At 42.0% G+C, this 132,474-nt stretch overlaps 1 protein-coding gene across 1 annotated transcript; it reads left to right on the forward strand.

Moving 5' to 3' along the window:
* The first annotated feature begins 13,578 nt into the window (after positions 1-13,578).
* LOC123457507 (vomeronasal type-2 receptor 116-like) lies at positions 13,579-118,283 on the forward strand. Its single transcript, XM_045141386.1, is given in 10 exon segments — positions 13,579-13,630; positions 19,617-19,747; positions 101,462-101,535; positions 105,611-105,748; positions 111,646-111,934; positions 112,611-113,417; positions 114,563-114,790; positions 115,692-115,815; positions 116,194-116,196; positions 117,370-118,283. Coding segments are annotated over 10 exon segments (2,760 nt in total).
* Positions 118,284-132,474: the final 14,191 nt, after the last annotated feature.

Here is a 132,474-nt window from a genome sequence, read left to right on the forward strand (position 1 = left end):
ATGTTCTCTTCTTCAAGTGAACCCAGCCATCCAGGGCACATGGTTGGGGAAGGCTCCCAGCGAGGACAGGCAAACACTGTGGCTCCGTGTGGAGGCTTAGCCCTTCCCCTGCTCTGCTAGCACACTTCACATGCCAGCGGGAGACAGGGCGGCACAGCCAGGAGTCTGATGTTCCCAAGCTGTGAGGGGGGCAGTGGGCAAGGTCACTAGCTAGGTCCTGCACAGACAGTCTGGGGCCCTGGCCAAATAGGGCATGATCCTGTCAGTCAGAGGTTGAGAACAGGCACATCAAAGAGATCGCAGACACCTTCACTCTCATCCAGGTGGTAGATGTAATTGTAGTCTCCTGGGGGAGAGGGGAGAAAGTCAGAGTAATGGGGCAAACACTCATGTGAAGTCAAAGATTTCTGACAGCTCCTCTGGGAGTTCCAGAACGCACATGGGGTCAGCCTCGATAGACTCAAAGGAGATAGAAGGATTGTGTCCAGATGAACTGCTCTTGCTGCTACTGCTGTTGCTGCTACTGCTGCTGCCTCTGCTGCTGCTGCTGCTACTGTCTAACAGGGCAGAAGACTGCAGCAGCTGGTTTTCCAGTGCTGTCAGGCTCAGCAGGAGGGAGCTGAGCTCACCATTGTCCATGCTTCCAGTTGCAGGGTCACTGCTCACTGCAATCTCAGCTGCTGGGCTGGCCACCCCTAGGACTTCAGTGTTGCCAGGAACGGGGGTAGGAGTGATTAGCTGAGGACTGCTTGGACAGGAGGCTTCTTGGGGCTGGGGTAGTGTGAGCTTGGGCAGGCTTGGAGGGGTAGAAACAGCAGGTGGAGTCTGGAGTAGATCCTCAGGGGGTGGGACAGGCACACCACAGGTGGTGAACTCCAAGCCTCCTTGTTCACCAGCAGTACCACGATGGGGCCACACACACTCTTCAGGTAAACCCGGTATTTCTTCTGCCCACTGAGACCCTCTGGGATGGGCACCTCTAGGCTGGTGCCCGATGTGGCCCAGATGGCCAGGAAGGTTTCTCCAGCAAAGCATCTGCAGATGTCCTCATGTCTCCCATAGGCCAAGCAGCTGTTCAGCACGTCCTCTGTGACATTGCGGATGCTTTGCTGCACCCACAGCTTGTGCTGATCAAGTTCTTGTTCCCACTCCTACAGCACGTGTGAGTGGGCAGGTGCACTGATGTAGAGGGCAGGAGAAGTCTGAAGTATGGTGTCCTCATCACTCACGGGCATTCTATCCCCGAGAGTCTCTCAAACGACCTATATCTCGCCCATTTTTGTTAGATAGACTGACTGTCCAGGGACCCCCACCCATCCTCCTGTCTGCACCCAGTCAGCGCTGGGGTTATAGGCACACTGTTTACAAGGGAACTCAGGATTTGAACTCCGGTCATCATGCTTGTGCTGCAAGTGCTCCAGTGAGTGAGAAATCTCATAGCCTCTCTCTTTTTTTTCTCTTTGAATTTCTTTCTCTCTCTCTCTCTCTTTTTTTTTTTTTTTGCTTTAAAATTTTTATTTATTTTTTGAGACAGAGACAGAGAGAGAGAGAGAGAGAATAGGCACACTAGGTATGCTGATTTGATTCAGGTGTTCCCCATAAACTTAGGTGTTCTGAATGCTAAGTTCCCAGCTGATGGATATTTGGGAATTAGTGCCTCCTGAATGGAGTGTATTGTTGGGGCTGGATTTATGGATGTTATAGCCAGTTGCTCCATACCAGTACTTGACACACCCTCCTGTTGCTATGGTTCACCTTATGTTGGGCAGGGGGTGGTGTCCACCCTCTGCTCATGCCATCACTTTCTTCTGCCATCATGGAGCTTCCCCTTGAGCCAGTAAGCCATAATAAATCTCTTTTTTTCCCCAGAAGCTGCTCTTGTTTGGGTGATTTCTAACAGCAATGTGAACCTGGCTGCAACGGTAAAGTGGTACCAAGGAGTGGGATTGCTGCTAGACACCTGACTGTGTGGCTTTGGCCTTTTGGAGCTGATTTTCAAGAGGAATGTGAGAGGATTTGAAACCTTGGCCTAAGACATGCCTTGCAGTGCTGTAAGTGCAGCTTGAAGGACTATTCTGCTATGCGCTGAAAGACCTGAATGCAGTAAGAACTATGGACTGTGAGTGCTGGCTTATGTGGGTGAGAAAGAGTTTTGCTTCGGCTGGGCTAGCAGTTTGTGTGAGAAGCTTGCCCATGTCCTGAGAAGTTGTGCAGGGTTGCATTGTGTAAAAATGAACTGTTGTGATGAGAGGGACATAGCACAGAAAGAAAAACCTTTGGGTGAACTGTTGTCCATTCATCTGCAACTGAGAGTTTACGACCTTTGAGTCTAGGCTAGTTGAGCTCTGTTGGGGCAACAGGTAGAATGCGGATTCCTTTGAAGGGGCCTGAGTGGTCAAGGAGTGCCCTGTTCTTCAAAGTCTGCTTTATTCCCCCCTGGATTAAGAAATTGTCACTGTACCTGGTATTGTGGAGTATAAGAAATGCAGGAAAGAAGTGGTCAGTGAGTTTGCAGAGAAGGAGACAGATAGGGAGAGAGACATGTAGAGAAGGAGTTAGATAGGTAGAAACACAGGCAGAGAAGGAAACAGATAGGGAGGGAGAGGCAGAGAAAGAGACAGATAGGGAGAGAGGGAGAGGCAGAAAAAGAGACAGTTAGGGAGAGAGAGAGGGGCAGAGAAGGAGACAGAGGGGGAGAGAGATAGAGGCAGAGAAGGAGACAGAGGGGGAGAGAGACAGAGGCAGAGAAGGTGACAGAGGGGGAGAGAAACATAGGCAGAGAGACAGAAGCAGAGAAGGAGACAGATGGGGGAGAGAGAGAGAGGCAGAGTAGGAAGCAGTTAGGGAGAGAGAGAGGCAGAGTAGGAGGCAGACAAGGAGACAGAGGGGGAGAGGGAGAGGCAGAGAAGGAGACAAAGGGGGAGAGAGAGATGTGGAGTAGGAGACTGATGGAGAGAGAGAGGCAGACAAGAAGACAGAGGTGGAGAGAGAGAGGCAGACAAGGAGACAGAGGGGGAGAGAGAGGGGCAGAGGAGACAGATGGGGAGAGAGAGAGGAAGAGACATAGGTAGGGAGAAAGGGAGAGGCTGAGAAGGAGGCAGGTAGGGAGAGAGACAGGCAGAGTAGAAGAGACAGGTAGGCAGAGAGAGAAAGAGGCAGAGGAGACAGACAAGAAGAGAGAGAGACATAAAAGGAGACAGGTAGGGAGAGAGAGGCACAGAAGGAGACTGGTAGGGAGAGATAGAGGAAGAAAAGGGGAGGCAGGTAGGGAGAGTGAGAGGCAGAGAAGTAGAGACAGGGAGGGTGAGAGAGGGGGGCAGGGAAGGAGACACAGAGAGAGAGTGTGGCAGACAGGGGAGACAGGAAGGAAGAAAGACAGAGAAGCAGACAGGTAGGGAGAGAGAGAGGCAGAGTAGGAGACAGTTAACGACAGAGGGAGGCCGAATAGGAGATAGATAGGGAGAGACAGAGAGGCGGAAATGAAGATAGAGTGTGAGAAAACAGAGATGGAGACAGATATGGAGAGTCAGAGAAGTAGATAAATAGGGAAAGATAGGGAAAGAAGGAGAGAGAACGGGAAAGATAGGGAACGAAGGAGAGAGAACGGGAATATAGGTAACGAAGGAGAGACAACAGGAAAGATAGGGAACGAAGGAGAGAGAAAGTGAAAGACAAGGACAGAAGGAGAGAGAATGTGAAAGATAGGGAATGAAGGAGAGAGAAAGTGAATGACAGGGAAAGAAGGAGAGAGAAAGTGAAAGATGGGGACAGAAAAAGAGAGAGAGAAGGTTATACATAGGGAGAGAGGGAAAGAGAAGGATATGGATGGGTAGAGAGAGGCAGACAAGCATATAGATAGGAAAAGAGAGACAGACAAGGTGATAAACAAGGAGGGACAGAGAGGCAAAGAAGGAGATTGATAGGGAGAGAGAGGCACAGAAGGAGTCAGTTTTGGAAGGAGAGAGACAGAGAAGGAGAGAGGTAGGGAGAGAGAGAGAGAGAGGCAGAGAAGGAGACAGGTAGGCAGAAAAAGAGAGGCAGAGAAGGTGACAGGTAAGGAGAGACAGAGGGAGAGAAGGAGACAGATAAGGAGAGACAGAGAGACAGAATAGGAGACAGATAGGGGTAGAGGGAGAGGCCGAATAGGAGATAGATAGGGGGAGAGAGAGAGAGAGAGAGAGGCCGAGTAGGAGATAGATAGGGAGAGGGAGAGAGAGAGAGGCCGAGTAGGATATAGATTGGGGGAGAGAGAGAGAGAGGCTGAGTAGGAGATACATAGGGGGAGAGAGAGAGGCTGAATAGGAGATAGATAGGGAGAGGGAGAGAGAGAGAGAGAAATGCCGAGTAGGAGATAGATAGGCAGAGGGAGAGGCAGAGAAGGAAACAGACAGGGAGACGGAGAGGTAGAGAAGGAGAGAAAGAATCAGAGGTGACAGACAGGGAGAGAGGGAGGCAGAGAAGGAGACATTAGGGGAGAATTGAGGGAGAGACTGACAGACAGACAGGGAGAGAGAGAGGAGCAGAGAAGGAGAGACAGGTAGGGAGAGAGAGAGGCAGAGAAGGAGACAGACACGTAGAGAGAGAGGCTGAGAAGGAGGCAGGTAAGGAGAGAGACAGGCAGAGGCGATAGACAGGGAGAGAGAACAGCAGAGAAGGAGACAGAAGGGGAGAAATGAGGGAGAGAATGACAGACAGACAGGGAGAGAGAGAGGCAGGGAAAGAGAGACAGGTAGGGAGAGAGGGAGGCAGAGAAGGAGAGAGAGGTAGGGAGAGAGGGAGGCAGAGAAGGAGAGACAGGTAGGGAGAGGGAACGGCAGAGAAGGAGAGACAGGTAGGGAGAGAGAGCGGCAGAGAAGGAGAGACAGGTAGGGGAGAGAGAGCGGCAGAGAAGGAGAGACAGGTAGGGAGAGAGGGAGGCAGAGAAGGAGAGAGAGGTAGGGAGAGAGGGAGGCAGAGAAGGAGAGACAGGTAGGGAGAGAGAACGGCAGAGAAGGAGAGACAGGTAGGGAGAGAGAGCGGCAGAGAAGGAGAGACAGGTAGGGGAGAGAGAGGCAGAGAAGGAGGCAGGTAAGGAGAGAGAGAGGCAGAGGAGGAGATAGACAGGGAGAGAGTGTGGCAGAGAAGAAGAGACAGGTAGGGAGTGAGAGAAGCAGAGAAGGAGACAGGTAAGGAGAAAGAGATGCTGAGAAGTAGGTGGGTAGGCCAAGAGATAGGCAGAGAAGGAGACAGACAGGGAGAGAGAGAGAGGCAGGGAAGGAGACAGTTAGGGAGAGAGAGAGGCAGAAAAGGAGAGAGATAGGGAGAGAGTGGCACAGAGAATTAGACAGACAGGGAGAAAGGGAGGCAGACAGGGAGAGAGAGGCAGAGAAGCAGACAGGTTGGGAGAGTGAGAGGCAGAGAAGCAGCCAGGTTGGGACAGCGAGAGACAGAGAAGCAACCAGGTTGGGAGAGCGAGAGACAGAGAAGCAGCCAGGTTGGGAGAGTGAGAGGCAGGGAAGCAGACAGGTAGGGACAGAGAGAGGCAGAGAAGGAGATAGATAGGGACAGAGAAAGGCAGAGAAGGATACAGGTAGGGACAGACATAGATAGAGTAGGCAAAGTTAGGGAGAGAGAGGCAGAGAAGGAGACACCTAGGGGAGAGAGAGGCAGAATAGGAGACCAATAGGTAGAGAGAGAGAGAAGCAGTAATGAATACAGATAGAAGCAGCGTAGGAGACAGATAGGGTGAGAGAAAGAGGCAGAATAGGAGATAAATAAGGAGAGGGAGAGAGAGGCAGAGAAGGAGACAGGTAGGGTGTCGCTTCTCAGTCTGACCAGCAGAAAGGAACGACGCCACACAACGTTCTCTTCAGGAACCTTAACAGCATGCAAAGAAAGAAAAAAATGAACCCCGAGCTCTTCCCAGTCCGTCCTTAAATCCCTCGCCTGCACCACTCAGAGTCTGCCGCGTAAGTCTCTTCAATAGGCTCACGTCAGTAAAACGTCAGATGGTCTGATCTTGCATAGGAACGAGTCTGTGCAGTGTGCACCGCAGACATGGCTATTCAGGGGTGTATAAGGAAGTCAGGTGCAAATCATACGACTTGGCAGCCATCCCAGGTGCCATCTTGGAATGGCTGCCACACCCGCTCCCTACAATTCCCCCCTTTTTTTATTGTTTATGGCAGAGAGAATGCCTGTCTTAGGTTGCCCCCTGCGACAGTGCTCCTTACCCGTCATGGGGAGTCAAACAGCATTGGTTTAATCCCTGTCTTAGGTTGGTAGCGTGTCCAGGGAGTCTTACCCATCTTTGACTACTTCTCTAGCATGCCAAGCCACACTTGAGGAGATTGTCCTATCTCCATCACTGCTAATGCTTGTATAAGCAAGACTTGATTGCTTTGTTGACGAACTCTCATATTATATATGCACCAGAATGCTAGGCAACTGATGAGGAGCAGGCATAGGGCTACCCCCCCCCTCCCCGCTGTCCAGCCCATTCCTTCAGATGAGGCATTGCTTGAAGAATCCAATTGGTTAATCCCAAAGCGAGAGAGGCATCCACTCTGGTTGAATTTATGTGGACAATGGACTGTCGCAGTTCCATCAGCTTGGTATCCAGCTCTCGAGACCAATTACCTGTAAGATAGCTAGAAAGCTCTCGGGAAAGATTACCAGCAGCACTTGCATTATGGAAAGGAACAGAGGTTACACACAATCCTGGATAATGCCATTGGCACCCTAGCTGCGCTAATTCCATCAAAACATCCACTTGTTCCTGGACTAAATCTACTCTTTGATTAAGCAAAAGGATACCTGCTTTTAATTGGCTATTTACATTACCTTGCACATCTAAGGCCTCTGCTACTCCTGCTGACGGATTATTCAAGGTAGTCGCAGTCTGTACTGTAGTGGTTAACGCCACTGTGGCAGCTGTGGCAGCAGTAGCTGACACAGCAATGGCTGTAATGATGGCTGCAGTAATGCCAAAATCTCTTCTAGATCTAAACAAGGTCACAGCAGAAGGAGCCTCCACAGGCCAGGGAATATACCGAGGCATGCGGGCAGCAACAGCCAATTGATGCTCAGAAGCATTCCAGCACATCATATAAAAACAGGTATCATTACTACATTGTAAAACACTATCATTATGACTACCATTATATACTATAAAAACAGAAGGAGGCCACACACACACTGGCGTAGGCCGAAAGGAAATATTCTGTCCAGGGCTCAGCTCTTGTACGGAGGCCTCAAAAGTTCCATTCCAACTAAAACAAGCATTTCCTATACCTCCGCCCGCAATCATAGCCATGGGCGATAAGTCAGTACAGCTCCCATTTACACCGCACAAAAGCCAATCAAAGGGATTGCTATATATGGTCTGTGTTGGGTTTTGATAGGTCCAATTATAGCCTGCAAATGTATAATTATACATTGTTCCTATGTAGGGAGAAAAGGAAAAGGCATTTTTCACTGCCCAGCCAATCTTGTGAGATTGACACCCTGTCCATGGAAGTATATCAGTTCTACTGCCTCTGCAAAAGGGAGCCCACCTGGGCTGTGCAGGAATACTTGTATTGCCCTTGGCAACAAAAGCAGGCCCAACTCCACGCATCCAAGTTGCAGTTGCATTTGCCTGAGTGGGGTTTTTAAAGGGTGAATCAAACCAAACTCCAGTTTGATTATACAATTGAACACATGAGCTATCATGAGAAATATTAGTCACTAATTGAAAACACAAAACCCCCTTAAACTGCAATGTCAGAGGATCTTGCACTGGAGCAACCTCTCCATCTCAAGGTAAATAAGGCAACTGTAAGGAAGTATTGCTAACAAAAAATCTAGGAAAACTTGTGCAGAATGTATCAAAGGAATAAGCTTAGGAAACACTGACAATATACCCCATCGTCATTCATCACTCTTTATCATGGGAAGTATTCACATCAGCAGGAGCACTTTCATGGCTAGCATGATCACAATCTTCAGACTGCACAACTCTGGTAAGTTGCTCTGGAACCCAAATTGGCTGTCGTTGATCCTGGGGAAACACACAAACAGAACCTCTCGCCCAGACCAACATGGGATCTGGGCCATTTCAGCAGCCTGTCAACACATCTTTCCACATTACTTTGCCTTTATTGGAGGAATCAGGATCAGCATGACGATCCGCAGCAGAGCGCCCTGCTTATCTTTGGTCAAAAAATTTAGGGTAAAAAGGGCAATAGCTAATCTTTCCCTTGGCGTACGGCCCGAGGCAATTCCCCCTCTTTGTTTAAAAAGACATTCTTTCAGGGTGCGATGAGCTTGCTCAATAATTCCTTGTCCTTGGGGATTGTAAGGCAATCCATGATTAAGATGAACTCCCATCATTTTACAAAAGGATATAAAAGAGGCAGAAGTATATGCAGGCCTGTTATCAGTTTTTAATTCTTTAGGCATGCCCCAAGCACTCCAAGCTTCAAAACAATGTGCAAGAACATGTCGTGCCTTCTCTCCTGAATGCAGGGAGGCGAACATAGCACCTGAAGCAGTATCTATAGAAACATGAATATATTTTAACTTCCCAAATTCAGACAAATGGGTTACATCCATTTGCCACACATGTAGAGGGCGCAAACCTCAAGGATCGACCCCTACACTTACTTGTGGTAAAAATGGAGCACAGGACTGGCATGATTTAACGATGTCTCTCACTTCTGCATAAGAAATACCAAAGCGTGAAGACAGGCTCTTAGAATTTACATGAAACTGTGTATGAAAATTTCGGGCCAAATCAACAGAAGAAGAGGCTAAGAAAACCATACAGGCCTTGGAAGCTTTATCCACTGCATCATTTCCTTCAGCCAAAGGTCCTGGCAATGCAGTATGAGCATGAATATGTTGTACAAAAAAGGGTGACATCCTATTCCAAATTAGTATTTGTAGTTTGGCGAGCAACTCTCCAATAATAGATTTCAAATATAATCTTTCCTACTATTTCCAGAGATTTAAGAATATTTACAACATATTGACTATCAGATATTAAATTGAAGGAATTATGAAATTTTTCAAAAACAGGAATTACTATTTGCAGTTCAATAACTTGAGGTGAGGCTGGAGGGAACTCTACTACAACTGGCTGAGATCCATTAACCATATATGCTCCACATCCTGTTTTTGAACCATCAGTAAAAATGACAGGACACTCTGCCAATGGATCCACACGAGTAACACGAGGAAAAACCACAGGATGCATACTAACAAATTGTAAAATAGGATCTTTTGGGAAATGATTATCTATAAGACCATTAAAAGAATATCTTAAAACTGCCCAATCATCCACAGTTGCTGACAACACTTCAACCTGAGCTGAAGTATAAGGAATAAACAAAATTTCTGGTTGAGTTCCAAAATATTGGATACATTGTTGTATACCCATCATGGCCAGCTGGGCTACAGCTGTTAGGTAATGAGTAAGTGTTTTTGCTGGTGAAATCTTAGGATGCACCCAAAATAGGGGGGCCCCCTGCCATAACACTCCTGTAGGCTGACATTCAGTTTGTAAAATGCACAATACAATGGCCTTAGCTTCATCTCTATGCCTAAGGGCAGCCTTTTGTATACTCTTTTCCACTAACTGCAAAGCTGCTCGAGCTGCATCAGTAAGTTGTCTTGGGGAATTTAAATCTGAATCACCTGGCAGGATATCATATAATGGTTGCAGTTGTTTATTGGTCAGAGAAAGATAAGGCCTAACCCATTGAATATCCCCTAATAATTTTTGAAAATCATTCAAGGTGCACAGTCCATCTGTACAAATTTGAACCTTCTAAGGAGTTACTTGTTTTGGTGTTATTCTAGTTCCTAAATAATTTACTACAGAATCCTTTTGCACCTTTTCTGGGGCTACAACCAAATGTTTCCTTTTCAATTCTAAAATAACAAAACTATAAGTTTCATCAAGCATTACTTCTGTGGGAGCAGCAATAAGAATATCATCCATGTAATGGTAACATTTAGCCTTGGGGAATTTTTCTCTAATGTCTTTTAAAGCATCATCAACATATAGCTGACACATGGGAGGGCTATTTGCCATTCCCTGTGGCAAAACAATCCATTCATATCTTTTATCAGGTTCTGCATGATTCAAAGAAGGAACCGTAAAGGCAAATCTTACTGTATCCTTTTGATGCAATGGAATGGAAAAGAAACAATCTTTAATATCCAAGACTATTACAGGTCATTGCCTAGGCAATGCAGAAGGTAATGGTAATCCTCTCTGCACTGGTCCCATGACTATCATTTGTTTATTAATTTCTCTTAAATCATGTAAGAGCCTCCATTTTCCTGGCTTTTTCTTTATGACAAAAATTGGAGTATTCCAGGGTGATGTGGATGGCTGCAAATGTCCTAATAATAGTTGCTCTTGCACCAGGCCTTGCACTGCTTGTCATTTCTCTGAGGGGAGTGGCCACCGAGGAACCCACACAGGGTCCTCAGATCTCCATGCTATGGGCAAAGCTTCCTCAGTGGCCCCTAGGAAAAACCCACTCCAGCTCGGTTCCGTTTTTCATGAATGGGCACAGGAGATGTTCTCCATTGTAATCTTCGTCCCAGTCCCTTTCCTGGAATATAGCCCATACTAGACATGATGTTGCATGACTGCAAGCTATACTCTCCTTCATTGGTCAGCACAAATCCCATTTCTTGCATAAGATCTCTTCCCCACAGGGAAACAGGAACTCCTAGGACATAGGGCTGGAAAGTCCCGGAATGTCCCTCAATATCTTTCCAATGCAGAAGGCGGGAACTCATCTCAGGTTCCTGAGCATATCCTAGTCTCCTTAGCAGCTGAACTGATCTCTGCTTGGGCCAGCCAGAAGGCCAATCTTTGGTATTGATAATACTGCGGTCAGCGCCAGTATCTAAAAGGCCAGAAATAGACTTGCCCTCAATAATCAGCTCCAGCAAAGGGCGTGTATCAAGATTCAAGGAGCAGAATATGGCAGAGGTTCCTGTAGAACCAAACCCATTTGCTCCTCGCTCAACATCCCTTGCCAGAAATTGATCATGGCAACTGGGTAAAATCAATAGCTGATCTATTTTATCTCCAGGGGAAATGGCAGATACCCCTCTAGGGGAGGACACCATAACTTTTACCACTCCAGTATAATCCAGATCAATCACTCCAGGATGGATTATCATACCTTGCATAGTAACAGAGCTCGTCCCCAAAACCAAGCCCACTGTCTTAGGTGGTACTGGGCCATGAAAATCTGTCCCTATCAATTGAGGGCCCATTCGAGGTGTTAATATGAGTCTGGAGGTGGAACAGAGGTCAAGTCCTGCACTTCCTTTAGTTGCTCTCTGTGGCGATTCCACTGCATTGGAGGCCTCAGACTTGGCCAATTCTCGGCCACTGCCCCATATATTTGAGGGCCCTGGGGTCGGGGGCCCCATGTCAAGTTTTTTGGCCTGGCTCCACCATAACCAGCGCTCAACAGCTGTCCATTAATGTCTTTCACTGACCTTCATTCATTTGCCCAATGGTTTCCTTTTCCACATCTAGGGCAAAGCCCAGGCACTTTTGGCTTAGGACCCCCTGAAATCTGTAATTTAGGACACTGTCCTTTCAAATGTCTGGGTTGCCCACATTTAAAACAATTGTTATTCTTGGGTCCACTTTTACCTTGGGTCAATTGCATGACTGCTGCAGCCAAACCAGCATTTGAAAGGGATCCTCCCAATTCTCTACATATTTTCATCCACACTTCTAATCCCGTACTCTTATATGGATTAATAGCCTGCCTACACTCCTTAGTACACTGCTCAAAAATGAATTGTTTCAGCAGTGACATGGCTGTATCTGGGTCGCCAAATATCTTGCCTCCAGCCTCTACCATCCTGGCTACAAAGTCGGCAAAAGACTCTGTTGGCCCTTGGAAAATTTTAGTGAAGTTCCCACCTACTTCTCCTCTATTTGGAAGAGATTTCCAGGCTCTAGTCCCTATCTTGTTGATCTGTCCATACACCTGTAGAGGGTAATTATTCTGGAGGTTAGGAAACCAACCCTGCCACATTAACATATCCTGGTCCCAGGCAGCTTGGCCATTCGCATTATTCACAGCTGCTTGCTCTGCTGCCAGCTCCATATAAAAGACTTTCCAATCTAAGTATTGAGCAGGAGACAGACAGGCTCTAGTAAGATTTTGCCAATCACTGGGAGTCATGCAATATCGATGGAGAGATTCTAATTGGGCTACCACATAGGCAGCAGTAATGACATAGGTTCGAACCCCTTCAGCTAACCTTTGAATAATTTTCCAATGAAGTGGCTCATGATAGCGGTTACCTTGGGCATCCTGAAATACAGGAAAACACTGAGCTCATAGCTCCCTCCAAACCTCGGGGTGCAAACTCCGTCCCAAAACTCCATTAGGAACGTACGGAGGTGGACGCGGCAGTCCTGGCACTGAAGGTTCTACTTTTAGTTTCACTCTTCCTAAACGTTCAGCTATGCTTTCATGCTCGTCTTCAGAGACCTCCTCATCGGCAGAACTCTCAGCAGCCTCAGATCTCTGCTACCGCTCCTCTCTTAACTACTCCAACGCCTCTGTGCCCTTTTCTAGTTCCACTCCACAGCCCTCCTTATCCTCTATACAATTCCTAACTAGCTCCCAAACTGGCAGCACCCCGGTCAGCAGTATGCCCTGCTCTTCAGCAAACTTTAAATCCCTCACTAGCTTCTCCCAACTGGGTGCCGTAAGACGTCCTGATACTGAAAACCAGAGCGCAACTTCATCAACCACCCGTAAAAATTTCTCAACAGTAGCTTTCTTAAGGCCAACTCCTTTCACTTTTAAAAGACTTTGGAGGGCCTGACTGATTGAACTGGCAGAAGATGTATTTCCCATAGTGCTTGTGCAACTTGTCCCTCAATTGGGAACCTTATTGTCTCTTGCCGAGAACATGCCCACGTCCCACTTACCAGCTAGCTGCCCTGACTGCGATGAGTTCTGAACGTCCCCATACAGGCTACCACTTGTCGCTTCTCAGTCCAACCAGCAGAAAGGAACGATGCCGCACAACGTTCTTCTCAAAGCAGTTTATTCAGGAACCTTAACCACATGCCAAGAAAGAAAAAAAATGGACTTCCGGTTAAGATGGCGGCGTAGGTACCACGCCAAAGCAGCCTGGGGGGGGGGTAAAAAAACAAAGCAAAATATACACTTTTACTAAAAAGTGAGGTGTATAGGAAATTGAAGCAGCAGCGGAGAAGTAGGAGAGATCCAGAGCATCCAGAGCCTGCACAGGCAGACAAAAGCGGCTGCAGCAGCTCCGCCAACCGTGGTGGTGGCGGCGCACTAGAAAGCTGCCAAGCTTGGCTCCAGCTGCAAGAAAAGCCAGGTGTGGGAGCATCCCCTCACACCGGCGCTCTCCGCAACTCAGGAAACGCGAAGGGAGAGCGGCAGTGAGCAACGGAGGAGCAGACCATGAGGTACAAGAACACATGGAACAGCGAGAGAACCGGAGCAGCTGTGGCTCCCTCCTCTCCCCCACTGCCTGAGCCCAGTTCCGGCAAACAGAGCAGTGGTCCCAGGACCCGACCACACCAACATGACCCAAGCAGGAGCAGAGTTCGGCAGCAACATCAGCGGCTACAGCACCGGTAACAGGGGCCCAAGCAGCAGCACACCGAGGAGCGGCAGAAGCTTCAGCTGCTGACAGACCCAGTGGGGAGCTGATCTGCAGGGCCACAGTTGCCAGGCTTGGCTTGCCCCGCAGGAAAAGCCAGTGCCCAGCTCCAGAAATCACAACAGCAGCCCGAAGACCGAGGCAGCAACTTGACTGAGACCAAACTCATCCAAGATAACTGGGTTTGCACCAGGGAAGGGTCTCATTTGATCACAAGCTGACTTGGATCCCTCAACAGACCAGAAATCTTAACCTCTATGTTGATAGAGGATCTGGTTGTTATAATAACTACTCTGGCATACATACTTGGGGCTGTTTTTGACTGAATGGGTACAGTGTTTAGTTAACTTTTAGAATCTACCTGTATTTTATTCCACTCAGCCTACTTGAATACCCTCATAGCAGGGAAACTCAACCCCTAGGATCACCTTTGTAGATACTCTCAGAGTCTTAAGAGCCACATCTAACACCTCAAGCTCCTACCCTGAAAATATATAACATCAAACCAATTGATACAGCTAAGAATACCCAGCTAGCTAGAAAATCCAAGCATTAACTTAATCCAAGATGCAAAAATATATACATTATAACACAAGAAACACTAAAAAGCAAGATGATATAAATCCACCTAAAAGTATTAATGCATCAGAAATGACCTCCAGTGAGAAAGAGTTAGAGGAAATGCCTGAGAAAGATTTAAAAAGAATGATTGTAAATATGTTCAAAGAAGTCAGAGAACAAATCAAAGGAGTCAAAGAGGAACTTAAAGAGGAAATCAAAGGAATCAAAGAAGATGGAGGACACCAATTTCATGAAATACAGAAGGCAATACAAGACATAAATAAGGAAATAGAAATAATAAAGAAAAACCAGTCAGAATTACTAGCAATGAAGAACACAGTTAATGAACTAAAAAACTCTGTAGAAAATCTCACCAGTAGAATGGATGAAGGAGAGGATAGAATATCTAAGCTAGAAGACAGGTGGCAGATCTAATACTGGCCAACAAAGAGAAAGACAAACTTACAGAAAAGTATGAGTGGGAATTTCAAGATACTCGGGACACTATGAAAAGATCAAATATTAGAATTCAGGGCATAGTAGAAGAAGAATTCCACTCCAAAGGCATAGTAGGTGTCTTCAACAAAATCATAGAAGAAAATTTCCCCCAAATTGGGAAAGAGGTGCCAATACAGATACAGGAAGCCTTTAGAACACCAGCCAGACAAAACATGGAAAGAACCTCTCCTCACCATATTATAATCAAACTTCCAAATACACACACCAAAGAGAAAATATTGAAAGCAGTTAGAAAAATCAAGTTACCTACAAAAGTAAGCCCATCAGGATTACAGCAGATTATTCAACACAAACTTTTAAAGCCAGAAGGGCTTGGAGTGATATATTCCAAGTTCTGAAAGATAACAACTTTCAACTAAGGTTACTTTATCCTGCAAAGTTATCCATTCAATAGACGGAGAAATAAGGACATTCCATGACAAAAGCAGGTTAAAGGAGTATTTGAAGACAAAACCAGCTCTACAGAAAATACTTGATAGAAACCTCCATGCTGAAGAAAAGGAAAAGCACACATATAAGGAACCTAGAAAAAACAAGCAATACTCAAATACTTGTTAAAAGAGCACAGGTAGAACCGGAACCACAAAAAAAAAAAAAAAGGCAAATATAAATAAACACCTTTCAATAATATCTCTTAATATCAATGGTTTCAATGCCCCAACAAAAAGACATAGGTTTGCAGACTGGGTTAAAAACCAGGATCCTACAATTTGTTGTATCCAAGAAACTCACTTTTCTACAAAGGACAGATATTATCTTAGTTTGAAAGGTTGGAAGATGTGTTTCAAGCAAATGGGCCTAGAAAAAAAGCAGGGGTTGCTATCCTAATATCTGACAAGGTACACTTCAGTCCAATGTTAGTCAAGAAAGATAAGGAAGGTCACCTTATATTGATTAAGGGCACACTCCAACAGGAGGACATTACAATCCTAAACATATATGCACCTAACATGGGTGCTCCCAAATTCATCAAACAAACACTATTAGAACTATGGTCACAGATAACACCAAACACAGTGGTGGTGGGTGACATTAACACCCCACTCTCATCAATTGACAGATCATCCTGGGAAAAAATAAACAGAGAGGTATCTGGACTAAATGAGGTCATAGAAAGAATGGACTTAACAGATATATACAGGACATTTCATCCAAAGGCTGCAGAATATACATTTTTTTCAGCAGCACATGGAACATTCTCTAAAATAGACCATATATTAGGACACAAAACAAATCTTAACAAATTCAGGAAAATTGAAATAATTCCTTGCATCCTATCTGATCACAATGAAATTAAACTACAAATCAGGAGCAAGAAAGGCTATAGAACATACACAAAATCATGGAAAGTAAACAACACACTACTAAATGATGAATGGGTCAATGAAGAAATCAAGAAGGAAATCAAAAAATTCATAAAGTCAAATGATAATGAGAACACAACATATCAAAATCTCTGGGACATAATGAAGGCAGTTCTAAGAGGTAAATTTATAGCCTTAAGTGCCTATATTAAGAAATTAGAAAGGTCATAGGTAAACGACCTAACGCTTCACCTTAAAGACTTGGAAAAAGAACAAGGCAAACCAAAAATCAGTAGACGGGAAGAAATAATAAAGACTAGGGCAGAAATTAATGAAATAGAAACAAAAATGCAATCCAAAGAATTAATGAAACAAAGAGTTGGTTCTTTGAAAGGATAAACAAGATTGATAAACCCTTAGCAAATCTGACCAAAAGAAAGAGAGAAAAGACACAAATTAATAAAATCAGAGATGAACAAGGTAACATCACAACAGATTCCAGAGAAATTCAAAAAATCATAGGGACATACTATACAAGCATATAATCCATAAAGTATGAAAATCTGAAAGAAATGGGTAATTTCCTTGATTTATATGACCTACCGAAATTAAATCAAAATGAGATTAATCACTTAAATAGACCTATAACAAACATGGAGATCCGAACAGTTCTCAATAATCTCCCAAGTAAAAAAAACCCAGGCCCAGATGGATTCACTGCTGAATTTTACCAGACCTTTAAGGAAGAGTTAACACTATTATTTCTTAAGCTTTTGCAGGAAATAGAAAAAGAAGGAATTCTACCAAACTCCTTCTATGAGGCCAGCATCACACTGATACCAAAACCAGGCAAAGATAGAACAAAAAAAGAAAATTACAGACCAATCTCTCTCATGAACATAGATGCAAAAATTCTCAATAAAATATTGGCAAACAGAATACAAGAGTATATCAAAAAGATCATTCACCCTGACCAAGTAGGCTTTATCCCAGAGATCCAGGGATGGTTCAATATACACAAATCTATAAATGTAATACATTATATAAACGGGTTGAAGGACAAAATTCACTTGATCATCTCATCGGACGCAGAGAAAGCATTTGACAAAATCCAACATCCCTTCATGATAAAAGTCCTACAGAGACTGGGAATAGAAGGAACATATCTCAATATAATAAAAGCTATTTATGACAAGCTCACAGCCAACATATTACTAAACGGGGAAAAACTGGAAGCTTTTCCACTAAAATGAGGAACAAGACAAGGGTGTCCACTGTCCCCACTTTTGTTTAATATAGTTCTGGAAGTCTTAGCCATAGCAATAAGGCAAGAGACACACATAAAAGGGATACAAATTGGAAAGGAAGAAATCAAGTTATCATTATTTGCATATGACATGATTCTATACATAAAGAACCCTAAAAACTCTACTAGCAAACTGTTAGAGCTGATCAAATCCTACAGCCATGTAGCAGGATACAAAATAAATACACAGAAATCAGTAGCCTTCATAGATGCTAACAACAAACACACAGAGGATGAAATCAGAGAATCACTCCCATTCACAATTGCATAAAAAAAAAATAAAGTACCTTGAAATAAACCTAACCAAGGAAGTAAAGAATCTCTACAATGAGAACTTTAAAGCACTCAAGCGAGAATTTGCAGAAGACACTAGAAAGTGGAAAAACATCTCCTGTTCCTGGATTGGAAAAATCAGTATTGTGAAAATGACAGTATTACCAAAAGCAATCTACACATTTAATGCAATCCCTATCTAAAGTCCAAAAGCATTCTTCATGGAAATAGAAAAAACAATCCAAAAATTCATTTGGAATCACAAAAAACCTCGAATATCTAAAATATTACTGAGCAACAAAAATAAGGCTGGTGGTATCACCATACCTGATTTTAACCTGTACTACAGAGCCATAGTAACAAAAAGAGCGTGGTACTGGCACAAAAACAGACATGTAGATTAGTGGAGCAGAATAGAGGACCCAGATGTAAGCCCAAGTAGCTATAGCCACCTGATATTCGATTAAAATGCCAAAAATACTGATTGGAGAAAAGGCAGCCTCTTCAGCAAATGGTGTTGGGAAAACTGGATATATATCAGCAGAAGGATGAAAGTAGATTCTTCTCTCTCACCATGCACAAGAGTTAAGTCCAAATGGATTAAAGACCTTAACATCAGACCTGAAACTCTAAAACTGCTAGAGGAAAAAGTAGGGGAAACCCTTCAACATATTGGTCTTGGCAAAGACTTTCTGAATACAACCCCCATTGCTCAGGCAATAAAACCATAGATTAATCACTGGGACCTCTTGAAATTACAAAGATTTTGCACTGCAAAGGACACAGTGAAAAAAACAAAAAGGCAACCTACAGAATGGGAAAAAAATCTTCGCCAGCTATATATCTGATAGAGGATTAATATCTAGGATATACAAAGAACTCAAAAAGTTAAATAAAGGGAACCAAACAAGCCAATCAAAAAATGGGCTACGGAGCTAAATTGAGCATTCTCAAAGGAAGGAATATGAATGGCATATAAGCATCTAAAAATATGTTCTTCTTCACCAGTCATAAGGGAAATGCAGATTAAAACTACATTGAGATTCCATATCACTCCTGTCAGATTGGCCACAATCATGAAAACAAATGATCATAATTGTTGGTGGGGATGTGGAAAAAGAAGAAACCTTCTACACTGCTGGTGGGAATGCAATCTGGCCCAGCCATTGTGAAAATCAGTGTGGAGGTTCCTAAAACAGCTAAAGATTGATCTACCATATGATCCAGCTATAGCGCTCCTAGGCATATATCCTAAGGACTCACCTCATTTCCTTAGAAATAGTGCTCAACCATGTTTTTTGCTGCTCAATTTATAATGGCTGGGAAATGGAACCAGCCTAGATGTCCCTCAACTGATGAGTGGATAATGAAGATGTGGCATATTTATACAATGGAGTTCTACTCAGCAGTAAAGAAAAATGAAGTTATGAAATTTGCAGAAAAATGGATGGACCTGGAAGGGACTATACTAAGTGAGGTAACCCAGGCCCAGAAAGCCAAGCACCACATGTTCTCTCTCATGTGTGGATACTAGCTACAGGTGACTTGGCTTCTGTGTGAGAATGAAAATACTTAGTAGCAGAGGCCAGTAAGTTAAAAAGGAGACATAAACTGAAGAGAAAGGAAGGGAGGAGGGTACTTACTAGGTTGATATTGTATATATGTAAATACAATGATTGTGGTGGGGAGGTAATATGATAGAGAATGGAATTTCAAAGTGGAAAGTGTGGGGGGTTGAGAGGGAGGGAATTGCCATGGGATTTTTTTAATAATCATGGAAAATGCTAATAAAAAACTTTAAAAAAATAAATAATAATAATAAATAAATAAATAATAAATAAGTAAAAAAAAAATTAAAAAAAGAAAGAAAAAAAATGAACCCCGAGCCCTTCCCAGTCCGTCCTTAAATCCCTAGCCTGCACCACTCAGAGTCTGCCACATAAGTCTCTTCAATAGGTTCACATCAGTAAAACGTCAGATGGTCTGATCTTGCATAGGAACGAGTCTGTCCAGTGCGCACCGCAGACATGGCTATTCAGGGGTGTATAAAGAAGTCAGGTGCAAATCATACGACTTGGCAGCTGTCCCGGGCGCCATCTTGGAATGGCTGCCACACCCACTCCCTACAGTAGGGAGAGAGAGGGAGAGGCAGAGAAGCAGCCAGGTTGGGAGAGCAAGAGGCAGAGAAAGAGACAGGTAGGGAGAGTGAGAGGCAGAGAAGGAGACAGGTAGGGACAGAAGGAGGCAGAGAAGGATACAGGTAGGGACAGAGATAGATAGAGTAGACAAAGTTAGGGAGAGAGAGGCAGAGAAGGAGACACTTAGGGGAGAGAGAGGCAGAATAGGAGACTGATAGGTAGAGAGAGAGAGAAGCAGTAATGAAGACAGATAGGGAGACAGAGAGAAGCAGCGTAGGAGACAGATAGGGTGAGAGAAAGAGGCAGAATAGGAGATAAATAAGGAGAGAGAGAGAGAGAGAGGCAGAGAAAGAGACAGGTAGGGAGAGAGAGAGGCAGAGAAGGAGACAGGTAGGGAGAGAGAGAGGCAGGCAGAGGAGGAGACAGACAGGGAGAGAGAGAGGCAGGCAGAGAAGGAGACAGACAGGGAGAGAGAGAGAGGCAGAGAAGGAGACAGGTAGGGAGAGAGAGAGGCAGGCAGAGAAGGAGACAGACAGGGAGAGAGAGAGGCAGAGAAGGAGACAGGTAGGGTGAGGGAGAGGCAGGAAATGAGACACAAAGGAAAACAGCGAGGCAGAGAAGGATGCAGGTAGGGAGAGAGAGAGATCAAGAGAAGGAGGCAGGCAGGGAAAGAGAGAGCAAGAAAAGGAGGTAAGCAGTGAGAGAGGGAGGCAGTGAAGGAGACAGATTGTGTGACAGCAAGGTAGAGAATAATGGAGACAGTGAGAGAGAGAGGTAGACAAGAAGACAGGTAGGGGGAGAGGTAGAGAAGGAGACAGAGAGGGAGAGAAAGAGAGAGAGAGAGAGAGAGAGAGAGAGAGAGAGAGAGAGAGAGAGAGAGAGAGAGGTAGAGGTAGAGAAAAGGACAGACAGGGAGAGAGAGGTGGGGGTAGAGAAGGAGCCAGGGAGGGAGAGAGAGAGGCAGAGAAGGAGAGACAGGTAGTGAGAGAGAGAGAAGAGAAGGAGACAGGTAAGGAGAGAGAGAGAGGCAGAGAACGAGACAAGTAAGGAGAGAGACAATCAGAAAAGGAGACAGACAGGGCGAGTGAGGGGCAGAGAAGGAGGCAGGTAGGGAGAGAGAGGGGCAGAGAAGGAGAGACAATAAAGTAGACAGAGAGGCAGAGAAGGAGAAAGGTAAGGATAGAAAGAGGCAGAGAAGGAGACAGACAGGGAGAGAGAGGACAGAGGAGAGACAGGTAGGGAGAGAGAGGTGCAAAGAATCAGAGAGGTAGGGAGAGAGAGAGGCAGAAAGGGAGTCAGGTAGGGAGAGAGAGGCAGAGTAGGAGATAGAGAGATAGAGGGAGGCAGAGTAGGAGATAGAGAGATAGAGAGAGAAAGGCAGAGAAGGAAACAGGTAGCGAGAGAGAGGGGCAGAGAAGAAGATATGTAGGGGGAGAGAGAGAGAGGCATTGAAGGAGACAGATAGAGAGAGGCAGAGAAGGAGATAGTTAGGGAAAGAAAGATAAAGTTTAAGATAGGAAAGAGAGAGAAAGTTAGGGACAGAAAGAGAGAGAAGGTTATACATAGGGAGAAGGAGAAAGAGGAGGATATGGATAGGGAGAGGGAGGCAGACAAGAATATAGATACGAAGCGAGACAGAGAAGGTGATAAATAGGGTAGGAGAGAGAAGCAGAGAAGGAGACAGGTAAGGAGAGAGACAGTCAGAAGAGGAGGCAGACAGGGAGAGAGAGAGAGACAGAGAAGGAGATACAGGGAGAGAGAGAGGTGCAGAGAAGGAGACAGACAGGGAAAGACAGGGGCAGAGAGGAAAGACTGGTAGGGATAGAGAGAGGCAGAGAAGGAGGCAGGTAGGGAGAGAGAGAGGCTGAGAAGGAGGCATGTAATAAGAGAGAGGTGCAGAAAAGGAGACACACAGGGAGAGAGTGTGGTAGAGAAGGAGAGACAATAAGGCAGACAGAGAGGCAGAGAAGGAGAGAGGTAGGGAGAGAGAGAGAGAGAGAGAGACGGAGGCAGGTAAGGAGAGAGAGAGAGGCAGAGAAGGAAACAGACAGAGAGAGGGGCAGAGAAGGAGACAGACAGGGAGAGAAAGAGGCAGACAAGGAGACACACAGGGAAAGAGTGTGGCAGAGAAGGGGTGACAGGTAAGGAGAGAGAGGCAGAGTAGGGAGAGACAGAGGCAGAGAAGGAGACATGTAGGGAGAGGGAGAGGCAGAGAAGGGGATAGGTAGGGAGAGAGACAGCAGAGAATCAGACAGGTAGGGAGAGAAAGAGGCAGAGAAGGAGTCGGGTAGGGAGATAGAGGCAGAGAAGGAGTCAGGTAGGGAGAGGGAGAGGCAGAGAAAGAGACAGGTAGGGGAAGAGAGAGAGGCAGAGAAGGAGACAGGTAGTGGGAGAGAGAGAGGCAGAAAAGGGGACAGGTAGGGAGAGTCAGAGAAGGAGTTAGTTAGGGAAAGAAAGAATGAGAAAGTTTAACATAGGGAAAGAAAGAGAGAGAAAATGAAAAATTGGGAAAGAAAGAGAGAAAGTGAAAGATTGGGACAGAGAGAGAGAGAGAAGGTTATACATAGGGAGAAGGAGAAAGATAAGGATATGGATAGGGAGAGGGAGGCAGACAAGAATATAGATACGAAGAGAGACAGAGAAGGTGATAAATAGGGTAGGAGAGAGAGGCAGAGAAGGAGATTGATAGGAAGAGAGAGAGGCAGAGAAGCAGACACACAGGGAGAGAGTGAGGCAGAGAAGGAGAAACAGGTAGGTAGAGAGAGAGGCAGAGAAGGTGGAAGGTACTGTGAGAGAGAGAGAGAGGCTGTGAAGGAGACAGGTAGGGAGGCATAGAGGCAGAGAAGGAGACAGACAGGGAGAGAAAGAGGCAGAGAAGGAGACAGAAAGGAAGAGATAGAGGCAGAGAAGGAGACAGACAGGGTGAGAGAGAGCAGAGGAGGAGACAGATAAGGAGAGAGAGGGGCAGAGAAGGAAACTGGTAAGGAGAGAGAGAGAAGCAGAGAAGGAAACAGGTAAGGATAGACAGAGGCAGAGAAGGAGACAGGTAAGGAGAGAGACAGTCAGAAAAAGAGACAGACAGGGAGAGAGAGGGACAGAGAAGGAGGCCGACAGGGAGAGACAGGAGCAGAAAGGAGACAAACAGGGCAAGAGGGGGCAGAGAACGGGAGACAGGTAGTGATAGAAAGGCAGAGAAGGAGGCAGGTAAGGAGAGGGAGATGCAGAGAAGGAGACACACTGGGAGAGAGTGTGGCAGAGAAGGAGAGACAATAAGGTAGACAGAGAGGCAGAGAATGAGAGAGGTAGGGAGAGAGAGAGGCGGAGATGGAGGCAGGTAAGGAGAGAGAGAGAGAGGTAGAGAAGGAGATAGACAGGGAGAGCGAGAGGCAAAGAAGGAGACAAACAGGGAGAGAGTGTGGCAGAGAAAGAGAGACATGTAGGGAGAGAGAGAGCAGAGAAGGGTGCAGGTTGGGAGAGAGAGAGAGGCAGAGAAGGAGACAGGTATGGAGAGAGAGAGTCAGAGAAGGGGACAGGTAGGGAGAGGGAGAGGCAGAGAATCAGACAGGTAGGGAGAGAGAGTGGGGCAGAGATGGAGGCATGTAGGAGGAGAGAGATGCAGAGAAGGTGACAGGGAGAGAGAAGACAAAAAAGGACGCAGATTGGAAGAGAGAGAGGCATAGAACAAGGCAGGTAGGTAGAGAGAAATGCAGAGAAGGAGACAGACAGGGAGAGAAAGAGGCAGAGAAGTAGACAGGTAGGGAGAGAGAGAGGCAGAGAAGGAGGCAGGTAAGGAGAGAGGAAGGCACAGAAGGAGACAGACAGGGAGAGAGAGGCACAGAGAAGTAGATAGACAGGGAGAGTCAGGGCAGAGAAAGAGACAGACAGGGAGAGAGTGTGGCAGAGAAGGAGGGACAGGTAGGGAGAGAAAGAGGCAGAGAATGTGACATGTAGGGAGAGAGAGGCAGAGAAGGAGGCAGGTAGGAATAGAGTGATGCAGAATATGAGACAGATAGAGAGAGAGGTCAAATAGTAAATAGATAGGGAGGGAGATATGAAGATAGATAGGAAGAGAGAGCTAGGCAGAGTAGGAGATACATAGTTAAAGAGAGAAGCAGGGAAGGAGACAGGTAGGGAGAGAGAGAGGCAGAGAAAGAGAGATAGGTAGGTAGAGAGAGAGGCAGAGGAGGAGTCAGGTAGGGAGATAGAGGCAGAGAAGGAGTCAGGTAGGGAGATAGAGGCAGAGGAGACAGGTAGGGAGAGAGACAGGCAGAGAATCAGACAGGTAGGGAGAGACAGAGGCAGAGAAGGAGTCAGGTAGGGAGATAGAGGCAGAGAAGGAGTCAGGTAGGGAGAGGGAGAGGCAGAAAAAGAGACAGGTAGGGGAAGAGAGAGAGGCAGAGAAGGAGACAGGTAGTGGGAGAGAGAGAGGCAGAGAAGGAGACAGGTAGGGAGAGAAAGAATGAGAACATTTAAGATAGGGAAAGAAAGAGAGAGAAAATGAAAGATTGGGACAGAAAGAGAGAAAGAGTAGGATATAGATAGGGAGCGAGAGAGAGGCAGAGTAGGGACAGTTAGGTAGAGCGAGAGGCCAAATAGGAGACAGATGGGGGGGGAGAGAGAAAGAGAGAAAGAGAGAGAGAGAGAGAGAGGCAGAAATGAAAATAAATAGGCAGAGAGTGAGAGTCAGAGTAGGAGTTAGAGAGAGAGACAGAGAGAGGGGCAGAGTAGGTGATAGATAGGGAGAGGGGGAGAGTCAGAGATGGAGACAGAAAGGGAGAGAGAGAACGTGAAATATAGGGGAAAAAAGAGAGAGAACATGAAAGGGAAAGAAAGAGAGAGAACATGAAAGATAGGGAAAGAAAGAGAGAGAAAGTGAAAATAGGGCAGACAGAGAGAGAGAGAAGGTTATATATAAGGAGAGAGAGAAAGAGATGGATATGGATAGGAAGAGAGATGCAGACAAGAATAAAGATAGGAAGAGAGAGACAGAGAAGGTGATAAAGTGGAAGGGAGAGAGAGGCAGAGAAGGAGACAGGTAGGGAGAGAGAGAGAGAGGCAGAGAAGGAGGCAGGTAGGGAGAGAGAGAGAGAGGCAGAGAAGGAGGCAGGTAGGGAGAGAGAGAGAGGTAGAGAAGGTGACATACAGGCTGAGAGAGAGGCAGAGAAGGAGAGACAGACAGGGAGAGAGAGGCAGAGGAGAGAGAGACAGGGAGGGAGAGGCAGAGAAGGAGAGACAGACAGGGAGAGAGAGGGTGAGGCAGAAAGAGACAGGTAGGGAGAGATAAAGAGGTTGAGAAGGAGACAGTCAGGTACAGAGAGTGGCAGTGAAGGAGAGAGGCAGGGAGAGAGAGGGACAGACAAGGAGACAGGCAGATGGAGAGAGTGGCAGAGAAGGAGAAAGACAGGGAGAGAGAATGGAAGAGAAGGGAGACCCGTAGGGAGACAGAGAGGCAGAGAAGGAGGCAGGTAGGGAGAGAGATGCTGAGGAGGAGGCAGGTAAGCAGAGAGAGAGAGGCAGAAAAGGAGACAGACAGGGAGAGTGAGATGCAAAGAAGGAGACAAACAGGGAGAGACAGGCACAGAGAAGGAGACAGACAGGGAGTGAGAGAGGCAGAGAGGATACATATACTGAGAGACAGGCAGAGAAGGAGATAATTAGGGAAAGAAAGAGAGAGAAAGTGAAAGATAGGGACAGAAAGAGAGAGAGAAAAAAAGTTATACATAGGGAGAGAGAAAGAGAAGGATATAGATAGGGAGAGAAAGCAGACAAGAATATAGATAGGAAGAGAGAGACAGAAGGTGAGAAATAGGGAGGGAGAGAGAGAGAGACAGAGGAGATTGGTAGTGAAGAGAGGCAAAGGAGGTGACAGACAGGGAGAGAGAGAGAGGCAGTGAAGGAGACACACAGGAAGAGAGTGTGGCAGAGAAGGAGAGACAGGTAGGGAGAGAGAGAGGTAGAGAAAGAGGCAGATACTGAGAGAGGGAGGCTGAGGGGGAGGCAGGAAGTGAGAGGGAGAGGCCGAGAAGGAGACAGGTAAGGAGAGATAGACAGGCTGAGAAGGAGACAGGTAGGGAGAGAGAGAGAGTGGAAGAGAAGGAGACAGGCAGGGAGAGAGAGAGTGGCAGAGAAGGAGACAGGCAGGGAGGGAGGGGGCAGAGCAGGAGACACACAGGGAGAGTGTGGCTGAGTAGGAGAGACAGGGGGAGAGAGAGAGAGGCAGGGAAGGAGGCAAACAGGGAGAGAGAGAGGCAGAGAAGGAGACAGGTAGAGGGGGGGCAGAGAAAGAGACAGGTAGAGAGAGAGAGAGAGAGGTAGAATGGAGACAGACAGGCAGAAATGAAGATAGATTGGGAGAGAGGGAGAGAGGCAGAGTGGGAGATAGATAGGGAGAGAGAGAGGCAGAATTGGAGAATGTTATGGAGAGAGAGAGGCCAAGTAGGAGATAGATAGGGAGAGAGAGAGAGGCAGAGAGGAGATAGTTAGGGAGAGAAAGAGAGATAAAGTGAAAGGTAGGGAGAGAAAGAGAGATAAAGTGAAAGGTAGGGACAGAAAGAGAAAGTGAAAGGTAGGGAAAGTAAGAGAGAGAAAGTGAAAGATAGGGACAGAAAGAGAGAGAGAGAAGGTTATATATAGGGAGAGAGAAAGAGAAGGATATGGATAGGGAGAGAAAAGCAGACAAGAATATAGATAGGAAGAGAGAGACAGAAGGTGAGAAATAGGGAGGGAGATAGGCAGAGAAGGAGATTGGTAGTGAAGGGAGGCAAAGAAAGTGACAGACAGGGAGACAGAGAGAGGCAGAGGAGACAGACAGTGAGGGAGAGAGAGAGAGGCAGAGAATGAGGCAGGTAGTGAGAGAGAGGCTGAGAAGGAGACAGGTAGTGAGAGAGAGGCAGAGAAAGAGGCAGGTAGTGAGAGAGAGGCTGAGAAGGAGACAGGTATGGAGAGAGAGAAGCAAAGGAGGAGATGGATAAGGAGAGAGAAAGAGGCAGAGTAGGAGATAGAGGGGGAGAGAGAGAGAAAGGCAGAGTCAGAGATAGAGGGGGAGAGAGAGAGAGAGAGAAGGGCAGAGTAGAAGATAGAGAGGGAGAGAGAGAGAGAGAGGCAGAGGAGGAGACAGAGAGGGAGAGAGAGAGAGAGAGAGAGGCAGAGAAGGAGATAGAGAGGGAAAGAAAGAGAGAGAAAGTTAAAGATGGGACAGAAAGAGAGAGATGATTATACATAGGGAGAGAGAAAGAGAAGGATATGAATAGGGAGAGAGAGGTAGACAAGTACATAGATATGAAGAGAGAAGTGCATGTACATGTGCATATGTCTTCAATATAGCCTCAAGCTGTTACATGAGGTCTGGGGATCTAAACACTAGTTAGTATTCTTGCCTGTATAACCAAGCACCACTCAGTAATCTGCAACCCTTCACCTTTTTTCTTTTAAATCCTGTCTCTCACTAAATCTAAAGCTCACTAATTAAGTTATACTAGCTAGCCAGCAAGCTCTACTTACTAGCCCATCTCCACATCACTGGGACCACAGGTGTTTTGCATTACACCAGGTGTCACTTGGGTCCTCATGCTTATGTGACAAGCAGTTTACTCACTGGGCCATCTCATTAGTGAAGCCATGTTTTTATTACACACACACACACACACTTCATCTATCACTTCACTTCTCTTCCCTCAAAGTGCTACCAGAGTGAAATCCATTTTGGGGTTTTTCACTGAGGTTTTCAACAAAACTAATGATTGCCACACCTGCAATCTAACCTTTCAAATTGAGTTAGCATGAACTGGCTTGCAATTGCAGCAAAACTACCAACCTCCAGGAAACTCAGGCTGCCACCAGCAGAGCACAACAGCCAAGATTCAATAATGAAACCCTAAAACAGCTAACAGCTTTCTTTTTCCACAATTTTGAGAGAGTGTTGCTTCATCATACATAAATGGCAAATATGCATGTTGAAAACTAAGAAAACAAATATGATAGGAAGCATTTTTTAAATTTAATATATTAGTTTTCTTTTCAGTAAATACAGGCAGTTTGGTACCATTATTTAGGCCCATCTGTGATCTACCCCTTCCCATTAGACCCTCCTTGTTAACAAAAATGGGTCGTGCATTGTGGCGTTAGCCCCCAGTTATTGGTATGATAAATGTCTCTGCAAATCATGACCCAACATGTGACTCTGACATTCTTTCCGCCCCCTCTTCTGCAAAATTTCCCTGAGCCATGTTGGGTTCATTTTTGGTCTGCTTCAGTGAGGTGTTGGGGGCCTCTGAGGCTCTGGCTCTCTGATTTGGTAGGAGTTGATTTTTCTCTGTGTTGATCTCCTTCCCCTTTGTGCTGGTATCCTGTTCACAGGAAAACATCACCCTTGCTTATTTCGCCAGTTGTCCTTAGTTTCAGTTGGGCCCCTTTTGAAGTATGCTGGGGCAGCTCTCTTCTTAGGATCTGCATCTATCTTTTTTTTTTTCCTTGTTGTCTGAGTTGCAGCTAGGCGGTCACCATCTTGACCGAAAGTCGACAGGAAGCATTTTATGCATCATTTAAAATTGTGTATAGGGCTGGAGAGATGGCTTAGCGGTTAAGCGCCTGCCTGTGAAGCCAAAGGACCCCGGTTCGAGGCTCGGTTCCCCAGGTCCCACGTTAGCCAGATGCACAAGGGGGCGCACGTGTCTGGAGTTCGTTTGCAGAGGCTGGAAGCCCTGGCGCGCCCATTCTCTCTCTCTCCCTCTATCTGTCTTTCTCTCTGTGTCTGTCGCTCTCAAATAAATAAATTAAAAAAATTTTAAGAAAAATTGTATTTAAACAGTTAGTTCCCTGGCTGTAAATTTAAGGAAGGAGAAATTATGTGGCTATGCTTTTGGAAATGTCAGCTACAAAATTCATAGAAATTAATATATACATATCAAGCACAATTTATCTTTTCTTTCATTAAATAAAACAGCAATTCACCAGGTCCAAATGAGAGTGAGACATTTACATTATTAAAGGGAAAAAGGATACTGTGTTACCAGAAATATTTGTAGCACATTAGATATGTTTGCTTCAAATGGACAGGGACAAATTAAAAATAGCATGTATATCTGATGACATATTGATAGTTTTTCCTCCATGTTTAATCTACTCTGCGTTTTTCAGAGTTTAACCCTTCCCTTCAGATGGAAAAAAAAAAAAAAAAAGTAACATCTTCTCTCACAATCCAACTTGGAAGGAATGTAGTGGAAATAAACCAAGGAGAATGGGCAGTAAGGAATCTTCATATACTTGGGCAAGATTGGAAAAGAAGTACGGACCGCTATCCTCATTTTTTTGCATGTGTAGTTTGTGTGGTGTCACAGTGTATGTTTATGCGGTGTATGCATATGCGTGTGTAGATGTGTGTGCCTACATGCACACGTATAGGCCAGAGGAGAATGATGGCTGTCCTTCCACTATCACTCACCTGTATTATTCCCTGGAGACAGATTGTCTCTGAAAGTGGAGCTGCAGTTTTTTCATGAGCCCCAGCAATTCTCTGGTCGCTGTTCCCCACAGGATTGGAGACGTAGACATGCGGCCATGCCCAGTTATTTATTTGGTCCTGAGGATTCTGACTCAGGTGGTCTTGGGATTTCTCCAGCTCTCATGTTTGTGGCAAGCACCTTTGCCCACTGAGCCTTTTCAACAGCCCATCATTTGCTTTTCTTTGTTGACTGCACAGGAACCCAACATTACTTTCATTTCTGAGAAGTCTGGAAAAGAGGCAATTTATAGTTACCTGCACTCAATTATGATCCCAGGATGTCTAGATGCCATGTGCCAAATGGAAGTTGAAAACCAATTAAAGAGAAGCACAGAGAGTACTTATTATTAAAAAAAACAACTTCTCAGATCACAGTGTGGGTTGGTTATGTGATTTAGTAAATGCAGAAATAGATTAAAAGGCAAAAAGAAGAAAATCAGCTTAGGGAGACTGCGCAGCCATTAAAGGCACTTGCTTATAAGGGGATATGTGTTCATCTAGTTCTCTGTGGTTGGCATTTGGTTTTGAAGAAACAAAGCAATTTGATCAATTTTATTTTTTTGAGAAAATAAAAACATATTTTGAAAGGTAAATGTTTTATACAAAGAATTTCATGCCTATACGAGAGAATGATAGAAACAGAACACTTCTATGTCTAGGACTGAGTTTTAACAACCCTCAAAATTTTATCATATATTAAAATTATAACATTTTTAAAAGGATTAAATGTGATTAAAGCCCACATGATTCTCTTTATAATCACATTCCATTCATTTTCTCTCTAAAGACAAATGGTTTTTTGAATGGTTTCATAAACCCATAAATGTTTTTGTAATATATTAGAACTGTAATTTAAAAACGTGTTCACAAACTCCATAACAGTGCTTCTTTGTTCTGTGTGTGCGGTGTGCGTGGTGTGCGTGGTGTTACAGATGGGTGGAAGGGCTGAAGAGTCAATTGAAGATTCGCCTGGACCACCCCAAAGACTCCAGAGCCATGTTGTGACCATGTGAGGAGAAGCACATTACGAGAGGGAACACCAAAAGCAGAGAACAGGGGAGAAGGAGTACTCCAGACGTCTCCCCTCCCTGCACCCTCTAACCACCTGCTAGGACTTCCTTGTGGCCAGCCTTTGCTGGAATTCTGTGTTAGTACAGGATCTTGGGGAATGCAGTTTGTAGGTATGAGCAGAGGAAGGCTGGGGTATGAATGAAATGCCCTCAGAAAATATTTGGAGATAGTCACACAGACAAGAAAGAAACAATGGGGGATGGAAAGGTGGCTTAGTGATTAAGATAATGTAAGGCTTAAAGACTTAAGTTCGACTCCCCAGAAACCATGTAACCCAGATACACATGGTGGTGAGTACATCTGGAGTTCATTTGTAGTGGCTAGAGGCCCTGGCACACCCATTCCCCCTCCTCTTATAAATAAAGATAAAAATATTAGTAAAAAGAAACAATGCTTGTCTGTAGCAAGTGGATTTATGATGGTAGAATTAGGTAATGAGGCAGGTTCCCGGGGCAAAATCCTGGTGACTGCTGTGGTCCCAACATTTGTGCCCCCTAATTCATATGTTCAATACTGATCTCCAAAATTGTAGTATTAAGAGATGAAATCCTCAGGGCTAGAGAGCTAACTGTATTTGCTTTACAAGGATGAGGACCTGAGCTTGGTGCCCAGAGCATGTGGAAATGCTTGGTGTGGTGGCACACCCTTGTCTTCTCGGCAGTAGGGAAGTAGTAACTGGATTCCTGGGGCCTCACTGGCCAGCTAGTCCAGCTAAGTTGTTGAGCTCCAGGCCATTAAGCTCATTTTAAATTGTCTATTTTCAAACATCAGATGGTTTGAAGTCCTTTAGCCCCTTTACTACAGTGCTTGGTTCGGGGAAATTCAAACCAGGGTCCTTTGGCTTTGCAAGCAAGTACTTTAACTGCTAAGCCATCTCTCCAGCCTCTAAAGTATTTTTTGTTTTGTTTTGTTTTGGGTTTTTATTTTTATTTTGTTTTTTTGAGGTAGGTTATCTCTCTAGCCCAGGCTTACCTGGAATTCAATATGTAGTTTCAGGGTGGCCTTGACCTCTCTTCAATCCTCCTACTTCTGCCTCCTGAGTGCTGGAATTAAAGGCATGTGCCACCAAACCCAGCTGTTTCTGCATTTTAAAAGCTTGTAACTTTAATTCCCTCCTTTCAAAGACTATGTTCCTGTTTTTAAGACTCTTAGTATATAAGTATATAAATATAAAAATATACAAATACATATACATATGCATATATATTACGGGCTGGAGTGAGGGCTCAGCAGGTAAAGGTGCTTGATCAAAAAGCCTAATGGCCTGGTTTCATTTCCTCAGTATCCACATACAGCCTGAAGTACACATTGGCATATGCATCTGGAATTCATTTGCAGTGGCAAGAGACCCTGGCATGCCCATTCCCTTCCTGACCCTCTCCAGCTCTCTCTGCTTGCAAATAAGTATTTAAGTATATACATAGTGCACCACCTGGTGGTATATAATGAATATATTTGCTCTACTTAAACAAAAACCTGATGTTTTACTCATCTTTAACTGATGTGGCCCAACTATAATAGAATAAGAAGAATCTGCTAGTATTGTATGTTTCTGTGAAAATACCTGTTTAATTCTCACTTCTTTGAGAGTAGAGTGTTACTGGAAGTGTTTGTTTGTTTTTTTGTTTGTTTGTTTGTTTAAGGCAGAATCTCACTCTAGCCCAGCCTGACCTGAAACTGGCTATGTAGCTCAGGCTAGTCTTGAACACACATTGATCTTCCTCCGTCACTCCTCTTAAGTGCTGGGACTAAAATTGTGCACCACCATGCCAGGCAAGTATTTTTTCTTCATTGTGATTGAATCTCATCCACAAGTCTGAGAGGGAAATTGACTGATATTCTTAAGTAAATGTATATTAATAAGAACCAACATTTTCCCTCTAAGCTCTGAATGTGGTGCTGTAAATGAGCTCATTTTAAATTGTCTATTTTCAAACATCAGATGGTATGAAGTCCTTTAGCCCCTTACTGCAATGCTTGGACAAGTATTTTGGAATAATCTGAGAAGTAGGAAGAAATTATTCTTCAGGAACTTTGAGTTTAGAACTATTTGAAATTCTTCCTTCAAATAAAAGGGGGAAATAGATTGAGGAAGAGAGAGCCATTTGATTCCATAACTTTACTTACCTTGAATCTTCAGCCTTAATTTGGATGATCCTTTCTGCCCTCTGCTGCGCTGAACATGACCTGTCTATGGTGTCCGCGTGAGCAACTTCATTTGTAAATTGACACAATATCACACAGTACTATAATTTTGCTAGACTAGATATTCTCAAACTTTGACAAGGAGGAAATGGAGGAAGATCATTGTGTTGAACTTAAAGTGCCTTCCATTCTTATTAGTAAGACAAAATGAAAACATTGCAGAACACCCTGTCACGTGAGGAGTGCAGCGCCCAGCACTCTATCCCAACAAGAAGTTAGAAACTGAGGAAATCATTATGTTTCTTATGATCTGTCAAAGCAGCAAGATCACAGGAAAACAGTTGGCCATTAGTTAAGACAGGCAGGCTATGAAAGCACAGCTGGCCTAAGCAAGGGCCCCAGCAGAAGCCTCCTTAAAAATGAACCCATGCCAGGGAAAACTGAAGCATGTGTGCTGTGTGGATTTCGTTAGGTGGCTCTGTCTCCTCACAGTGCATGTCAGCACTGTAGTTCTAGAGCCCAGGCCTTGTCTCCTCAAAGAGAATGGCATCATAGTGGTCATATTGAGAGCACAGGCCATGATCACTAAAGTGGATAGCAGCACAATAGTGTGACTGTGAGCCTATGCCTTGTCTCCTCAAAGTGGATGGCCTCACAGTGGTTGTATTGACAGGCCTGACCTTGTCTCCTCAAACAGCATTGATTTACCATGTTACTAGAGATAACCGAGTCCTTGTCTTCTCACAGTGAATAGCATGACAGTGTTTCCATTGAGGACCAAGGCCGTGTCTCCTCACAGTGGGCGACATCACAATGGTTGTCGTGAGAGCCAGGGCTGTATCTTCTCAAAGTGGATCATATCTCAGTGGTTTTGGTGAGAACCTAGGTCTTGTTTCCTCACAGTGAATGGCATCACAGTAGTTCTAGTTAGAGACTAGGCTGTGTCTCCATATAGTGGATGACATCACAGTACTTGTATTATTAAAGTCCGAGCCCTGTCTCCTTACAGTATACTGCTTTACACTGGCATTAGTGAGAGCCCAACCAGTGTGTCCTCACAGTGATGGAATGACAGTGGACCAAATGAGAACCCTGGTGATGTCTCCTCAGAGTGCATGACATCACAATGGCTCTTTTGAAGGCCCAGACCATGTTTCCCACAGTGGATTGTGTAACATTTGTTCTAGTGACAGGCCCTGCCCTGTCTCTTCACAGTGCATGGCATCACAGTGATTCTATGAAGGCCAGGCCATGTCTCCTAACAGTCGATAGCATCACAACGGTTCTACTGTGAGTCTAGGCCTTGTCTTCTCACAATGGAGGGCCTCACAGGGCTTCTACTGACAGGCCGTCCCCTATCTCCTCACTCTGCATTGCATTGCAGTGGTACTGGAGATCACCCAGTCCATGTCTCCTCACAGTGAATGGCATGACAGTAGTCCTAGTGAGGACCGAGGACATGTCTCCCCACATTGTAGGACATCACAATGGTTGCAGCGAGAGCCTGGTAGGTATTTTCTCAAAGTGGATTTCATCACAGTGGTTTTAATGAGAATCCAGGCCATGACTCTACATAGTGAAAGGCGTCACAGCAATTCTAGGCCATGTCTCCTGATAGTGGATGATATCACAGTCAGTCTAGTGAGAGACCATCCCTTGTTGCCTACATTGCACTGCTTTACAGTGGTATTAGTGAGAACCCAGTCAGAGTCTCCTCACGGTGATGGCATGGCATTGGACCTTGTGAGAACCCAGATGATGTCTCCACAGAGTGCATGACATCAAAATGGCCATGTTGAGAGCCCAGGCCGTCTCCTCACAGTGGATTGCATCACAGTGGTTCTAATGACAGGTCATGGCCTGTCTCGTCACAGTGCATGTCATCACAATATTTCTAGTGCGAGCCCAGGCCGTGTTTCCTCACGGTGGATGGTATCACCATGGCTCTATGGAGACCCCAGGTGGTGTGTTCTCACAGTGGACCACATCGCAGTAGTTTTAGAGACAGACAGGGCCCTGTCACCACACAGTGCATTGCTTCACAGTGGTATTAGGGAGAGCCCAGTCTGTGTATCCTCACAGTGATGGCATGACATTGGATCTAGTGAGGATGCAGGCAGTGCCTCCTCAGAGTGCATGACATCGCAATGGCTCTATTGAGAGCTCAGTCCTTGTCTCCTCACGGTGCACTGCTTTACAGTGGTATTAGTGGGAGCCCAGTCAGTTTATCCTCACAGTGATGGCATGACAGTAGTTCTAGCGATATTAGGCCTTGTGTCCTCACATTAGATGACCTCACCTAGTTCTAGTGAGAGACCCGGCATTGTCTCCTCATAATTCATGGCATCACAGTGGTGCTTTCGAGATCCTAGGTCATGTCTCCTCACAGTGCACTGCTTTAAGGTGGTAATAGTGATAGCTCAGTGTCTCTTCAGTACATAGCTTCGTTCTAGTGAGATCCCAGGCCATGCCTCCTCACAGTGAATGGCAACGCAGTAGTTGTAGCGAAAGGCCTGGCCCTGTTTCCTCACAGTGCATGGGATCACAGTGGTTCTAGTGAGAGCCCAGACACTGTCTCCTCACAGTGGATAGCATGACAGTTGTTATAGGACAGGCCAGGCCCTGTATACTCACAGTGTATGGCACCACAGTAGTTCTTTTGAGAGCCAAGGCCGTGTGTACTCACAGTGGAAGGCATCACAGTAATTCTAGTGACAAGCCTTAACATGTGTCCTCACAGTGCATGGCACCACATTGCTTTTCCTGAGAAGCAAGGCTGTTTTCTCACAGTCGATGGCATCACAGTGGTTCAAATGACAGGCCTGAACCTGTCTCCTCAAAGTGAATGGAATCACATTGGTTATAGTGAGAGCCCAGGCCATGTTTCCTTACAGTGGAAGGCATCACAGTGGCTCTAGTTCAATACCAGACAGTGTCTCCTTAGAGTGGATGGCTTCACAGTGCCTCTATTGAACCCAGGTGATCTGTCCTCACAGAGGTTGACATCAAAGCAGTTCTAGTGTGAGATATGGCACTATCACCTCACAGTGCATTGCTTAACAGTGGTATTAGTGAGAACACAGTCAGCATATCCTCACAGTGATGGCATAACAGTGGACCTAGTGAGGATGCAACCAATGTCTACTCAGAGTACATGACATCACCCTGTCTCCTCACAGTCTATTGCATCACAATGGTTCTAGTGAGAGCCCAGGCGATGTCTGCTAACAGTGAATAGCATCATAGTGGTTCTACTGTGAGCCTAGCCCTTGTCTCCTCAAAGTGGATCGTATCACAGTGGTTCTATTGACAGGCCCAACCCTGTCTCCTCACACTGAATTGCATCACAGTAGTACTAGAGATACCCAGTCCATGTCTCCTCACAGTGAATGGCATGACATCAGTTCTAGTGAGGACCGAGGCCATATCTCCTCACACTGGATGACATCATAGTGGTTGCAGTGGAGTGTGGGAGTTATCTTCTCAAAGTGGATTGCATCACCAAGGTTTTTTTTTTTTGGGGGGGGGGGACCCAGGCAGTGTCTCCTCACAGGGAATGGGATCACAGTAATTCTAGTGAGAGACAAGCCAAGTCCCCTCATAGTGGATGACATCACAGTTCAAGTGACAGGCCTGAACCTGTCTCCTCAAAGTGCATGGAAACACATTGGTTATAGTGAGAGCCCAGTCCATGATTCCTCACAGTGGAAGGCATCACAGTGGCTCTAGTTCAATACCAGACAGTGTCTCCTTAGAGTGGATGGCATCACAGTACCTCTATTGAACCCAGGTGATCTGTCCTCACAGAGATTGACATCAAAGCAGTTCTAGTGTGAGATATGGCACTATCACCTCACAGTGCATTGCTTAATAGTGGTATTAGTGAGAACACAGTCAGCATATCCTCACAGTGATGGCATAACAGTGGACCTAGTGAGGATGCAGCCAATGTCTACTCAGAGTATGTAATATCACCCTGTCTCCTCACAGTCTATTGAATCACAATGGTTCTAGGGAGAGCCCAGGTGATGTCTGCTACCCATGATTAGCATCATAGAGGTTCTACTGTGAGCCTAGCCCTTGTCTCCTCAAAGTGGATCATATCACAGTGGTTCTATTGACAGGCCCAGCCCTGTCTCCTCACACTGAATTGCATCACAGTAGTACTAGAGATAACCCAGTCCATGTCTCCTCACAGTGAATGGCATGAGAGTAGTTCTAGTGAGGAATGAGACCATATCTCCTCACAGTGGATAGTATCACAGTGGTTGCAGTGAGAGCCTGGGCTGTATCTCCACAAAGTGAATGACATCACAGTGTTTTGTTTGAGATCCCAAGCCATGTCTCCTTATAGTGAATGGGAGCACAGTAGTTTTAGTGAGAGATTAAGCCATGTCTCCTCACAGGGGATGACATAACAGTAGTTCCAGTGAGAGACTGGGTTCTGTCTCCTCTCAGTTCACTGACTTACACTGCTATTAGTGAAAGACTAGTCAGTGTTCCCTCACAGTGATGGCATGACAGCAGATCTAATGAAAACCCAGGTGATGTCTCCTCACATTACATGACATTACAATGGCTCTATCAATAGTGCAGGCTATGTGACCTCACGGTGGATGGCATCACAATAGTTCTAGTAACAACCCCCACACCCTACTCACAGTGCATGGCTTCACAGTGGTTTTAGTAAGAGCTCAGGACATGTCTCCTCACAGTGAATTGCAACACAGTGGTTGTAGTGATATGCCTGGTCCTGTTTCCTCACATGGCATGGGGTCACAGTTGTTGAAGTGAGAGCCCAGGCAGTGTTTCCTCACAGGGATGGCATCACAGTGATTATAGGGACAGATCCAGCAATGTGTCCTCACAGTGCACAGCATCACAGTGATTCTTTGGAGAGCACAATCCATGTATCCTCACATTGGATGGCATCCGTGACTCTAGTGAGATCACAGGCCATGTCTCCTCACAGTGACTGGCATCACAGTGATTCTAGTGACAGGCCCGAACCTGTCTCCTCATAGTGCATGGCATCACATTGTTTTATTGAGAGCCCAGGCTGTGTTTCCTCATAGTGGATGGTATCAGAGTAGTTCTAGTGAGAGACTAGGTGGTGTCTCCTCATAGGATATGACATCACAGTAGTTCTAATGAGAGGCTGGCCCCTGTCTCCTCACAGTGCCCTGATTTACAGTGGTATCAGTGAGAGCCCAACCAGTGTCTTCACACAGTGATGGCATGACAGTGATCTAGTGAGAACCAAGGTGATGTCTCCTCAGAGTACATGACATCATCATGGCTCTATTGAAATCCCAGGGCATGTGTCCTCACAGGGGATTGCATCACAATGGTTCTAGTGACAGGCCTGACCCTGTCTCCTCACAGTGCATGGCATCTCTGAGGTTCTAGTGACCGTCTCAGCCCTGTCTCCACACAGAGAATTGCATTACAGTGTTTCTAATGAGAGCACAGGCTGTGTGTCATCCCAGAACATGCCATCACAGTGGTTCTAGTTACAGGCCGGACCCTGTATCCTCATTGTGCATGACATCACAGTGGTTCTTTTGATAGCCCAGGCCATGTCTTCTCACCATGGATATCATCACATGCCTCCCCTGACAGCCCAGGCTGTGTATCCCCACAGAGGTTCTAGTGAGAGCTCAGGCCATGTCTCCTAACAGTGGATTGCATCACAGTGGTTTACTGTGAGCCTGTCTTGTCAGGCCTTGTCTACTCACAGCGGATGGCATCATAGTTGTTTTATTGACAAGACTGGTTCTGTCTATTTACAGTGTAAGGCATCACAGTGGTTCTTTGGAGAGCACAGACCTTTTCTCCTCACAGAGGATAGCATCACAGTACCTCTACTGAGCCCACACACCGTGCCTCCGCAAAGTGGATGGCATCACAGTGGTTGTAATGAGAGACTAAGCCATGTCTACTAACAGTGCATAGCATCTCAGTGTTTTTAATGTGAGCATAGTCTTTGTCTTCTCACAGTGGATGGCATGATAGTAGTTCTAGTGAAAGCACTGGCCATGTCTTCTCACAGTGAATGGCAACACAGTGGTTGTAGCGATAGGCACGGCCCTGTACCCTCCCAGTGCATAGAACTACAGAGGTTCCTCTGAGAGCACAGGCAGTGTCTACTAAGTGGCTGGCATCACAGTGGTAATAGCAAAAGACCAGGCCCTGTATCCTCACAGCACATGGCATCACTGTGGTCCTTTGAGAACCTAGGCCAAGTCTTCTCACAGTGGATGGCATCCCACTGATTGTAATGACAGGCCTGACACTATCTCCTCAAACTACAGGGCATCACATTGCTTCTAGTGAGAGCCTAGTCTGTATATCCTCACAGTGAATGGCATCACAATGGTTCTAGTGACAGACCTGACCCTGTGTCCTCAGAGCGCATGGCATCACAGTGGTTATAGTGCCAGCCCAGGGCATGTCACCTCACAGTGAATGGTATCACAGTGCTTATAGTGATAGGCCTGGCCCTGTCTCCTCACAGTGCATGGGATCACAGTGGTTATTGTGAGAGCCCAGGCAATGACACCTCACAGTATCTAGCACTACAGTGGTTATAGCAACAGGCCCGACCCTTTATCCTCACAGTGCAGGGCATCACACCGTTTGTTTTGAGAGTCCAGGCCATGTCTCCTCACAGTAGATAGCATCACAGTGGCTCTAGTGAGATTACAGGCTGTGTCTCCTCATAGTGAATGGCATCACAGTGGATCTACTGAGAGCCCAGGCTGTGTCTCCTCACAGTGAATGGCAGCACAGTGGTTGTAGTGACAGGCCTGGCAATGTTTGTTTCTTCCCTGTGCATGGGATCACAGTGGTTCTTGATAGAGTCCAGGCAGTGTCTCCACACCGTGGATAGCATCACAGTGGTAACAGCAATAGACAGAACCCTGTATCCTCACTGTGCATGGCATCACTGTGGTTCCTTTGAAAGCTCAGGCCATGTCTCATCACAGTGGATGGCATCACAGTGGTTCTAGTGACAGGCTTGAACCTGTCTCCTCATAGTACAAGGGCATCACATTGGTTTTAGTGAGAGCCCAGCCTGATTTTTCTCACAGTGGATGGCATCACAGTGGCTCTAGTGTGAACCCATGATGTGTCTTCTCATAGTAGATGGCAACACAGAAGTGCTGTTGAGAGAACATGTGGTGTGTCCTCACAGAGGATAACCTTGCAGCAGTTCTACTGAGAAACGGGGCCCTGTCTCCTCACAGTGTATTACTTCACAGTGGTATTAGTGAGTGCCCAGTCAGTGTACCCTGACAGTGATGGCATGACAGTGAATCTAGTGAGGGTGCAGGCAGTGTCTCCTCAGAGTGCATGACAACACAATGGCTCTATTGAGAGTCCAGTCCTTGCCTCCTCACAGTCAATGGCATCCCAGTTGTTCTACTGACAGGCCCTGCCCTGTCTCCTTAGAGTGCAGGGCATCATAGTGTTTGTAGTGTGATGCCAGGCCGTGTCTCCTCACAGTGCATGGCATGAGAGTGTTTCTAATGGGAGCTCATGCTGTCTCCTCACAGTAAACGACATCACAGTAGTTCTAGTGAAAGGCCCAGTCCACTCTCCTCACAGTGCATGACATCACAGTGGTTCCTTTGAGAACCCAGACCATGTCTCCTCATAGTGGATGGCATAACTGTGGCTCTAGTGAAAGCCCAGGCCATGTCTCCTAACAGTGGGTTGCATCACAGTGGTTCTAGTGAGAGCCCAGGCTTTGTCTCATAACAATGGATAGCATCACACTGGTTCTATTGACAGGCCCAACCCTATCTCCTCACACTGCATTGCATCACAGTGGTATTAGAGATCACCCAGTCCATGTCTCCTCACAGTGAATGGCATGTCAGTAGTCCTAGTGAGGACTGAGGCCATATCTCCTTAAAATGGACGACATCACAGTAGTTCCAGTGAGAGACCAGGCCCTGTCTCCTCATAGTGCACTGTTTCACAGTGATATTAGTGAGAGCCCACTCAGTGTCTCCTCACAGTGATGGCATGACACTGGATGAGAATCCAGGCCATGTCTCCTCACAGTGAATTGCATCACAGTAGTTTGAGAGAGAGACTAGGTAGTGTCTCCACAGAGTGGATGGTTCTAGTGAGAGCCCAGGTCATGTCTCCTCACAGCATATGGCATCATAGTGGTTCTAGTTACAGACCCGACCCTGTCTCCTCACATTGCATGGCATCACAGTGGGTATAGTGAGAGCCCGGGCTATGTCTCATCTCAGAGAATGGTATCACAGTGGTTATAGTGACCAGCCTGACCATGTCTCCTCACAGTGAGGCATGACAGTGATTGTAGTGAGGGTGCAGCAGTCTCCTCAGAATGCATGACAACACAATGGTTCTGTTGAGAGCCCAGGCCTTGTCTCCTCACAGTTGATGGCATCACAGTGGTTCTACTGACAGGCCCGGCCCTGTCTCCTTACAGTGCATGACATCACAGTGTTTCTAGTGATAGCCCAGGCTGTGTCTCCTCAGAATGAATGGCATAACAATATTTCTAGTGTCAGTGAAGGCCTTTTCTCCTTACAGTGGATGGCATGAAAGTGTTTCTAGAGGGAGCCCAGGCTGTGTCTCTTAACAGTAAATGGCATCACAGTAGTTCTAGTGACCAACCCAGTCCTCTCTCCTTACAGTGTATGACAACAAAGTGGTTCCTTTGAGAGGCCAGGCCATATCTCCTCACAGAGGATGGGACCCCAGTGACTCTAGTGAGATCCCAGGCCATGTTCCTAATGATGGGAGCAGCCCTTTCTCTTCACAGTGCATGGCATCAGAATCTTTCTAGTGAGAGACCAGGCTGTGTCTCCTTACAGTAAGTGGTACCACAGTGGTTATAGTGACAGGCCCTGTCCTGTCTCCTCACAGTGCATAACATAACAGTGGTTCTTTTGAGAGCCCAGCCATGTGTCCTCACAGAGGATAACAACAAGTAGCTCTAGTGAGAGCCCAGGTTGTGTCTCTTCACAGTGAATTGCAACACAGTGGTTGTAGTGACAGGCTCAGCTCTGTTTCCTCACAGTGCATAGGATCACAGTGGTTCTAGTCAGGGCCCAGGCAGTGTCTCTTCACAGTGGATGGCATCACAGTATAGGGACAGGACCCGTCCTGTATCCTGACAGCGCATGGAATCACATTCATATTCTTGAGAGCCCAGGCCATGTCTCCTCACAGTGAATGGCTTCACAATCATAGTACAGATAACCCAGTCCATGTCTCCTTGCAGTGAATGGGATGTCAGTCGTTCTACACAGTGGCTCTAGTGAAAGCCTGGTCTGTATCCCCTCAAAGTTGATCACATCACAGTGGTTTTAGTGAGAATCCAGGCTATGTCTCCTCCCAGTGAATAGCATCACAGTAGTTCTGGTGAGAGAGTAGGACGTGTCTCCACACAGTGGATGATATCACAGATGTTCTAGTGATAGATGTAGCCCTGTCTCCTCACAGTTAATGGCATCACAGTGTTTCTAGAGAAATCCCAGGCTGTATCTCCTCACAGTAAATAGCATCACAGTGGGTCTAGTGACAGGATCAGCACTGTATCCTCACAGTGCATGACATCGCAGTGGTTTTTCAGATCCCAAGACATGTCTCCTCACAGTGGATGGCATCACAGTAGCTCTAGTGACAGCACAGGCCATGTCCTCTCAGAGTGAATAGCATTACAGTGGCTCTTGGTAGAGCCCAGGCCATGTTTCCTAATAGTGGATTGCATCACAGTGGTTTTCCTGTGAGCCTAGACATTATCTCCTCACAGTAGATGGCATCATAGTGGTTCTATATAAAGCCCTGTCCCTGTTCACTGAAAGTGTAGGGCATCACAGTGGTTCTATTGACAGGTCCGACCCTGTCTCCTCACACTACATTGCAACACAGAGGTGCTAGAGATAACCCAGTTTATGACTCCTCACTAAGAATGGCATGCAGGTGTTTATAGTGAGGATCAAACCCATGTCTCCTCACAGTGGATGACATCACAGTGGTTGCAGTGAGAGCCCAGGATGCATCTCCTCAAAATATATCACCTCACAGTGGTTTTAGTGAGAACCCAGGCTGTGTCTCCTTATGTTGGATGACATCACATTAGTTCTAGTGTGAGGCCTGTTGCTGTCCACTCACAGTGCACAGCATTACAGTGGTATTAGTGAGAGCCAAGTCAGTGTCGCATCACAGTGATGTCATGACACTGGATCTAATGAGAACCCAGGGGATGTTTCCTCAGCTGCATGACATCATAATGGCTCTGTTGAGAGTCTATTCCATGTTTCCTCCCACAGGATTGCATCACAATGGTTCTAGTGACAGGTCCTGCCCTGTCTCCTCACAGTGCATGGCATCACAGTGGTTCTAGGGAGAGCCCAGGCCATATCTCCTAACAGTAGATTGTAACACAGTGGTTCTAATGTGAGCCAAAACCATGTCTCCTCACAGTTGTTGGCATCACAATGGTTCTAGTGAAGTCCAGGCGGTGTCTCCTAATAGTGGATTGCATCACAGTGGTTCTTCTATGAATCTAGGCTGTGTCTCCTCACAGTGAATGGCATCAGTGTTTCTACTGAGAGGCCAGACTGTACCTCCTAACAGTGGATTGCATCACAAAGGTTCTAATGTTAGCCTAGGCCTTGTCTCTTCATACTGGATGTCATGACAGTGGTTCTATTGATAGACCCAGCCTTGACTACTCACAGTGTAAGACATCACAGTGGGCATTTTGAGAGCCAAAACCATGTCTCCTCACAGTGGATGGCATCACAGTGCCTCTACTGAGTGCCCAGACTGTGTCTCCTCAAGGTGGCTGGTATCACAGTGGTTGTAGTGAGAGCCCAGGCTGTGTCTCCTCACAGTGAATAGTGTGACAGTGGTTAGAATGAGAGCCCAGTAAGTGTATCCTAAAAGTGGATTGTGTCACAATGGTTTTACTGTGAGCCTAGGTGCGGCGAACCCCCTGACCAACAGGAGAAGAACGACCAGCAAACGAAGATCCTTCTTGATCACACTTTATTGTAGAGCCTCTTGGTTAACAGGAAAGCTGATGGCGAGGGGCGAGGGGCACAGGAGTGTAGCTGCTTTTATAGGGCAGAATACTACGGGGTGCCTGCTGATTGGCTGCCATAGGCTCACCCGCCCACAGGAGCAACGGGATAGGCTTGGGACAAGGTGCGTCAAGCGCATGCGCAACCTCAAGCGAGGTTGGCACCAAGGCGCTGCCTAAATAAGGAATTGTTTACCTCAAGACTGGCAGGAAGCCAGCGCCAACTTGTAATGGCATCTGCATTAGCTCCCTACAGTTCCCCCTTTTTTATTAACTTATGGCATAGATCAGGAAAAATATCCACCTTCCCGATCAGGTCCGCACCTCATGATGTGTTGACCGATCAAGGGAAGAAGTTCAACCTCCCCTTCCTCAGTGCAATGGGACAGATCCCCTGAGAGTGCAAAGGTGGCGGTCAAACGAAAGCTACCAGATCCCTGCCCATCCTCGTGCAATGGGTACTCTGAGACCTTGAGGGTGCAAGGGCCAGGGGAGCTATTTTCCTTTTAAAGCTGACAGCCAAATTTGGGGGGAGGAACCACTTTCCAAGGCAGCGAGTGCTTGAGAAATGACCATCTTGTCTCTCTTGGTCTGGGTTCGCAGGCGGCAAATCAACCAGAGGCAAAGTACGCATCCTCCCAGGCAGCACACCAGGAACATTCCCACTCCTACCCATTCCTTAAAATAAGAGAACACTCTTTAGATGGAAATTTAGGGCTGTCTGAGTCTCCAGGGCCACGGTAGCGGAGGAGGCCAAACTATTCAAAGTTTCAGCAGTCTGTACCGAAGTGGCCATGGCCACACTGGCTGCTGTGGTGGCAGCTGCTATTGTGGCCACAGCCGCTATCACCGCTGCCATGATACCAAAATCTCTTTTTTGTCTGAGTAGCGATAGCGTGCTGGGGGCCTCTATAGGCACGGGGACCCACTGGGGCACCCTAAGGACCATAGCATACTAAGAACGAACAGAAACGGTGGATGAACACACGCCAGCGCAGGGACAAAGGAAGTATTCCTCCCACAGCCATGTCCAATGTCATTAACACCCCCAGATGTACTGAGGCACTTCCAAAACGCCCCTTATCTTGTGTCTCTTCCTCTTCCACTTGATTCTCTGTATGGAGGGTCCCGGGCACATTATTGCAAGCTACAAGTCCTCCTTGTAACAGTACAAAGGGTGTAAAGTCCGTGCAGCTGCCATTTGTTCCACATAAAATCCACTTTGAAAATGGAGTTGTAAAGAAGTGAGGGAAGACCGTGGCAGAATGGAGCACCGGCATAGGTTTGGGAAAGGTTGACAGAATACCCCAACGTGGCTCTCCTTTAATGGATTCCAGGCACAGGAGGAAGATTATCCACAAGACCTTTATCATCTCTGCCCTGATGGACCTTACTGTCTTCTGGACCCTCCTCCGGAGATCGCTTGACTGTCCTCACCAGCCGGGTTGGAACCCAATGAGGGGAATCCTGTTCCTGTGGAAAAACATAAACAGCTCCCCTAGATCTTATTATAACAAGATCCGGTCCTTTTTATTTATTATCTAAGACATAGAAAGGGCAAGTTTGCTGCAAAATTAAAGACTGAAGTTGTAAAAGAATATTAGACACCAGACTAGCAGAGCAAACAGAAGCAGCAGTCTCTAGGCCAGCAACCACATTAGCCACATATAAGGAATCCGTAAACAAGTTAAAAGAAGTAGAGAATGTCTGAAAGACCTCCAAAACAATTAGGCATTCAACAATTTGAGGGGAATCGGGTCTAAACATTCTTGGAATAATCTGCACCTGGTCCAAAATCCTTGACAGCCTGAACCAAATCCTTTAGTTGTTTATAGGGAACTGGTTCATGTCTCCTTTGTTGAGTTACTGGGTCCTCAAAAACGGGAAAAGCGGAGGCCAGCCGCGACCAGGTTTTTGTTTTAATGAAGAGGCATGTGTCCCCAGGGGAGTTATAGGGTGGGGGTGCGGAAGGCTCTATCGACTGTAAAGGACCACACCCTTGGCCTTGAGGCCCCTTTGTTAGCAGAGGGCACCTAGGCGGGGACCTATATTGTTCCCTTTTATAACAGGCGGTGGCCTCCTTTTGTCTTTCCTCTTCCCCTTTAAATAATTTTTTTTCTTCCTCCTCGGCAGAATCGGAGCTAGCGTCCTCATCTGTGTCAAGTACATTTAAATGTGTAAGCTCCTCAATGGGAGGGTAGAGCCTGTCAAAGGCTCCTTTTTCCCCCTCGGGGGGGGGGCAATTATAGATTTCACCTGTTTCTCTGAGCTCATCTTGTAAACTTTTTTCTAAAACTTGTCTTTGTTTTTCCCTTTTTATTTTTCCTTTTTTTCTAGGCCTATTGTGTGAATCCCTATTTGTATCTGACTCAGAAAGGCTATCCTGATGCCTTGTGAGAACTTCCCATCCCCTTCTAATAAGTTCCATGTGGTTTTCTTTACTTAAGCAAGAGTGAATCAGCCGCCAAAACGGCAGTGTACCCTTACCAATTCTGTTCTCTTGTTTTGCTGCCTCCAATTCTCTACCTAATTTCTCCCAAGTAGGGAGAGAAAGGTCCCCCGAGACCACAAACCAGGGCGCGATCATATCTAGGTTTTTAACAATCTTTTCAATTGTTGCAGAGGAGACCCTAATATCCCTCTGCTTAAGCAATTCCTTTATCGGCTGGACAAAGTCAACAGTCACAAAACTCACACCCTGAGAATTGCACATGTTGTGCTCACAGCAAACGACAAGGACAATAAACCACACAGGAATGAAAATAACGAGGATCAGGTAGGGATCTAAGTGAAAAAACATTATGATTGGGGATGACTTACCGACGTCTTCCTCTCTGTGTGTCAAGTTCTGGATCCTCTTCGGCCCCTCGCCCGGTGACCACAAAGCAACCGGCGTCCCGGGATTTCGGCACCACTTTGCGGCGAACCCCCTGACCAGCAGGAGAAGAACGACCAGCAAACGAAGATCCTTCTTGATCACACTTTATTGGAGAGCCTCTTGGTTAACAGGAAAGCTGATGGCGAGGGGCGAGGGGCGCAGGAGTGTAGCTGCTTTTATAGGGCAGAATACAACGGGGCACCTGCTGATTGGCTGCCATAGGCTCACCCGCCCACAGGAGCCATGGGATAGGCTTGGGACAAGGTGCGTCAAGCGCATGTGCAAACTCAAGCGAGGCTGGCGCCAAGGCACTGCCTAAATAAGGAATTGTTTACCTCAAGACTGGCAGGAAGCCAGCGCCATCTTGTAATGGCGTCTGCATTAGCTCCCTACACCTAGGCCTTGTATCCCCACAAAGGATGGTGTCACAGTGGTTCTATTGACAGGCCCTGCCCTGTCTACTTACAGGGTAAGACATCACAGTGGTCCTTTTGAGAGCCCAGGCCATGTCTCCTCACATTGGATGGCATCACAGCACTTTGACTGAGAGCCCAGACTGTGTCTCCTCAAAGTGGATAGCATAACAATGGTTGTAGTGAGAGACCAGGCCATGTCCCTTAACAGTGGATTGCATTACAGTGGTTCCACTGTGAGCCTACACCTTGTCTCCTCACAGTCGATGGCATCACAGTGGTTCTATTGACAGGCGCAACCCTGTCTCTTCATACTGCATTGCATCACAGTGATACTAGAGATAACCCAACCATGTCTCATCACAGTGAATGGCATGACAGTGGTTTTAGGGAGCACTGAGGTCATGTCTCCTCACAGAGGAAGACATCACAGTGATTTTAATGAGAGCCTGGGCTGTATCACCCCAAAGTGGATCATATCACAGTGGTTTTAGTGAGAAGCCAGGCCGTATCTCCTCACAGTAAATGGCATCACAGTACTTCTGGTGAGAGACTAGGCCATGTCTCGTCACAGTGGATAATATCAGAGTAGTTCTAGTGAGAGGCCAGGCAGTGTCTCCTTGCAGTGTACAGTTTACAGTGGTATTAGTGAGTGCCCACCAGTGTCTCTTCATAGGGATGGTATGACAGTGGATTAAATGAGAACCCAGGAGATGTCTCCTCAGAGTGCATGATATCATAATGGCTCTATTGAGAGCCCAGGCCACGTGTCCTCACAGTAGATTGCATAATAGGGGTTCTAGTGACAGGCCCTTCCCTGTGTTCTCACTGTGCATGGCATTGCAGTGGTCCTAGTGAGAGCCCAGGCCATGTCTCCTGACAGTGGAAAGCATCACAGTGATTCTACTGTGAGCATATTTCTTGTCCCTTACAGTGGATGGCATCACAGTGGTTTTATTGACAGGCCCAACCCTATCTCCTACCACTGCATTGCATCACAGTGGTTCTAGAGGTAACCCAGCCCATGTCTCCTCACAGTGAAATGCAAGACAGTGGTTCCAGTGAGGACCAAGACCTTGCCTCCTTGCAGTGGATGACATCAGTGGTTGCAGTGAAAGCCAGGGCTGTCTCTCCTCAGAGTGGATCACATCACAGTGGTCTTATTGAAAACCCAGGCTGTGTCTCCTCACAGTGAATGTCATCACAGTAGTTATAGTGAGAGATTAGGCCATGTCTCCTCACAGTGGAAGATATCCAAAGTACTTCTATTGAGAGACTAATCACTGTTTACTCACAGTGCACTGCTTTACAGTGTCATTAGTGTGAGCCCAGTCAATGTCTACAAAGTGATGGATTGACAGTGGATCTAATGAGAACCCATGTGATGTATCTTCAGATTGCATGGCATTACAGTGGCTCTGCTGAAGGCACTGGCCATGTGACCTCTCAGTGGATTGCATCACAATTTTTCTAGTGAAAGACCCAGCCCTGTCTCCTCACAGTGAATGGCATCACAGTGGTTCTAGTGAGAGCCCAGGCCATGTCTCCTTACTTGTAGGGAGCCAATGCAAACGCCATTACAAGATGGCGCTGGCTTCCTGCCAGTCTTGAGGTAAACATTTCCTTATTTAGGCAACGCCTTGGCGCCAACCTCGCTTGAGGTTGCGCAAGCGCTTGACGCACCTTGTCTTAAGCCTATCCCGTGGCTCCTGGTGGCGGGTGAGCTTTGGCAGCCAATCAGTAGACGCCCCTTAGTGCTCAGCCCTATAAAAGCAGCTGTAATCCTACCCTCCTCACCCCTCGCCATCAACTTTCCTGTTAACCAAGAGGCTCTCCAATAAAGTGTGATCAAGAAGGATCTTCGTTTGCTGGTCGTGCTTTTCCTGCTGGTCAGGGGCTCGCTGCAAAGTGGTGCTGAAACCCAGGAACGCCGGGTGTTTTGTGGTCACCGGGCGAGGGGCCGAAGAGGATCCAGAACTTGACACACGGAGAGGAAGACGTCGGAGAAGAAGACGTCGGTAAGTCATCCCCAGTCATAATGTTTTTTCACTTAGATCCCTACCTGATCCTTGTTATTTTCATTCCTGTGTGGTTTATTGTCCTTGTCGTTTGCTGTGAGCACAACATGGGCAACTCAGAGGACAGAATTGGTAAGGGTACATTGCCGTTTTGGCGGCTGATTCACTCTTGCTTAAGTAAAGAAAACCACATGGAACTTATTAGAAGGGGACGGGAAGTTCTCGCAAGGCATCAGGATAGCCTTTCTGAGTCAGATTCAAATGGGGAGTCAAAAACTAGGCCTAGAAAAAGAAAAAAAATAAAAAAGAAGGGATTAAACAAAGATAAAAGTTTAAAAGATGAGCTCAGAGAAACAGGTGAAATCTATAATTGCCCCCCCCCCCCGAGGGGGAAAAAGGAGCCTTTGACAGGCTCTATCCTCCCATTGAGGAGCTTGCACATTTAAATGTACTTGACACAGATAAGGAGGCTAGCTCCGATTCTGCAGAGGAGGAAGAAAAAAAATTATTTAAAGGGGAAAAGGAAAGACTAAAGGGGGCCACCGCCTGTTATAGAAAAGAGCGATATAGGTCCCCGCCTAGACGCCCTTTACTGACAAAGGGGCCTCAAGGCCAAGGGTGTGGTCCTTTACAGTCGATAGAGCCTTCCGCACCCCCACCCTATAACTCCCCTGGGGACACATGCCGCTTCATTAAAACAAAACCTGGTCGCGGCTGGCCTCCGCTAGGAGGGGCTTCTATTATGGCTTCAAGAGAAAGAAGAAAAAAAAAAGGAAAAAAACTCCTTGGGAGCCCGCACTCTCCAATATTTTCCACAGCTGGTAGCCCGACAGGCTTGTCTGGTGCTTAAGTATTGTTTATTACACTTTACAAAGTTGCCTGACAAACTCATCATCCCCTATACTAAGGAACAGGTAGAAGTTTTGTCTGGCACTGTGGATGATTGGAGCATTCTCATGTGTGCTTTCCCAAATGTCATAGATAATCATTATCCAAAGAGCCATATTTTGTCCTTTGTTGAAAATAATCTGGTTTACTTTCCTAAAATCACTGTTCAGGAGCCTATTACATCAGCACCTGCCATCTTTACTGATGGTTCAAAGTCTGGTCGTGGGGCCTACTTGGTACAGGGCTCGGAGCCTATAGTAAGAATGTTTAGACCTGATTCCCCTCAAATTGTTGAATGCCTAATTGTTTTGGAGGCCTTTCAGACATTCTCTATTTCTTTTAACTTGTTTATGGATTCCTTATATGGGGCTAATGCGGTTGCTGGCCTAGAGACTGCTGCTTCTGTTCGCTCTGCTAGTCTGGTGTCTAATATTCTTTTACAACTTCAGTCTTTAATTTTGCAGCGAACTTGCCCTTTCTATGTCTTAGATAATAAATAAAAAGGACCGGATCTTGTTAATAAGATCCAGGGGAGCTGTTTGTGTTTTTCCACAGGAACAGGATTCTCCTCATTGGGTTCCAGCCTGGCTGGTGAGGACAGTCAAGTGATCTCCAGAGGAGGGTCCAGAAGACAGTAAGGTCCATCAGGGCAGAGATGATAAAGGTCTTGTGGATAATCTTCCTCCTGTGCCTGGAATCCATTAAAGGAGAGCCACGTTGGGGTATTCTGTCAACCTTTCCCAAACCTATGCCGGTGCTCCATTCTGCCACGGTCTTCCCTCACTTCTTTACAACTCCATTTTGAAAGTGGATTTTATGTGGAACAAATGGCAGCTGCACGGACTTTACACCCTTTGTACTGTTACAAGGAGGACTTATAGCTTGCAATAATGTGCCCGGGACCCTCCATACAGAGAATCAAGTGGAAGAGGGTGTTTAATGACATTGGACATGGCTGTGGGAGGAATACTTCCTTTGCCCCTGCGCCGGCCTGTGTTCATCCACTGTTTCTGTTTGTTCTTAGTAACTTCTCTTTCAGTAATTGTACCAATGCTTCCTGTTACTTGTCTCAATGCTGGAATGCCAAGGTATTCAAGAATGCTATGGTCCTTAGGGTGCCCCGGTGGGTCCCCGTGCCTGTAGAGGCCCCCAGCACGCTATCGCTATTCAGACAAAAAAGAGATTTTGGTATCACGGCAGCGGTGATAGCGGCTGTGGCCGCAATAGCAGCTGCTGCCACAGCAGCCGGTGTGGCCATGGCCACTTCGGTACAGACTGCTGAAACTTTGAATAGTTTGGCCTCCTCCACTACCGTGGCCCTGGAGACTCAGACAGCCCTAAATTCCCATCTAAAGAGTGTTCTCTTATTTTAAGGAATGGGTAGGAGTGGGAATGTTCCTGGTGTGCTGCCTGGGAGGATGCGTACTTTGCCTCTGGTTGGTTTGCCGCTTGCGAGCCCAGACCAGGAGGGACAAGGTGGTCATTTCTCAAGCGCTCGCTGCCTTGGAAAGTGGTTCCTCCCCACAAATTTGGCTGTCAGCTTTAAAAGGCAAATAGCTCCCCTGGCCCTTGCACCCTCAGGGTCTCAGAGTACCCATTGCACGAGGATGGGCAAGGATCTGGTAGCTTTCGTTTGACCGCCGCCTTTGCACTCTCAGGGGATCTGTCCCATTGCACTGAGGAAGGGGAGGTTGAACTTCTTCCCTTGATCGGTCAACACATCATCAGGTGCGGAACTGATCGGGAAGGTGGCTATTTTTCCTGAGCTATGCCATAAGTTAATAAAAAAGGGGGAACTGTAGGGAGCCAATGCAAACGCCATTACAAGATGGCGCTGGCTTCCTGCCAGTCTTGAGGTAAACATTTCCTTATTTAGGCAATGCCTTGGCGCCAACCTCGCTTGAGGTTGCGCATGCGCTTGACGCACCTTGTCTTAAGCCTATCCCGTGGCTCCTGGTGGCGGGTGAGCTTTGGCAGCCAATCAGTAGACGCCCCGTAGTGCTCGGCCCTATAAAAGCAGCTGTAATCCTACCCTCCTCGCCCCTCGCCATCAACTTTCCTGTTAACCAAGAGGCTCTCCAATAAAGTGTGATCGAGAATGATCTTCGTTTGCTGGTCGTGCTTTTCCTGCTGGTCAGGGGCTCGCCGCACTTACTGTGAATGGCAACGTAGTAGTTGTAGTGACATGCCTGTCCCTGTTTCCTCACACTTCATGGAATCACAGTGGTTCTGGTGAGAGCCCAAGTAGTGTCTCCTCACAGTGGATGGCATCACAGCAGCTCTAGTGAAAGCACAATCCATGTCTCCTCCCAATGGATGTCACATCACCGCCCTGGTGGGCAGCGCCATGAGAGTCTCACTAGCACACTTCCTCACTGGTGGGCCACCCCTTGGGTGTCTTTGTAGCACCCTACCTAACTCGTGGGCACCGCCATTAGAGTCTCTCTAGCACAGTAACTCACTGGTGGGCAGCTCCATGAGAGACTCTCTAGCACACTTCCTCACTGGATTGCCACTCTTTGAGAGTTTTTCTAGCTCACAACCTCACTGGTGGGGACCTCCATGAGAGTCTCGCTTGCACACAACCTCAAAGGTGGGCAGTTCTATGAGAGTCTAGCACATTTCCTCACTGGTGGGCTGATCCTTGAGTGTCTGCCTAGCACAGTACCTCACGGTTGGGCAGCAACATTAGAGTCTCCCTAGCACACTACCTCATTGGTGGACAGCTCCATCAGAGTCATGGTAGCATACTACCTAACTGGTGGGTGGTTCCATGTGAGGCACACTAGCACACTACCTCACTTGTGGGCAGCTCCATGTGAGTCTCTCTAACAAACAGCCTCACTGGTGGGAGGCTCCATGAGAGTCTCTCTAGCACACTAACTCACTGGTGAACAGATCCACGAGTCTCTTCAGCACACTTACTCATGGGTGGGCCACTCATTAAGAGTCTCTCTAGCACTCTACCTCATTTGTTGGTGGCTCAGTTAGAATCTCTCTCGCCCACAACCTCACTATGGGCAGCTCCATTAGAGTCTCTCTAGTATACTACCTCACTGGTTGGCAGTTCCAAGAGAGTCTCTCTTGCACAATACCTCTCTGGTGGGCAGCTCCATGATAGTCTTGCTAGCCTGCTTCCTCACTGGAGGGCCACTCTTCGAGAGTTTCTCTAGCACTCTATTTCACTGGTGGACAACTCTCTTAGAGTCTCCCTTACAACTACTTCACTGGTGGGTGGCTCCATGAGAGTTTCTCTAGCATACTACCTCACTGGAGGGCCGCTCCTTGAGAGTTGTACTAACACACTTCCTCACTGGAAAGCTGCTCTTTGAGACTTTGTCTAGCACACTACCTCACTGGTGGGCAGCTCATTGAGAGTCTCTCAAGAACACTACCTCACTGGTAGGCAGCTCCATGAGAATCCCTCTTGCACAGTACCTAATTGGTGGGCAGATCGATCATCATCTCTCTAGCACACTACCTCACTGGTGGGCAACACAATGAGTGTCTCTCTAGCACACTACCTCAATGATGGCCTGCTCCACGTGAGTCTCCCTGGAACTCTGTCTCACTGGTGGGCAGATCTATGGAAGTCACTTCAGCACAAACCTCACTGGTGGGCCATTCCATTAGAGTCTCTCTAGAACACTATCTTATTGGTGGGCTGCTACATCAGAGACTCATTAGCATTCTACCTCACTGGTGGGCCACTCCATAGGAGTCTCTGTAGCACATACCTCATTTGTAGGCTGCTCCATGATAGTCTTTCTTGCATACTACCACCCTGGTGACTGGCCCAAAGACAGTCTTTCTAGATCACCACCTCACTGGTGGCCTGCTCCATGAGTGTCTCCCTAGCACACTACCTGACTTGTTGGCTGCTCCATAAGACTGTCTCTAGCGCACTATCTCACTGGTGAGCTGCTCCATTAGATTTTCTCTAGAACACTATCTCACTGGTTGGCTTCTACATAAGAGTGTCACTAGCACACTACTTCACTGGTGGGCAGCTCTGTCAGAGTCTCTCTAGCACATTTCCTCACTGGTGGGCTGATCCTTGAGAGTCTCTCTAGAACACTACCTAACTGGTAGGCAGATCCATGAGAGTGTCTTGAGCACACTATCTCACTGGTTGGCTGCTCCATCAGCATCTCTTTAGCACCGTACCTTACTTGTGGGGGGCTTCTTGAGAGCCTTTCTAGCACAGTACCTCACTGGTGGCTGGTTCTATGAGAGTCTCTCTAGCATACTAACTCCCTGGTAGGCAGCTCCATGAGAGTCTCTTGAGCACACTTGCTCACTGATGGGTTGCTCCTTCAGTCTCCCTAGCACACTCCCTAACTGATTAGACAATCTTTCAGAGTCTCTCTAGCACACTTCCTCACTGGTTTGCTCATTCAAGAGTCTCTCTAGCACATAACCTCGATGGTGTGTCATTCCATGAGATTCTTTCTAGCACACTAAGTCACTGGTGGGTTCCTCAAAGAGATTACATCTAGGACACTTCTTCACTGGTGGGATACTCCTTGAGAGTCTCTCCGGAACACTTACTAGTGTATGGCTCCATTAGAGTCTCTCTAGCACAGTACCTCACTGTTGGGTAGCTCCATCAGAGGCTGTCTAGAACACTTCCTCACTGGTGGCCTGCTCCTTGCAGGTCTCTCTACATGGCAACCTCACTGTTGGTCGGCTCCATGAAAGTCTCTCTAACACACTACCTCACCCACCAGTGGGTGGCCCCATCGAGTCTCTAGCACACTACCTCACTTCATTTGTGTGAGCATCACAATAGGTTATTTGCTCCTAAGTAGGTTATATCATAAGTTGTTTGGACAGATATTTGTCATCTTTCCCCAGTCGCCCATATAGCACCTTCTGCCACTAGACACACTGATTGTCTGTGGACTGACTCTCTTCCAACATCCAGCCATGCCATTCCCTTTTAATTGTCAACCACATAAAGTATCTTCAGCAGTAGGGTCTTACCACTGACATTTGGTGGGTCATCAAGTACTCAAAGAAATCTGTCTTTTTTTAAGGAAACCTTAGGTCTCTCTGATAAAAAGCTCATTGTGGATGATAGACACATGCTGGCACTGGGAGTTACAGGTCCGTGCCCACTAATTAAAGGAAGAAAAAGATAAGTAATATAAAAGAGTTAGAGAGGAAAGAGAGAGAGAGAGAGAGAAAAGCTGTAGAAGATTAAGGTCAGTCTTCAGCATACCCTCTCCAGTGTCTTGTGGCTCAGGTGTTCCCTCTAAGGGCCTGGTGAAGGTTTAGCCATTTGTTCTGCCTTTTAGGATGTAGAATTTTATGCTACCATTGCTGTTTGGGTCTACATTTGCCCTACCCTCACTTCCCATCCATCCTATTTTTTAGTCCATCAGATGCTTGCTGGATATGTAAGGCATCTTGGGTGGATTCAGGTTAGGTGCTGTAGATGAGTGAGACTATGTGGTTTTTTGTTTTTTTTTTTTCAGTGATTGGGTAAGTTCACTGAGAATGATCTGATCCAGGTTCAACCATTTTTCCTCAAATTTCATTGTGCCATTTTTTCTTACTGCTGCATAGATTTACATTGTGTAGATATACCACATCTTAGTTATCCATTCTTCTAGAGATGGATATCTGGGCTGATTTCAACTCTTAGCTATTATGCATTGAGCTGCTACAAACATGGTTGAGCAAATATCTCTGGTGTGTGGTTTCATGGTTTTAGGATAGATGTCCGTAAGGGAATAACTGGGTCTACTGGTATATCTATAGTCAGCTTTTTCAGGAGACTCCATATTGCTTTCCAAAGTGGTTGTACCATCCTACATTCCCACCAACAGTGGATTTGTGTTCCTACTTCTCCACATCCTCACCAACATTTTTTGATGTTTGTTATCCTTTCTGGGTTAAGTTAGAATCTCATAGTTGCTTTAATTTGCATTTCCCTGATGATTTAGGGATGATGAACATTTTCTTAAGTCTATGTTTGCCATTTGTATTTCTTCCTCTGTGAACTGCCTGTTCAGCTGTTTGACCTATTTTGTAAGTGGGGTGTTTGACTTATAAGTGTTTAGAATTTTGAGTTCTTTGTATATTCTAGAGATTAGGCCTCTGTCAGTTGGATAACCCACAAATATTTTCTCCTATTCTGTGGGTAATCTATTGACTTTGCTTATTTTATGCTTGTCTGTAAAAACCTGTACAGATTCATCTGATCCCATTGGTTGAGTAACTGTTTAAGATTGTGAGCTCCTGGGTTTCTGTTCAGGACATCTGCCATTCATATATCATGGAAAGTACTTCCCATATTTTCTTCCAGTAGTAGTCGAGTTTCTGGTCTTATATTGGTGTCTTTGATCCATCTGGACTTGACTGTAGTACACGGCAAAATGTGTGGATTAAGTTTCAATTTCTTTCATATGCTTATCCAGTGTCTCCAGCACCATTTGTTGAAGATGCTGTATTTTTTCCAGCCTATATTGTTAGAGCCTTTGTCAAATATCCAGTAGGTATAGTTGCTTGACACAAAGTCCAGGTCCTCAAGTCTATTCCATTGGTCTATACTCCTGTTTTTATGCCTGTACCATGCTGTTTTTATTACTGTGGCTTTGTAATATAGCTTTACATCAGGTATGGTGATGCAACCAGAGGTATTTCTTTTGCTGAGGATGTTTGGGTATGCAAGGCCTTCAGCCTTTCCATATGAAATTTGAGATCCTTTTTTCTATCTTTGTGAAGAACACTGTTGGGATTTTAATTGGAATTGCATTAAATCTGTATATTGCCTTTGGCAGGATTACCATCTTCACAATGTTAATTCTGCCTCTCCAGGAGCATGGGAGGTCTTTCCATTTTCTCAAATCCTCCTCAATTTCTTTTTTGAGTGGTTTTATGTTTTCATTTGTTAACGCTATTCCAAGGTATTTTTGTTGTTGTTGTTGCTATTGAAAATGGGACCATGTCCCTTATTTCGTTCTCTGTATCTTTGTCATTTGCAAATAGAAAGGCTACTGATTTATTTATTTATTTATTTATTTATTTATTTATTTATTTATTTATTTATTTGAGAGCGACAGACACAGAGAGAAAGACAGGTAGAGGGAGAGAGAGAGAATGGGCGCACCAGGGATTCCAGCCTCTGCAAAAGGAATTCCAGATTCGTGCACCCCCTTGTGCATCTGGCTAATGTGGGACCTGGGGAACCGAGCCTCGAACCGTGGACTTTAGGCTTCACAGGCAAGCGCTTAACCACTACGCCATCTCTGCAGCCCAAAGGCTACTGAGTTTTGTGCATTGATTGTCTATCCTTCCACTTTGCTATAGGAGTTAATTACCTTCAGGAGTTTTGGGATGGGGTCTCTAGTGTCCCTTACATATACAATCATGTCATTGGTGAATAGACCTAACTTATCTTCTTCCTTTCCAAATTGTATCCCTTTTGTTTCCTTCTCCTGTCTTATTGCTTGATCTAGAACATCCAGTACTATATTGAAGATAGAGGTGACAGTGGACAACCTTGTCTTGTTCCTGATCTTAATGTGAATTCCTCCAGTCTGTCTCCATTAAGTATTATTTGGGCCTTAGGTGCTTTGTATATTGCCTTCATTATGTTAAGATATGAACCAACCATGCCAATTCTCTACAATGTTTGATCATCAAGTGATGTTGTATCTTGTCAAAGGCCTTTTCTGCATCTATTGAGATGATAATGTGGTTTTTGTGTTTAACCTTGTTTATGTGGTATATTACATTGACAGATTTCTGTAGGTTGAACCACCCCTGTTCCTGTGATGAATCCCACTTCGTCAAGTTGGATAATGCTTTTAATGTGTTGTTGGATTTGGTTTGAGAGGATTTTGTTCAGGATCATTGCATCTAAGTTCATCAGGGAAATAGGCTGGGAATTTACTTTTCATGTGGCATCTCTGCCTGGTTTTGTAACTAGGGTGATACTAGCTTCATAAAAGGAGTTGGGTAGTTTATCTTGATCTGCAATTGTGTGGCACAGTTTGAGGAAGGTTGGTTTGAGTTCCTTCAGGAAGGTTTGATAGAATTCAGCTGAGAAGCCGTCTGGTCCTGGACTCTTCTTTTTTTTTAGGGAGGTTTTTTATTACTTTTGAAATCTCAATGAGTGTGATAGTTTCGTTAGGAAATTAATATGCTGTGAGTGTAGCTTTGATAGATGGTATGCATCTAGGAATTTATCCATCTCCTCCATATTATCCAGTTTTATGGAGTAGAGGTTTTTGAAATATGTCCTGATGATTCTCACAGTTTCACTTATGTCTGTTGTGATCTCTCCTTTTTCATTTTAAATTTTGTTAATTTGAAAACCTCTCTCTCTCTCTCTCTCTCTCTCTCTCTCTCTCTCTCTCTCTCTCTTTGCTTAATCCAATTGGCCAGGGTTAGTCAATCTTCTTTATTTTTTCAAGAAACCAGGTCTTCGTTTTGTCAAATGTCTTAACTGTTTTCTTAGTTTCCAATTCATTAATTTCTGTTCTGATTTTAAGTATTTCTTTCCTTCTGGAGCTATTTGGGTTGGATTTTTCTAGCTTTTCCAGTGCCTTTAGGTGGATGGTTAGGTTATTAATTTGGAATCTCTCTGTCTTTTTTATGAAGGCATTAAGTATTTTGATTTTTCCCCTGAGGCCTGCCTTCATTGTGTCCCTTAAGTTTTGGTACGATGTCTTATCATCATTCATTTGTAGAAATTTTGCAATTTCATTTTCTATTTCATCCACTATCCATTTATTGTTTAAAATTTGCTGTTCAGTTTCCAGGTGCCATTGGAATTCTTGGTGGGTCTTTTGTTGTTAATTCCTAGCAATATAGCATTTTGACCTGATATCATGCAGGGAATTATGTCAATCTTCCTAAATATGTGGAGGTAGACTTTGTGACCCATTATATGGTCTATTTTAGAGAATGTTCCATGGGATGCTGAGAAGAATGTGTAGTCTGTAGATTTGGGATGGAATGTTTTATAGATGTCTGTTAGGTCTAAGTGATCTATGGTTTTGTTGAGCTCTCTTACTTCCCTGTTGAGTTTCTGTTTGGATGATCTATTACTGATAATGGTGTTTTGAAGTCCTCAACTATTATGGTGTTGGTGGTTATTTTTGTTTTATTGTCAAGTAGGTTTTGGTTTATGAACTGTGATGCCCCTGTGTTTGGTTCATACAGATTTATGATTGTAATATACTCTTGATGGATCATTCCCTTGATAATTAGGAAGTGGCCTTTTTTGTCTTTTTTAATTATTTTATTAATTAGTTTTGCATTCACCAAATACAGTCAGTTTGGTGCCATTATTAGGCTCATCTATCACCTACCCCCTCTCCTCTAGCCTCTCCTTGTTGAAGTATATGGGTCATGCATTGTGGAGTTAGCCCACAGTTATGGTTATGATAAATGTCTCTGCATATCATGACCCAACATGTGGCTCTTACATTCTTTCTGCCCCCTCTTCCACAAAATTTCCTTGAGCCATGTTGGGTTCATTTTTGGTTTGCTTCAGTGATGAGGTGTTGGGGGCCTCTGAGGCTCTGGCTCTCTGATTTATGCAGTGGCCATCTTGGCTGGAAATATCATTTCTATCATTTCTTTTTAAAAAATATTATTTGTTTGAGAGAGAAAAAAAAATTCCAGTACTGGATGGCTTCTCAGCTGAATTCATAGAAGAACTGAAACCAATTTTTCTCAAAATATTCTGCATAATTGGAGACCAGGAAATCCTCCCTGTCTCTTTTTATGAAGCTATTGTCACCCTAATACCAAAACCAGACAGAGATGCAAAAGGGTAATAAAATTCTATGGCTATATCCCTAGTGAACTTTGATGCAAAAACCTGAACAAAATCCTAAGAAACCAAATTCAGCAATACATAAAAAGTCTTATCTACCTTGATCAAGTAGGTTTCATCCCAGGGATGTAGGGATGGTTTAACATAAGGAAATCAGTCTACATAATACACCACATAAATAAACTGAACAATAAGAACCAAATGATCATGTCAATTGATGTGGAGAAAGCGCTTTACAAAATATCTCACCACTTCATGATCAAAACACTGGAAATAATAGGCATGGAGGGTTTATATCTGAACACAATAAAGACTATATATAAAACCTAAAGCTCAAATAATACCTAATGAGAATACCTCTAGGAGTTTCTACTGAGATTGGGAGCAAGACAGGGGTGCCCACTCTTACCATTGCTCTTCAACATAGTACTAGCAATACTAGCCCAATCAAAAAAAAAAAAAAAAAAAAAAGGAAAAAGCAATTCAAATAGGAAGGGAAGAACTCAAGTGAGACCTATTTGCAGATGACATGGTCCCATATATAAGTGGCCCAATAGTCTCCATCCCAAAACTTCTAAAGGGATATACTTCTTCAGCAGAGTTGCAGCATCCAAAGCCAGTAGCTCTTCTAAATGGAAAGGACAAATATACAGAGAAAGAAATCAGTGATGCTGCTCCATTTTCAATATCAACAAAAAATTAAATACATTTGAATAACACTAACAAAAGATGTAAAAGAAATATATAATGAAAACATAAAAACACTCAACAAAGAAATAGAAGAGGACTTGAGAAGATGGAAAACCTCCCATACTACTGGATATGTAGAATTAATATTGTGAAAATGGCAATCATAACAAAATTAATATACAGATTTAGTGCAATACCAATAAAAAAACATCAGCATCAGGCTCGACACATGGCTTAGTGGTTAAGGCACATGCCTGAGAAGCATAAGGATCCCGGTTCAATTCTCCAGGTCCCATGTAGGCAAATGCTCATGGTGGCACATGCATCTGGAGTTGGTTTGCAGTGGCTAGAGATCCTGGCATACACCTTCTCTCTCTCTCTCCCTGTCTCTCTCTGTCTATCTCTCCCTCTCTGTCTCTAATAAAAAAATTAAAATGAAATCTTGAAAAATATCAGCATTATGATTACAGACACTGAAAATATGTTCTCAAAATTTATATTAAATGGCAGAAGGCCAGGGATATTCAAACATATCCTCAGCAAAGGAAACACCTCTGGTGGTATAAGCATACTAGATCTAAAGCTACATTACAAGCCATCATGAAAAAACAACATGGTACTGGAATAAAAATGAAAACATAAAACATAAGCCAATGGAACACAATTGAAGACCCAGACGTTAGGCAACTACACTCATTTTTCCATACACGAAATTATGTCCAAATGGTTTAAAAACCTCAATATAAGCCTAAATTCTTGAACTACTGGAAGAAAAATTAGGAAACGCTCTCTATGATATAGGACTGGGAAAAGATTTCCTGAACAAAACCCCAGTAGCCAAGGAAATGAGACAAGCATTCAACCAATGGGATTTCATGAAGCTAAAGAGCTATTGCACAGACAGACATACCATAAGAAGAGCTAATGGATTACCCACTGAATGGGAGAAAATACTTGTCACCTAAACCATTGACAGAAACAAAATATCTAGAATCTACAAAGAACTCAAAAAACTAAACAATAAAAAATGAAACAACCCACTCCAAAAGTGGGGCAGAGAACTAAATAGGGAGTTCTCAGAGGAAGATTTCAAATGTCTCACACACACAAGAGAATTTTCAACATCTGTAACCATTAAGGAAATGTAAATTAAAATAACTGTGAAATTCCACCTTACCCCAGTAAGAATGGCAAACTTTAAAAAATCATATGAAAACAAATGTTGGTGAATCTCTGGCGAAATAAGAACACTCATTCACTGTTGGTGGAAATGTAATCTGTTACAACCACTGTGGAAATCAACTTGGAGACTTCTGAAAAGAATGAATATAGAGTTACCAACAGACCCTGTTATTCCCTTACTGGGCATTTGCCCTAAATGCTCCACAGTTCAGTTCAGAGATATTTGCTCAACAAGGTTTGTAGCTGCTCAATTCATAATAGCTAAAATCTGGGATCAACCCAGGTGCCCATCATAACCACGATGTGGTATATCTATATGATGGAATTTTACTCAGCAGTAAGAATAAATGACACATTGAAATTTATAGAAAAACGGTCAAACATGGAACAGATCATTCTAAGTCAACTCATGCAATTACAGAGAGGCAACCATCACATGATCTCACTCATCTGTAGTTCCTAACCTTGATCAGCCCAAGTTTCTGACATAGCTGAATAGCATCATGAGTCTTGGAAAATAGAAGGGGTAGAGCTTGGAGGAAGGGAAAGGGTGGGGTAAACAAAACTGAACCCAATTGACCTGTTGCCATAGAATCTTATAATCCAAAAATCAGACTGAAAGATTGAACCCTGAAGAGGACCTTACAGGGAATACCTGAATCAAAGGACCCTGGAATGAAAGAGAGAACACCTAACCTCAAATTTCTCCTGTTACCTTTATTCTCTGCCTTTTTGTTTTTTAAAATTTTCTCTTTATACTGGCCTATAATTCCCTGTACTGGGGTGTGGTATACATCCACAATGAGCTGTTGATTAGACTTATTAGATCACCCAAAACAAACAAGACAGACTTCTGTCAGAGCACTTTATTACCCACCAGAGATTAATGGTAAGACTATACTGCTGAAGACACCAAATGCTGTTGGCATGGTCCATGGAGAGACCTGGTTGGAATCCAGAAGAGAGCCAGTCCCTAGATAATTAGCCCATCTAGTGATGAAAGGTGCTACATGAGCTACAAGGGGAAAGTGACCAACATCTCTAAGTGACTCATCTGACATGATGCTCACACAAGTGCAGTAGTGGCACACAGCCATGGCGGGTAGCCAACTGCTCTTTGATTGGCTTCAGTTCCACTCCATGGAAAGGAAACCATATCTGAACTGAGAAACAAGTCAGAATTATATCCAGATAATGATTCTGCTTTGCGTTGTAAAGCTCCCACCAACATAAGAGTATAAAAGTGTTTAAATTCTTTTAATTCTCTCTAAATTAATAATGGTTATCCCATTTAATCAGTGCCAATTACACTCTCTGTTGGAGAGTCCAATTCTCTTTTTCAGATGAGAACTAGATCTGAGGAGATAAATGATCCAGTGCATTCCTCCTTGGGCCCAGATGAAACCACAGAGGAATTGTGTAAATGAGCAAGAATACTTGATTCTTAGTTAAGCTGATATCAGCACAAGCATGATGGAGAAATATACTGAGAACAACTCAACACCTACAAAAACAGAGATCCAGATGCTCCTAAGTGCCCATCGCTGATGTAGACTTAAAATGCTCCCAGAATAGAATAGCTCAATGAATTTTGAAGAAGAGGGGATAGAAAGATTGTTAGAACCACAAGTTGGGGCATTTTGCACAAAGACATTGTCTCATTTATCTACGCAGGACTCACTACCTTCTGAAAAAGAAGAACAGATTCTCCAATGGAGAGTTAAGTTAACCCACAACCCCATAGGACATGCTTACAACCACACTGAGGAGGTTCCCCAATGGGATGGTTGCAGGAATGAAGGAAAAGAGAGTATCAATATATGATGTATTCATACAAAAAAATGTTGCTAATAATAATAATAATAAGGTTCAATTTTAAAATTATCTCTCATAATAGATGGTGAAAGGAAAACCTATCATGATAAATTTTTAATTATTATTTCACTCCCATTTTACTTTCTGATGTTGATCATTTATATACATCTGGTATTTTGCATTTGGTTTGTTCATGATTTTGAAGACTTCAGATGCAACACTGAGTTATTTATTTGATATTTCTATATGCTATTAATGTAATGATTTATACTTATAAGCCTCCCTCTTAAGACTGCCTTCATGCTGTCCCATACGATTTGTTAGGTTGTGTTTTGAATAACATTCCTTTTTGTAAGTTTTTTAATTTCTTTTTTTTATTTATTCAATGATCCATTCATTTTGCAGTAGTGTGGTGTTCTTCTATCTCAGGACAGGGTTGAATTTCCTCTGGTTTCTCTTGTTGTTTTACAAATCAATTACTTTGTGGTAGCATCTAATAGAAAGTTATGACTATCCAAGCAACTCATGGTCTCACCTATTTAGCAGCAAATAACCTGTTGTGATGCTCACACAAGTGTAATAGTGTCATACAACCATGGTGGGAAACCAACTGCTCTTGATTTTGGCTAACTGATCCCCTCAGTGGTATGGGACCCATAGCTGGAGCTGGGAAACAAGTCAGAATCATATACAAACATAAGCTCACTCTCCACTATCAAGCAACCACCAATCATGGGTTACAAGAGGGCCTACACCTATTCAATTCTCTATAAAAAAGTAAGGGTTATCTCATTTGTCTAGTGCTAACTCCCTCTCCATTGGAGAATGTGCTTCTCTTTTTCAGATAGATGTACATCCTAAGGAGAGAGCCACCCCATCATACCTCAAAAGGGCCCCAGCTGAAACTAAGAAAAATTGGTGAAACAAACAAGGGTACTGTTTGCTTGGTGAACCGGGTACCTGCACAAGAGTGAAGGACATCAACACAGAGAAAAATCAACTCCTACCAAGTCAGAGATCCAGTGACCCAGAGGCCCCCAACACCTCATCACTGAAGTAGACCACAAATGAACCCAACATGGCTCAGGAAGATTTTGTGGAAGAGGGGGGAGAAAGATTATCAGAGCCACATGTTGGGTCATGATATGCAGACATTTATCCTACCTATAACTGTGGGCTAACTGCAGAATGCATGACCTATATAGTTCAAAAAGGATGGGCCAAAGGGAGGGGCTAAGTAATGGATGAGCCTAATAATTGTACCAAATTGACTCTATTTGCTGAGTACATAACTAATTAATAAAAATAGAAAGTTATGACTATTTCCTTGAATGTGTGAGGACTTGCTTTGTTCTGTAATATATGTTCTATTTTAGAGAAAGTTTCATGAGCTCCTGAAAGGAATGTGTATTGTGTTGAGACTTGGAATGTTCTGTAAATGTCTCTTAAAATCATTTGAAATTTGATGTTATTTAGATTCATTGCTTTTTGTTTTTTTAGATCATCTTTTAATTGATTACAGATATGTATTAAAATTATTCATTATATTCTTTGGATTTAGTTTTGATGTCATCTATTGATAATACTCCTTTGTTAAACCTGGTGTATGGTTGTATGGTAAGTCTATGATTTTGTTTCTAACATCTTCTTGTTGAATTGTTTCCTTGTTGAGTACTACAGGGCATTTTAAAATCTGTGTTAATTTCTTACTTATAGTGTTCTTTTTGCCAGATATTGATATAGCTACACCAATTTATTTTCCAATTCCATTTGTTTGTAATTCCTTTCTCTCTCCTTTCACCATTGAGCAGTGTCTGCCTTTAATCATACAGCAGGTTTCTTGTAGACAACAAATGAATGGATCCAGTTTTCTGACCAATCATGTTAACCTGTGTATTTGGGAGGGACAATTTGTGTCTATTGGTGTTCAGATATATTAGTGCACACATAATCCTGAAAAATAAATCCTAATGAGATGCTGAATTAACTGCCTCTGTAGTTCAATCTTATAAAAATTTGTTGAATTTTACCAATAAATATTGAATATGGCACTGTCCTAAGACATTCCAAGGTCCTTTTGACCTTCATACTGTCTTTCATTTACATGGCATATGGTGAACCCAAGAGCCTTAATCCAGCTTTTAATCTCCAGGAAGAAGGCTCTCCACATTTTAGAGCCTTTGGCTTAACATTTGCCTCCAGGGAATCAACACACTGAAAATACTTCATTCAACACTTCAGCTGAAATGAGCTGAATGCTAACAAGAGCCTTATTTACATATTTCATGTCTAGTATGTTGTGAGCATCTGAAAAACAGTAAATTTCTATATATTTGGAGTGAGCTGGATGCTTCTGAGAAACTATGGCCCATCATTGATCACTGGGGTAATCTATACACCCAAAAGCTTCAACCTACCCTTCATCTGCAGTGAATACTGTGCATATGAGAACTTTTGCTCCACCCTTCATCTCTGAGGCACTCTGCACACATAAGAGCCCTGTGCCTTTTTTCTCCTCTGGGGAGATTTATGCCCTGATAGCCTTCATCCAAATCTTCATTTCAGGGAAGATGTGTACATATTTGCATAACCAGGAGAAAAATGCACTTATGAGGACCACTGGATGGCTGTTCATTTCCAGGCAGCTCTGACAGACCTTGGCTCACTTTCATGTCTGGTCCATAAGGCATACCTGAAAAAAATTGAGCCTGTCCTTTATCTCTGTAGAGGTCTGTGATCCTAAAAACCTTCAACACTATCTTAGTATCTGGTGAGCAAAAACCACCTGACAGCATTATGCCTATGTTTGTTCACCAAGCAGCACTTCATACTCCAGAACCATCAGCCTGCCCTTTATGTCTGGGGACCATGCTGCACTCAATAGCATTTGGTCTTCCCTCATCTCCAAGATATTCCTTGAGCCTATGAGTCTTAAGAATGCTCTTCTTCTCAGGTGGACTTGGTGCACCTGATGGACTTTGGCCTGGCATTTAATTCCATTTTTCCCTATGAATCAAGGGTCTTAACTTAGCCTGATGTTCTAAGTGAACATGATAGCTTCCTGTCTCTTTCTGGGGCTTCCTGGGGATCAGTACAAGTCCTTATTCTTTAATAAGGCTGAATTAAAATGAAAAAAATACATGTTACTTCAATGAAATTCAATAAACTTCACAGATCCAGAAGTGGAAGGCAAAATATAAGATGAAAAATATCATTTAAAACCAAAGTAACCCAATTCTAAAAATTTATTCTGCAGTAATGACCTCCAATAAGATTGAACTTAAATAAACCCCAGTACAAGTTTTCAGAAGAATGATTTTAAGTATGCTGAGAGTGATCAACTTTACAAGAAAATCCTAAGTTAATCCCAATAAAACTGTTACAAATTAGAGGAGACACTGTATATAAATGAGTTCAATAAAAATAAAAACTCTAAAGAAAAACTAAATGGAAAATACTAGAAAGAAATATACAAGTTAAAAATGTTCATTTGAATGCCTACCAGTAGAAAGAATGAAGAAGAGGAGCGAATATTTGAGTTGGAAGAAAGGATGGGAGAATTTGGAGACTATTCCAGTATGGAGGAAGATAAATTAATAATATGAGTGGGAATTTCACAATATTTGCAACACTAATGAAAAAAATTAAGAATACTGATCATAAAATATGTAGAGAATTGTATCCTAAAGGCATCAAATAAATTCAAAGAAATAGAATAGAAAATTTCTGTACATTAGTAAAGGAGATGCCAGTCCATATAGAGAAGTTGCTCACACCATTGAACAGAAAAGACTAGACAAGAATTTATCCTCATCATATCACAATTAGGTCACTAGCTATGTAAAGCAAAGAAAAAATATACAAAGCATCAGGATAAAAACACCAATTATTTAATAAATACAGGTCCACTGGAAGCATAAGATATTTTAAATGGAATTTTAAAAATATAAGTGGGGTTGTGTGAATTTCTAAATAGATACCATCCCTGCCACAAAAGCTGGTGTACTCAATTTCAATTCCCAAATCCAATATAAAACAGCCAGCTGCCGTGACTAGCTTTTTTAATCTCAGCATGCAACTTAGGAGGAGAAGATGGGTGAATTTCTTGTAAGCTTGTGGTGTGCACAACAGACAACAGCAGCTGAGTGACAAAGCAGGGAGAGACATCCTGCTTCAAAGAAGTTGACAGGTGATGATGACTCCAGAATATTGTCCTCTGGCCTACACATGTATGTTGTGTCATGTAGTGGCACACACACCCACACATGCATGCATACAGATGCATACACACACGCACACACACACACACACACACACACACACACAGAGGGGGGGAGAATAAAGAGAGGGGCAGGAGTTCTTGGAATGAAGTATACCAAGGTCGGAAAGGAAATAACTTACAGCTAAGAGTCCAATATTCAGCAAAGCCACCTATCATTCTTGAAGATGAGAAAGCGTAACCATGATAAATATACAACTAACGAAATTACACACATTATGCTAGGAAATATTGGACACTGAGAGTGATGATGTGCACAGAAAAAAAAGACAAACATATTCATGAGGCCAGAGGGAAGAATAAACCATTAAAGAATAACTTAATCAGAAGAGTAATGGAAATAACCCTAAACTCCAAAGTCAAAAGGGTGTAGGGAAAAACACATTTCTTTGAAAAATAAATCTGAATATAAATGGTTTTAATTCCTCCTTTAAAAGAAATGCAGTAGATATTTAATGATGACTCGCTTGTTAAGGCACTTGCCTGCAAGCCTAATGATCCTGGTTCAATAAGTTATCCAGTGTCCACCTTCAGCAGAAGCACAAAGGGACACATGCATTAGAGGTTTAATGGCAGTGGCTCAAAGTCCTGGTTGCCCACTCATATTCATTCCCTCCCCCTCTCTCTCCCTCTTCTTTTTCTATAAAAATCACATACAGCAGCTTATTAAATTACAATGCACATCCCATCTATTATCTCCAGAAATCCCACAGCACCACAAAGCATAGACTCTTCCTTTCAGTAAATGCATAGAGAAACTTTTTGTGAGTAAATGGAATTAGGAAACAGGCCAATGTTCCTCCTCTAATATGTGACAAAATTAAATATAAATCAAAATTAATCAGAAAAAGTAAAAGACAAAGGAGAGATACCTAGGTGTAAGTCTGAGTGGTTCAGGGAAGGAAGATGGAGGACAGTAAGTGGTAGAAATGAGTTAATTAAAATTATAGGTGTCATGAATAAGCCATATGGAATGTTACTACTTTTCTGGTTTTATTTTAATATACAAAAACAGAGTTTTGGAAGAAGTGCTCTGTTGGGGTGTATCATGTTCCATCCAGATGTAGATGCTTACAGAAAACATTCTGTACCATGGGCACCATATACCCCACAGTGTGTTGCTGTTTTATGGAGGCATCTGATGCCCCCAAACAATAGATGCTATTACCAAGGGACTTGGTTGCTCACCAGAACTCAATGGCGATGGTCTATCGCTGAAGACTACACACTATTTGGCCGTATGGCATTCAGACATTAATTTAGAACTGAGCTAGAAGCCTCATCTCAGGTGTCCAGCTTTCATACTGCTGGAAAGAGTGATTACTGGCCTCTGCTACTAAGTATTTTCCTTCTCATGCAGAAGCCCAATCATCTGTAGCTAGGATCCAAATATGAGGGAGAACATGTGGCGCTTGGCTTTCTGGGCCTGGGTTATACTCACTTAGTATAATCCTTTCCAGGTCCATCCATTTTTCTGCAAATTTCATAACTTCATTTTACTTTACTGCTGAGTAGAACTCCATTGTATAAATGTGCCACATCTTCATTATCCACTCATCTGTTGAGGGACATCTAGGCTGCTTCCATTTCCCAGCTATTATAAATTGAGCATCAATAAACATGGTTGAGCATGTACTTCTAAGGAAACGAGATGAGTCCTTTGGATATATGCCTAGGAGTGCTATAGCTGGGTCATATGGTAGACCAATCTTTAGCTGTTTTAGGAACCTCCACACTGATTTCCACAAAGGCTTGACCAGATGGCAATCCCACCAGCAGTGTAGAAGGGCTCCTCTTAATCCACATCCCCTCCAACATTTATGATCATTTGTTTTCATGATGGTGGCCAATCTGACAAGAGTGAGATGGAATCTCAATGTAGTTTTAATCTGCATTTTCCTGATGACTAGTGACCTAAAACATTTTTTTAGAAGCTATATGCCATTCGTATTTCTACCTTTGATAATGCTCTATTTAGGTCCATAGCCCATTTTTTGATTGGCTTGTTTGATTCCTTATTATGTTACTTTTTGAGTTCCTTACATATCCTAGATATTAATCCTCTATCAGATATATAGCTGGCGAAGATTTTTTCCCATTCTGTAGGTTGCCTCTTTGCTTTTTTCACTGTGTCCTTTGCGGTGCAAAATATTTGCAATTTCATGAGGTCCCAGTGATTAATCTGTGGTTTTATTGCCTGAGCAATTGGGGTTGTATTCAGAAAGTCTTTGCCAAGACCAATATGTTGAAGGGTTTCCCCTACTTTTTCCTCTAGCAGTTTCAGGTTTTCAGGTCTGATGTTAAGGTCTTTAATCTATTTGGACTTAATTCTTGTGCATGGCGAGAGAGAAGAATCTATTTTCATCCTTCTGCAGATATATATCCAGTTTTCAAAACACCATTTGCTGAAGAGGCTGTCTCTTCTCCAATGAGTATTTTTGGCATTTTTATTGAAGATCAGGTGGCTATAGCTACTTGGGCTTACATCTGGTCCTCTATTCTGTTCCACTGATCTACATGTCTGGTTTTATGCCAGCACCACACTGTTTTTCTTACTATGGCTCTGTAGTATAGGTTAAAATCAGGTATGGTGATACCACCAGCCTTATTTTTGTTGCTCAGTATTATTTTAGATATTTGAGGTTTTTTATGATTCCACATGAACTTTTGGATTGTTTTTTCTATTTCCATGAAGAATGCCTTTGGCATTTTGATAGGGATTGCATTAAATGTGTAGATTGCTTTGGGTAATATTGCTATTTTCACGATATTGATTCTTCCAATCCAGGAACAGGGGGTGTTTCTACACTTTCTAGTGTCTTCTGCAATTTCTTGCTTGAGTGTTTTAAAGTTCTCATTGTAGAGATTCTTTACTTCCTTGGTTAGGTTTATTCCGAGGAACTTTATTTATTTATTTATTTATTTTTATTATTTTTTTTAATTTTAATTTTAATTTATTTATTTGAGAGTGACAGACACAGAGAGAAAGACAGATAGAGGGAGAGAGAGAGAGAATGGGCGCGCCAGGGCTTCCAGCCACTGCAGACGAACTCCAGACGCGTGCGCCCCCTTGTGCATCTGGCTAACGTGGGACCTGGGGAACCGAGTCTCGAACCGGGGTCCTTACGCTTCACAGGCAAGCGCTTAACTGCTAACCCATCTCTCCAGCCCTATTTATTTTTTTTTTTTTGATGCAATTTTGAATGAGAGTGATTCTCTGATTTCATCCTCTGTGTTTGTTGTTAGCATATATGAAGGCTACTAATTTCTGTGTATTTATTTTGTATCATGCTACATGGCTGTAGGTTTTGATCAGCTCTAACAGTTTGCTAGTAGAGTCTTTAGGGTCCTTTATGTATAGAATCATGTCATCTGTAAATAATGATAACTTGATTTCTTCCTTGCCAATTTGTATCCCTTTTATGTGTGTCTCTTGCCTTATTGCTATGGCTAAGACTTCCAAAACTATATTAAATAAAAGTGGGGACAGGGGACACCCTTGTCTTGTTCCTGATTTAGTGGAAAAGCTTCCAGTTTTTCCCCATTTAGTAATAAGTTGGCTGTAGGCTTGTCATAATTAGCTTTGCTTATATTGAGATATGTTCCTTCTATTTCCCGTCTCTGTAGGATGTTTATCATAGAGGGATGTTGCATTTTGTCTAATGATTTCTCTGCGTCTAATGAGATGATCATGTGATTTTTGTCCTTCAATCCATTTATATAATGTAGTACATTTATAGACTTACATATATTGTACCATCCCTGAATCTCTGGGATAAAGCTTACTCGTCAGGGTGAAGGACCTTTTTAATATACTCTTGTATTCTGTTTGCCAATATTTTGTTGAGAACTTTTGCATCTATGTTCATGAGGGAGATTGGTCTGTAATTTTCTTTTTTTGTTCTATCTTTGCCTGGTTTTGGTATCAGGGTAATGCTGGCCTCATAGAAGGAGTTTAGTAGAATTCCTTCTTTTTCTATTTCTTGGAAAAGCTTAAGAAGCAATGGTGTTAGCTCTTCCTTAAAGGTCTGGTAAAATTCAGCAGTGCATCCATCTGGGCCTGGGCGTTTTTTAGTTGGGAAATTATTGATAACTGTTTGGATCTTTATGTTTGTTTTAGGTCTATTTATGTGATTAATCTCATTTTGATTAAATTTAGGTAGGTCATATAAATCAAAAAAGTTATCCATTTCTTTCAGATTTTCATACTTTGTGGAGTATATTCTTTTATAGTATGTCCCTATGATTTTTTGAATTTCTCTGGAATCTGTTGTGATGTTACCATGTTCATCTCTGATTTTATTAATTTGTGTCTCTTCTCTCTTTCTTTTGGTCAGATTTGCTAAGGGTTTATCAATCTTATTTATCCTTTCAAAAAACCAACTATTTGTTTCATTAATTCATTGGATTGTTTTTTTTTTTTCTTTTATGCTATTTCCTTAATTTGTGCCCTAATCTTTATTATTTCTTCCCGTCTACTGATTTTTGGTTTGCCTTGTTCTTCTTTTCCAAGGCATTAAGGTGAAGCATTAGGTCGTTTACTTGCAACCCTTCTAGTTTCTTAATATAGGCACTTAAGGCTATAAATTTACATCTTACAACTGCCTTCATTGTGTCCCAGATATTTTGATATGTTGTGTTCTCATCATCGTTTGACTCTATAAATTTTTGATTTCCTCATTGACCCGTTCATCATTTAGTCGTGTATTGTTTAGTTTCCATGATTTTGTGTATGCTCTATAGCATTTCTTGCTACTGATTTAAGTTTAATTCCACTGTGCTCAGATAGAATGCAAGGAATTATTTCAATTTTCCTGAATTTGCTAAGATTTGCTTTGTGTCCTAATATATGGTCTATTTTAGAGAATATTCCATGTGCTGCTGAAAAGAATGTATATTCTGCAGCCTTTGGATGAAATGTCCTGTATATATCTGTTAGATCCATTCCTTCTATGACCTCATTTAGTACAGATGCCTCTCTGTTCATTTTTTCCCGGGATGACCTGTCAGTTGATGAGAGTGGAGTGTTAAAGTCACCCACCACCACAGTGTTTGGAGTTATCTGTGACCTTAGTTCTAAGAGTGTTTTTTGATGAATTTGGGAGCCCCCATGTTAGGTGCATATACGTTTAGGATTGTAATGTCTTCCTGTTGGAGTGTGGCCTTACTCAATATAAAGTGACCTTCTTTATCTTTCTTGACTAACGTTGGACTAAAGTCTACCTTGTCAGATATTAGGATAGCAACCCCTGCTTGTTTTCTAGGTCCATTTGCTTGAAACACCATTTTCCAACCTTTCACCCTAAGATAATGTCTATCTTTTGTAGAACGGTGAGTGTCTTGGAGACAACAAATTGTAGGATCCTGCTTTTTAACCCAGTCTGCAAACCTATGTCTTTTCTTTGGGGCATTGAGGCCGTTGATATTAACAGATATTATTGAAAGGTGTGTATTTATGTTTGCCTTTTTTTTTTTTTTGTGAATCCAGTTCTACCTGTGCTGTCTTGTGTTAACTAGTATTTGAGTATTGCTTGTTTTGTCTACTTTCCTTATATGTGTGCTTTTCCTTTTCTTCAGCATGGAGGATCCTATCAAGTATGTTCTGTAGTGCTGGTTTTGTCTTCAAATACACCTTTAATCTGCTTTTGTCATGGAATGTCCTTATTTCTCCATCTATTTGAATGGATAACTTTGCAGGATAAAGTAACCTTGTTTGACAGTTGTTATCTTTCAGAAGTTGGAATATATCACTCCAAGCCCTTCTGGCTTTTAAAATTTGTGTTGATTAATCTGCTGTAATCCTGATGTACTTGCCTTTGTACATACCTTGATTTTTCTCTCTAAGTGCTTTCAATATTTTTTTTCTTTGGTTTGTGTGTTTTGAAGTTTGATTATAATATGGTGAGGAGAGGTTCTTTCCAAGTTTTGTCTGGCTGTGGTTCTAAAGACTTTTTGTATCTGCATTGGCACCTCTTTCCCAATTTTGGGGAATTTTTCTTCTATGATTTTGTTGAAGGGATCTACTATGCCTTTTGTGTGGAATTTTTCTCCTTCTCCTATGCCCTGAATTCTTATATTTGATCTTTTCATAGTGTCCCGAATATCTTGAAATTCCCACTCATATTTTTCTATAATTTTGTCTTTCTCTTTGTTGGACTGTATTAGATCTGCCACCTGGTCTTCTAGCTTAGATATTCTGTCCTCTTCTTCATCCATTCTACTGTTAAGATTTTCTACAGAGTTTTTTATTTCATTAGCTGTGTTCTTCATTGCTAGTAATTCTGTTTTTTCTTTATTATTTCTATTTCCTTATTTATATCTTGTATTGCCTTCTTTTTTTTTTCATTAAATTAGTGTCCTGAATCTTTTTTGATTTCCTCTTTGATTCCTTTGATTTGTTCTGTGACCTCTTTGAAGATTTTTACAATCATTCTTTTGAAATATTTCTGTGGCATTTCCTCTAACTTGTTCTCACTGGAGGTCATTTCTGATGCATTAATACTTTTAGGTGAATTTATATTGTCTTGCTTTTTAGTGTTTCTTGTGTTATCATGTATATATTTTTGCATCTTGGATTAAGTTAATTATTGGATTTTCTAGCTAGCTGGGTATTCTTAGCTGTATCAATTGATTTGATGTTATATATTATCAGGGTAGGAGCTTAAGGTGATAGTTGTGGCTCTTAAGGCTCTAAGAGTATCTACAATGGTGTTACTAGGGGTTGAGTTTTCCTGCTATGGGAGTATTCAAGTAGGCTGAGTGGAATAAAATACAGGTAGATTCTAAAATTGAACTAAACACTGCACACATTCAATGAAAAACAGCCCCAAGTATGTATGCAAGAGTAGGTATTATACCAACCAGATCCTCTATCAACAAAGGGGTTAAGATTTCTGGTCCTTTGAGGGATCCAAGTTAGCCTGTGACCAAGTGAGACCCTTCCGTGGTGCAATACAAGTTACCTTGGATGATTTTGGTCTCAGTCAAGTTGCTGCCTGGGTTGTCAGGTTTCTGTTCTGATTTCTGGAGGAGGGCACTGGCTTTTCCTGTGGGGGAAACCAAGCCTGGCAAGTGTGCCCCTGCAGATCAGCACCCTCACTGCTGGATTGCGCTTTTAAAGGTGCCAGTGCTGTGTCTGTTGCTGCTGCTGCTGTAGCTGCCGCTGCTGGAGCCACTGCTGCTGCCTCTGCTGCTGCTGCTGCTGCTGCTGCTGCTGTCACTGCTGGAGACACCGCTGCTGCTGAAGCTGCTGCTGCTGGGTCCACAGCTGCTGCTGCCACTGAAGTTGTTGCTCCTGGATATGCCACAGCTGCCGCTACTGGATCTGCTGCTGCTGGGGCCACTGTTACCAGTGCCAGAGCCACTTATGTTGCTGCCATACTCTACTTCTGCTTGGGTCCCACTGTCGGCTCAAGTTGGTGTGGCCAGGTTCCGGGACCGCTGCTCTGTTGACGGGAGCTGGGCTCAGGTGGTGGAGGAGGGGAGGGAGCCACAGCTCCTCTAGTTCTCTTGCTGTTCCACGCGTTTTTCTACCTTATGGTCTGCTCCTCTGTTGCTCCCTGCCACTCTCCCTTCACATTTCCTGAGTTGCAGAGAGCTCCATTGTGAATGGAAGCTCCCCTCACCTGGCTATTTCTGCCCCTCAAGCCAAGCCTGGAGGCTTTCTGGTGTGCCACTGCTGCTGCCATGGTTGGTGGAACTGCTGGGGACAATTTTGCTGGCCTTTGCAGGCTCTGGATGCTCTGGATCTCTTCTACTTCTCCGCTGCCACTTCAATTTCCTATACACCACACCTTTTGGTAAAAGTGTGTATTTTGCTGAGTTTTTGACATCTTTTTCCCCCCTAGGCTTCTTTGGCGGGGTACCTATGCTGCCATCTTTACCGGAAGTCCCTTGTTTTTTTTTTTCCCTCCCTCCCCACCCCCACACTTTCCCGTTTGAAATTCCATTCTCCATCATATTACCTCGCCATTACAATCATTCTAATTACATATATACAATATCAACCTATTAAGTATCCTCCTCCCTTCCTTTCTCCACCATTTATGTCTCCTTTTCAACTTACTGGCCTCTGCTACTAAGTATTTTCATTCTCACGCAGAAGCCCAGTCATCTGTAGCTAGGATCCACATATGAGAGAGAACATGTGGCTCTTGGCTTTCTGGGCCTGGGTTACCTGACTTAGTATAATACTTTCCAGGTCCATCCATTTTTCTGCAAATTTCATAACTTCATTTTTCTTTACCGCTGAGTAGAACTCCATTGTATAAATGTACCACATCTTCATTATCCACTCATCTGTTGAGGGACATCTAGGCTCGTTCCATTTCCCAGCTATTATAAATTGAGCAGCAATAAACATGGTTGAGCATGTACTTCTAAGGAAATGAGATGAGTCCTTTGGATATATGCCTAGGAGCGCTATAGCTGGGTCATATTGTAAATCAATCTCTAGCTGTTTTAGGAACCTCCACACTATTTTCCACAATGGCTGGACCAGATTGCATTCCCACCAGCAGTGAAGAAGGGGTCCTTTTTTTCCACATCCCCGCCAACATTTATGATCATTTGTTTTCATGATTGTGGCCAATCTGACAGGAGTGAGATGGAATCTCAATGTAGTTTTAATCTGCATTTCCCTGATGACTAGTGACGTAGAACATTTTTTTAGGTGCTTATATGCCATTTGTATTTCTTCCTTTGAGAACTCTCTATTTAGCTCCATAGCCCATTTTTTGATTGGCTTGTTTGATTCCTTCTTATTTAACTTTTTGAGTTCTTTGTATATCCTAGATATTAATCCTCTATCAGATATATAGCTGGCGAAGATTTTTTCCCATTCTGTAGGTTGCCTCTTTGCTTTTTCACTGTGTCCTTTGCGGTGCAAAATCTTTGTAATTTCATTAGGTCCCAGTGGTTAATCTGTGGTTTAATTGCCTGAGCAATTGGGGTTGTATTCAGAAAGTCTTTGCCAAGACCAATATGTTGAAGGGTTTCCCCTACTTTTTCGTCTAGCAGTTTCAAAGTTTCTGGTCTGATGTTAAGGTCTTTAAACCATTTGGACTTAATTCTTGTGCATGGCAAGAGAGAAGAATCTATTTTCATCCTTCTGCAGATATTTATCCAGTTTTCAAAACACCATTTGCTGAAGAGGCTGTCTCTTCTCCAATGAGTATTTTTGGCATTTTTATAGACTATCAGGTGTCTATAGCTACTTGGGCTTACATCTGGGTCCTCTATTCTGTTCCACTGATCTACATGTCTATTTTTGTGCCAGTACCATGCTCTTTTTGTTACTATGGCTCTGTAGTATAGGTTAAAATCAGGTATGGTGATACCACCAGCCTCTTTTTTGTTGCTCAGTATTATTTTAGATATTCGAGGTTTTTTGTGATTCCAAATGAATTTTTGGATTGTTTTTCCTATTTCCATGAAGAAAGCCTTTGGAATTTTGATAGGGATTGCATTAAATGTGTAGATTGCTTTAGGTAAGATTGCCATTTTCACAATATTGATTCTTCCAATCCAGGAACAAAGGATGTTTCTCCACTTTCTAGTGTCTTCTGCAATTTCTTGCTTGAGTGTTTTAAAGTTCTCATTGTATAGATTCTTTACTTCCTTGGTTAGGTTTATTCCAAGGTATTTTATTTTTTTTGATGCAATTTTGAATGGGAGTGATTCTCTGATTTCATCCTCTGTGTGTTTGTTGTTAGCATATATGAAGGCTACTGATTTCTGTGTATTTATTTTGTATCCTGCTACATTGCTGTAGGTTTTGATCAGCTCTAACAGCTTGCTAGTAGAGTCTCTAGGGTCCTTTATGTATAGAATCATGTCATCTGCAAATAATGATAACTTGATTTCTTCCTTTCCAATTTGTATCCCTTTTATGTGTGTCTCTTGCCTTATTGCTATGGCTAAGACTTCCAAAACTATATTAAATAAAAGTGGGCACAGTGGACACCCTTCTCTTGTTCCTGATTTTAGTGGAAAAGCTTCCAGTTTTTCCCCATTTAGTAATACGTTGGCTGTAGGCTTGTCATAAAGAGCCTTTATTATATTGAGATATGTTCCTTCTATTTCCAGTCTCTGTAGGACTTTTATCATAAAGAGATGTTGGATTTTGTCAAATGCTTTCTCTGCATCTAATGAGATGATCATGTGATTTTTGTCCTTCAACCCGTTTATGTAATGTATTACATTTATAGATTTGCGTATGTTGAACCATCCCTGCATCTCTGGGATAAAGCCTACTTGGTCAGGGTGAATGATCTTTTTGATATACTCTTGTATTCTGTATGCCAATATTTTGTTGAGAATTTTTGCATCTATGTTCATGAGGGAGATTGGTCTGTAATTTTCTTTTTTTGTTCTATCTTTGCCTGGTTTTGGTATCAGGGTGATGCTGGCCTCATAGAAGGAGTTTGGTAGAATTCCTTCTTTTTCTATTTCCTGGAAAAGCTTAAGAAGCAATGGTGTTAGCTCTTCCTTAAAAGTCTGGTAAAATTCAGCAGTGAATCCATCCGGGCCTGGGCTTTTTTTAGATGGGAGATTATTGATAACTGTTCGGATCTCCATGTTTGTTATAGGTCTATTTAAGTGATTAATCTCATTTTGATTTAATTTAGGTAGGTCATATAGATCAAGGAAATCATCCATTTCTTTCAGATTTTCATACTTTGTGGAGTATATGCTTTTGTAGTATATCCCTATGATTTTTTGAATTTCTCTGGAATATGTTGTGATGTTGCCTTGTTCATCTCTGATTTTATTAATTTGTGTCTCTTCTCTCTTTCTTTTGGTCAGATTTGCTAAGGGTTTATCAATCTTGTTTATCCTTTCAAAGAACCAACTCTTTGTTTCATTAATTCTTTGGATTGTTCTTTTTGTTTCTATTTCATTAATTTCTGCCCTAATCTTTATTATTTCTTCCCGTCTACTAATTTTTGGTTTGCCTTGTTCTTCTTTTTCCAAGGCTTTAAGGCGAAGCATTAGGTCGTTTACTTGCGACCTTTCTAGTTTCTTAATATAGGCACTTAAGGCTATAAATTTACCTCTTAGAACTGCCTTCATTGTGTCCCAGAGATTTTGGTATGTTGTGTTCTCATTATCATTTGACTCTATAAATTTTTTGATTTCCTTTTTGATTTCTTCATTGACCCACTCATCATTTAGTAGTGTATTGTTTAGTTTCCATGATTTTGTGTATGTTCTATAGCCTTTCTTGCTACTGATTTGTAGTTTAAATCCATTGTGGTCAGATAGAATGCAAGGAATTATTTCAATTTTCCTGAATTTGTTAAGATTTCCTTTATGTCCTAATATATGGTCTATTTTAGAGAATGTTCCATGTGCTGCTGAAAAGAATGTATATTCTGCAGCCTTTGGATGAAATGTCCTGTATATATCTGTTAGGTCCATTCCTTCTATAACCTCATTTAGTCCAGATGCCTCTCTGTTTATTCTTTCCCTGGATGACCTGTCAATTGATGAGAGTGGGGTGTTAAAGTCACCCACCACCACTGTGTTTGGTGTTATCTGTGACCTTAGTTCTAATAGTGTTTGTTTGACAAATTTGGGAGCTCCCATGTTAGGTGCATATATGTTTAGGATTGTAATGTCCTCCTGTTGGAGTGTGCCCTTAATCAATATAAAGTGACCTTCCTTATCTTTCTTGACTAACGTCAGACTAAAGTCTACCCTGTCTGATATTAGGATAGCAACCCCTGCTTGTTTTCTAGGCCCATTTGCTTGAAACACCGTCTTCCAACCTTTCACCCTAAGATAATGTCTATCCTTTGTAGAAAGGTGAGTTTCTTGGAGACAACAAATTGTAGGATCCTGCTTTTTAACCCAGTCTGCAAATCTATGTCTTTTCGTTGGGGCATTGAGACCGTTGATATTAAGAGATATTATTGAAAGTGTGTATTTATGTTTGCCATTTTTGTGTGTTTGTGTGTGTTCCTGGTTCTACCTGTGCTCTCTTCTGTTAACTGGTATTTGAGTGTAGCTGGTTTTTTCTAGGTTCCTTATACGTGTGCTTTTCCTTTTCTTCAGCATGGAAGATTCTATCAAGTATTTTCTGTAGAGCTGGTTTTGTCTTCAAATATTCCTTTAACCTGCTTTTGTCATGGAATGTCTTTATTTCTCCATCTATTTGAATGGATAACTTTGCAGGATAAAGTAACCTTGGTTGACAGTTGTTATCTTTCAGAACTTGGAATATATCACTCCAAGCCCTTCTGGCTTTAAAAGTTTGTGTTGAATAATCTGCTGTAATCCTGATGGGCTTGCTTTTGTAGGTAACTTGATTTTTTTCTCTAACTGCTTTCAATAATTTTTCTTTGGTTTGTGTGTTTGGAAGTTTGATTATAATATGGCGAGGGGAGGTTCTTTCTGGGTTTTGTCTGGCTGGGGTTCTAAAGGCTTCCTGTATCTGTATTGGCACCTCTTTCCCAATTTGGGGGAAATTTTTCTCTATGATTTTGTTGAAGATGCGTATTATGCCTCTGGAGTGGAGTTCTTCTCCTTCTACTATGCCCTGAATTCTTATATTGGATCTTTTCATAGTGTCCCGAATATCTTGAAATTCCCACTCATACTTTTCTATAAGTTTGTCTTTCTCTTTGTTGGACTGCATTAGGTCTGCCACCTGGTCTTCTAGCTTAGATATTCTGTCTTCTCCCTCATACATCCTATTGGTGAGATTTTCTACAGAGTTTTTTATTTCATTAACTGTGTTCTTCATTGCTAGTAATTCTGACTGGTTTTTCTTTATTATTTCTATTTCCCTATTTATGTCTTGTATTGCCTTCTTTATTTCATTAAATTGGTGTCCTGCCTCTTCTTTGATTCCTTTGATTTCCTCTTTGATTTCTTCCTTGATTGTTTTCATGTGTTCTTTGGCCTCTTTGAACATATTTATAATTATTCTTTTGAACTCTTTCTCAGGCATTTCCTCTAACTCTTTCTCTCTGGAGGACATTTCTGATGCATTAATACTTTTAGGTGGATTTATTTCATCTTGCTTTTTAGTGTTTCTTGTGTTATAATGTATATATTTTTGCATCTTGGATTAAGTTTATGCTTGGATTTTCTAGCTAGCTCTGTATTCTTAGCTGTATCAATTGATTTGATGTAATATATTTTCAGGGTAGGACCTTAAGGTATTAGGTGTGGCTCTTAAGACTCTCAGAGCATCTACAAAGATGTTCTTAGGGGTTGAGATTCCCTGCTATAGGAGTATTCAAGCAGGCTGAGTGGAATAAAATACAGGTAGATTCTAAAATTTAACTAAACACTGTACACATTCAATCAAAAACAGCCCCGAGTATGTATGCAAGAGTAGTTATTATAATGACCAGATCTTCTATCAACAAATAGGTTTAGATTTCTGGTCTGTTGAGGGATCCAAGTCAGCTTGTGACCAAGTGAGACCCTTCCCTGGTGCAATCCCAGTTACCTTGGGTGATTTTGGTCTCAGTCAAGTTGCTGCCTGAGTCGTCGGGCTGCTGTTCTGATTTCTGGAGCTGGGCACTTGCTTTTCCTAAGGGGCAAACCAAGCTGCTGCTGCTGCCTCTGCTGCTCCTATAGCTGCCACCACCGGAGCCACCACCGCTGCTTAAACTGCCGCTGCTGTGACCACCGCCGCTGCTCCCCCCGAAGCCGCTGCTGCGGGATCTGCCACTGCTGCCGCTCCTGGGGCCGCTGCTGCTGGGGCCGCTGGTACCGGTGCTGGGGCCGCTGAAGTTGTTGCCTAACTCTGCTCCTGCTTGGGTCCCGCTGTCAGCCCAAGTTGGCTTGGCCTGGTCCCGGGCCGCTGCTGTGTTCGCTGGAGCTGGGCTCAGGCGGTGGGGGAGGGGAGGGAGCCGTGGCTGCTCTGGTTGTCTCACTGCTCCACGTGTTCTACCTCGCGGTCTTCTCCTCCCCTGCTCGCTGCCGCTCTCCCCTCACGTTTCCCGAGTTGCGGAGAGCGCGGTGTGAGGGGAAAATCCCGCACCTGGCTTTTCCTGCGGCTCGAGCTGGTCTGGCGGTTTTCTGCTGCACCGCATCTGCGGCGTTTGGCCGAGCTGCCTGAGCCGCTGGAGCCACTTTTCCCACCTGTGCGGGCTCTGGATGCTCTATAACTCTTCTACTTCTCCGCTGCTGCCTCAATTTCCTATACACCTCACTTTTTAGTAAAAGCGTGTATTTTGCTGAGTTTTTTTGGTCTTTTCCCCCCTAGGCTGCTTTGGCGTGGTACCTACGCCGCCATCTTAACCGGAAGTCCTCAGTCCCTTGTTTTTAATAATGGATATGAAACATAATCACATGCAAAGGAGAAAGCAATTCAAGTAGGGTTTAGGTGATCTAGATTCAAGAAATATATCAAAAAAAGAACGTCATTTGTATATGACATGAAATTAGTGCAAAGAAAGAAAAATGGTTTAGAAGAAATGGAATTAAGTTAAATCCTCACATTTTACAATTGTCACTGACTGTATATTTGCTGGACTCCTCCCTGGCGGGTATGTAGTGCTGATGAAGGACCAGGCCCTCTGGATCCTCCCAAGGGGTTGAGGAGGAAGGTGGATGAGTGTCGGACAACTCAGGACCTCTCCTAGTCACAGGAGAAAATCCACCACTGAGTCAGGAGTCTTGTGGAAGCAGGAACTCACTTTATTGTTACAAGCAGTTGCCTATATATAGTGTTGGGGATGAAGGCGGGGATTTTAGGATAGGGGAAGAGGTAAGCACCAATAGTGAACTGTGACTATTGAAATGATAATTCCACCTAATTCCACCTCCTTCTTGCTGAGTCCTAGCTGGCCAGAGACAGGTCACCAAACTTTAGGCTCATGAAGTTCCACGAGGTTTACATCTGGGCCTCTCAAGGCCCAACATCTACCCCTTTTGTATTTGTAAGAACATTAGTCACCATGGCCCCTGTCTTAGGTTGTTCCCCTCTGGGGATCTTACCCATCACTGGGTACTGAGTGTTTAGCTTGCTGAGAACCCACTCCATGGCCTGTCTTAGGTTGTATCAGTCAGTCTGACATCTTACCCGTCATTGGTCACATGGATTACAGAGGAGGTGGCAGTGGGTCATCTGAGGAACTTAATTCCTGAGTTGCCAGCCTGTGGTAATGCATCTTGACCTGATAGAATTTTATTGCCTCAATCTGCTGCTGAATGAATTGTGTAATTTTGTTAATTATATAAGGCCCAACAGTGAGGATAATGAGGAGGGGAAGGAGGGGTCTAAGTAGAGGGAGGAGGTAGGGTAAGAAGCCATGTAAGCCTGTCCACAGTGGGCTGTCCTCGGGGTCCTGTCGTATCCTCTCCAAGTCTTCCAGGAGCCTCTTAATCTTGCCCTGGACAATTCTCGATTTACTAGCATGAAAGCAGCATTTTTCCTGTAAAAACAAGCATATGCCTCCCTTTTCAGCCATTAGTAGGTCTAGTCCCCTCCTTTTTTGTAGGACTATCTCAGCCAGGGAATCTAGCTTCCAGGAATGATATCTACATCTGGGACTAAGGTGGCTGCTGCACAAAGGCCCATCCAATTGGTGGGCAGAAAATTATAGGCCATCTCACCTCCACAAACATACACCATTCCAGAAGGTGGGCAGCATTGAGCACTGGGCTCAGTTGTTTTAAAAGTACATTAAGAAGGATGAATGTACCCCACATCTATACTGGAATTATTAGGGGAAGGCAGGACCTAAGTGCAAGTGCCAGAGGAAACATTGGGAAAAGCTGGACAGGGATGGAAAAGGTAGCTGAGCAATTTTCTGAGGTCCTATGGGCAACTGTACTGCAAGCAGAGGCAGAGACCCAGATATTTTAGGTCTCTTGCTGGTACCCAAATGGATCCTTTTTTTATCACAAAGTTTTCCATGGACAAAAATTTCATGAACTTCACATAAGTTTTATGTATTTTGTTTTTTTTTAAATCAAAAAACGCCTTAGTTTATGCACTTCAATCACTTCTCAGTACAAAAGATTATCCCAAGATTGGGAAACAAACAAACCCTTTGATATCAGCAATACAAACATAAATCTTTAGGAATGGCCAGCTCTTATCAATAACACTGAATGTGTATAATCTTGCTTACATGTAGGTTTTAAAGTCTTGCTATCAAATGTCCCAGAGCTATGGATACAATGCCAGCCAAATGGCTCCAGACAATTCCTTCCCCTTTTTTTTATTTTTTATGAACCTGGCCCTTGTGGGCCTCAGTGCAGAAAGACTCTGTCTATCTTAGGTTGTCCTCTACAATATTTAGGCCTTACACATCATCAGTACATGAATTCCATCATTCATGCCCTGTCTAAGTTTGACCAAACTCAAGAGAATCTTACCTGTCTTTGACTACCAGCCTCTGCAGAGATTTAAGATAATGTCTCAAGAAGCCGGGGTCAGTTCATAGCTGTACCCATGTACTTCTTCATGGATATCCATAATGGATCTCAAAAGGCATTTAACGAGTATGGGCAGCTGACACAGAAAGAGCAAGAGACAAACACCTGTAGCAGTAAAGCTTCCTATCCAAGAAGTGAGAGAATTCCATCTAGGCAAGGCAGACTTAAAAGCAGATATTAAGTCATCAGCAGTTTTAGTTGCATCAAATTAAGATGATTATTTTGCAAACACCAAATCTCTGAATGCAACTGAATAAGATCCAAGGAAAAATTATTATTATGTCAAATATGTCCTAAATGCTTTTTCCCAACACTGTTGACTGTCATTATATTTTTTAGAAGTAACACAAATCCATTGAAAATCTACATGGCACTAAAATGTGTTTTAAATTTCTTTTTTTATTTTCAAATTTTTATTAGCATTTTCCATGATTATAAAACAATATCCCATGTTAATTCCCCCCCCCACTTTCTCCTTTGAAATTCCATTCTCCATCATATTACCTCCCCATCTCAATCATTCTACTTACTTATATACAATATCAACCTATTAAGTACCCTCCTCCCTTGCTTTCTCTTCCCTTTATGTCTCATTTTTAACTTACTGGCCTCTGCTACTAAATATTTTCTTCTCACGCAGAAGCCCAGTCATCTGTAGATAGGATCCACATATGAGAGAGAACATGTGGCTCTTGGCTTTCTGGGCCTGGGTTACCTTGCTTAGTATAATATTTTCCAGGTCCATCCATTTTTCTGCAAATTTCATAACTTCATTTTTCTTTACCGCTGAGTAGAACTCCATTGTATAAATGTGCCACATCTTCATTATCCACTCATCTGTTGAGGGACATCTAGGCAAGTTCAATTTCCCAGCTATTATAAATTGAGCAGCAGTAAACATGGTTGAGCATGTACTTCTAAGGAAATGAGATGAGTCCTTCGGATATATGCCTAGGAGTGCTATAGGTGGGTCATATGGTAGACCAATCTTTAGCTGTTTTAGGAACCTCCACACTGATTTCGACAATGGCTTGACCAGATTGCATTCTCACCATCAGTGTAGAAGGGTTCCTCTTTTTCCACATCTCCTCGAACATTAATGATCATTTGTTTTCATGATGGTGGCCAATCTGACAGGAGGGAGATGGAATCTCAATGTAGTTTTAATCTGCATTTCCCTGATGACTAGTGACGTAGAACATTTTCTTAGATGCTATATGCCATTCGTATTTCTTCCTTTGAGAATGCTCTATTTAGCTCCATAGCACACTTTTTGATTGGCCTGTTTGATTCCTTATTATGTTACTTTTTGAGTTCTTTACATATCCTAGATATTAATCCTCTATCAGATATATAGTTGGCGAAGATGTTTGTCCCATTCTGTAGGTTGCCTATTTCTTTTTTCACTGTGTCCTTTGCAGTGCAAAATCTTTGTAATTTCATGAGGTCCCAGTGATTAATCTGTGGTTTTATTGCCTGAGCAATTGGGGTTGTATTCAGAAAGTCTTTGCCAAGACCAATATGTTGATGGGTTTCCCTACTTTTACCTCTAGCAGTTTAAGAGTTTCAGGTCTGATGTTAAGGTCTTTAATCCATTTGGACTTAATATTTTTGCATGGCGAGAGAGAAGAATCTATTTTCATCCTTCTGCAGATATATATTCAGTTTTCCCAACACCATTTGCTGAAGAGGCTGTCTTTCTCCGATGAGTATTTTTGGCATTTTTATTGAATATCAGGTGGCTATAGATACTTGAGCTTACATCTGGATCCTCTATTCTGTTCCACTGATCTACATGTCCGTTTTTGTGCCAGTACCACGCTGTTTTTGTTAATATGGCTCTGTAGTATAGGTTAAAATCAGGTATGGTGATACCACCAGCCATATTTTTGTTGCTCAGTATTATTTTAGATATTCAAGAGTTTTTCTGATTCCAAATTAACTTTAGGATTTTTTTTTTCTATTTCAATGAAGAATGATTTTGGAATTTTGATAGGGATTGCATTAAAGATGTAGATTGCTTTTGGTAAGATTACTATTTTCACAATATTGATTCTTCCAATCCAGGAACAGGGGATGTTTCTCCACTTTCTAGTGTCTTGTGCAATTTCTCGCTTGAGTGTTTTAAAGTTCTCATTGTATAGATTCTTTACTTCCTTGGTTAGGTTTATTCCGAGGTACTTTATTTTTTTTGATGCAGTTGTGAACGGGAGTGATTCTCTGATTTCATCCTCGGTTTTTTTGTTGTTAGCATATATGATGGCTACTGATTTCTGTGCATTTATTTTGTGTCCTGCTACATGGCTGTAGGTTTTGATCAGTTCTAACAGTTTGCTAGTAGAGTTTTTGGGTCCTTTGTGTATAGAATCATGTTATCTGCAAATAATGATAACTTGATCTCTTGCTTTCCAATTTGTATCCCTTTTATGTGTGTCTCTTGCCTTATTGTTATGTCAAAGACTTCCAAAACTATATCAAATAAAAGTGGGGACAGTAACACCCTTATCTTGTTCCTGATTTTAGTTGAAAAGCTTCCAGTTTTTCCCCAATTAGTAATAGGTTGGCTGTAGGTTTGTCATAAATAGCTTTTATTTTATTGAGACATGTTCCTTCTATTTCCAGTCTTTGTAGGACTTTCATCATGAAGGGATGTTGGATTTTGCCAAATGCTTTCTCTGCATTCAGTGAGATGATCATGTGATTTTTGTCCTTCAACCCATTTATATAATATATTACATTTATAGTTTTGCATATCTTGAACCATCCCTGCATCTCTGGGATACAGTCTACTTGGTCAGCATGAATAATCTTTTTGATATACTCTTGTATTCTGTTTGCCAATATTTTCTTGAGAACTTTTGCATCTATGTTCATGAGGGAGATTGGTCTGTAATTTTCTTTTTTTGTTCTATCTTTGCCTGGTTTTGGTATCAGAGTGATGCTGGCCTCATAGAAGGAGTTTGGTAGAATTCCTTCTTTTTCTATTTCTTGGAAAAGCTTAAGAAGCAATGGTGTTAGCTCTTCCTTAAAAGTCTGGCAAAATTCAGCAGTGAATCCATCTGGGCCTCTGCTTTTTTTTAGTTGGGAGATTATTGATAACTGTTGGATCTCCATGTTTGTTATAGGTCTATTTATGTGATTAATTCTGATCTTGATTTAATTTAGGTAGGTCATATAAATCAAGGAAACAATCCATTTCTTTCAGATTTTCATACTTTGTGGAGTATATGCTTTTATAGTATGTCCCTATGATTTTTTTGAATTTCTCTGGAATCTGTTGTGATGTTACCTTTTTCATCTCTGATTTAATTAATTTGTGTCTCTTCTCTCTTTCTTTTGGTCAGATTTGCTAAGGGTTTATCAATCTTGTTTATCCTTTCAAAGAACCAACTATTTGTTTCATTAATTCACTGGATTGTTTTTTTTTTTTTTTATTCTATATCATTAATTTGTGCCCTAGTCTTTATTATTTCTTCCCACCTACTGATTTTTGGTTTGCCTTGTTCTTCTTTTTCCAAGGATTTAAGGTGAAGCATTAGGTCGTTTACTTGCAACCTTTCTAGTTTCTTAATATAGGCACTTAAGGCTATAAATTTACCTGTTACAACTGCCTTTATTGTGTCCCAGAGATTTTGATATGTTGTATTCTCATTATTGTTTGACTCTATAAATTTTTTGATTCCCGTCTTGATATCTTCATGGACCCATTAATCATTTAGTAGTGTATTCTTTAGTTTCCATGATTTTGTGTATGCTCTATAGTATTTCTTGCTACTGATTTGTAGTTAGTTCCATTGTGGTCAGATAGAATGCAAGGAATTATTTCAATTTTCCTGAAATTGCTAAGATTTGCTTTGTGTCCTAATATATGGTCTATTTTATAGAATGTCCCATGTGCTGCTGAAAAGAATGTATATTCTGCAGCCTTTGGATGAAATGTCCTGTATATATCTGTTAGATCCATTCCTTCTATGACCTCATTTAGTCCATATGACTCTCTGTTCATTTTTTCCCAGGATGACATGTCAATTGATGAGAGTGGGGTGTTAAAGTCACCCACCACCTCTGTGTTTGGTGCTATCTATGACCTTAGTTCTAATAGTGTTGTTTGATGAATTTGCGAGCCCATTAGGTGCATATATGTTTAGGATTGTAATGTCCTCCTTTTGTAGTGTTCCCTTAATCAATATAAAGTGACCTTCTTTATCTTTCTTGACCAACGCTGGACTAAAGTGTACCTTGTAGCAAGCCCTGTTTGTGTTCTAGGCCCATTTGCTTGAAACATCATCTTCCAACCTTTCACCCTAAGATAATGTCTATCCTTTGTAGAAAGGTGAGTTTCTTGGAGACAACAAATTGTAGGATCCTGCTTTTTAACCCAGTCTGCAAACCTATGTCTTTTCGTTGGGGCCTTGAGGCCGTTGATATTAAGAGATATTATTGAAAGGTGTGTATTTATGTTTGCCTTTTTTTTTTTTTTTTTTTGTGATTCCAGTTCTACCTGTGCTGTCTTGTGTTAACTAGTATTTGAGTATTGCTTGTTTTGTCTAGGTTCCTTATATGTGTGCTTTTCCTTTTCTTCAGCATGGAGGATCCTATCAAGTATTTTCTGTAGTGCTGGTTTTGTCTACAAATACACCTTTAACCTGCTTTTGTCATGGAATGTCCTTATTTCTCCGTCTATTTGAATGGATAACTTTGCAGGATAAAGTAACCTTAGTTGACAGTTGTTATCTTTCAGAACTTGGAATATATCACTCCCAACCCTTCTGGCTTTAAAAGTTTGTGTTGAATAATCTGCTGTAATCCTGATGGGCTTGCTTTTGTAGGTAACTTGATTTTTCTCTCTAACTGCTTTCAATATTTTTTCTTTGGTGTGTGTGTTTGGAAGTTTGATTATAATATGGCAAGGAGAGGTTCTTTCCGGGTTTTGTTTGGCTGGGGTTCTAAAGGCTTCCTATATCTGCACTGGCACCTCTTTCCCAATTTGGGGGAAATTTTCTTCTATGATTTTGTTGAAGCTGCCTACTATGCTTTTGGAGTGGAATTCTCCTTCTACTATGCCCTGAATTCTTATATTGGATCTTTTCATAGTGTCCCAAATATCTTGAAATTCCCACTCATACTTTTCTATAATTTTGTCTTTCTCTTTCTTGGCTGTATTAGATCTGCCACCTGGTCTTTTAGCTTAGATATTCTGTCCTCTCCTTCATCCATTCTACTGGTGAGATTTTCTACAGTTTTTTTTTATTTCATTAACTGTGTTCTTCACTGCTAGTAATTCTGACTGGATTTTCAGTATTATTTCTATTTCCTCATTTATGACTTGTACAGCCTTCTTTATTTCATGAAATTCGTGTCCTGCATCTTCTTTGATTCCTTTGATTCCTCTTTAAGTTCCTCTTTAACTCCTTCGATTTGTTCTCTGACTTCTTTGAATATATTTACAATGATTCTTTTGAAATCTTTCTGTGGCATTTCCTCTATCTCGTTCTCACTGGAGGTAATTTCTGATGTATTAATACGTTTAGGTGGATTTATATTGTCTTGCTTTTTAGTGTTTCTTGTGTTATAATGTATATATTTTTGCATCTTGGATTAAGTTAATGCTTGGATTTTCTAGCTAGCTGGGTATTCTTAGCTGTATCAATTGATTTGATGTTATATATTATCAGGGTAGGAGCTTAAGGTGATAGGTGTGGCTCTTAAGGCTCTAAGAGTATCTACAATGGTGTTCCTAGGGGTTGAGTTTGCCTGCTATGGGAGTATTCAAGTAGGCTGAGTGGAATAAAATACAGGTAGATTCTAAAATTTAACTAAACACTGTACACATTCAATCAAAAAACAGTCCCAAGTATGTATGCCACAGTAGTTATTATAACAACCAGATTTCCTGTCAACATAGAGGTTAAGATTTCTGGTTTGTTGAAGTATCCAAGTCAGCTTGTGTCCAAGTGAGACCCTTCCCTTGTGCAATCCCAGTTACCTGGGATTTTGATCTCAGTGAAGTTGCTGCCTGGTTGTCTGGAGCTGGCCACTGGCTTTTCCTATGGGGCAAACCGAGCCTGGCAACTGTTGTCCTGCAGATCGGCACCCCTGCTACTGGACCTGTTGCTGCTAAAGCTGCCTCTCCTGTGTCTGTCAGCAGCTGAAGCTGGTGCTGCTGGGCCCACCACTGCTGCTGCCTCTGCTGCTGCTGTTGCTGTAGCTGCCTCTTCTGGAGCTACTGCTGCTGCTGAAGCTGCTGCTACTGGGTCCTCTGCTGCTGTTGTCACTGAAGCTGCTGCTGCTGGGTCTGCTACTGCTGCCCCTGAAGCTGCTGCTGCTGCATCTGCTGCTGCTCCTGCTCCTGAGTCTGCTGCTGCTGTGTCTGCCACTGTTGCCGCTATTGGGTCTGCTGCTGTTGGTGCCTCTGTTACCGGTGCCGGAGCCACTGATGTTGCTACTAGACTCTGCTCCAGCTTGGGTCCCACTGTCAGCGCCAGTTGGCATGGCCGGTCCCAGGACTGCTGCTCTTTTCGCTGGAGCTGCGCTCAGGTAGTGGGGGAGGAGAGGGAGTCGCAGCTGCTCTGGTTCTATCACTGTTCCATGTGTTCCTCTACCTCATGGTCTGCTTCTCCATTGCTCACTGCCGCTCTCCCTTCATGTTTCCTGAGTTGTGGAGATGGTGTGAGTGGAAGCTCCCACACCTGGCTTTTCCTGCGGCTTGAGCCGAGCCTGGACACTTTCTGGTGCGCTGCCTCCACGGTTGGCGGAACTGCTGGGGCCGCTTTTTTTTTTTAAATTTTTTATTTATTTATTTGAAGTGACAGACACAGAGAGAAAGACAGATAGAGGGGGAGAGAGACAATGGGCGTGCCAGGGCTTCCAGCCTCTGCAAACGAACTCCAGACGCATGTGCTCCCCTTGTGCATCTGGCTAATGTGGGACCTGGGAAACCGAGCCTTGAACCAGGGTCCTTAGGCTTCACAGGCAAGCGCTTAACCACTAAGCCATATCTGCAGCCCCCGAGGCCGCTTTTGCCAGCCTGTGCGGGCTCTGGATGCTCTGGATCTCTTTTACTTCTCTGATGCTGCTTCAATTTCCCATACACCTCACTTTTTAGTAAAAGTGTGTGTTTTGCTGAGGTTTTTTGGTCTTTTTTCCCCCAGGCTGCTTTGGCGTGGTACCTACGCTGCCATCTTAACCGGAAGAGCCCTGTTTTAAGTTTCACCCCTATTATATAGAGCGTCTAAGAGGTGAAACTGTATCTCGGGTAAGGATCGAGCCAAAGATCTTAAAGGGAGGCACAGTTTGACCTTTCTCAGGAGCTACTTTAAAGCTGTGAGTATGAAGGATAGTTAGACATTAAAAGTACAAGCCTAAAGCCAAATGGATCTTTCTTTTTTTTATCTTGAGGGAAGACACATCTAACCCCTCTCCCTGCTGTGAGGAGCGCATCTGGTCCTCTCCAGGCCCCAGTCAATGGCTCCTTCTATCTTTTCCAGATAGAACTGTAGGTAATGGATTAGGCCCAATGTTTTTGAAAAGGAGAATTGTTTATCTTCTTTAGAAAAATTTAAAATATCTATGGTAAATAATCCCTTTTTTAGTTGGTCATGTGGGGGTAAGGATTCCCCCTTTCGTTTTTGTAATTGAGACTTGAGAGTTTGATTATATCTTTCAATGATAGCCTGGCCCTGGGGGTTGTATGGGATGCCTGCGGAATGTGAGATTTTCCAGGTCTGGAGAAAATCTACAAAGGCCTTACTTATGAAACAGGGGCCATTATCTGTTTTAATTTGATCAGGCAACCTGAGAGTGGCAAAACATTGAAGCATATGACTAATGGCATGTTTAGATTTTTTCCCTGGCATGTGTCGATGCCCAGCAGGTGTGGGAAATGGTATCGGCTGAAAGAAAAATATCAGTGAACCCAGTCACCAGGAGAAGATGGACTTATCCCCTGTCCCCACCGGGGTCAGTCCAAGGGAGCCACGTGGCAATCTCCCAGGAGGTGGACTGCCCGCCTACTCCCAGTAGGGGAGGGCCGGGCACAAGCAAACAACTGGGTCTGCTGGTAACTGTATAGTCAACCTTTTTAATATCCTCCTTATAGGATTCCATAGTGGTTGTACCATCTTACATCCTCTCTAACAGTGAATGAGAGTTTCTATTTCTCCACATCTTTACCAACATTTGTTTTCATTTAGTTTTCTAATGTTTGCTATCCTTACTAGTGTAAGATAGAGTCTAACAGTTGTTTTAATTTGCATTTTCTGGATGGTTAAGGATTTTGAACATTTTCTTAAGTGTGTGTTTGCCATATGTATTTCTTTTTATGAGAACTCCCTGTTCATTTCTCTGCCCACTTTGTGAGTGGGTTGTTTTATTTGTTATTCTTTTCATTTCTTATATTGTTAACTTGAAGCAATTCATTTTTCCCCTTGATCAAATTGGCAAGGGATAATAAATCTTGTTTATTTTTCTAAAGAACTACCACTTTGTTTCATCAATTTTCTTAATTGTTTTCATAGTTTCCAATTCAATAATTTCTACCCTGTTTTGATTATTTCTTTCTTTCTGGAGCCTTTCAGGTTAGATTATTCCTTTTTTTTTTTTTGTCAATGTGGTAGGTGGATTGTTAGTTGTTGATTTGGGATCTGTCAATGTTTATTTTTTTATTTTTATTTGTTTATTTTTTTATTTATTTGAGAGTGACAGACACAGAGAGAAAGACAGATAGAGGGAGAGAGAGAGAGAGAATGGGCGCGCCAGGACTTCCAGCCTCTGCAAACGAACTCCAGACGTGTGCACCCCCTTGTGCATCTGGCTAACATGGGACCTGGGGAACCGAGCCTCGAACCGGGGTCCTTAGGCTTCACAGGCAAGCGCTTAACTGCTAAGCCATCTCTCCAGCCCTAAATGTTTTTTATGAAGGCATTTAGTGCTATAATTTTCCCCTAAGGACTACCTTCATTGTGTCCAATGAGTTTTGGTACAATGTGCTCTCATTGTCATTCAATTCTATAAATTTTTCAACTTCATTTTTTATTTCTTCTGCTAATCATAATAAATGAGTAAATCATAAGTTTAAGAGTTTTCAACAATAAACTTAAATATGTATTGTTCAGTTTCCAGAAGCTGGTAGGATTCCTGGCTCATCTCCTGTTATTAATTTCTAGCGTTACAGAATTGTGACATGATATCATGCAGGAAATTTTGTTGATTTTCCTAAATATATGGAGGCAGGCTTTATGGCCTAGTATATGATGTATTTTAGAGAAGGTTCCATGGGATGCTGAGAAGAATGTGCATTCTCAATTTTGGTAGAATGTTATGTAGATGTCCATTAAGTCTAGTTGATCTATGGCTTTGTTGTGATCTTTTAGTTCTCCGATAATTTTCTGTTTGGATGATGTATCTATTGCTGATAGTGGAGTATTGAAGTCCCCAACTATGATGGTGTTGGTGTTTATTACTGTTTTGCTGTCAAGTAGGTTTTGTTTTATGAATTGTGCTGCATTTGTGTTTGGTGAAAAAAGATTAATGATTGTGATATCCTCTTTTGGATCATTCTCTTGATAAGTAATAAATGGCCTACTTTGCATTTTTGATTACTTTTGATTTGAAGTCTAATTTATCTGTTATTAGTATAGCAATGCATGTCTTTTTCTTATTTCTTCTTGTTTGGAATGTCACTATACACCCATTCACCCTGAGCATATGTCTGTATTTAGGGGTGAAGTGGGTTTCTTGAAGACAGCACATTGAGGGGTCTAATTTTTCTGATTTATCCTGATAGCTTATGTCTCTCAATGTATAAATTAAGTCCATTAATATTCAGGGTCATAATTGTGATTCAATCCCAGCCATATTGTGGTAGCTTGTGGTTTGGTGTTTCCTGGGACCTTGTAGCTTTTGCACTTTCTCTGAGTTTGGTTATGGTGATCAGCTTCTTGTAGGCATTTGAGCTTGGTTGTTTGGCTTTTCAGCATGGAAATTGCCCTGAAGAACTCTCTGTAGTTTTGTCTTTGGGTTCATTTAGTTGTAGATATGACTTTTATTGTGGAAAGTTGTTTTTTTTTTTTTTTACCCATCTATTATGAGTGATATTTTGCAGGGTAGAGTAGTTTGGGTTAGAAGCCATAGGTTATTAGACTTTGCAATGTTCCATTTCAGGCCATTCTGGCTTTTGGGTTCCTATTCAGAAGTGTGAAATAATTCTAATGGGGTTACCTTTATATGTAATATGTTGTTTCTCCATAGCTGCTTTAATGACTTTCTCTTTGTTATTGATGTTCAGAGTCTAAATGGCAATACGTCTTAGAGAATTTCACTATTGGGTCCAGTCTCTTTGGAGTTCTGTTAGCATCTTGTAACTTCATGAGACACTTTTGGAGGGTAGTAACGTTTTCTTTGATAATGTATTGAATAACTTTTCCCTGCTTTTGGTCTCAAATTCTTCCCCTTCTCATATACCTATGATCCAATTTTTGGGGCATTTAAGGTATCCCATAGTTACCTCATGTCTGTTCACAAAAAATTGGACTTATTCAAATTTTTGGAAACACAAACTGTTTCTTCTGTCTTGTCTTCCAGTTCTGAGTTTCTGTCTTCCACATGAGTGATTCTACTCTTTTTTTTTTGCAATTTTTTTTTATTGTTGAATTTCAAATATTTATTTTTTTCTCAATTTATATTAACATTTTCCATGATTATAAAAAAAATCCAATGGTAATATCCCCCCCACTTTCCCCTTTGAAATTCCATTCTCCATCATATTACCTCCCCATCTCAATCATTCTACTTACATATATACAATATCAACCTATTAACTACCCTCCTCCCTCCCTTTCTCTTCCCTTTATATCTCCTTTTTCACTTACTGGCCTCTGCTATTGAGGTTTTTCCTTCTCACAAAGAAGCCCCATCCTCTGTAGCTAGGATCCACATATGAGGGAGAACATGTGATGCTTGGCTTTCTGGGCCTGGGTTACTTTGCTTAGTAGAATCCTTTCCAGATCCATCCATTTTTCTCCAAATTTCATAACTTCATTTTTTATATATTGTATAAATATGTACATTGTATAAATATATACATTGTATAAATGTGCCATATCTTCATTATACACTCATCAGTTGAGGGACATCTAGGCAGCTTCCATTTCCCAGCTATTGTAAATTGAGCAGCAATAAACATGGTTTTTGCATTTTGAAAAATTATCTTTATTTAGGTTTCTGATTCAGCACATGTATCAAAGACTAATCAACATAAAGGAAATAAGACACTAGTCAGAAGTCTTACATCTCTCTGACCTCTGAGCACGAATATCAAGATTGAACTCCAACCTAGTCAGGTTGCAGACAAGCTACCATGACAACATACAGTGTGCACAGTTACGCAGTGGTGAAAAGCATGCTAGCATTTGGCTCTCCTCTCTTCCCTGTTGATGGTGTTCCATTTGACAGGCCACTTTTTCCATCCAGGCTAAGTTCAAAATAAAGTCTGTGAAAATGACACGGTGTCCATCTGGCCAAACATTCTTCCTGAGGAATGCATTCTTAACTCATGCCTGCAACTTTGTGTCAGGATGCAGTTTAGCCCAAGATGTACGATACACTCAAGATCACAGTGCAGACCACGTCAGACGCTAATGTTGAGCAGTAACCCAAGTTAAGGCATGAATGCACACATGCACACATAGCATCCGTGCTAGTAGGAACACAGGAGTCGGTCAATCACCCAACAAGAGGCAACTTAGGTGTGTTAATCACAACTGCTAAGCGTTCTGGAAAATGCTCCCCAAAACTTAATGCTAACATGTATTATCAAAATAAAATGTCGGGCTCTGCTGGTGGGAGCAGGTAGTGCTGAGGGAAGGACCAGGCTTGCTGGTTCCTCTCAAGGGGTTGAGGAGGAGATGAGCATCAGATGACTCAGACCTCTCCTAGCCATCGGAGAAAAACCACACTGAGTCAGGAGTCTTTTCGAAGCAGGAACTCACATGAACTTGCTTTATTGCTATGAGCAGTTGCCTATATCATGTTGGGGACGAAGGCGGGGATTTTAGGATGAGGGGGAGAGGTAAGGGCCAATAGTAAACTTTAACTATTGAAATGGTAATTTCAACTCCTGTGCAGAAATCGCAGGCCAGAAGCCCTTAGGAATCTTGCTGAGTCATAGCTGGCCAGACACAGGTCGCCAAATGTTAGCTAGACTCAGGAAGTTCTACTAGGCCTCACACCTGGGCCTTTCAGGGCCCAACATCTCCCCCTTTTATTTTTGTAAGTGTATTAGTCACCATGGGCAGGGGAGGTGGCAGTGGGTCATCTGAGGAACTTAATTCCTGTGTTGCCAGCCCATCATAATGTACTTCAAACTGATGAAGTTTTATTGCCTCTAGCCACTGGTGAATAAATAATGTAATTTTGTAAATTACACAAGGCCCGACAGTAAAGAGAAGGAGAAGGAGGGGAGGGGTCTAAGTAGAGGGAGATGGTAGGGTAAGAAGTCATGTAAGCCTGTCTACAGTGGATTGTCCTGGAGGTCCCACTGCCTCCTCTCTAAGACTTCCTGGAGCCTCTTAATCTTGTCCTGGATGATTTGTTGGCATAAAAGCAGCATTTTTCCTGTAAAAACAAACATACGCCTCCCTTTTTGGCCATTAGTAGGTCTAGTCCTCTCCTGTTTTGTAGGACTACCTCAACCAGGGAATCTAGCTGTTGTTGGAGATAGGTCTCCCTCTGATATAATCAAAAGAGGGCATAGGGAGGGCCTCATTTCCAGGAATGTTATCTACATCTGGGATTAAGGTGGCTGGGTCACAAAGGCCAGTCCAATTGGTGGGCAGAAAGTCATAGGCCATCTGGCCTCCACAAACATAAGCCATTCCAGAAGGCAGGCAGCGTTGAGCACTGGGCTCAGTTGTGTTAAAAGTACAGAAGGAAGGATGAATGTATCCCACATCTATACTGGAATTATTAGGGAAAAGTGGGTCCCAAATTCCCAGAGGAAACATTGGGAAAAACTGCATGGGGATGGGAAAGGTGGCTGAGCAAATTTTAAGGTTGTATGGGCAACTGTACTACAATCAGTTGGAGAGGCCCAGATCAGAGGCAAAGCCAGCAATCTTCTGCAAGGGAGGGAGTTATTTAGTTTAGCAAGGTGAAGGACTATTTTAGGAACAGTCCTAAGGGGTGGGACACTCCCTAGAGAAGTGAGTGTCACTGTCCACTTGTTGGGACAAATATTTTACGTCTCTCACTGGTACCCATATGGGTCTTTTTTTTTTTAATAAAGTTTTCCATGGACAAAAATTTCAGGAGCCTCATATAAGTTTCTATCAAAAAAATTCCCTTCTGTTACAGAGTTTTTGTACTTTAATTACTTCAGTACAAAGGTTGGGAAACAAACAAACCCTTTGATCCCAGCAATACAAACATAAATCTTAAGGAATGGCCAGCTCTTATCAGTAACACTGGATGTGTATAATCTTGCTTACATGCAGGTGCTAAAGTCTTGCTGTCAAATGGCCCAGAGCTATGGATACAAGGCCAGCCAAATGGTATTAGACAATTTCCCCTTTTTTATTTATTATTATTATTATTTTTTAAATTCTTATTTATTTATTTGAGAGCAACAGACACAGAGAGAAAGACAGATGGAGAGAGAGAATGGGCACTCCAGGGCTTCCAGCCTCTGCAAACGAACTCCAGAGGCGTGCACCCCCTTGTGCATCTGGCTAACGTGGGACCTGGGGAACCGAGACTCGAACTGGGGTCCTTAGGCTTCACAGGCCAGCACTTAACCGCTAAGCCATCTATCCAGCCCTATTTATTATTTTTTTTATGAACCAGGTCCTTCTGGGCCTTGGTGTAGAAAGACTGTATCTGTCTTAGTTTTTCCTCTACGATATTTAGGCCTTACCCGTCATCAGTACATGAATTCCATCATTCATGCCTTGTCTTAGGTTGACCTAACTCGAGAGAATCTTACCCGTCTTTGACTACCACCCTCTGTAGGGGCTTTAAGATAATATCTCAGGAAGCCAGGGTCGGGTCCATAGCTGTATTCCATGTACTTCTGCACAGATATCCATAAAGGATTTTAAAAGGCATTTAACGAGTATGGGCAGCAGACACAGAATGAGCAACAGACAAACACCTGTAGTAGCAAAGCTTCCTATCTAAGAAGTGAGAGAATTCCATCTACGCAAGGCAGACTTAAAAGCAGATATTAAGTCATCAGCAGCTTTAGCTGCATCAAAAATAAGATGATTATTTTGCAAAGACAAAATCTCTGAATGTAACTGAATCAGATCTAAGGAAATATTATCATTGTGCCAAATATGCCATAAATGCATTTTCTCAACGCTGTTGACTGTTATTATATTTTTTTAGAAGTAACACAAATCATTTGAAAATCTACATGACACTCCAAACGAGTTTTAACTTTTAACTCTAGTATATAGAGCTTCTAACAGGTGAAACTGTATCTAGGGTAAGGATCAAGCCCAAGATCTTAAAGGGAGGTACGAGTTGAACTTTCTCAGGAGCTACTTTAAAGCTGTGAGTATGAAGTATAGTTAGACGTTAAAAGTACAAGCCTAAAGTCAAATGTCTCAGCACACTTTAGGAACTCCTGCTAGGCACACTTTGTATTGAAATTTGAAACCCACCATCACACCTTAAGCTAAACAAATGAAAATATTGGGGGCCATTTTTTAAATTACCACATTCCTCCCCTGGCTCCCAATAGATTTATAACTATCGCACATTTTAAATTGTTAGACAAATTTAGAATATTTAGGGTAAATAATGCTTTTTTTTAGTTGGTCGTGTGGGGGTAAGGATTCCCCCTTTTGTTTTTGTAATTGAGACTTGAGAGTCTGATTATATCTTTTAATGATAGCCTGGACCTGGGGGTTGTATAGGATGCCTGTGGAATGTGAAAATTTTCAGGTCTGAAGAGACTCTTCAAAGTCCTTGCTTACAAAGCAGGGGCCATTATCTGTTTTAATTTGATCAGGCAGCCCGAGAGTGGCAAAACATTGAAGCATAGGATATGACTAATGGCAGGTTTAGATTGTTTCCTGGCATGTGCCAATGCCTAGTAGGTGCAGGAAAAGGTCAGTGAGCCCAGTCACCACGAGAGGGCGGACTTCTCCCTTGTCCCCACCTGGGTCAGTACAAGGGGGCCACGTGGCAGTCTCCCAAAAGGTGGATTGCCCGCCAATTCCCAGTAGGGGAGGGTCAGGCACAAGCTGCCAGGAGGGGGGCCATCTATTTAAATTACCAAAATCTTCCCTGGCTCCCAATAGATTTATAACCATCACACATTATAAATTGTACTCAGTTCAATTATGAAGGTACCCACAGTCTTGACCAATTTAAAATATTAAGACCTGTAAAATTAAACAAGTTAAACACTTCTAACATATAAAGGCACAGAGTAAACATTTTTAACTGGTATAAGACATAGCAAGGAGAGACTAAAACAATGTAAACTGAACCACCATAGCCTAAAATTAGTCTCAGTGCCTGTAGTTTTAACTTGCTTGAGGTTTTCTAGCTTAAAATCTTAAGTCTCAGCTGGGTGTGGTGATGCATGCCTTTAATCTCAGCACTTGGGAGGCAGAGGTAGGAGGATTACCATGAGTTTTAGGCCACCCTGAGGCTCCATAGGGAATTCCAGGTCAGCCTGGGCTAGAGTGAAACCCTATCTCAAAAAACCAAATTAAAAAAAAAAAAATCTTAAATCTCTCATTCCAATATCTCTAGCCATGTACATCAGCCCTTGACAAAGTTAACTTTGATTAAACTCTCTGTGCCTGGGTAGCAGGATGCAGCCAGTTCTTATGCCAGTAGCCCAGTTCCAACAAAGTCCCCTGCAGTCTTTCATTTCCCTTAGAAAGCTCATAAGCCAAGCCTTGAAGTGTAATGCTGTCTGTATTTAGCATTTTTAGACTCTCATCCGAATAGTCCATAAAATTTGGCTTACCACTCCAGAAGACACCTTTAGTTACAAGCACCAAGTTCATGCCTATTTCTCCAAAATAAAAGTTCCAAAAGATTAACATCCTCATGGGCAGGTTCGTCTCAGGTCATTCCTCAGTAAATATGAAGACTGCCTCATAACTTATGAGGGTACGCTCACCTGCACACCGATTGACCTCCTCAATGAATGCCTCTCACAGGGCACTAGTCTGCTGCACGTTAGGGGGCAGTTGCCATGCTCTGCTGGCGGGGGCAGGTAGTGCTGAGGGAAGGACCAGGCCTACTTGTTCTCCCAAGGGGTTGAGGAGGAGATGAGCATCGGATGACTCAGACCTCTCCTAGCCACCAGAGGAAAACCACACTGAATCAGGAGACTTTTTGATGTAGGAACTCACAGGAACTCGCTTTATTGCTATGAGCAGTTGCCTATATCATGTTGGGTACGAAGGTGGGGATTTTAGGATGGGAGGGGGTGAGGTAAGGGCCAATAGTAAACTTTAACTATTGAAATGGTAATTTCAACTCCTGTGCGGAAGTAGCAGGCCAGAAGCCATTAGGCATCTTCCTGAGTCATAGCTGGCCAGAGACAGGTTGCCAAACTTTACCTAGGCTCAGGATGTTCCACTAGGCTTCACGCCTGGGCCTTTCAGGGCCCAACAATAAAAGAGATAAACTTAAAAAAAAAAAAAAATCCTTAATCTCTCTGATAATTGCTCTTGAGCACAAAGCTCACATAGCAGCGTCAATGGCTATTTCTTTTAAAAATTTGGAAATAGAAGTTTGTTTGACTATGCATTTCTTTGGTGGTCATCACTACAACGTTCTCGGTGTGGGTTAATCTAAAAGACAAGTACTACACAGAAGGTCAAGTTATACAGAAAGCTCTCTTCTGTCCTGGTAACAACATGAAGCTCTCCAAAGCACAAGTGACTATGCCTCCTCTTGCCTGAGTGATTCTATTCTTCAGGGCTTCTCCACTGGTTTGGAATTGTTGGATTTGGTTTTTATTTTCTACTGTCTTTTTAATGTATAGTATCCATCCCTCTGTTGAGTTTCTTTTTCACACCATTTTCTGATTTTTAAATACTTCTTGGAATTTGTCCTTGCATTTTTTTTTTTTTTGCCTTCATTGAGCTTAGCCAGCAGATTATAGAGGTCCTTTTTTAAATTCTCTTCTTCAGCTCATTTAACTGTCTTTTGAAGACTTACTTGTCTATTCCAGTGAGGACAACATTCATACAGTTATTGGACCTTTGTTGCCTTTCTGCATGTCCTGCTAATTGCTTGACCTGGGTCACATAGCTTAAGTCTTCATTTTGGGGCTCTAATCCTGTTGTCTCTTCTATGTTCTGATTAGAGACTTCCATTGTGGGACTGGGCAACCTAGTTGGATTTACTTCCATATGATTTTTCATAATATTCCTTTTGGTTGTGTTCTGCTTATCACAATGTGGGAATCTAACTTATTTCAGGAGGAAGCTGTTGTTTACTCTTGAAGTGTCTCTAGTGATTATTCCATTTTATGTTCGACTAAATTTGGTTTCTGATGGCAATGAGTCCTGTCTGTGCAGATCTCAGGAGTCTGTGATGCTCTGGTGGTGACCAAAGACCTTGTCAAGAGGGGTTTGCTGGTTGCTGGTTCAGGGTATTGGACTGTGTGGTCAAGAGGCTCAATGGTGCTTGGGTTAATGGGATATGCAGTCTGGTCTTGTGGTGTGGCAGGGTAGAGTGCATGGGATTGTTTAGTCCTGTGATGTGTTGGGGTGAGTGGATGGGTCTATGGGGTATGATGGCACAATGAAGCTGGCGGGAATGGGACTGCTGGATCCTGTGACACGGCAGGGTGGAGGGATAGGGCCACTGCTCACCCAGTGGTGAGGTGAAGTGAAGTATGAAGATGATGGGACTTGGAGGTCTGATGACTGGGCAAAGCTGGAGGAGGATGCGACTGCTGTGGGTCCCACGATGAGGAGTAATGGTGGTGAGGGATGGGGCAGAGGTCCTGGTGACAGGAAGAGGGAGGAAAACCATCGGATGGAGGAATGCTAGGTGGTCATGGGAAACTGGAATCGTGTTCCTGCTGGGATAGAGTCCCAAGGAAAGCCATAGGAGGAAGATAGGGTGAGGGAAATGCAAGCCTGCTGTCCTGGGTCAGTGTAGCCTGTGGGTAGTGCAGGAGGAACCTGTTTCAGTGCATGAGAGAATGGCAGCTGGGGTGGCAGTTGCAGTTTCTATGGAGGTCCTGGCGATGGAAATATGGAGGAAAACCGAGAGAGGGAAAGAGGGAGGAATGCAAGCTGGCTGGCCTGTACACTGGTAGCCTGCAGGCAGTGCATGGAGAACCTTGTCCAAGGTGCTGCATGTGGGTCAGCTGCTTTAGAGGTTTGGGAAACTGGCGGTCTGCCTAAGAGTGTGGCAATCAGTGCATTCCATACTTTGCTCCTCTGCACCATCCCATTGGAAGTCGGCTAGGATCTGCAAGCATTAAAAACCCCAGTGATCTTGCCTTTCCTTCCCCACAAGGTGAAGCATGGTTAGGAAGATGCCATCTTGACAAGAATTGCTATTTGCACATATTACATGGCCCTGTTTGCATAGTCTGATGACAGGGTTTTGATTCTCTTGTACCCACATAAAGTGAGATATAAAAAGTAGCCAATTGGATGGAGGCTCTTGTGTGTCCTATCTTTCTCTACCTCTCTCTCTCATTCTTTCTGCCTGTCTGTTTCTTTTTCTCTCAAGTAAATGAAAAGAAGAAATAATTACCAGGTGTTGTGGAGCACACCTTTAATCCCGGCACTCAGGAGGGAGAGCTAGGAGGATTGCCATGAGTTTGAGGCCACCCTGAGACTCCATAGTGAATTCCAGGTAAGCCTGGTCTAGAGTGAGACACTCCCTGGAAAAAACAAGTAAATAAATAAATAAGTGAAATAAATAGATATTTAAAAGCTAAACTGTGCAATAAGAAATTATTCCCCCTAAGGTTTGAATTAAATAAGAATGTGCATCCTCTTTAGTCTTATTGAACACAGTGCAGAAGACTTGGAGATAGTTAATTACATTGTCAACTGGGTTGTATTTGTAAACACGTATGAAATTTATGAGGCTCATCTCATAGTGTGTTAATAATGGCTCTTTTCTTGAAAGGAAAAGTTAGGTGGTGGGATATTCACCCTGAATATAGGTGGAATCATCCTATAAGGTGAAGCCCTAAGCTCAATAAAAAAGAAAATCCATCTGAGTGCCAGAATTCACATCTGTCTTTTTATGTTAGATATGTGAAAGCAATCTCATATTTCCTACAACTGTGCCCTTCCAATCATAATGGTCAATACACTCTTCAACTGTAAACTAAAATGAACCTTTGTAAACTTGTTTCATGACATATATTTCCTCAGAACATTGCCAAAATATCTAATTTCCTTATCTGGAGCAATAAAGGAAGAGAAAAATAAAGTTACCTGCAGGTGCTACTGTTTGGGGAGGTTATGAATACTTTTAGAGATGGAGACATGCTGGAAAAAGTTTGTCACTCATTGTGGACCTGACAATTCACTCTATCCTTCCTCTGAGTCCTGCATGCCAATGTGACTCAGCTTCCAACTCGTACCTGCCATGCCTTCCCCAGCATGATCGGAATGGAATGAAACCCTTTCCACCCACAAGTTGCTTCTGGTATGGTATATGTTAAAACTGTTACATGCACCAAAACTGTGTCTTGGAAATGAGTGTCTACATAACAAATGGTGGTGGCAGAATGGATGTCCACACACAGAGAAAACAACCAAGAACCATCCTTCCCATCACATGAAAAATACATTGAAAATAAATGAAAGACCTTAATGTAAGACAAACTTTGAACTTGAGGTAAATGTAGGAAAGGTTGTTCAACATTTTTCTTTCAAGGTAGGATCTTGTAGCCCAGGCTGATCTGGAATTAACTATGTAGTCTCAGGGTGGCCTTGATCTCAGATCAGTCCTCCTACCTCTACCTCCCATGTTCTGGGATTGAAGGCATGTACCACCATTCCCAGCTGTCCAACACTTTTTTATAGACAAGGAAATTCTTCAAAGGACTCCAATGGCTGAAGTAATAATAGCAAAATGGGAATATATAATGCTTAAAATAATCTGATCCGAAAGAAAACAGCACAGTAAACTGGCATTTTCATAACAGAGACAATATGTGTCACCCATTCACTTGGAAAATAATGAATTTGAGAACATATAAATAATATTTAGAAGTTGAGCTAAAACCTTCCCACTTGAGATATGTTGATTTGGATAACTTAGGTATTTTCCCAAGAGTGATGCATATTGATCATCTTCTGTATCTACTTTCAGATTTAATTAACTTCATACTCATTCCCATAGAAGCTGCATTCTCATTGTAAACTCTATGGGTTTCATTCTACCTCAATTCTTTGTCATAGTTGTGGATTCTTTTGATAGTGATAGCCTTTCTGACATGGGTGAGTATAAAACAAGTCTACTTTTTATTTGAATATCCCTAGTAGCAAAAAATTTTGAATATGTTTCCATGCATTTTGGACATATTTTTCTTATTTTAATATATCTGCTTTTGACTATTGATTCAATGGTGATAGCTGGTTCATCAGGAAATCAGCACCCTTGCTTGTTTTGCTAATTTTCCTTAGTTTCACCCAGAGCCCTTTTGAGGTATGATGGGGTGGCTCTCTCCTTAGGATCTGCATCTATCTGAAAAAGAGAAGCAGATTCTCCAACGGAGAGTAAGTTAGTTACAGCACAATTGAAATGACCCTTACTTTTTCTTAGAGAGTTTAATAGATGTAGGCCCTCTTGTAGCCCATGATTGATGGTAGCTTGATATTGGAGAGAGGGCTTATGTTTGGATATGATTCTGACTTGTTTCCCAACTCTACCTATGGGTCCTGTACCCACAGTAGCTTCATTCCCATTGTAAACTCTATGGGTTTCTTTTTACCTCAATTCTTTGTCATAGTTGTGGATTCTTTTGATAATGATATATATTTCCATATATATATTGTTTATTCCGACATTAGGAAACGTGGAGTTGTGGGATATTACAGACATGAAACTGCCATGGAGTAGGGCGTGGAGCACACAGTAAATGCTGTGATGCTGATGGGAGTGAGGTATGTGAGGATCCTCACCTCCTTTTCAACAACCGAGGTAATAATGCTGCACTTTTATGCATGAGCTATGATGGAAAGGAAAAATTTCTCACCTTTTCACTACACATCTGGTTTTAGACATGCTGAGGAAATCCACTTACATGCTTTCAGGTGTTTTTCATCCAAATGGCTTGCTGACATGAGTCTGGGACCAAAAGTGCTCATATTATCTCAGGGGCATTCATGCCTGGATATGCATGACCTCATAGCACCTGAAACCAGAAATAATTCTCACAACATGTTTTTCAACATGTATTTTTGACCATGATGTGGACCTCAGATGCAGAGCCCCATGGCTGTGTTCTGTACTCCTCAAGGGAGGTGACACAGCCTGGGAAGAAGGACATTAGGGATATAAATATTCCCCCTAGCCAGCAGTAGTAGTAAAGATAGATACACGCACAAGCATACACGTGTGATTTGTGTATCTACTGAATGTTGAACATTGCATCTGAGCTCAGAATGAGAGCTTTGAGAAATGGGGAAGCTGACCACTCTTATGCTTGTCATATTTCTTGTGATGCTTTCTGCACTCTTCTGCAGTTTGACAGAAACAAGCTGCTTTTGGAGAATAAAGAAAAACACAGACAATGATGGAGATATGTGGAAGGATTGTAATTTTGAAATTGTGATATCATGGAAGCCTAGGAGAGAAAAAGATTTAAGAAGAAAGCTTTCCTGGTAAGTGTCAACTTTGGTTCTTAATTTTCTCTTTCAATGTCATGAATAAAGTGTAAGAAGTCTGCATATGGGTAACAAAAACACTTGGAGGATCCCTTGCTCTTTTATTCCTAAGTATGCCACTTATAAATGAGCCAAAAGTTATGTTGCTTTTACAAAGCAGTATTTTCCCACAATCAAGTGAATATGAGTTTTTATACTCCAATGTATATATCTAGGATTTTTGGGCATAGTGCTTTCTTCCTTGCCCCATATTAAATCCTCCTTATCCTGACAATAAACTCCACTGGCATTTGGTCAATATTAAGTGGCTGAGAAAAAGTGTCCCTTCCAGTATCTGCTCATCTTTCATCCATAAGTATGTAACTCCTAAGGTCTTCCAAAGGGGACCAGTTTTCTGTGTTTGTCTAACCATGGACAGTCTTTTCACTTAGAGAATCATCTCCCAAATAGTTGTGTAAGAGATTCCTTGATATTTCCTTATAAAATATTATATTTGATGAATATTTTATGTCACCAGACTTAATGTCTCATGTCTATTATCCTAGCGTTTGGGAGAAAGATGTAAGATCACTTTGAGTTCAAACCCTGGTTGAGATTCAGGGAGTTCCAGATCAGTCTGAGCTATTGTGAAACCATGTTTTCTAAATATCTAAATAAAAAATCAGTAAATTTTAAATATATTTTCCAAAAAAAGGTGGATTCCTCTGGGATATAGTTCAGTGGCTGAAGCTGCTGACTTGCAAGGCCTTCTGGCAGAGGTTCAATTCCACAGCATCCATGTAAAACCACATGCAAAAGGAGTCACATTATCTTGACTTGTTTGTAATGACAGAGAATCTATCATGCCATAAATGTTCACAATAAACAAATAGATAAGAAAAAAAATTAAATATTTTAAAAAGTTGTTTCATTATGTTACTACATGTACTGTCCATATATGCATTAATTAAGTTTTATGAGTATTTTTTGAGGTAGGATCTTGCTTTAGCTCAGGATGGCCTTAAGTTCACTCTGTACTTTCAGGGTGGTCTTGAACTCACGATGATTCTCTTAACTGTGCCTTCCACGTGCTGTGATTTAAAGTGTGTGCCAACATGCCCAGCTTATGTAACTTTTTTTGCGCCTTCCACATATGAAGACAACCATTTCTTGTACTTTTGTGTGTGGCTCACTTACTTACCACAGGAAAAGCTATGGGTTTCTTACAAATTATGGGATATTCTTCTTAATGACTGAAGAATAAATTTTGTCCACACATCATGTTTTTTATCCATTCATTAGATAAATGCTAAGGTATGTTTTATAACCTGTTATTGTGAACAATAAAACAATGAAAACTATAAATGCAAGCATTTTTGTTTTATTTTGTAATTAGCCCTAGTGTATTTTACAAAATGTTATAAACTTCTTATATCTCCTAACAACACTTTCTTTAAGTTTATACCCAGGATTGATATAGCTGGATCTTACGAGGGAACAACAGTGTTGTTAACAATAAGGACAGGAAATTCCATTCCTAACCAAATATAATAGGACTTCATTTTCTTACACACCCTTATTAAGTACATTAAATAATGCTTCTGTTAAAATTTTTCATTACTATTATCCCTATTTCTTGGGCTATATGACTTATATTTAGCTATTCTCTTTGCTATTTTCTGGACCATTATCCTCCACAACATCAATGATGACCAGAAATGTTTTTCATTTGCATTCTGTATTCTTGGTGTGCAACCATTTATTAAAGTAATCTAACTTGACCCTTCTCATTTAATACGACAAAACACCACATCTTGGACTCATAATCAGGAAATGTTTCTGCAATATGCTATTTTCTCTATGACTGTCTATTGGATTGAGAGTCTATTTTGAAATTTTTATTTGGGGAGAGGGTTACTATTCCATTTTCATTCTTATTTGAGTGGTTACCCAGTTTTCACAGCATCATTTATAAGATATGCTGTCTTGTCTTCCAAGTGAATTTTCGCATATGACTAAATATTTGAAATTTTGAATTTGGCCATTCATTGTACTCCTTGTCTTACTATGTCAGAGGATTAGCCTGCTCAAGTTTGTTTCATTGAAGCTGAAAATTATATATTATTATACTTCATGAATTTTAAAGTAAAAATAAGAATTCCTCTAATCTGAAGTCTTGTAAAATGACTTATGAATGATTATACTCCTTTAAGTATACATTTTAGGTTGCCATAGTTTAACATTTTGATCCTGATGTATTTCATATTTTACATTTTTAGAATATTACCTTATAGTAGACACATCTATATTCATGTATTTTTGGATTAATTTTATCTTTGTGTTGCCAAGGCCTTTTCCTAAATCTATACTTCTAGCACCTAAAATGCATGAACAACATCCTCAAGGACTGCTGTAAAAGCAGAACTTTGGGACTCCAATTCAAGTCATTCTAATTTATATGGGTTCAGGAAGAGCCAAAAGAATCACAACCTGCCTGGTGGTATCAATGGTGTTGTGATTCTTCCTGACTCATGCTCATCAATGGTTTCCAAAATCACTCCTTTGTTCCCCATAGGTACATTAGAATCTTTACTCCAGAGCATACTTTACTGTACTAGGATCATTGCCATATCAGCTATTTTCCACTGCCCATGAAATGACCACGAAAGAATAAATTAATTCTCCCTTGATCAAGCATATTTAATATCAGTATACAAAAGAATGATGCTATGGGAAATGAATAAGTATCACATAACTGAACTAATAGAATTTGAATTAAAATTCTATGATTTCCTACAGATAAAATCCTGGAAGGGCACAGTGATTGTGCCCAAGTTGGCAGGTCAAATGGGAAACACCACCAGGGAAGATGCTGAATAACTCTGTGCACACATAATCATTCTTTTATTGTGTAGGGTATAATAGTGAGTCATTAATTTTTAAGTGTTTGATTTACCATTTAAGAGAGAGACAGAGGAAGAGGCAGAAAGAAAGAGAGAATGGGCTCATCAGGAAATCCAGCCACGGCAAATGAACTCCAGACAAATGTGCCACCTTGTGCATTTGGCTTACATTGGGTCTGGGGAATTGAACTGGGATCCTTAGACTTAACAGGCAAATGCCATAGCCACTAAGAAATTTCCCCAGACTACTTATCATTAATTTTGACAGATAGAAAAAAAGTAAATTAAATCAAAAAAAAAATGATCAGTAGCCAGAAGCAAATTGCCACAAACTGATCTTGGGGCTTAGGAAAAATGTTCTCAATTTTGCAAAAAAGAATGATTATTGGGTATTGGGGATAAGCAAGAAATTCTTTAATACTTATTTACTTTCTTCTGTATTTGACATTTTGACACATGTATAAAAATATTTTCATATTATTCTCACTAATTACCCAATAACACATTTTTCTTGCCCATTTTTCTTTTTTCTTTACAAAATTGGACAAATTAGGGTTGCTTATACGATTATTTAGTGAAAGGTTATTTACCTTGTGTTGGGAAATTTGTCAGTGGCTACATCACCAATTAACATGATTCCCAGATATCATTAGCAGCCATTTCAAACGTTTAGTTCCATTTTTCTTGGTACTCTATCAGCAACCAGAAGTTGTAATTGCCAATATAAAGTGATTACTGTATGCTCAGAGTCAAACAGGACATCAAAACTAGACCCTTGGGCTAGAGAGATGGCTTAGCGGTTAAGCGCTTGTCTGTGAAGCCTAAGGACCCCGGTTCAAGGCTCGGTTCCCCAGGTCCCACGTTAGCCAGATGCACAAGGAGGCGCACGCGTCTGGAGTTCGTTTGCAGAGGCTGGAAGCCCTGGCGCGCCCATTCCCTCTCTCTCCCTCTATCTGTCTTTCTCTCTGTGTCTGTCACTCTCAAATAAATAAAAAACATTAAAAAAACAACAACTAGACCCCTTTAGGTTGAGGGAACTTTGCAGAAGGTGGGATAAGGTCTTCTTACAAAGAAAAACAAAACCTCAATTAAAGCTGCACATAGTCTATAAGTTAAAATGTGAAAGGCACAGCTTATCAAAGTTTACTAACTATAGAAGCAATCTTTCTTTTGTTGGTGATAGCAAAAGAAGATAATTGTGAATAGGAAAATAATAGAATTAGGCCTATTTGATCTAGAAATCGTTTAAAATTCTGACTGAAAATACAAAATTAGTGAGACAATTCTTCATAGATATTATGATAGTGCTCCCAGTGAAATGTGGAATTGGAAACTCCAAAATGAATTCTTTTGCACATAACCTGTAATAATTTTTAGATATCAAAATTTCATAAAAAGACAACATCAGTGATTATTAAGAAATATTTTAATCATAAAGTCAAAATATATCTACAGAAGAATTCTAATGATCTACAAAACTATCTGTGTATCTATGAATAGAGAAGACTTAAAAATGAGGCAATAATAGAGGAAATCAAAATTTTACATTTACAGAGATATCAAAAAGTTTAAGGGACCATGAAATTTTCACATTTGAAATATGACCAAATCCTGAGTTTGCTCTGCTTACTTACTAAGCACTAAGGTTAGGAATGTAAACTAGCAATAAGTTAAGCTAGTAGAGTAGTAAACTAGTAAGGTAAACTAGCAGTCTAGTAGTGATACAAATTTAAGAAAAAATGCAACATAAATGCAGAGGACAATGCCAGAAGAATTGTATTCATAATCACCACCAACACAATAGATCTACATTGATAAACAATGTTTGGGGGTTGCATAACCTATCCATCCTCTAGTGTAACACAAACCTCAGCTCCCACATGTTATCTTTCTGCCCTTGTTACCTGCACTTGGATCTCACACGTGAATGTAAGCACAGTCTCCTAGTCACTACACCACTTTCTCCTGCCTATGTAATCTATGGCCAGCATCTCACATGGGGGTCTGCATAATCACATACACTAGTTTGGGTACAGTTACCCAGTCTCCATGTCCTTCCCTCCACCCACACTACCAATTGGCAGATTCCAGTGAGAGTCGGGGAGCAAGTTCCCATTATTCATGTCCTTCTGCCTACCTGTACTATCACTTCTGCGATGCCAAATGTGAGCCCAGGTGCAGAGCCAGTCCATGTGCCCTTCCTACTACTGGTGCCACCTGCTGCTCAGAATCTGCACATTAATGGACACTCTGCCACTTGCCTCCTAAAATCACTACTAAATTACAAAAATAACTCTGAGTATTTATGGTCTTAATTCTCCAACCAGACCCATCACTGAAATAGATTTAAATACTCCCAGCATGGCTCAGGAAATTTTGAGGAAAGGGGTGGAAAGATTGTTAGATCCACAAGTTGGGACATTCTGCTCAGAGGCATTCCCCCCACCCCATAATACATGGCCCACAATTCCCATGGTGTTGACTTTCATCCCCAGAGAGGAAGGCCTCTTCAGTAAAGGGGCAAGGAGGAGGGAAAAGATCGTACCAATAAGTGTTGTTTACATACAAAATATGTCCATATCTAATAAAAATGTCTCCAAGTAGAAGATTGGATCAGAAAAGGGAAAAATTTCCTCATCTCAACAAAAATATGTCTTGCCATTAAATAGATGTTATTTTGAGGGAACAGGTTACATGGTTCTGGGGAATAGAACCTGGGTCGTTAGACTTCACTGGCAAATGCCTTAACTGCTGAATCATTTCCCCAGCGCTCTTTAGATATTTTTAAAACATAAATGCATTTAAGAATGGTCAGCCATTACAAAATTAAGAAAGAATACTCAGTTGGTCTTTATGTGATGCAGTTTCATATCCTCACATCAAAGTGAATGATTACATGAGAATTTCAGGAAAAAAACATCATTTATCACAGGTATCACATGTCCAATCTATCTGTTTCAAGGCTATCCTGCTTGGAAACTGATTCATAATAATCACTGTGTTTCTTTTCAGTTTGCCAGTCAAAAAATATCAATATATTCTGACACTGATTTTTGCCACTGAAGAGATCAACAGGAATCCCAATCTTTTACCCAACATGTCTGTGGGATTTGAATTCCTTGAGTCCAAGTGTGATGATTCACATAAACTTCTCCCTTATCTAAATATGATAGCAAAAATACATTACTGGGTTCCTAATTACAGGTGTAGACAACATTCATGTTATGTACGTCTTACTGGACCAACATGGGCTGCAAGTATCAAATTTGGAGCATTTCTAAAGCTCTTTAATTTTGGACAGGTGAGATTTTTTTTTAAATTTTATTTATTTATTTATTTATTTATTTATTTATTTATTTGAGAGCGACAGACATAGAGAGAAAAACAGATAGAGGGGGAGAGAGAGAATGGGCGCTCCAGGGCTTCCAGCCTCTGCAAACGAACTCCAGACGCGTGCGCCTCCTTGTGCATCTGGCTAACGTGGGACCTGGGGAACCGAGCCTCGAACCGGGGTCCTTAGGCTTCACAGGCAAGCGCTTATCTGCTACGCCACCTCTCCAGCCCGAGATTTTTGTGATATACATATAAATATAAATATAAGTATAAATCCTGACCTCTCCCCCCTTATTACCATTCTCATGTGCTTAGTGGTATTTCAAGTAGGGGACATGAGTTATGCATGTATTGTCAAATGCATTTCAAAGAGCTAATGACCAGTGATTTCATGGGGTATCAACACTTCATTTTTAAGATTTGATTGGAGGAAGTGGGGAAACATATAAACAGATTTCCGGCAACACTGACATTGCTAAGTAATTTTCCAGAAGCTTATGGACAGTGACATATGCCTAATAACTGGGTAACAAACATCCTTCCCACCATTCTCCCTATGTGGTGATTAGCACAATTCAGATCATGGATTGAGTTTGTTTCTAATTCCCTTCCACATATTGATTTCTATGTTCTGTGTCCTTTAGATTCACTATGGCCCATTTCATCCTATTCCGAGTGACGATTATCAGTATCCTCATCTGTATCAGATTGCCCCCAAGGACACAAGACTGGCTTTTGCTATGGTCTCCTTATTGCTTCATTTCAACTGGACCTGAGTGGGGCTGGTCATCTCTGATGATGACCAAGGTATTCAATTTCTCTCAGACTTGAGAGAAAAGATGCAAGGAAGTGAAGTCTGTTTAGCCTTTGTGAATGAGATTCCATTAAACATGGAGTTATACAATACAAGGGCTGAGACATATTATAACCAAATTGTGACATCATTGGCAAATGTTGTGATGATTTATGGTGAAATGAATTCCACAGTAGAAGTGAGCTTCAGAAGATGGGCCTATTTAGGCATCCAGAGGGTCTGGGTCACTACTTCACAGTGGGATGTTGTCACCAAACATACAAGCAGAGACATTAGTTTTGACTCATTTCATGGGACTTTCATTTTTTCTAACCACCATCAGGAGATTCCCAATTTCAAAAAAAATATTCAGACAATGAACACTTCAAAATATCCAATAGATCTTTCTCTGTTGAAGTCAGAATGGATGCACTTTAATTGTTCAAATATTGAATCTAAATGTAGAACACAGAATAAGTCTTCACCCAACACCTCTTTAGAGTGGTATGCAGGTCAAGGATTTGACATGGCCATGAATGATGAGACTTATAATCTTTACAATGCTGTGTATGCTTTGGCATATGCCCACCATAATTTCTTTTTTCAACACGTAGATATTCAGGCAACAAAACCTCAACACCTAGTTGACTGCCCAAAGGTATGTATTGTCATCAGTGTTCCCTTCTAAGTTGTTGCACACATTTTGAAACCCTGGTGCTGTGGAGTACTTTTCTCAATTATGAATATTTCTATATTGTTTCATTTCCTACTAAGTGAATCTAGATTTGAGATTATTAATTACGTTTGGGGGGAAAATACCTGACGAAGGATTTGAGTAAAGAATGCTTTCATTCTAGTTCACATTTCAAGAGTAGAGCCCATCATGATGGTGACAATATGGACGCAGGAGCATAAACAACAACAAAATACTGTGTCCATGGCAATACACGGTCTGTACGCAGAAAGTGATGAATATATATTTCTTTCTGTGATAATAGACCCATGGCCTATGGAATATTGCCATATGTGTTCATTGTGAGTTGTCCCAGTTAAAGTTCCTAACAGAAATTCCTCAGAGATATGTCCAGAAATTTGTGTCCATGGCAATTCTTACTTGAGTCAAGTAGACAACCGTGATAAACCATCATTGTGTGAATATATGAAAAAGAAGACAGTGAAATTAATGATCTCAGTTTTGAGTGGACCATGTTTAATGTGACAGATGATCCTGATACAATTCCAAATGTTATGTTTGATATGTAATCCCAGATATTTTATCATGAATTGCTTGAATATCTAGACACTATCTTGCTTTTCCCATTGACAGTACATATAAGGTGGTAAAGTAATTCTGTCTCACTGTAAGTACTGAAAGTTACTTGATTTTCATAAATATAATGGGTTTAGAATCTTACATCGCCTCCTACCCATAACTGATGGCTGACTCCACAATGCACAGCCCATATTCCCCATCTAGGAGTGTCCCTGCGAGGGGTGGGGGGCAGGAAGGAGGCTGACAATGGTACCAATGTGACTGTATTCACTGAGTACAAAAGTAATTAAAAACGCTTATATCACTAGCTTTATATAATATTTGGTGGTCATTTTAGCAGTTTCTACAAAAAGAAACTTATAAATATATAGTAATTAATTTATCTGTAGAATTTCATTTATTTCACACTATTGGGAACATGCAATAGTTTCCTGCTGAAGGATGAACTGAAAAAAAGCAAGGTCTAACCCACAACACATATTATGTTTATATGTGTGTACAAACTTAATTTCAATATATGTCTCTTTTAGCTTTACAGCTCCCTGAAGACCTTGCAATTTTTGAACCCTGTTGGAGACCTAGTGACTATTAATGAGAAATCAAAATTTGATACAGACTATGATATTCTCCAAATTTGGAATTTTCCACAAGGTCTTGGAATAAAGGTGAAAATAGGACAGTTTTCTCCACATCTGCCCCTTGGTCAGCAATTGTATTTGTTTGATGAGACACGAGAGTGGGCAACAGGGAGCAGGCAGGTGTGTTGTACTCATTGTAATGCTTTAACATAGACGTAAGAAGCAAAAATCATGTGGGGCCATGTGTGCCCTTCAGTATTTGGTCAAGTGCAACATGTTTTATAGGATCGTTTTTCTAGTGTCCTAGAGTTTCTTTCTGTCTTATGAAAAATATTTGGAAACAACAGAATATTTTATCAAACTCTCCATACGCATGACAACTTTCAGTGTACTAAATGGAGTGTGGTCCTTAAATTATATTGTATGTTGTCAGGCACTGCCAGGCACAGACTGAAGCCTTCAGGAGAGGGGCCTGAGCTGCCAGGCCCTGCTAAGGACCCTAAGGCTACAGGGCTACAGGAGGCCACTCTCTCCCCAAGCCCTGCACACCTGAATTTAGGTGGCATTGCCCATACCCCTGTGACCTTTGGACAGGTGCCTAGGAAACTCCTTATCAGCTGGCAGCCTTCACACAGTCCTGAGACCATATATCACTGATCCACCCCTTCCTCCCCTCCCCCACATCCTCCAACACCCCCCACCATTGCATACATGCCGGAAAGATAGTTCCTAGGCATAGGCTAGCAACATTTAAAACCACCAGTCCCCTTAGGGTCCTCCCCCCACCCTCAGATGCTTATAAACCCATTTCCCTGACAATAAACAGAGACAGCTGTACATGACAAAACTCCTCCAGTAAGTCTTTTATTTTTGGGTGCTCACCCACCCTGGCCCTGAGCAACTTCAGGGAACCATGGCCAGGCCCCAGAGGACACAGGAACCCATAGTATGAGGGGAAAATAAGTTCATTAATAATGCATTGTTTTAGCATACATTTGTGAATGGAGTAAAAAAAATCCTACCTGTTAAAAATACATTTTTGTGGGGTTTTTGGTTATTGTTCCTTCCCCTTCCCCCTCAGATCCCATCCTCTGTGTGCAGTGAGAATTGCAGGCCTGGATCCAGGACGTTCGGACAGGAGGGAAAGGCAGCCTGCTGTTTTGATTGTTCTCCTTGCCCAGAAAATGAGATTTCTAACAAAACAGGTAAGTTGATGTCTCAGGTAGAAATTCTCCAGTTATTATGGGGACTAGTTTCAGTCTGGAGGGGACCTGAAGAGACAGATAATATCTCTTTCTTGCATAATATAATTACTTTTTCAAAATGATAAATACTTCTGACCATAAAATAGCACTCACTTTCCTCCACAAACCTCATTTTTATTACCTAGATCCACTGTAGTTGTTAATTCCCCCATAATAAAAAATAAGCTCTTTGAAATCTAATAATCCAGGAATATGTTATCCCATTCAAGGATTATGACACCTGATATTTTCTTCACATACATATAATCTGCTTTGAGTCTACATACATTGAAGATTACAAGAAGGAAGATTTCACACACTTATTTTCCCATTACCCAGTAGGTTACTGACAGAAAAGAAATGCCCATAGATGTCATTATTTTAGCTTTAGAAATTTGTAATTTTCCAAATACTGTGAGTGTTAGAATAGCATCTACTGAGTACATACAAAATAATTTCGAAAGAGAAGTTAATTTAAGACAACAGACAATAGCATATCCCAAACATTAAATCCTGTTTCAGAAAACCTAAATATTCTAATTAAAATGTCACAAGTCAGCTGGGTGTGGTGGCGCACACCTTTAATCCCAGCACTCGGGAGGCAGAGGTAGGAGGATCACTGTGAGTTCGAGGCCACCCCGAGACTACATAGAGAATTCCAGTTCAGCCTGAGCTAAAGTGTGACCCTACCTCATAAAACCAAAATAAATAAATAAATAAAAACCCACCAAAAGAAAATGTCACAAGTATTGTTTAACTTTTATATTTAAGGAGGTAATGGGAGATGTTGAGAAATAAAAGGTAATAGTAAATATATCTTTCTGGAGTGTGAAGACTAAGAGTTTGAACATTGAATGGATGTATGGCTGTAATTTTGTGTTACCCTCTATTTGACAGGTGAGAAGGGAAAACAACATATGGAGGTATCATGTTAGAGTTGTACTTAAATTCTGCAAGAAATATGAGCAAAGGGATTTAAATAATAATGTAAATGTTAATACCTCCATATTTTCATCTTAGAGCCTGCTACATGTCCTTATACCCAGAGCATGTTTCCAGTGTCCCAGAAATCAAAGTGTGTGGGAGGGGTGGAGTGTTGATAGATGAAGTTAAAAAAAAAAAGAAATATGACTGAGAACTTTTTTGATGTGTACCCACTGCATAACATCATAAAAGAGAATTAAAATAATAAAATATAGAATAACTATGACATGCCTACACAATTACTACAATTGTGTGAACAGAAATTTAGAAAACATGATTAAGAAAAGTAACATTAGAGGTATAGATGGAAAAATCTACTTTGGTTGAAATATTCAGTATGAGATACTGTATAATTAATGAGATGGTCTGTATTAACTGGGAATCATGGCTATAGAGCAAGCTACCTTAATTGTTCCCAGTAGGAACAAGGAATACAAACATGATTGACCTCTAAAACGTGTGTTTGCAGTGTACTTTGACTAAGAAGGAAATATTGCCACTATCCTGACGATACTTTGGTTTGTCTGCCAGACATGGATCAATGTGTGAAGTGCCCAATCAACCAGTACGCCAACAAACAGCAAACTCACTGTCTCCAAAAAACTGTGACATTTCTGTCTTATGAAGACCCCTTGGGGATGGCTCTGGCTTACTTGGCCCTGGGCTTCTCTGCACTCACTGCTCTTGTTCTTGGGGTTTTTGTGAAGCACCAGGACACACCGATTGTGAAGGCCAATAATCGCACAAACAGCTACATCCTGCTCATCTCCCTCGAGTTTTGTTTTCTCTGTTCATTGCTCTTCTTTGGACATCCCAACACCGCCAAGTGCATCCTACAACAGGTCACATTTGCAGTTCTGTTCACTGTGGCTGTGTCCACTGTCTTGGCCAAAACAATTACTGTGGTTCTTGCCTTCAAGGTCACTGCTCCAGGACGAAAGATGAGGGAGCTGCTGGTATCAGGAGCACCTAACTTCATCATTCCCATCTGTACTTTGATCCAACTTGTTCTCTGTGGACTCTGGCTGGGAACATCCCCTCCCTTTGTGGACACTGATGCACACTCAGAACATGGTCACATCATCATTGTGTGTAATAAAGGCTCAGTCACTGCCTTCTACTGTGTCCTGGGATACCTTGGATCTCTGGCTGTAGGGAGCTTCACTGTGGCTTTCCTGGCCAGAAACCTGCCTGACACATTCAATGAAGCCAAGTTCCTGACCTTCAGCATGCTGGTGTTCTGCAGTGTGTGGCTCACCTTCCTCCCTGTCTACCATAGCACCAAGGGGAAGGCCATGGTGATGGTGGAGGTCTTCTCTATCTTAGTCTCCAGTGCAGGGTTGCTAGGTTGCATCTTTTTTCACAAGTGCTACATCATTATATTAAGACCAAGTAGAAACTCTCTTCAGAGGACTAAGAAAACAACATATGGTTCATCCAACTGATTTTTAAATTTTAACTCATATGTATTGATTTGATATATATCTCAAAGAAACTCTTACACTATAGTAACCAATAAATACTAAAAAATGGTAAGATGTTTGTTTATGTGTACAAGTGTTATTTGTTCTCTAATAATATTACTAGCGTTTTTGCACAGACTTCAGGCCAGGTTCCATTACCCAGCACCTACTGAAAGCCAGTTTCACAAAGCGCCATATGCCTTTGTAGTTAGGTAGCAATACCAAGAATAATCATTTTCTCCCGTCTTACTCAGATTCGTAAATAAAAAGATTTAGAAAAAAAAAAAAAACCCTAATGTACCATGCATTGTGCTCCTATCAGTCTTGATCATGTGCAATGTATCTGATTCATTCCTCAGGTTTTTCAATGTAAATCTGTTGTAGAATATTGCTGAACAGAGCAAATGTTTTTGGTCCTGACTAAAAAGGTTGCAGTCAAGTGATCAAACTATTCAGATATACAGTGAGGGTATAAGTAAGAGATAGAAGTATATTACCCTTTGGAAGAAGTAAAGTCTGTACATTAACCTTGTTTCAATATACATTAAGGTTATGGAAGTGTGTGGAATAGCCTTAAAAACTTGAGGATGTATAACTAAAGCTAAGATTGTGCAGACCATTGAAGGCTCATGTCCATTATGTAAGAGGAAAAAAATGATGCCATTGGCAAACTACTACATTTGAAAATTAATTTGTTGTTACAATGATATTATTTAACACATTTGTAGTTTAGTGGATTGCAGAGCTTTGGTATTTATAAAACCTTTCATTAAATGACTCTTGGTGTCCTTATTTAAAAGTTTATAAACATAGGAATCAATTACTTGTGTATCATTTTAAGTGGTATAACTTTTGCTATCAGTTGCTAAATAGATGTTATTTGTCTGTCAAGGATTCAACTATCTGAGACTGGTTTCTGAATGTTCTAGTGTTAAAGAAGTGTGATCAAGACTAGGTCCCTAGTACATCTGCATTGCTTAACCCTTTCATTTTTTTTTTTTTAAAGTTTCAAATGGAATCTTTTTTTTTTAATTTTTATTTAATTGAGAGCAACAGACACAGAGAGAAAGACAGATAGAAGGAGAGAGAGAGGGAGAGAATGGGCACGCCAGGGCTTCCAGCCTCTGCAAACGAACTCCAGACGCGTGCGCCCCCTGTGCATCTGGCTAACGTGGGACCTGGGGAACCGGGCCTCGAACTGGGGTCCTTAGGCTTCACAGGCAAGCGCTTAACCGCTAAGCCATCTCTCCAGCCCAACCCTTTCCTTTTTTTAAACTTTGTTTTATTTTATTTATAGAAGAGAGAGAGGAAAATAGATGATGATGATTATGATTAAAGAGAGAGGGAGAGAATGGGTGCACCAGGGCCTCCAGCTGCTGCAAATGAATCCCAGATGCATGTGCCACCTTGTGGATCTGGCTTACATGGGTCTTGAGGAGTAGAACCTGGGTCCTTTGGCTTTGTAGTCAAGGGCCTTAAGTGCTAATCCACTCTCCAGCCCCTGCTTGCCCCATTTTGATGTTAGACTGCTTTCATCCATTCTTTTCTGTCCTTAAACGTGCTACACCGTATTGTGATGACATTCACAGTGAGACATCACATCCAACATACTATGCCAAATCTTTGAAATTCCACTCAAATATTTACATTTGAAATTCTTAGCTTAGTACCCAAAGTAATGTAAAATAAAACTCAAATATGAGGGAAGAGATATATCCTGGCCCAGGAGCAGATAGTTCAGCCCATGGGACCTTTAAACAGAATAGCAATTGTTTAAATCACAGTTATTTGTTGGGCTGAAGAAGAGAAAATACATAGAGTGCCTGTAGAACTTCCATGACCACCAAATTGCCGTTCATTGTCCATATGGAAGGCAGCCAGGTGTGAGGAATAATCCAAGTGGAAGAGAAAAGCCATGGCATTAGTGTTAGCTTCCCGTTAAAACTAAGACGATGATTTACTATGTTATCTTCCCCCCACCTCCCACCCCTGCCGGAGCTTTCTTCTTTGACTTACCTGAAGGAATGTATCAGCATGTTATTCTCATGAAACATGACCTGATATCAAGCCTGAATGTCTTCCTGGACAATACAGTTTGAATGTCATATTTAGAGTGGAGTAAATAATAGTTGAGAAGGGACTAGATCATTAGCAGTCCTTTTTTTTTCTTTTATATTTTGGTATTTTGAAGTATGGTGATCCTTTAGCCAGCCTGACCTGGAATTCACTATGAATTCTAAGCATGGCCTCCAACTCATAGCAATCCTCCTGCTTTGGCCTCTCAAGTGCTGGGATTGAAGGTGAGCACCTCCACCCTGCCCATGTAGTAGTTTTATTTTTGGTTGTTTTCAGCTTGTGTGACACCCAGAGTTCATCGCATTTATGTAAAAATAATATAAAATATTCAAACATTTGTCCATTGCTGATTTCTAGACCTGTGAATAGATTTGTGGTTGTCTACTTCTCTTTTGTGAGTAAGATTAGGGACTAATTAGCTTTATGATCACATGGTCTCTGAGGCTGCTGTGACACACCACTGCTATAGTGTGAAAATAGCCATAAGTGATACATAGCAGATGGATGTGACACTTTTTGAACAAATCTCTAATGCACAAAGTACTATTTTGACTTAAGTAGCATTCACATGCTATGAATTACTTGAATTTTAGAATTTTTTTGCATATGAATGCTTAGAACGGTACAATTGTGATTAAAAGCTTTAGCTCCATAACCTGTTACTTATTTTATGAATAATAAAATTAGAATAGTAAGCATGCAATATTATGATAAAAACAAGAAAGAGAAAGTGAGAGAATGGGTGCACAAGAGGCTCTAGTTTCTGTAAACTAAATACAGATGTTTGGGACCCTTTCTGCACTTGCTTTACGTGGGTACTGGGAATTCAATGTAGCGTGGTTAGGTTTGGAAACCAAGAGCCTGAACCACTGAGTAAACTCGCCAGCCAAGAAATTTTCAGTTAATAATCTATGGTGTCTAGAATCAGCTTTATCCAGCCAAAACATGGCCCATAATACAAATATTTATTTTAAAATTCAAGGCATGGTGGTGCATGCCTTTAATCCCAGACCTCAAGAGGCAGAAGTAAGAGGATCATTGTAAATTAGAGGCCACCCTGACACTACATAGTGAATCCCAGGTCATCTTGAGCTAGATTGAAACCCTACCTCAAAAATCCAAAAATAAAAGAATTAATAATAATTAAAATTAAATTAAATTAAAACTAATAAAATTCATATTTTAAATGCCCTATTAAGTAGCAGGTTTCCAAATGGCTTGTTTACATGTCTCTGGTTTTGCACAACCTACATTCTAATATGTAAAGGAATTAAGGTGGAACCGGGTTCAAAGCCTATTCCCTACTAGCAAGTTGTCTTTGTGAGAGAAGGTGCCATCAAAGCCATCGTTAGAGTAAGTCATCAACATCTGTGTCCCATGTGTGTCCTCCACCATTAAGCTTTCAGTCCTGATGTGTCCACAGTGACAAACGTGGTCTCCCTATTATGAGTGCATCAAACTTTCTGGTTGGATTTGTACAATGCTAGTATCTCTAGAATTAATCATTACCACAACAAAAGGGAAAAAACAAGGCAAACAGAGCCAGAGCCACCATCTTTGACATGGCCATATGTTATTTTTTTCCAGATTGTCTGACTCTTAATATGTGCCCTTGATTTTCACCTTAAAGACATGCACTCCCTCACACAATCCACATGGGTCTTACCATGTAAACCTTGTGCACAAATTCAATGTACAGATTTGTCAGTCCTCTTATCTTACTTCCAAGATGCTGAAGTGAAAAGTGACCAGTGAAGATGACCTGACTTAAGAGTAAGATTCTTGGAGCTACTTGTACTGGGACTGCTAGACCACTTCTTTCCTCTAAGGGCCACTTCTGGTCATTTGGGCTGGAAGTACTGGGCACCCTTCTCCCAAGAGTTCTCTGGGCTATGTGTGTTCAGGGTGCACATTCTTTTCCTGACTCTGTAGATCCAGAACTGTTCTTGTGGAGAAGACCTATCTACTGCACTTATATACTGACCAGTCGTTTCAGGACCTGCTACATTGGGACCCACATATGGGCTGGAAGTTCCAGCTCCTGATTAATGAAACAGATCCACTTATCCACTGGTAGTTCCTAGCTCCCACTTTTAACAGGGTACAATTGGCTTGTATTCCAGGTTCCACCAAAGGTATAACATCACCTATTGATGGGTATTCTGAGACCTGTCATGAGTCATCGCTGTAACTTTCAAATATGCCAACTCAAGGATGATAACTGATACCACTGAGAACCTGGAGGTCACAGCTGTTCCTATTACCATTACATCTTCACAGTTGGGAAACTAATCACATCTCAAGTAGGAGTTCAGAGCATTCAGTGTTCTAGTTGAAACCTATGTCGATGTAATAAAGTCTTCAGTTTACTTCCTTTGCAGTACTCATGTCTATTTTATTCATGCAGTGAAGAAGAACAAAGGAGACTTGCCCTGTAACAGTAGTGGCAGAACCTTGCCTTGCATGTTGACTCACACATGCTCATATTCAAGAAGAGATCTAGGTAACAAATTACCATAAAATGCGCACAGAAACAAAATGCATTATCAAAGACACTCAAAAGATAGCTTATACTGAAACATTTTAAAAATAATTTATTTATTTGTGAGGAGGACAGAACAAGAGAGCACCAGGTCACTTGCCACTATGAACAGAACTGCAGATCTATTAACACTGGGAAATTGAATGTGACTCATCAGGATTTCCCAGCAAGTGCATTGAGCATTTTCTTTGCACAGCTCATAATGAAAACATTTTAGAGAGGACAGTAAAGATATGTTAAAGTTCACTGTAATCCATATGAAGAATGTTCCACTTGGTTTAATTGATTTCAGCCAAACAGATAATGAAAAATAAGTAAAAGTTATCAAATAAAAGGTTACTTCACTTTTTTCCATTTTTTGGTGCATGGTAGCATGAATGGACAGCACTAACTCATTTTCCTTTCAATATTCTCATCACTGTAGGTGAGCACAGTGTCTTCTGCATTGAGTGTAACTTGCTACTGAAAGAAAGGGTGAAATGTATCCATTAAGAATTCTTTCTTGCCTGGGAAAATGTGTATAACATCACTTGTGGGAAGGATATTTGCTAGTCTGCTAATCAAGTTTAATGTCTTTCACCTGGACCATAAAATAGCCATATCATCCCATTGTTGTCCATTGACTCCATTGGCCTGAGGTCTGCTATGGACAAAATCACATCTGGAACTAGAATCTATTAAACCCCATGTATTCTGCAAATTGTTAGTATGTATACAAAAATTAGATACAATGCAACATGAGGCTATCATTTGATCTAAATATTACTCACCTATGGGCAATTTTGGTTGTCCATTAGAAGTGTGATTGGGTTATCCCATTAGTGAATGACTTTAACTATACTGAATTCTGAGGCACATCAAAATTCTTATATCCATTAATCCTAAACAACTCATATCTATTAGGCCCTTTACTACCTCATGAGAGTCAAATATCACATAGCACTTAGGAAAGACACATACCATCTCTGTTGTGAGGTTGCTGACGAATTATTGTTTTTCTTAAATCTCCTTCTGTTGTACTTAACTTCTCAATGCTGAGACAAACACCCAAGCAAAAGCAGATTATATGATGAAAGGGTTTATTTTAGGCTTACAGATTCCAGGAGAACCTTCATTATATCACAGAAAGCTGGAAAACTTCATCACACATAAGAGAGAGAAAGAGAGAGAGAGAGAGGGAGAGGGAGAGATCACTAGAGTTCAAGCTGTCTCAGAGAACACATCAGGGCTGGAGAGCACTTCCAGCTCTGTTGCCATTGACTCACCTTCTTCCACAGGGCTCTTACTGCCAGAAACTTAGTAGGAATCTTAAAGGTGTTCAAAAATACATGAAGTTATGGAGACAATAATTAAGACACCACAGCTATCCAGACTAATGAAGTGGGTCTCAAACACAACTCTTATCCACTTTCGTCAGTGATTTCTGTCCTTCCTCTGTTATCTTATGCAGATCTCAGTTGGAAATAACCAAGTATCACTGATGGCTTGTATGAGTTCATCCAATAGGATGAACATTACACATGCTTGTGAAGCCTTTGTCTCATGAGGGATCCATAGGTAAAGTGCTCTGATTCTCCACTTCCATGATACTAAGTCTGGCCCAGAGCCTCATGATCTGGGTCGTGAAAGGCTCCCTTATGTCTTGTTTAACAGTATTTCAGTTCCACAATTCAGTAGTGCAATAACCTTGAACAATATAATTTTATATATCTGCCAGTTAAGCCTTATATTATCATGCTGAATCATGTTTTTGCCTTCCATTATAATAAATGCCAAAATTTATAGGTTCTTTTCATTACTCCTGCCTTGCTCTGTGTCTTCCCATTGTCTCCTTCCTCCAATGTGTTCTTCCATTGTGTCATACCAGCTGTAGGAACTGGCAATATCATCTTACCCTTTTCTAAATTCCTTGACAAACCAGGAGACAGTAAAGAGGATATCACAGGCATGAACTCTGGAGCTGTAACTGCTCCCTTTAGTGGACAAGTTCTATCAGTTCAGAAAGCTCAGTCTCATCACCTGTATTGTCACTCACTGCAAGAAAAACGCTTAACTAAATATTCTGCTCATTATCACATCCCATAAGAACTACATTCAGGGGCTATGATGTTTTCTCTACTTCATCAAACAATTTAAGGATGTCTTACTTCTCTGGTAGCAAATATCTTAATCAATGAGAAATCTTGTTCAAGACCCCGTGAAGAAGATAGTGACCCTGTGACACACCACGATGCACTTTAATCTCAGACAGGTCACCCTTATTCATGAGTTATTTTCCCCAGAATTGTCCATACAAATGTATACACAGAAAGAAAATATATTATTCAATACCATATGAGTATACCATTCAAAACTTATACAGATATTTTGCCATGAACAATTGATTACCATTTTATTTAGCCCCAATTTCTTTTTTAACTTTTAAGAGATTCCCTATAAAAGATGGTTTTATTTTTATAAATAGCTTATAATTTTTATTGTTTCTGCCATGTAATAGGATCAAAATGATTGTTTACTTATTGACCTTAATTAAATATTTTTCTCTGGAAAGCAATACATAAAAAGTTTATAAAATGTTATATAAAGTTTAAAAGTGTGTGTGTGTGTGTGTGTGTGTGTGTGTGTGTGTGTGTGTGTGTGCAAAAGAGGGGGAGAGAGAGAAAGAATTATAAAGAGAGTGAGACAGAGACATACATAGTATGGGCACAGCACAACTTCTTCCCACAGTAAATGAACACCAGATGCATGTGCCAGAAGGTACATTTAAGTTTTTGTACTTTCTGTGAAATAAAATCTGGCCTGCAGGCTTTACAAGCAAACACTTTTAACTACTGAACCATCTCCATAGCCTTCAGTTGTGTTTATTCACCCATTACTCAACTTCTTTCAAACAAATATATTAAAGATAAATTTCTGTCCCCTTTGCAAGTGACATTTTTTTTTTTTGCATGAGTTTTCTTTGGAGGTATATATTCACCTAACGTAGGAATAATGACAGATTTCTATGGTCTATCTTTGTGATCTGTGAGTTTACTGGGGTTATATGATGAAGTTTTGTTTGTACTATCATGAGTAATTAAAGTAGCTGTACCAACAGAAATAGTTGCATTATTTGGATGATGGCTCTCAGCACATGTGTTAATGGAGTTTCACACAAAGATTTCTGTCCTCTACATTCCTGAAGACTGTCCTCCATTCTATTACTTTTCTACTGTTATATATTGAGGAAGGGATATTTGTCTCCTATGTTTCATGATAATCTGAGCCTGTGTCTAGTCAAGTGCCTGGGTCATGGTAATTTTGTGAGATTCTTGAGTTTCTTTTACCCTGGGGAGATAAGAAAATATGTCTTCACACAAAATAGGGCTCTGATGGCAGACACCAATGCCAATTCAGTCAAGCAATGATTTTACTGTGGGGTCATTTACAGAGCATGGAGAAGAATTATTTGTAAAAATGTGGAACATCTAAAGCAGCCATTTAATGAGACCTCCTTTGTGAAGAATACTCCTTGAATGCTCCTTCCTCTGCCTAGGTATGAGGATAACTTACAGAGCATGGGTACCCCACAGCAACAGCACCTAGAAGTCTCATCTCATCCTGAATGAGGATTTCCCAGTGGCCATTCCAGGAGCTCCTTGTCACTGTCTGGGAGTATGAGACCACAAAGCAGCACTTAAGTGTGGCTCACTATGTCTGGATTACTCCACTGATACCTGTTCCTCAGCCTTGGGGGATGGTTTACTTACGAAGCATGCATACATTAAGGAAATGCCTCAGTGGACCTCATTATTCCTTTACCTTTTACTAAGAACTTGATCTTCCCTGCAATCCTGAGACCTTGTGCGTTTCTTATATGCAGCTGGCACAGGGAGCGCTTGAATGCCAGGTCGGAGGGACCTGATGACTGTCCCAGGTCTTCTCTCATGAATCGACCCAGCTACTTGAGATAAAGTTGGCAATAGTTGTTTACACCTTTCAATGTGGGCGAAATTTGCTATACAATAATGAGTAATTCTGAGACATGTGGAAGTTATAATGTGGAGAAAGAAGTTACACACTCACACACAATGGCTTTTCTTAGGTTGATTTCATATCATCCTAAAGTAATGGGAGACTTTTTCCAATCTGAGTGCTTGCTTGTGTAGATTTTACTGCTTCTTTTGCAGACATCATAGTGCAATCTGCAAATATGTACAATATGATTAATTCTTACAATATTTTTATTCACTTAATGTCTTCATTTTAGCAAGTTGTTTTCCCTAAGGATCAATAACATGTCCAATAAGAGTAGAGAGCACAGACATGAACATCTCACTACTGATGTTAGAAGAAATGCTCTCAGTTTTCACCATTTAGTACATGTAACGTTGGTTAAAGGACTAGTTTATACAGATGTCATTATGTTGAGATATTTCCTTTCTATTCCTAGTAACTTCAGGATATTGTTATGAAATTAGGTAAAGTATATTAAGCAAAAAACTCTCTCTTATGGGAAGATCATGTAATATAATTTTTAGTCTATTGTTGAATTTTATTTACAGTTCTTACATGAGAATGATCTTTGCATCCTTAAATGAAGCTCATTTCATCATTTTACAAGTTCTTTTAAATGTGTTATTAAATTATATTTTCAACTGATGAATTAATAATTGATAAATTTTGCCCTTATATTCCTCATGAAAATTGACCTGTAATTTATGTGTGCATTTTTATGCTCATCATACTCAGATTGTGGTAGTGTGCTGATCTTTCCATTTTGTGTAATAAATTGTGTGCCCAAACTTTTAGGTGTTCTTTGAAGGAATGATGCAATATTGTAGCCCGGACATTGTCGTCTGGGGAGATTTTTTAAATTACTGCTTAAATTTTATTGCTCATAGTTTCATTTATGCAGTTTAAATAATCTGAACCAATTTGTTAGAAGATAATTGTATAGATATAATTCACATCTTCTACAATGATCAAATTTGAGGAACATTTGAGAAACTTGAGAAAGGATGGGAGGAAGGTACTTAATAGGTTGGTATTGTATTTTGTAAGTAGAAGAATAGATTAATGGGGGTGAGTCATCTCAAGGTCACTGCCATCTGAAAAGAGAAGATTCTCTACCGAAAGTGAGAGTCGTGTTAATATAAGGGTATAAATATTAAGAGAAGTGCTTACTGAGCAGTTTGATAAGCATAGTATATACATTGTTCCAGACATCAGCAGATGTTACACCCCTAGGGCTCACGACTACCCCTGTTTTAAGTTTTTAGTATCAGGGATGTATTTCTCCTCATGGAGCAGGCCTACAGTCCAATTGGAAGGCAGTTGGTTTCCACCATGATACACGTGCCACTATGGCACCCGATGGCTTATTTGGGATGGCTGGCCAATTAGAAGGCTTGCAGTGTCCACTGTTGAGTACCTTCACTGGTGGTATCTCTTTCTCCCATTTAACTACATGTAGAATGGCTTCTTCCAGCTTTTGGTCAGCTGGTCTATATGGGGTGGATATCAGCTCAGTTCCAGCAGGATTTCTCAGTGGCCTTGCAGCCCAAGTATGTGAAGTCTTCAGCAATAGGGTCTTACCATCTTTTCCTGGTGGGAAACCAAGGGCCTTGGAAATGGCCTATAATATTTTGGGGGCATCAGGGACCTCCCTGGCTAACAACTCACTGGAAGTATCCCATCCCTGGCACTGAAAATTTTTAATAACAATCTATGGCTCCTGTGTGTTCCATTGTCAGAAAAAAGAGGTTTCCATGACTTATTTATATCCTTTTAGATTTTGATTCGACCCCCCTCCACCTTTCCTTACTCAATCTCTTCCCCTGACTTCACTTAGAAGTTTTTGCCCCCATTTATGTGTTTTTATTTTTCTTTTTTTAAAATTTTTATTAGCATTTTCTCTGATTTGGTAGGAGTTGATTTTTCTCTGCGTTGATCTCCTTCCCCTTTGTGCTGGTATCCGGTTCACAGGAAAACATCACCCTTGCTTATTTCGCCAGTTGTCCTTAGTTTCAGTCGGGCCCCTTTTGAGGTATGTTGGGGCAGCTTTCTTCTTGGGATCTGCATCTATCTGGAAAAGAGAAGCAGATTCTCCAATGGAGAGTAAGTTAGCACCCGGAAAATTGAGATAACACTTACTTTTTTGATAGACAGTTTGATAGGTGTAGGCCCTCTTATACCCCGTGATTAATGGTAGCTTGATATTGTAGAGTGGGCTTGTGTTTGGGTATGGTTCTGACTTGTTTCCCAGCTCCAGCTAAGGGTCTAGTACCACTGAGTGGATCAGTTAGCCAAATCAAGAGCAATTGATTCCTCACCATGGCTGTGTACCACTATTGCTCTTGTGTGGGCATCACATCCGGTTATTTGTTGCTAATTAGGTTAAACAATGTGTTGCTTGGACAGATCTTGGTCATTTCCCCCAGTCGCCTATGTAGCGCCTTGTGGCACTAGACACACTGACTGTCTGGGGACTGACTCTCTCCTGGCTTCCAGCCATGTCATTCCATTTTACGTGTCAGCTGTGTATGGAGTCTTCAGCAATAGGATCTACCAAATCAGAGAGCCAAAGCCTCAGAGGCCCCCAACACCTCAGCACTGAAGCAGACCAAAAATGAACCCAACATGGCTCAGGGAAATCTTGCGGAAGAGGGGGCGGAAAGAATGTCAGAGTTACATGTTGGGTCATGATTTGCAGAGACATTTATCATACTAATAACTGGGGGCTAACTCCACAATTCACGACCCATTTTCATTAACAAGGAGGGTCTAATGGGAGGGGGTAGATCACAGATGAGCCTAAATAATGGTACCAAACTGCCTGTATTCACTGAAATGAAAACTAATAAATTAAATTAAAAAAATTTTATTAGCATTTTCCATGAATATAAAAAATATCCCATGTTAATTCCCTCCCTCCCCCCCACACTTTCCCCTTTGAAATTCCATTCTCCATCATATTACCTTCCATCACAATCATTGTACTTACATATATACAATACCATCCTAATAAGTACCCTCCTCCCTTCTTTTCTTTTCACTTTATATCTCCTTCTTAATTCACTGGCCTCTGCAACTGAGTTTTTTCCTTCTCACACAGAAGCCCAATCATCTATAACTAGGATCCACATATGAGGGAGAACATGTGGCACTTGGCTTTCTGGGCCTGGGTTACCTCACTTAGTATAATCCTTTCCATATCCATCCATTTTCCTGCAAATTTCATAACTTCATTTTTCTTTACCGCTGAGTAGAACTGCATTGTATAAATGTGCTACATCTTCATTATCCACTCATCAGTTGAGGACATCTAGGCTGGTTCCATTTCCCAACTATTATGAATTGAGTGGAAGCAAACATGATTGAACATGTACTTCTAAGGAAATGGGATGAATCCTTAGGAAATATGCCTAGGAGTGCTATAGCTGGGTCATATAGTAGATCAATTTTTAGATATCTTAGCAACGTCCACACTGATTTCCACAATGGCTGGATCAGATTGCATTCCCACCAGCAGTGTAGAAGGATTCCTCTTTTTCCATATCCCCACTAGCATTTATGATTATTTGTATCCATGATGGTAGCCAATCTGAAAGTAGTGATATGGAATCTCAATGTAGTTTTAATCTGCATTTCCCTGATGACTAGGGTTGTAGAACTTTTTTTTTAGATGCTTATACACCATCCATATTTCTTCTTTTGAGAACTCTATATTTAGCTCCATAGCCCATTTTTTTGATTGGCTTGTTTGATTCCTTATTATTTAACTTTTTGAGTTCTTTGTATATCCTAGATATTAATCCTCTATCAGATATAGAGCTGGCAAAGATATTTTCCCATTCTGCAGGTTACCTACTTGCTTTATTCACAGTGTCCTTTGCAGTACAAAATCTTTGTAATTTCATGAGGCCCCAATGGTTAATCTGTGGTTCTATTACCTGAGCAATTGGGGCTGTATTCAGAAAGTCTTTGCCAAGAACAATGTTGAAGGGTTTCCCTTACTTTTTCCTCTAGCAGCTTCAGACTTTCAGGTCTGATGTTAAGGTCTTTAATCCATTTGGACTTAATTCTTGTGCATGGAGAGAGAGAAGAATCCATTTTAATCCTTCTACAGATGCCTATCCAGTTTTCCCAGCACCATTTGCTGAAGAGGCTGTCTTTTTTTCCAATGAGTATTTTGGTCATTTTTATTGAATATCAGGTGGCTATCGCTACCTGAACTTATATCTGGTTCCTCTATTCTGTTCCATTGATCTACATGTCTGTGTTGTGCCAGTACCATGCTGTTTTTGTCACTATTGCTCGTAGTATAGGTTAAAATCAGGTATGGTGATACCTCCTGACTTATTTTTGTTGCTCAGAATTATTTTAGCTATTCTATGGTTTTTTTGTGATTCCAAATGAATTTTTAGATTGTTTTTTTTCTATTTCCATGAAGAATGCCTTAGGAATATTTTTTAAATTTTTATTAGCATTTTCCATGATTATAAAAAAAAAATCCCATGGAAATCCCCTCTCCCCCACTTTCCCCTTTGAAATACCACTCTCCATCATATTACCTCCCCATCTCAATCATTGTACTTACATATATAAAATATCATCCTATTAAGTACCATCCTCCCATCCATTCTCTTCCCTTTATGTCTCCTTTTTAACTTACTGGTCTCTGCTACTAAGTATTTTCATTCTCACGCAGAAGCCCAAACATCCCTAGCTAGTATCCACATATGAGAGAGAACATGTGGCACTTGGCTTTCTGGGCCTGGGTTACCTCACTTAGTATAATCCTTTCCAGGTCCATCCATTTTTCTGCAAATTTCATAACTTCATTTTTCTTTACCGCTGAGTAGAACTGCATTGTATAAATGTGCCACATTTTCATTATCCACTTATCAGTTGAGGGACATCTAGGCTGGTTCCATTTCCCAGCTATTATAAATTGAGCAGCAATAAACATGGTTGAGCATGAACTTCTAAGGAAATGGCATGAGTCCTTTGGATATATGCCTAGGAGTGCTATAGCTGGGTCATATGGTAGATCAATCTTTAGCTGTTTTAGGAACCTCCACACTGATTTCATTATCTGTGTGTTTGTTGTCACCATATACGAATGCTACTGATTTTGTGTATTTATTTTGTATCCTGATACATGGCTGTAGGTGTTTATCACCTCTAACAGTTTGCTAGTAGACTCTTTAGGGTCCTTTATAAATAGTATCATGTCATCTGCAAATAATGATAATTTGATATTTTCCTTTCCAATTTATATTTTTTATGTGCATCTCTTGCCTTATTGCTATGTCTAAGACTTCCAGTACTATATTAAATAAAAGTGGGGACAGTGGACACCCTTGTCTTGTTCCTGATTTTAGTGGAAAAGGTTCCAGTTTTTCCCCAATTAGTAATATGTTGGCTGTAGACTTGTCATAAACACCTTTTATTATATTGAGATGTGTTCCTTATATTCCCAGTTTCTGTAGGATTTTTGTCATGAAGGGATATTGGATTTTGTCCAATGCTTTCTCTGCATCTAATGAGATGATCATATTACTTTTGTCC

This window comes from Jaculus jaculus, unplaced genomic scaffold, assembly GCF_020740685.1.
Source record: "Jaculus jaculus isolate mJacJac1 unplaced genomic scaffold, mJacJac1.mat.Y.cur u25, whole genome shotgun sequence".
Classification (NCBI taxonomy): domain Eukaryota; kingdom Metazoa; phylum Chordata; class Mammalia; order Rodentia; family Dipodidae; genus Jaculus; species Jaculus jaculus.